Source organism: Perna viridis, chromosome 1 (genome assembly GCF_037379345.1).
Source record: "Perna viridis isolate PV_CMFRI_1.1 ecotype Kerala chromosome 1, ASM3737934v1, whole genome shotgun sequence".
NCBI classification, from domain to species: domain Eukaryota; kingdom Metazoa; phylum Mollusca; class Bivalvia; order Mytilida; family Mytilidae; genus Perna; species Perna viridis.
In genome coordinates this window covers 52136818-52278435 of record NC_142445.1, presented here as the reverse complement: position 1 = coordinate 52278435, position 141618 = coordinate 52136818, and the positions used below count along the sequence as shown (strand labels likewise).

Below are 141618 nucleotides of genomic sequence, written 5' to 3'. Positions count from 1 at the left end.
CACTTAAACTGCAACAAGAGACAATTGCACAGTTAAAGCAGTCGGTTGCTGAAATGAAGACAGCAACTCGTGTAAATGTAACCACCGGTAGAAAGTTTGATACTAAATGTCAGTTGCGTAGCAAAATTGGACACGAAGCCAAACTTTGCAGAAAATTCGTTGTGCGTGAAAAGAGGAATTCCCAAAGTTACGAAATATCGACAGGTAGAAAGTTACATGTTGGAGTTGCAATAAGGACGGACATAATTTCGCGCGTGATTGCATGGCAAACTAACATTGTCTGTCAAAAAGGACATTTTGCTAGGTCGTAACTTTATTTAAATACTGCAAGCCCTGACGTAAGTGAAAGTGTATATAACAATTACCATGTATCTTTGTCAATCGCCCCGTGCAGGTCCGGGTGTTCAGGCCTGCAGCAGCGCTAAGCTTGTCGTATAAGGCGACTAAATAGTGCTCAGAAACCTAGCCGGGGGGCTAGGCGCTCTGCTCACAGAGCAACTGGGATGTGTGCCCCAGGTGGTGGAATGGGGTACCCCTGGTGTATTGCATGCTGGGGTTGTCAAGCTATAATACAGAAAACCTGACCGCAAACCATAGTGGTGCACCGTGTTGGGAAAGATGCCACGTTCCTTGCACGTTAAAGAACCCTGCTGTGATATTCGATAGGAGTATGAACCTTTGCGCTCCGCCACAGGAGGATAAATTGCCCAACCTTACCCACCACCCCCCTTTTTCCAGTGGCAATCAAAATTTGTCGACCCTATTATCCTTGTGACCCATCCTTTTTTTTTTCATTTCATTTTCATTTTGTCATCCATTTCATGTTCATCGTCTGAATATAGCTGAAATATTGCTGCTCGGACGTTAAACCCCAACAAACAGAAACAATCTTTGTCAATCATCCTTCTTGAACAATTTTATAAATATATTGTAAATATAGGTTTGCTTTCGTATCATGCGATGATTGACACAGATGCAAACATTAGTGTTGCAAGTCCGTAATTTTTTCAAAGACTGCAAAGATTGCAAGTCCTTTGTATGTTCTCCCGAAGAAAGATACAATTTTTAAATGGACGGAACAATGTGATGAATCATTTCAAAAACTGTAAACGGCATTGATGTCACCACCGATATTGGCATACCCGAATTATGATCAACCGTTTCAGTTATATACCTATGCCAGTTGTTATGCACTGGGTGCAGTTTTATCTCAAACTCAAGATGGAGTTGAACGAGTGATATGTTATGGTGGACAAGCATTGATTCATTAAGAGCAACAATTTGGAATAACAGATAAAGATTGCTTAGCTTTAGTGTATGGAGTTCGAAAATTTGACTGTTAATTCAGATTTCCAAACTTTCAGCTTTAGAATTATCGTTATCACAGAAAGAACCGACTGGTAAATGTTTTAGATGGATAGCTTTACTGCAGTCATATGATATGGAGATATTATACCGACCCGATGTAAATCCTTGAAATGCAGACGGTGCAAGTAGACGAGAATACGAATATGGAACCAATCACGACATGGAGTCGCTTTAAGATATACTCCCGAGTGGTGTAGTCAACAATGACACTTACTTTAAAACAGTGAAGCAACATAAACCATTTATACACAAATTGACTGATAATGACAAAGAATTCACTGACAATGTCAGAAAGGACACCGCAAGTGTATTTCCTACAGATCAACTCAACATGGAGCAAAGAAGAGACTTTTATTTCAAAGACATTATTGTTTTCTTGCAGAGCGGAATTACAAAAGTTTGCGGTGCAATATTTTTTCCCTGCATGGGAAAGATCTTATTGTTTTTCGTCTTTTTATTTTAAGGTCTTTCCTTACATGAGAAAAACGTGTTTGTTTGTTCTGCAAATTATCATACAGTTTTCAGATTTGAGATGTCTTGTTTTGGATCTTTTGAAATTTTAGTATTTAAAGGCAGGGGCCTATATTTCAAAATCCATAACAGATACACAAATAATCTTTACACAAAATGAAAAATCTGCTCAAGTACAATTGTTTGACACAATACCAAGGACCAATATAAAAAATCAACGAAACTACAAGTTGAAACTTTCATATTTTACAGTGGTTTTGTATATTTTATCAATACCTCTTTATAGATGGGTTATTGCATCATTTTTCAACCTCGTCGAAGGGAGCCATGTGATATATCATTTCGAAGGTCTAAATGAGCACATTTCAAAAATTAAAGTTACCACCACTATATTTCATACATTCCTTTTTGCACTTGGTGACCTTTTCAAATGCAATTTTCGAGGTTTTCATCTGCTTTTGTAATGTACACTTGATAACCTTTTATTTGATATTCAACAACCCTACTCTCTATGAACTATAGCATTTCGCGCTTATTAACCCCAGTCAGATTTTCTTTCCTTAAAACATAATTCATATTTGTGATATACAGGTTACGACCTTTCATTTGATATGCGACAACCTAGCCATTAAAAAAAATATTTTTTGCACTCATTGACCCCATCCAACCCATTTTTGGGGGACAAAACATCGATATTTCGGATGTACGCTTTAACACCTTTCATTTGATATGCGACAACCTTACTTTCGAAATGCTTTCAATATTTGCACTTACTGACCCTACCCTTCAAACATGTAGTTTCTGTAGAAGGTTAGCTTGTAATGTTTCAAACAAAAGATCTTATGTACATCACAAAAAGAAAACTTTCAATGGGAAAAAACTTTCAATTGTTTTACAAACAATTGACAAACTAGTTTATTATAATCTTATTCGTATTTTCGAAGCGTTAGCGAATCCTTAATAAATTTCTGGTTAGTAGTATATTTTTTTAAATAACTACACAAAACTGACATGATTGTACACATTATACATATAATATAATATACATATTGAGGATAGATAGCAATTCTGTACACTTCCGTCCCAACACTAAATATGACGTCTAACATATTGTCTTGTGGTTGAGTGCTCTATTGAGGTCCCGCTATTTATTGGGCAAAATTTTAGATAGTCTGCTCTCGATGTTTTTGTAATATGAATTGTTCTGATCCTTTAGTTCTTGCTTATGGATTTTATGTATGACAATTCTTGTTTAAATAAATAAAAAATATATCCTAAACACAGAAAAAAAGCAAAAGAAAACATAACAACGGATGACAAAATAATATATATAAATCTAAACACGTAGAGTTTATCAATTATTTTACGCCATACACTTTCAACTTGTATAAATATATCTGTTTATCTGATTGCAAGTTTAAACAACCATAACCAATTTTGTTGATTATTACGAAAGTTTGTAGGATCTTATCTTTCTAAGTTCATTTTTGAATGATTTGTTCACCAATATTATGGCGTACAGTTAACAAAATATGCATGCAAATTGTCCATACTAATGGAAAGAAGTACTGCATCATAGACAGCTTCCTTAGGAAAATTTCAAATTTCTTTTTAAAGAACTGGTCATACCGACTATTTCTCTGCAGTTGTTTAAAGAAAAGTGTCTGTGTTTTAACTATTTTATCATTAGACATTGCCTTAATACCGACTTCTTTTAAATGGACAGAACATCCATATTGAAAGTCAAAGATATCCATCACACTTTGCATTTCAAAGCTGTCTGTATATTCTTCGATGACAGATTCTTCAAATTCACAATATCGACAAATGTCACTTGTTCGTATATCGTTATATTCATCCTCGACTGCTTTATTAAGCTCATGCTCCACTCGTTTTTGTGAAAGCCTGAACAATTTTTTTTTATAAATTAAGAGTTCCATGTTGTTATTCATTCGTACTGTATTGTTTTTTCCCCTTCATTTGATACTAAACTTTTCGTTCTTCTCTAGCTGTAATGCGTTGAAATATAACCCTTTACTTTGTATTTCGTAAGATGGAGAGCGTTTAAATGCATATCATTTTCAGACTGCAGTAGTTCTTCATGTCGATTGATCAACATTTTTACAACTTGTTTATGTCCGTATTGTGCTGCTATATGCATGATATTATATCCACAAAAATAAGCATATTTGCACATATCTACAATATGTATTCCCGATTTCTTTCGTAGATGAATATCGTTTGCGATGTCTGCATTAGAAAAATCATCAGAATAGTTGTATTTAATTTTAAATGTCCAGTCGGTCCCGTTGTCAAGTAAACATTTCAACGTCTGGTCATGTCCGAATTTTGCTGCTATGAACGCAGAAGATTGACCAAAATAGTCTGTGTCGTTAATGCCCTCAAATTCTAAGTAACTAAGAAGGAGATACATGGTATAATAATCGCTTATATTTGTAGCAGCTATAGTTATTAATTCAAGTTTTGAAGTTTTATTAGTTATAAGTATATTACGTTATATAATCCGACAATACATTTTCGAATTCTGGTACCTTGCCACATTCATTGTCTTTAGAAGAAAGTTTGCAAATAATGCATGACCGTTTTCCTTGTGAACGTAGAATTTCAAATGTTTCCTAGTTAGAAAATCGGTTATAGATTTATGAACAAATGATACTTTGTCACGTTCAAACTTGATAAAATGACCCAACTGCTTGCCAATTAAGTTATCCAATTTTCTTTTTTTATTATCTGTATAAATACGGGCAACTTCCATGAGTTTTTCCTTATTCATTGCTTTTTGCACTGCGCAAAGAACTTAAAAAAAGATGGTAGTGGTCTCCAAATATTCGTTCAAAATTAACCTCATATAGCTTTTCGAGGCTTTGTGGAATACTTAACAAATCAAATGAGTCAGATGACAAGCAATGCTGTAGAAAAAAAGCTTTACAAGTAGGAAATTACCACCGACAGTGCTCACCAGCTTGGCACTTTCAGGCTGTGTAAATTTACTACTTACCTTTATGTATTCTTCAATATCTTTAATATTATTTGCAGATGAAGCTTTCAGATGTACGTACTTTATTTGCTCGTCAATTACTTTACTGTATATTTGCTCCACGTTTCTAGAGGTAAACATGAATTTAAACGAATTTGGAAGCGCTGACATCTGCGTTTGTAAAAAAATAAAGAAGATTCTTTTTGCCTTTTGTTTCACATTCATCCAGTGCATCAATCAGTATAGGGAATTCCGTACCTTCCGATTTATCGAAGCCACGGGGTCTCGAGAACACAATGTGCCTGTTTTGTCTTCTAAATAATTAAATGCTGTATTATTATACAAAATAGCATTACGCATCTATTGATGATTTGAGACAATAGAATAAGCTAGGTTAAGTATGAAAGTTGCAGCGCTTTTTGTAACGGACACATCATGTCGACAAAAATGATAAGCTAACAACTGTTTCTTCAGTTGAAACCAGTCGGAAGATGATTCGGCACACACAATATTTGATGCTATTGATGACTTTCCATAGCCCATTTCTGTCGTAAGTAAAACTCCTTTTGCATTGAATAGATACTTGTCAATTTTTTCTTTATCCAACCCCTTTCAATGCCACTTTCGTTGTAGAGCATTTGTACATGTAGATAAAAATCGAAGTTGCTATGATTATAGCTTTGTCTGTACATGCGCCCCGTGCAGGTCCGGGTGTTTAAAGAATAGGCCTGCAGCAACACTAAGCTTGTCGTAAAAAGCGACTAAATAGTGCTCAGGAACATAGCCGGGCCTAGGCGCTCTGCCCACAGAGCAACTGGGATGTGTGCCCCAGGTGGTGGAATGGGATACCCCTGGCGTGCTGAGGTTGTCAGGCTATAATACAGAAAACCTGACAGCAAACCATAGTGGTGCACCGTGTTGGGAAAGATGCCACGTTCCTCGCACGTTAAAGAACCCAGCTATAGTATTCGATAGGAGTAGGAATCTTTGCGCTCCGCCACAGGAGGCTAAATTGCCCAACCCAACCCATCTCTTCCTTTTATCTTGTGGCAATCAAAATTTGTCGACCCCATTATCCTTGTGTCCCATCCCTTTTTTCATTTCATCATTATCATTTCATGTTCATTTTATCATCACTTTCATGTTCATCGCCTGAATATAGCTGAAATATTGCTGCTCGGGCGTTAAACCCCAACAAACAAACAAACAAAACAAACAATGGTATGTACATGCTAAAACATCCTAAAAATATAAAAATTCATATGTTTATAGTTTCAAAGAACAATGTTAAAAAACTTAAAACAAAACAGGATAATGAACATATATTAAGCAAAGAAATTGGATTCAGACATAACAAACAGTATGATTAGATAAAAGAAGCACACAGTTCACCGTATTTTCCATGTCATGTCAAGGGAAGACAGTAAATAAGACAACACTCTCAGACAACCCTCATGCACCCCTCCCATACATTCATCAACTCCAGTATGGTGAACTAATCACATTAGCGCCACATGATAAACTGAGGCATTTTAGTATTTATGTACATTTATTATGTCTCGTAGAGGCCAATATCCTAACCTTATGGACTTGTTTTAATTCTTTAAACTACTACTTGCAACAGAACGAAACAATATATATATATATATATATATATATAGGTATAACCAGACCAATTACAGTTAACGATTTTATTTAATTACCCACCGATAAATCGCTAAATTTAACATACTTTTATATGCAAAAACCAAGTGAGTATAGATAAGCCTCAGTACTTCAAAAATAGAAGTCACTATTTATCCCAATGGATTAGATTATACAGCATTTGTGAGTTAAGGGTGCTGATGGTTATTCTGGAGTTAAAATCATTGGTTTGAGTGTGGTGATATTCCTTAGTGTTGTATGTTGCTTTTGTATGCTAGCATGTTAAAGACCTTGCTGAGTTTTGGTATAATATAAAGTAGTATGGATCATTTTATGGTTCATGTGATGACTTTAAGCGATATTTTTGGTCAGAACTAATAAAAAATTAACAAAAATAGGATTTTAAAAATTTCCATTTAGGTCGCATAAATTCGACTCTACAAGTCATTAGACGTCGAAACGTCTTCAAAGTGATACTAGTCGATGGTTGATTATAAAAGCAAGATAAGCTTTTTTTAACCAAAACAATTAAAAATATTGCATCTATTCCTATTACTAGTCAAAAGTACATGATTAGGTAGTGAAATGTGTTCACAGATCATTTACTTTCCTACACACTCAAGTCTGTTTAAGGCACTGAAGAAGGTCCTTAGTGAACTGTCAAGTTTGCAAAGCAATTTTTTTGTCGTTCCCTCCGCGGGACTCTTCCCTGTATCAATTTGCAAATTTGACAGTTCTTATATCGTTGGGAATTTTGACCCAGTGGGGTATGTTTATAATGCTAAAGAGAATATCCGAGAATATTTTAAGACAATTTTCTGTAAATATCAAATGAAACCTGCGTTTTGTAATATGTATCACCTGAGGACTTTTTCATGCAAAAAAAAACAAGATGAATACAAAGTAAAAAAAAAGTTAAGAAATAAAATAAAATGAAAAAAAAAGTTTTAACTCGTACATACTTTGACTTGAGAGACTGGATTTGCTTTGAAAGAGTGGCCCGATACTATTTTACCGTTGTGAGCATTGATTCTTGGTATATAGTATTTAAGTATGGTTCTGCCTTAAAACCAGACTCATATCTCAAGAATCAATGAAACTGTTCAAATACATTCCTAAAAACAACTCTTCCTACGTTAATGTCATTGGATCTGTTATACATGTACTTTGCGAATATATTTGACTGGTAATAGTGTAATATCCCGTACTATTTCAGAAGTAGAACATAAAGAAACGTTCTACGAGTTAACCTCTCCAGATGGAAACTTTCATTTGCTATTATTTTCGTATACAGTTTCCAAACCAAAATATTTGAGATCTCCTATGTATGTTGAAATTTTCCGTTACTTTTTCTGTTGTAGAACAGAACAAAATTTTAAGAGTATATAAGTTCAATGGGAAACTTTTGTTTCTGTGAGGCCTACCGAAGGATTTTCAATAAAAAAATATCTGGAAATAAAGAAGGCATGAATCACTAATCGTAAGCTCCTGCCCGGTTTTAAGGCAGAGCTGTAAACTTGAATTGTTTTTTCTCATATTTTCATATAAAATAAATTATAAGTGTACGAAAAATTGAGTTCGTATGTGGCTAATGATTAAGCAACCTACAATGTATAGAAAATTCTATTCAGTCATGAAAGTAAAGAAGACGATATTTCTTGAAACATATGTACATATATATATTTGTATTAGATTTGTATAAGTTCGTTTTTACTTAACAACATGCTATCTTACATTGTGTTACTATGAACTTAAGATCTTCGAGGTTTTTTCTTTAAATAACACTTTCACGATCATGAAAGCTGAAATCGGATTAGCTAATTAGAGAGGTCGTCTAAACAAAAAAGTGAATGAAGGGTTGTTAGATCCTGCATCCAGTGAAAGAATAAAACAATTTGTAGGTTTTATCTATAATTTCACTGATGCGTTATACTTTGAATTGTTAGTTAAATTTTTTCTTTCTTAAAAAAATAAGTTATGTTTACACTTTTTTTTTAACAAAGACTATTTAAAGTGACTTTACTTATATTGATTTTATTAATCTGTGACTTAACTAAACGACGTTTATTTGCTATTTATTATTAGCAATGTCGTTTGTTCGTTTTTGTTTTCCTGTCTTTCAGGGGATATAGATAATTACTCTTTCTATACATACCACTTTTTGCTTTTGTTTCTGTAATGCAAAACTATTATACAAAATAAAATCAAAATCAGCATCTTCAACCAAAGGGGTACAACTCCTCTAAAGTTACTTTGAAAGGAAACTTGATCATATCCAGTCATTGTTGAAGTTTTTTTGAGATGGCTATCTATTCTTTTTGTCAAACACGGAAATATTACAGCACGCGAGGTTAACGCAGCACGCAAAGTTGATTTTGGTATACAGGGATGTAGCCAGGTTTCTCTCAGTGCGACAAGCGCGGCGCAACCGTTTTGATGTCTAAGTAAAGAAAGTGGAATGCCGTCGCAATGGTTAAGTTCCTGTAATTGACGAATAGCTACACAAGCACTCTGTGTACGAATGATATGCGGAATACGTAAAATGTCTATCAGACTATTCCTTCCAAGGTGAGAGCAAAATTGTAATTCCTATGCCTGTTTAGGCGTTCTATGATATTATTGTCAATATTAAAAGAGGTCATATTTTTAAACATTGACATGACAGCACCAAAGTTTCGAAATAAACTTTGTCTATACGAGCTAAAGTCTCGAACAAAAACTTTGGAAACCAATTCGAATGAAGCTGTTGTATGGTGAAAAAAAGTCTATGGTATCTATATCCTTGCAATTAATTTTGTTCTAATGTCTTTGTGAACTGCATAGTTTACGTAATTCCTCTTTCCACACAGAGCAAACAATACACCTTTTTTCGAATGCGCGCCCATGTCTACGACTACAGTTGACAACGCATCTATTTGTTTGAATTTTTCGACTGATCTCACTTGTAATTCTACTTTTTCTATAGTATCAATGATGTAGTCTTGTAATCCTTCAACACAAAACCTTAAACCTAAACTTACGCTGATAAAATTGTCCAACTTTTGATGATCAATTACTTGCATGATTATTAATACTAGAACTAGCTCATACTACGGATGTTATATTACTTTCTTGGTGATAAATGTTATTTATACTTTCTTCATTCCGTCATCCGCTTCGGCGGTGACAATATCACAATGCATTCTACTTTTGTTTAATTATTAAGCACGCATGCGAAGTTCAAAAACAACTTGTGTTGATTAAATACATTATACAGTCGGCTAAATTAAGGTTGTTTTTATCTGCCTTCCTTCAAACAAATTCTTAATATTTATATAGCATTGCTCATCTTTAAAAGACAAAAGATTATTTGAAAATTAGTTGTTTGAAATCAACTGACTTATCCTTGCCCTGTTTATCACTGCTCATTAAACTAAATTATGGATCATAAATAAATCAATAAAATTTAAACATTTATTGTTTGCCGGAAAATAGCAACAAATTTAATTGAGCTTAATAATTAATAATTACAAAATTACATATACCGGTAGTATTACTCTATTGAATATCATTAATATACTAAATGCGGGTCCAAAACATGAATAAGCCACCAAAAAATCCTGCAAAAAATAAAAACAAATATATAAATTTGTGTATAAATGAAAAGAGTACAATAAACAGACAAATAAAAACGGAAAATAAAACAGCAGCAGAACCATGCGATATAATATTCGCATAAAATCTAAACCAGATCGATGCACTGGATGAAACTCCTGATTTCGGATTCGGAACTATTTAAACAACTTTCCTGACAATCCTACCTTAAACCAGTTCAAATTATAAGCTACTACTCAGAAGCTGTGTAGACTCAACGGATAAGTTACTGCTTTAAAAGCCTGAAGAAAAAATAAAATGCATAAACTTATCAGTGAAATAATATCAGACAATGAATAATAAACTTTATACCATGAAAACATATAGCAAAACATATGAATAATATACTACCATTGATAAATCACATAAATAAAACACATTTTTAACTGCACCAACCCTGCAGAATTCAAATGCAGTTCACCATCATTCACCGCAAATTACTCCCTTTTTACAAGGCCTTTTGGCCAAAAAAAAAACATCTCTTGTAAGATTTAACAAACAAAACATTATCTTCCTTACATACTCTACTCAAACCTTTATTGATGAAATTTATTACAGAACCAGATAACTCATAACTCACGATCCACAGGCCTAGGAAGAATACGAGACACAGCTATTTTAATATTCGTGTTCTTTTGTTTAATACCTAAGAATTTAACTCTTAAATAAACTTTATACTGCACCATAATCATCAATATTATACATCACTTCATTAGTGCTAATATGTAAAATAACATGAGAAATGTTCTAAAGAATAATGTAATTCTTATCTATAATAAATTTTTATGTCACCTATACCAGCACCTCTAATCTCAGTTTCCGCTATATAGATGACGTATTATATTTAAACAATCCTAATTTTGGGGATTTGATACATCGCATCTACCACAAAGAACTTGAGATAAAGGATACTACAGACGCTATGAAGTCAGCCTCATATCTTGACCTACACTTAGAAATCGATGGTAAAGGAAAACTATTGACCAAACTTTACAACAAATGTGAGGACTTTTTATTCAAAATTGTCAACTTTCCTTTCATCTGAGGCAACATCCCTTCAGCACCTGCGTACGGAGTGTTCATATCACAACTCATACGTTATGCCAGAGCTTGCCGTAACTACGCACACTTTTTGTATCGCGCAAGAATTCTAACAAATAGGCTTCTGGAGCAGGGTTATGTTGATAGAAGATTGAAGTCATCACTACAAAAGTTTTATGGCCGTCATCATGAACTCGTGGATCGTAACGGTGTATCCATCTGCGACATGAAAACGGATTTGTTCAACGTGTCATAGTTTTCCTTTCCTCTTTCGTCTACTCCGGACTTGACTTTTTATGAGCAACTCGACCGGTGTTTCTAGAAAAGAAGAGGACGCTTACCCTATCGGTGCACCTGGTCCATGCTCCCAGTTTTTAGTGGAGTCCGAGTTGCTCAATTGCTGTTGTTACTTTGTATGTATGATTTTAGTTACTCTATGTTCTTTGTTGCGTATGTCTGTTTTCCATGTCTGGTCTTTTTCCCTGGGTTACATTCTTTTGATTACCGCTATAACCTTGGTTCCCTTGATTACTCTCTCTCTATAAACTTCAATCCGTGTGTCCTTCATCCCTGACAAATACTTCACTAGAAGTATTCTTTTACCTATAAGAAATTAATCCCTTTGTCATGCCTTCAACCACTAACATTTTATCCTGAAGAAAAATTCTAAATAAACCTTATAGGCATCACTTAGCCAATCACCAAGAGCTTGAACTAACTCAGGGCACCCTATTAGCAAATACTAACGAAGCTCCTCCCCTGCGATAACTGTGCGAAGAATAACTCTCTGCATCTAAACTTATAGCACTAATAAAAGAATAATATACTTATCAAAATCAAAATAAGTAACAGGAACAAATGAATCACTTTTAGGAAACAAAAAAAGCCGGACATGTATTAGAAACGGGTGTAAGACTACATATCCAATTATGAGCTGAAACCGGACAAAGAGGAGAACCAGGAATAGAAACACGTGGAATTTTGAATACTCTCTTTCCAAATTGTTTAGTTTTAATATCCTCTTACCAAATTGTATAGTTTTAATACCCTCTTACCAAACTGTATAGTTTTTGTTCTTCAAAAGCAACTACAGCAAAATCATCTATCACCACTACTTCACTCCTTGCTAATCATCTATCACCACATTTTACTCCTTGTTAATCATTTATCACCACCACTTTACTCCTAGTTAATCATCTATCACCACTACTTTACTCCGTGTTAATCATCTATCACCACCATTTTACTCCTTGTTAATCATCTATCACCACTACTTTACTCCCTGTTAATCATCTATCACCGCCACTTTACTCCTTGTTAATCATCTATAACCACTACTTTACTCCTTGTTATTTTATTTTATTTTATTATTGTCTTTTTTTTAAATTGATATTCTTGCGACGGTCTGGAACAAAATTAGACTTTCTAGCCATAAGAAAAAAAACAAATAAAAATAAACACCATACATATTGTTATATGTCTCAAATTAAAACGGTCAATTAACTCGTATATTCAACAAAATCTAAAAGAAAATTAAAAAAAAATCCTCAACACATTTGAATTTATTACATATAAAATACAGATGAAAACTTGCGTATTAAAATTGTAATTGAGTCAAAGGATGGTTTATTTCTTTACGTCAATGTATATAATGCCACAAGACTTAAATCATCGCTTCAAAAGTGATTTCTTTCGACCACGACCTACCGAAAACTGAAATTGAATTTCACTGAATTCTTCTTACCAATTTGATAGAATTCATATCCCAATCTCTTTTCGCGGTAGGCATGTAATTCGTTTTTATTCCGTATTATAATAGATGGTGAGGCATCTACCAAAAAGCAATTGGCAAGGATCTTCGTCGCTAAATTGATACAAATAATAAACAATCAGTAATGATCTCCCTTGCTAAATTGTTCTCAATCAACGATGAAGTACATCATGTTATTTCTTTTTTCTCCACATCAGAAGAGCATACCCGACGTTCACACAAGGAAATCTAGTCAATTTACTTAGCCACAGTGGCAGAAGACCAATCACCCTACCTATACTTACAAAAATGGTACCAATAAATCTACTACTAGTCCTATCAAGGGACATCAAACTAAACCCAGATCCGACAAATGCAAATATATTCCTAAGTTGTCTGTGTGCTAATCCAGTATCTTCGATATGCGAATTCGTTGCGACGACTCTAGCATATGGCACCACAGTTCCTGTACTACTAACTACTCAATAGACCGAACGTACAATGGTTGTGCTGTAAATGTGACAGTTGTAACGCCGCATCCTTCATATACTAGTATCATTCATATGAGATCGGAAACATCAGCTACTATGAACCCCTGACAACAGATCTAAGCTACACGGATGCAATAACATCAGCATTCAGTCCGCTCCAGGCTAATAGCCCAAAGAACACGTCATTTAAAAATAACTCAACATACAACATTAACAAATCATCAATCATTAAAAGCAAATATTCTTAACAACCTTTCAATATTGTGAATAAAGAAAATTTAAGAATTATGACGGTAAACTGCAGAATTCAAAAGCACGATCTCATATACAAAACCATATATCATCAATGGTACGGAATCATGCCTAAAGGACAAACCCCGACAAAAGATACGATTAAATCATCAGAAATATTTCTAGAAAACTATACAGCATTTCGAAACGACCGAGGAACACTGGGAGGAGGCGTCTTCATACTTGTCCATGATGGAATCATTGGAAGGGTAATCAAGGGAACCAAGATTCTAGCGGAAATAGAAAGAATGTAATCCAGGGACAAAGACCAGACATGGAAAACAGACACACACAACAAAGAACATAAAATAACAATAAATAATACATACAAAGTAACAAAAGTAAATAAGCAACTCTGACTCCACTAAAAACTGGGAGCATGGACCAGGTGCACCGGTAGGGTAAGGGTCCTCTGCTTTTCTAGAAACACCGGCCGAGTTGCTCATAAGAAGTCAAGTCCAGGGTAGACAAAAGAGGAAAGGTAAACTATGACACGCTGAACAAATCAGCTCATTGTGCAGAGGGATACACGGTAAGGATCCACGAGTTCATGATGACGACCATAAAACTTCTCTAGAGATGACTTCATTTTGTAGCAATATAACCCTGTTCCAGAGGCCTAATTGTAAGAAGTCTAGCACGGTACAAAGAGTCTGTGTAATAAAGGCAAGCTCTGGCATAACGTATGAATTTTCGAAAAATCCAAACGCAGGTAATGAAAGGATGTTGCAAAAGATGACAGGAAAATTGTCCATACGGAACATACCTATCAAACACTTATCACAAATTGTGAGATTGAATGGATTAAAGTAAAATTGAAATCAACACAAGACTTCCAAATAGACTCATACTATATGCCACACAGAAATAGAAACTCATTGGAATAACTTAATCAGTCCTTACAACAGATGGTGATAGAAGTTGCAATGAGTAATCAAAGGAACCAAGATTTTATCGGATGGAACAACTTATAAATAAAATAAAAGGCACAAGAAATCGAAATTTAGAAACAGCTAATAGATATCACCTCTCGGTGTGGACTCATCCGAAACATGACGAACCAACAAGGGAAAACAACTTGCTTAAACTTGCATTAAATCCATCTTTGGTAAATCATCAACCAACATATCCAGGATATCAGACCATGCAATAATCATTATAGATACGGATATAAAACCAAATTACAACAAGACAAATCCCAGCAAAACTTGGATGAATTAATCAAGGATCAAGATGACCTATAAACAAGTATTAAATCAAAAATACAGGACAATGTGAATGTTACTGATATATGGATATCAATGAAACAAAAACTGTTTCATAGCATGGATAAAAATGCACCATCCAAAAAAAGTCAAATCAAGCAACAGGCTACCATGGATATCACACAAATTTAGAAAAATGATAAAGAAAAAACAAAAAAAAATTGTAACTAGGGAAAGAAAACAAAATCATGATTAAATAATCGACACTTAAAAAACGCAAAAGAGAAATTCGTACAGCAGAATGGAACTATATTAACAGAATAGTCCAAGAAATGAACAAGAACAATTCTAAATCATTCTGAAAATATGTAAAATCAATGAAACAGGGCAACATAAGGGTGGTTCCACTGAAAAAACAAGGCCACCTTATAAACGACAGCAAAGAAAAAGCAGAAATACTATTAAAACAATTTGCATCGGTATTTATCGAAGGTACAGCACCACCAGTGCCTTCAACAAATACCAAAATCGAAGACTGTCAGTCACATAATCATCAGAACTGACGGAATTAGAAAATTATTGCAGAACATTAATCCATCTAAAGCTTCTGGTCCAGACAATATTACTAACAGAATTCTTCACCAGTGCGCTGAACACCTAGCCATACTAACATTCATTTTTCAACTATCTTTTAACAATGGTCAACTACCTGAAGACGAGAAATGCCAATATCTCAAGCATCGAAAAAGGAGATAGGCACGCTGCAGAAAAATATAGACCGGTATCTCTACATCAGTTTCATATAAACTCATTGAACACATGGATTTAGATCTGGATATTCATGCGAAACTCAAATTGATATAACCATCCATGATATGCTTCAATCCTACGATAATGGGAATCAAGTCGATATTGCGATCCTACACTTCGACACTGTACCCTAAGACAGACTACTGCAAAAGATTCACGAATATAGAATCCGAGGAAACGTTCACAAATGGCTCATCCCTAACAGAAAGGAAAATGAGAGTATAGCTAGAAGGAGAATACTCTAAATATGCAACAGTAGAATCAGGGATCCCCAATGGCACAGTGTAGGGACCTATACTCTTCTTGTGTCACATAAATAATCTGCCCGATGTAGTCAACTCATCCGTGCGGCTATTCGCAGATAACTGCTTGCTATACCGGAAAATAAAAAAAAAACAAAAACTACCATAACAAACTACAAGAAGACTTTGAATTGCTGGAAAATGGACCGCCGACTGAGGTATGCGTGTCAACGCCAAGAAATGTAACATTCTAAACCTCAAAAAGAAAAGCCACTATTTCTATAACCACGTCCTAGGGCCAGTTTCATCAAACCCTTACCTTGGCTTCAAATACAAGAAGATATGAAGTGGAGAGAACAGATAAGTAATGTATGTAAGAAAGCCAATTCAACGACATAATCTCCAACATTGTCCGAGGGAATGCCGAAAAACAGCATATGTAGCGATATTAAGATCTACGGAGTACGGCGCAATCATTTGGGATACATACACTCCTCAAGCAGAGATAAACAAACTTGAATCTATTCAAAGGAGAGGGGATGGATTTATCACAACAGATAATAAACCAAACGCCTACAACACCGGCTGATTTTCTATTTCAAAGTGGTTGATGGGTTGATATACCAGCACTGTACCACCAAACTTAACCGAACAATTCAAGAACTCACTCCTCAGCCAGCGGCGATTAGGCCGCACAGACCACCCCGTCACTCAGTAACCAAGCAGAATCTGGCGTACTCTTACAGATACAGATCACTATGTACCTTCCGCTTTTCCAGTTTTCCAGTTTCCGCTTTCCGATCACCAACAGACTGAAATTTTTTTGTTTTTTTGTTTTTTTTCGTTTGTGGGGGTAATATCATTTCCGAATTTCCCTGCGTGGTTAAAAATGAATCCATACATAATATGGCCCTATCCTTGTATTCAAATGCCAAACAACTCTTTCAATATCTCCTTCAACCTAACTTCAACTGCTGTTTTCTTGCTCAATTAGTTAGTAAAACTTAATTTTGATAAAAGCTATGAAAATTAAAGAATGAAGTCTTATAAATCGCTAATTGTCATATATTCACTGTCACTGATTTTGGCTTACTTTCAACATCCGAAATAGTACAAATGCGATAGGCTCTAAAATCGCCTAAAACATAAAAGACTTTCGCAAAAATCTTGGTTCCCTAGATATTATTGCGTACTCTTTCGTAATCGTTATGACCTGAATGTTTTCAATCATCCGGGACAAGATTAAACAACTGGCAATAGCTACAATGTATATACAGATATCGGTGTCCTGATAATATATATGATCTTTATACAATCAATTGTAACACTCTACGCGTTGACGTACTCCCAAATAGTTAGATTGGGGAAACGCTCTCGGACCCATGTGGGGTTTTAGAGTAGGCCAGATCGTCAACACAGCAGCCCAGTCGCTAGTAAGACATACTCTGACTGAGTTCTTCGGTCAGGTATCCCGAAGGCTGGGTTCCGCTACCTTCTACTACTAACTGGCATCAACAACAGAATTCCCGTCGGGGGCGGTCGTGCGAGATCCGTAAGGATAATCAAGACCGTAAATCCCCAATCATCATCATCAGTTGTAACGAACGCCCGTGTTTGAATCGGAAACTGCGTAATATTACATAAATTCTATGCTAACCTATCATTTTATCTTTTAATGTAAACTTCCTGTTCTAATACAAGCAAAAACACGCATAGACATGTGTATAGTATGCTTTTAAAAAAAGTACGTTGTAGCGATCCTTCGGTCGCTTATGATATTGACCAGGGAACCAGTTTAGGTACCAAATTAAGCAGCTGACAATGAATATTCATAAATATCGGGGCGTGTATGGCAGCCAAAGTGGACAAAAATGAGCATTTTTTAATATTAAAAAATGATTTTTTGATATTACAAATTCATTTTCTAAAATTACAAATTGGATTTCTTGTATCACAAAGCACTTGTTTAATATTAAAAAAAAAATCATTTTTAATATTAAAAATTCAATTGAATTTCTAATATTAAAAAACTATTTTTGAATATTAGAAATTGATTTTCTAATATAAGAAAATGGATTTGTCGTCTTCAGTTACGATTTTTTAATATTAGAAAATCATTTTGTAATATTAAAAAATGTGACTGATTTTCTTATATTACAAATTCATTTTCTAATATAACAAATTCATTTTCTAATATTACAAATTCAATTTGTAATATTACAAAATGTGTGATATTTTATAATATTACTAAATCAGGATTTTTTAATATTAGAAAATGAATTTTTAATATTACAAATTGAATTTCTAATATTAAAAAATCTTTTCTAATATTAAAAAAATGATTTTGTAATATTATAAATTCATTTTCTAATATTACAAAATATTAACATTTGTCCACTTTGGCTTGCCATAGGCGCGCTATTGTACATGGCCTACATGTATATAGTCTTGTAACGAGCCTCAGTTTCTGAATCGGAAACTGGGTAATGTTCAAAGCTTACAGGTCATTCAGGTAAACTTCCCGTTCTCGTACAAGCAAGAAGCACATGTAGAACACACGTGTATCTCGTATGAAGCTAGGACTGTGACGCTATGGTGAAAAACACGGCGAGGATCTACAGCATTACGTGGCATATTACTACATATTTATGCAAATGATATGCGAATATAAAGTACTGAAATTACGAGGGCAAGAAGTAGCTAACAATAGGAGAGTTCTTCGTAATGTCAACACTTACCTGTGATTTGGTTTTGGTTGGCAAAAACCCATTGAGTGGCATGGGGCATCAACTTAAATCGTTATAACTTTTTCGATTTTTAAGATAATTGAAAAATTCGTTTGGTTCCCAAAACTGCCAATAAAAATCTTTTTATCCATGGAATTGTTAAATCAATATTCAGTAATTAGACTATATTAGCATAAAATTTTAATTATAATTGTATATGAAAATAGAGGTTCACATAAATATCGTTTCAAATTTATTCTTCAAGTAAAACAATTGTAAATTCACATGTAAAATGTGAGTTCTTTTTTTGTAAATGAAACATTTACAGGACCAAAATTGGATGTAAAATAATAAAGCTATTAAGTTTTGTAAATTGGTATTCTAATCATCAAATTGTTGTTTATTTGCCAACCAATTTGACACTTAATGATATGCAAATTAGTGAATATGACATCACTAATGTAATTGGCGAACTCTCCTGTATTAGCCGCTTTATAAAAGGTGAAACAATGGACTTTACTATTCACTCCCTGGGGAAACACAGCGAAAAAGGTAACGATGAATTTCTCAGAAAAAAAATGACAGGCAGTGCTCCTAAATCTGAAATAACTTGTTTTATCGTTGGTTTTATTTAAAATACTTAATGTAAAATACTACATGTATTTTTGTATCAGGTTCTCAGGGATCAACATTGTATTAATTTCCTTTGTCTAAAATGCAAACTATAGGGTATTTGAAATATGTCAGTTAAGTTACTGGAGTCCACAGATCAAGTGAAATTAATTATTTAAAACAATATACACAAGCAGAAAAAGACTAAATATAAAGTTTTAAATGAAAGATTTTATTTGCAAAATAGTCTCTGTATAAACATGTCAAAAGAAGAGGATAGTATATGTTAATGTTTGAACACTGCTCATTAGCACTACAGAAATGTAAGACATACCATGATTGACCTGGTCAAAGGTTACACACTTCAAAGAAAACAATATGATTGGTCAGATCTTTCACTTTTTATAGAAAACAATTCAATGACTGGATTAGATCTCAGGTAAAAAAATTCTTCATGTGGTTCATTATACAAATGTAGAAGTATTTTTCAATAAATGTTCATAATTAATTTTCTTAATTATATAGGTTAAATAAAGAATACAGTTGAAAAAGAGATGTCCAAACCAAAGTAGTAGATGGTTAGTATCAAAACCCAAGATCCAGAGTAAAAAAGTCAATACCATCAAAAACACTACAATACATTTGTTAGTTAAATGCAAACTATATAAAAATGAAAACTACTCAAAAACTGATATAAAATTGTAACAACAAACGAAAATGGATCACACCATAACATACTGCCAACATTTTACCATTCTCAGTTTCAACTGATAACACAGTCACAAATTCATACTAATTTTATTAACACTGGCATATCATACTGATTGTCAAATTCAATTTGGATTTTAATCAGACAATGACTTCCTTTAATTATTGTCCTCATATAAGAATGCATAGACATAAAATAACAAGTCATACACATGCACAACATGGCTTTCTAGGTAAATTGTAAACTAATTGAATTATTAAAACTCGCATTCTTTGCATCAAGTAAACATATTCTAAATAAATCAAGGTTTTGTCTACTTCAGGTGACAATGTTAGTTTTTTTCCAGTAATTAGAAACTGTTGACGAAGAGTGTAATTAGACAAAAACAAATGAGAATAAACTCTTCCATGTCATGTAACTGAACATCAAACTAAATTAATGGCATTAGTATTTACAGATAGGTATACTTTGATTATTATATTTTGATTATCTGAAGTCATAAAAATTCTCACATTTCCATAACTTGAAAATAAGAGTTATTTCCCCTATTTCAATTACATGTTAATATGGAATATGCATGATGGAAAACATTTTGAATAAGTCATGATTATGAAGAAATCAATGGAAAGATTTATATACAGTGTGTAAATAATATTGCATTATGTACTGAGTTAACTTGTTTTATAAGGCCATACTTTATGTAGCATAGATACTAGTACTCCAGCAATGTTCCTGTAAAAATTCAGGCCCGTAGGCAGGAATTTGTGGAGGGGGGTTCTTAAGTCATAGTTCGACCAAAATATTGACTTTTATAGTCACAAATCAAACAAAACTTCGAATTTAACAGTGCCAATTTGTTTTAAGGAGGATCTTAAGAACCCCAAGAAACCCCTGTCTAAGAGTCTGAAATTGTATATCATATATCTTGTGAAGAATGTTAGGTATATGGTATATATTTTTACCAAAACTTGTATTTTTTTTATGCTTACGTTTTCAAAATGACCAAAACTTACATGTCTATTATATTTAAAGTACAAAGTTTTCATTTTATAATGATACTTATATAATTTTATTGTTGGTTTTCTTTTGGGTAATGAATTATTGAAATATTATCTGGAAGGAAAGTTGATGATTTCTTTTAGATTAAATAAAGTTGTATTTCAGTTATATACTTAATGATATAATTTTTTTTCAAATTTCGTTGTTCAGATTGGGGAAAACATTCACAAATTCACAACATTTGTCAACAAAAAAATAATACAGGAAAACAGGTATCTACTTAATAGAGATTGGATGATAAAATGATGTTAATGGAGTTCTTGAACACATTAATATAGGAGTAAAATGCATAATTGTGACTAAGCTAAATATTAGTTATTTTCTCAAAAGAATGGAAAAATGGACGGCAGTTCATTTTGTTCTAATAAAAAATATTTAACAAACAACCATAACAAAAAATATATTTACATTGGATTTCTATAATAAGTAACAAAGCCTGAAAACAATAATATTTACAAATATTTAAGATCTATAATAATAAAAATATACATTTATTTAAGTGTAGAAAAAATGAGTATACAATAGTTAGGAATGTTTCATATGAGCTAAAACATATCAAACAAGATATTTCATCACTTCACAACCATATCAATTGTCATATGTATATTATCACATCTTACTAAGCAAATCTAGGTGTTTATAAAGCAGAACAAAAACAATAATGCATGTACAACATAGGCAAATCTATTATGAATGAAAAGTTAGGTTTATTATAAGTGGATGATCCAAGTTGAGGGTTCCAAGTGTCAGAACCCCCATTTTTTTCGGAAATTTTTCTTAATTTTGGGCAAAAATAAGAAAATAACAGCCTGGAACCCCCTTTCATTTCAAAATCATTGTACATGTACCTGCCTGAATATGAAGAAAAAAAATTGATATCACTGGAGCAGATCTCCCCCTTAAACCAGTCAGCTGCAATTTTTTTTTATTTCTGGATCAGCCACTGATACCAGTGGATGTTAAGTCTGAGAAACTTATACCATGATATATATTTGTATTTTCATTACATTTGATGAGAATATTGTTCCAGTAAATTGATATAAAAAACATTTGCCTAGCAAAAAATGATTGTGTAAAATATCTTATTGGAATGGTGCATAATTGGGACTTTTGCAGTACATAAAAATAATGAAAAATACTAGTTGAAAATTACAAAACCTCCTGATATTGGAGTTAATATATTGAACATAAATGCATATTAATACAGTAAATGCACGATTATCCTGGATTTCTTCAGCAGATTAAACTGATGGTTGGAATATCACTCATAAAGCTGAACTGTTGTATATATAGATATATATGACAAAATAGAATTTAACAGCAGACTTGATCAGTCCAAGTAAAGACAAACATTATATATATTTTATATAAGTCAAGAACTCTGTACATAACAACTGGTATTATAGAAAACAATAAACTTTGAAATAAAATTATAGACATCAGATCTCTAATAGTAAAATAATTATCATCGTCATCTACTTCTTTGCATAGTCAAGAATATCCTATAACTGCAGCAGTAAGATATAGTACCAAACTAATCAACACTCAAAATCATAAAAAATGTACTTCAAAATACAACGTCACAAAACTGTATTACAAAGTTATTTTTGTGATGCATTAAACTTGAAAGATTTTTATAAATTGCATTTTAAAATTCTGGACAGAATGATTTTTGCATGTTTTAAATAGTTGATATTTTAATTATATATTTGTATGTTATAATTTTAAATTGCAGATTGAGTTGCTTTGGTAAGCACTTGGTGCTTTGACAATATCATTCAAACCATGTATCTTTTGTACTAAAATTTTTTCTTTCACCAAATTAAAAAAAAATCTTAATTTGTGACACTGGCTTGCCTAATTCAAATTTTTGGTTTAATATTTAGAAATGAAAATAATGGGTGGACAGTAACTTATGAGGAATGTGTCAGATTTTGATTGTCATTTATGATTCCATGCCATGAGATAACTCCACTAAAGCTAAAGCAGATATCCACTTATCAGTTTGTTCACTCAAGGTTAACTCCCTTGGTTCACATTTGATGTCTTCCTCGGCAACGTGGAGGCCATAATCTGTATCTAAGACAGGCTGATATGTAACATAGTCTCCAACTGGCTGATGAGTTTGACATTCATCCAACTGTGGAACTTGAAATGTATTGTAATTACAATAGGGATCATATGCATGTTGCATGCCATAATAACTGGTCTCTTCCATTTGTTGATATCTGTATGTGTCCTTCATGATGTGAGGATTTTCCAGAGACGGTACATTAGAATAATCTTTAGTATAATAATCAGTATTGTTGTTGTTATTATTGTATGCTAAGTAAACAGGGTGAGGATAAGTTTGTGGGTACACCTGTGTGTCTGTTATAGGTTCAGGGGAGGTATGATTGCTATCATCTTGAGACGGTTCTGGTGAGTTGCTGTTTTCAGCAGGTTGTGGACGGAATCTCTTTTGTAAACGTGAGCGATAACTACCCCTATCCTGTCTTATACCAATTTGTCTGAAAAAAAAAACAACATAATTATGAATATATGATTGCTTTACTGACAGTACATCTAACATAATTTGCTTAAGGGAACTACCATTTGATTTTAAAAAAAAAAAAAATTTTAGCTGGAGGGAGGGGGGACAAGATCAAATTTGAAATAAAAAACAGGATTGAAAATTTTAAGAAATAAAAAGATAGAACACCACAAGAGAAAAAATAAGGCAGGATCTATCATTGCCCAATTATTTTTTTATAAAAAAAAATAAGAATTAGGTGCTTAGAGGTAAAAAAAAAAAAAGGCAGGATTGAAAATTTCCTACCCCATAAAATTCAAATGGTTGATTTACCTGCAAATACAGAAATAAATATGAATGACACACAGGAATTTACACAGTACCCTATTCGTTAGGAAATCTAAAATGGTCAGCTATATCATTGAAAATAGTAAGCATGTACATGTAACTACATGTACAAAATTAAGTTATCAGTGGCTGATTTATGTTTTGCAAGAGTAAAAAAATCCCTTTTTTTTATTACTGTATACATTGTGATCAGTGTGATAAAAATTGGCTCTAAGGAATATGTTTTTTTACACAGGCACTTATTTTGAGATTATTTACTGTAAATATATATACTATCCATATCTATGGTAAAAAGAATCTTGAAACAAACAGGTGATGATTTTTAAAGTGAATTAATATCTGGTTTTATCAAGATATTTAAAATTTGCACTTTACCTCAAATTAATATAATTAATGATAAATTTTTGCCATGATTTACTGTTAACATCCAGAATGTTTTGTTTGAATAGTAGTTCCTACCTCATATTGCTATACTTGTCTATTAAACCAGTCTCTGACTTTTGTTCTGCTTTCAGTGTTAATGGCTTACCTATCAAGACAATCTCTTACTTCTGTTTTGACTTCAGTGTTAACGACTTACCTATCAAGACAATCTCTTACTTCTGTTTTGACTTCAGTGTTAACTACTTACCTATCAAGACAATCTCTTATTTCTTTTTTGACTTCAGTGTTAACTACTTACCTATCAAGACAATCTCTTATTTCTTTTTTGACTTCAGTGTCAATGACTTGCCTATCAAGACAATCTCTTACTTCTGTTTTGACTTAAGCATTAATGACTTACCTATCAAGCCAATTTGACTTCAGTGTAAGCAAGACTACTATAAAATTCCTTGGTGTGAGTGACTTACCTATCAAGCCAGTCTCTGACTTCAGGATTTGATTCAGCATCTCTCATTTTCTCTAGATCTTCTACAGCTATCTTAGATGATACTCTTTGTAATGAGCCATTAGGGTGATCCGGACAGTGTCGATTGGCATGTGTAAATCTCATTTGACATCCTGAAACATAATACATTGAACATAAAAAAATGTAATAAAATCAATGGAGATACTTATAATATCTATCTTTAAAGGTAGTTTAGTTGTTGATAGCTATCCTGAACCATTTGGTTCAGAACATCAGTGGAGTATTTACCACACTTATTTGTTCATTTAATTTCTGTATTTATGGCAAAAAAACAAAACTGAAAACCATTATACCTCCAATCATCTTCATCTCGAAAAAACTCCTTCTGGGTGTCACCAGGTTAATCAAAACTTAACACCCCACTACTAACTTAAGTTTTATTTACTAACCCTCGCCTGTACAAAGGAAAGGTTTTTCCCCGGTGTGGAGCCTCTGGTGGGTTTTCAACTGCCCACTTTGGCAAAATGACTTGTTACAACCTGGGTAATCACAAAGATAAGGACGTTCTCCTGAAACACAAGGAAATAAATAATCATTCACAAATCTGATTAGATGAGTATTAGTATAAGTACTAGTAGTAGCTCTTACCACAAAGTAATTCCAACAAAACAACAAGTTGTTGTATCTCTAAATTCATATTAAAACAGAGAAAAGATTGCTTATGGTAAAACTACCCTTTTGCTAGAGCATAGACCTGTATTTAAAAATTACAGGTGGCCAAAAAACTGATCACTTGTATATAAACAAGTGTCTTCTGACATTTCGTACCATCCTTACATTGGATTGAAGAGGAACGGAACACCAATCTCTATCAGGCATTAAATCAACCTTGTCCTATCGGGCATGTTGGTGAAAAATTCTATTTGCCCAAATTTGAATTTAGGTTGTCCTAAATAAATGCATGTTGAAAAAAAAAAAATTGGTTGTCCCCGGGGCAAGTATGAATTAACCTGTACTTGTAGGAATGGTATTTTCACTTGTCCTGGGCGATTGGACAACCTTTTACGTCACACCCTCTTACGTTGTATTAACATACAAGTACTTTAAAGGGTAGAAGCAAAGACACATATTTAAAGGTATTGACCAAAGAATGGTAAAATTTACTCTGAATATTTCGGATAACCGATATCCTTCTTCAGCATAAAACTAAATTTGATTCAAGATCAAAACATAGATTCTGAAGCTGAATCACGCAGTGGATGATTGTAGCTTTATCAAAGGCACAGTACAAAACAAATTTCGGTCATTTTTTTTAAAATGTACTCCGGGTTATAAACGTAAAAGTCGTTCTTTAAGCCATATCAGCATATTTATTTTTTATGTGTTATCTCGTTTTCTTCTAAAAAAATGTTGGTACACAAAACAGTATTATGACATAGTAAACTGCTTAGTAGTATGTACGGGAACAAACATTACAAACTGAATGCCGCTATCGCGAATGAGAAGTTTGTGAAGTTGGACTGACTGCAATCATTACATTAAGGCAATTATTAGGTCGTGAAAAGTTTTACGAAACCAAAAATAAAATATAATACTTGTACCTAACTGTAACTTATTCGTTTCTACAACTTTTATGTTTGGTGCACGTACAAGGTTGGTCCCCGGGTGAAGCCCGTCGCATACAATTTATACGGGCGATAGCTTAATTAACAGACTATAAATACATAATGTAGCATTTTACGCCGAGGGCTTAAATAACAGTCTATGCAAATTGGCTGGATTATTGCCATTAAATAATAATAAGCATAAATCGAACTTAGTCATATTTCAATGGTTGTTATGCATATAGACTTCAACTCACGGTGCATACTTCTGTACCGACGAAATCACAGCAAACGTTGCGAGTTGTTCTTAAATAATCATGTACAGCTTCTTATGATTTTTTATTTTTAAATTTCTTTTTTGCACATTGTACAATTACCTGTACTGTAACTGTACATTTAAAAAAAAATTGGTATTTATCATTCCTTTAAAGTTTTTAAAAACATGTGCTACGTAACTCCTGTGTAATGTAGTACCAATACGAAATCATTCAGTTCTTTAGACGGAACCGCCTCGAAAATGCGTGCTTATTAAAATAAACCAACGGTCTAAACAGTAAATTACAGTGATAAGTTTGTGTAGAACAAAAGAAGTTCAGCAAACTATATCGTCTTTTGTCCTTGGAAGACTATCCAAGGTAATCACACGTGAAGTTAGTCATACAACGGCTTTTCAAAATCCTTGGTATGATCTAAATCTCAAAATAAACAAGCCCATTTTATTCTGTAAGGTATGGCTTGAGGAGCCGCTTAAAAGACTAAAGGCTTCAATCAAATACTTCTAAGCACAAGGACTACATATAACTACGCTTTACTATTATAAATATCCCAGTTTGGCATATTTAAGGTTTGAGTTCGTATTAGTTGCATGTTAGACGAATTTGTCGAATATTGCCAAATCATTTTCCTTTAGATAATTGTCATCTCTAGAACTTTTTTAAAATGAAAAAACGCAAATAAAATTTATAGGGGAATTTATTTACCTCCCGCAGGACATGTTAATTGGCTTTACGTGATTAACTTTGTATGAAGTTTAACCCATTACGAACACCTGATCGAAAAATAGCGAACATTCTTTTTCCCACATTTACAAAACTTAACGGCTCATTTGTTTATCTGGCTGATCAAACTACATGTACCTCGATTGAATTAAAATAAATATATTACTCGAAACATGTATGAACGTAGATCAAAAGTTGTGGTAACTCAAGTGGTCAAGGTTTTGTTTGGTTTACAGTTGACTGGGTTACGACCTAACGGGAATGGTTTTCCAATTAAACCTTCAGTATTTCTCACTACGTTAAATCTAGGTTTACCTGCAATTACATAATGCCCATTTGTGTATTTACACGTCTTGTACCCCACGATCAGAATAATAATTCAAAATCTCTCGAGTGTTACGAAGTAATTTCTTTCCACGAAACGGATAGGTATCATTTTTCTATGGTGAATGATTTTTTGTCGGTATGAACAACTACATATATCATCAATAAAAAGTTTCTCTTCAAGTAGAATTATTTATTCGGTAAACTATTTTACAACTACCAAATAAAAAAATGCAAAATTCCTTCAAAATACCATTCGGGTACGCAATTCTAATTCAAGTAAAACCATCTGATATGTCTTCCATATCGTATGACTTATTCGCCTGATTTTTTCCATTCATAATTCAACGCATGGAAAAAGTTGTTGCTGATGCCGCATGAATCTCACAATGAAAATGGTAAACCCAGAATCAATATACAACAGTGGGATTCCAGGGAAACCATCCATTAACGCGTAAGGATGTGTTTTCATAAACTTCCGGGTGCAGCAGAAGGGATTACATTACTCAGTATTAATAAACCATCGTTAAATGGCCTTTAAACTTATGTTATACACCAATTAAATGGACCCCTTCAGCTGCTGAAAATAAAATTAAATGTTTATTTATTGAATTTAAATACCTTCACACGTGCCACAAAATTTAAATGCCAAGGAAAGTGCAACTTTCGGTTTAAAAAAGATATTAAGCATTTAAACTTTAGTTTGTATCTTTAAACATTGAGTGATATTAGTTTAAATGTCCAAACGAGGATTCGAAAGCTCGAAAAAACAGAAAATTTAGGCATGTGCTCCCCTCTCATAAGTTCTACAAAATGTATATATCGGAGTGAAAAATAACACCACCAAAGTTCAGGTAAGACGAATTTTGCACAGGTAAATCCGTGATCAATAGGTGTTATTCTGGGACGCGTTCAAACATATCCCCTGTCTTTGTAAATAGGTAGTTTATGTCATGTTTATTTATTTCGCTGTTGCTAAAGAAACCCGTTACAAATGAATTGAGACAAAGTGGTCTTTAGCGATTTAATGTGTGTATAACGGTACCCAGACCATGACCAAAAAGAAAGGGGCGGGGCTTTGTTTAAAAGCCAGGTAGCATGTTAAAGCTTGAAGATAATAGTGTACTGTTTGATCGCCTATTACCTGTCTGCTTGACGACATAGTGGATCAACCAATTGATCGATCAGCCCTTTAAATATCACCCCAATTAAATTTTGATTGGAAATATTGGTACATGTAGTAGATTTAAATTGAAGGTTTAAATGTCTGCAACAAATATAGATGTAAACAAAGATTAATATAATAACATTACAACGTGGTTTGCACTGTATAAATAACATCGAATTTCACTTTCAATATTTCTGCTTTCTACCAAGAACATATCAAGTTTCACTCGACCATTCAATCATTACGCAATGTTGTCAGGTAGCTATACGAATATTCAGCAATCCCGACAATATTATGTTTGAAAGCGAATTTTAAAAAACGACATACACAAGGAATTTCTATTGATATTCCTTTAATAAATTGTACAATCATGGTTGATTGAAATGGCAACATACTTCTAAAAATGAACACTTTTTTCCCCGAGGTGTGTTTGTAAGCTTTTTCCTGGGAGTAGAAAAGAAATGACTGGGCGGTATATAAAAATAAAAATACATGTAAAATTACATACCGGTATGAGTTCTCATATGGGCCTGTAATGATTTTTCTCGTGGAAATACCCGATTACACACATGACAACGTATTCCACCATGGGACACAGCTCCTTTGAAGATCAATGAAGTGATAAGTTCGGCCCTTGGTCGTCCTCTTTTCATATAATCATAATCACCGTCTAAATCAGCTGAATCTTCATCAGGGGAATTCCGATCCATATTTGATGCTGGTTCAATTATAGAATCTGGTTTACTTTCATCTTTAAATCCCCACGACGGCATGGTTAAATCAACTCTACCTTTCGTTGTGTCACCCTTGTTCATAGGTATTTAATTTTTACCTGTATAAACCCGTTATTGTGCCAACTTAGCTCCGCCAATCGGGTACGTTAGTTATAAATAGACTCATTTTAGGTAGATCCGAGGTTACCCATTAGGCATGATGGGATATGTTTTGCTTCGAATGTACATATTTTTGTATTAATTTGATTTTTTGTACAGTAAATAAATAAAATCATATATAGATTGCTAACTCATATTGCATGCATACACCAATTTAAGGATACGATGTATTAAAATATTGTACTCCCGCCAAATTTCTTAATATGGGACGGGAAAAATCGACCTTGACTATAGGATCCTCTCGGGATTCTTCCATACTTATTAACGATATATTACAATCCGAAGATTTCCGTTGCAAGGCATGCTCGTGTTGTCAAAAGAGAAACACGCCATTTTGTAGCACTTTAATAAGCAAGGCCGTAAAATCCATTGCAATCCTCTGTTGTAAGAGGAACAATGGACTCTCAATACGGCATAGCAGTTACTAACAAGTTTTGTCTGTTCGATGAAGACGATGATGTTGATCCTTACGAAATCCTGAAACAGGAGGAGCAGAAAAGGAAAGATGCCATTGCAAAGGAGAAAACAGACAAGTCAAAGCAGCCAAAGAAAACCAAGAAGTCCGCACCCCAGCCAGACAAAGGCAAATTGTCGGAGCAGAATATTCAAAAGAAGGAAGGTAATTTCCGAAAGTGCAAAATCGTCAAAAGACAATATTCTCTCTTTTTAAGTTGTCACATGTTCACTCTTTATGGTCATGACCTGATTGTCATAAGTAGCAGCCTTCAAATTTAACTTTGCATTTTTTTGGATATAATTGACTCACTACTATTTTCAATACAGTTGCAACAAGTCTTATTAGTGTTTACCAGAGCATTTTTTTCTAATGACAGAATGCATCACATGCAAGTATCATCATGTTTCTGTCTGCTACACGCATTTGCTTTGAAATTTTGACCTGACCGTTGAAGGAGTAATAAGATGTTTCACACTCTTGCATGCATGAATTGGTTCAATGTGGGAAAATAGGTTAAAACATGTCATAGTCATCTACATGTACATGTTTTAATTGGAATAAATTCATTTTTACCACTGATTACTTCATCAAAACTGGAAGAAATGCTTATGAGGGATTTGAGATTTTTGAAATCATTTCAGACTTGAAAGTCTTTTTGAACTGATCAGTAAAAATGAAACAATTCCACCTGATCACAGTCGTATGTAAATGAAGGGTCTTTCCTGGCGAACAGATTTGTATTGCAATCTTTACATAAAGGTTGTATTTGGGTTGTTTCTTAAAAATATTTACATATTAACATTGATTTCAAATACAAATACTTGGTTTAGTACCATTAATTATTCAAATTCCCCAATTTAAATATAGAATACCTGCATTTTCCCTATCAAAAAAATATTGGGTAGTTTTGAAAACAGCTAACAATATCACTGTGCTCATGCAGTGCAAGACTCGCATTTTGAAGCTGATTTGGTGATAAATGAAGGTAACTGTTTTCTTGGATTTTTCAAATTTTTAAAGCTTGACTGCCCTGATCAGTCTTCTACAAATTTTGACGGTCCAGACAGGTAAAATGGTTGTGGGACCAACCATGATCTTTTCTGGACCAAATGTCCGACATGTCCGGTGATTGGTTCAGGGATTTATTATTTTTTTCTGGCATGCACGATTACGATTAAAGACCATTTTCATTTCCTGTTATAGACCAATGTTTAACTCAAAATCATGGAAGGGGCAATCCCTGGAAAGTCTTTAAAACATCCGATAACAGAGGCTGAAAACTGCCAAAGGAAAATTCAATAGGAGGAAAATCGTCCGATTGTAAATTCTGTAATAGCTGGGATAGGAATATGGACATGTTTATTATTACAGTCTATCTAATTAAACAAATGCAGCTCATTTCGATAGGCATTGGGATTGAGTTTGGGTGGGATGGGAATATGGAAGCGTTTACACTGGGATGCAGTTTTTTCTTTAGCCCAAGAATAATAGTTTAATTTAAAAAAAATGCTATTTTATTCAAACTTTCTCTACATTTGACATGGAACAAATTTAACAAAGTGACATGATGAAGGCCGAGACATTGTAAAAATTATAACAACAAATGAGTTGTACACCATACATTACAAAATCCAACATCAAATGTAAATGGTAAATGTCAGTACATTGCCCACTTCTACAATTTTGGTCGGACAAAAAAAAATATTTCAGATAAAACCAATCGGCCTGTCTGACTGAATGACAGACAGATCCTCGGACAATTTTGCACAGACTGCCTGATCTCCATATTGCACCTTGCTTGAAGTATGATTGGCTTTACTGTAACTTAATTCTGAAGAAATCAGTTAAAAATGCCCCTAGTATATAATTTTGTAATTCTATTTGATAATAAATTTACCTTAATTTTTTATTTGGTCATTTGTATCATATTTTAGAGAAGGTAGTCAGCCAATCTCAGTCAAGAACACAAAATGAAAAGCCTCCTCGAAGTGCTAGAATGAACAGAGAAAACCGAGAACCACGAGAAGACAGACGTCCAAGAAGATTTGAGGACAATGCACCATCCAGTAATGAGAACAGGTAAAGATTTCTCTCAAAAGATCATACAGATAAAGCAGGGTAATATTAAGATGACCATTCAACTATTCCAGTCTCAGGGATTACCCTGTAATTTTCTGTTGGTGGGCCAGAGGCCCACCAACAAAAAATGGAAGAGGCCTTTAGGCTTAAGGCCACTTAGGCCCCTGGCAATGTCCCCCGGAAGAAAATGGATTTTATATCATTCAATACCTCTTCTATAACAAGTAAATATATTTTTTGCAATTTATCTGCTCAATAATATTCTGTTACTTATGCAAATAAAATTAAGACTTAGTCTTCATATCAAGGCAAGATTTGAGGGACTCCTTTTTGGCCTTGAAATATAGTAAGTAATAAATTTACATTTTGGGAATTTATTTCTTGTTGTAATGTGTCTGGCAGGATAAATGTGTTGAATATTTTCATTTTAATACACTTGTAATTCAAATTATTCATTCTATCATTAATATTTTACCATTTATAAACAGGAAGTGAAGAGCAATGATTTAAATCAAGTGAAATTGGCGGGGAAATTAAAATTGATTAAAGTGTCTATATTTGAAAATCTTGTGTTAAGGAAATTATTTTCTTAAGCTTATGAAGGATAAATACTCTGTTAATATAGCATTTCGAATGTAAATGCACATTAATTTTGTGATGGATTTAAAACTGGGGAAAAGGGTAAAATGGAACAAAAATTTGTTAATGTGTGTGAACTGTGAAGTTGGATCAGTAGTATAGATTGACTTTCAGTTAATACATATTAAAAAAGGACAGTTCTTAATATTATTTTAATGCAGTGTATGATTCCAGTTACATTTAACATCATATAATCTTTGAAATGCTACAATTTTAATAAGAATCAAAAACCACTAGTGCTATCATCATTTTGATTTATTTATTTTGAAAATAGTCCTTCTCTTTGGAAATTGTTTGTACCATCTGTCAAGGCATTTGTCATCAGTGCATAACTCACAATACATTTAATCTTTCTTGCTATCATATCTTAGCCAGGGATACAAAGTAAGCCATCTATTTTGATTTTTTTTGTTTCCGATGCCTGTGTGTCATCAGTTGCCATTGACCTCGACAGATTTGTCGGCGTTGTCATTATTGGTAGGGGCTATGTCACCATTATTTGCTTGGAGAAATGTGGTCAATTTGGGCTGATCGGCCACAAGTTCCTATCTTTATGAAGGAGGCATGCAGCGGATTGTAAACAGGAAATAATATATTGATTGTGAATTGAACCAAAAACGGAGAGGTTACATTCCGTCTCGGGGAATTTCAAAAAATAATTATATTCTCGCATTCAAAGGTATGCCTTTCTAGTATAATTTCATATTGAGTAAGAAACAGTCCATGTTACTTACAAATCTTACTTTTAACGAATCAAAAGTGTCTTTAACATAAATTTGAAAATAGAAGTTAACTGTGATTTCCAGAAAATTTTACGAGACCACTTAGTTAATTTTAGAAGATATATATTCTAGCCAACCGGAAAGGAAAACATCCGAAACTGGTTCAAATTTGTCTACTATCATGTCAGTGGGCAACCAGTTTGTCCATTCGGGAAAGTAAACAAACATATTTGTTTAATAATTAAACTTGCTTCCCACAATACGAGGAAAGACGAAACACATGGCCATGAATCATGATGTGGTTTTCAATGGAATACTGCGCCTGATTGACCCATCTTAATTTTTCACTGCTTCCTGAGAGATTTCAGTGCATCAGTGATGCAAGGCTGCACTGTAAATTGATCCCTGTAGTCTGAAACTTGTCCATGTGTCCAGTGCTTGAGGCTATTACATTTATTTTTGCAAAAAAATCATATAATCGAGCTAGTGAAATCATCAACTAGTATTGATAACTAGTTAGTTGTGTATAATCATTTAATGGTGGTTCTTTTTCATTGCATTTCAGGGGCTGCTCTGACTTCCATATTCTATTGCAGAAAAAATTGCTAGCTGTTAATTTTGTGGACAATTTTCCAAATCAGGAGCCACAAGTAGTTTGTGCCAAACAAATTATCAAAAAAAAATATTACAGCTACTCCATTGATGAGTATTAATGTCAATTCTTTAAAGTAATCTTTATTCATGACATACATTGAACCCAAGTCTTAGTGAGGGTCTTGAACTATTAGTAACTTTTCATATGCAAAATTATATCTACATATAGTACAAATCCAGAAATACATGTTAGTGTTTCATATTATTAGAGATTTAATGATACTATAGTCACTGATTTTAAAACATGTTGACCTTAGTCCTTTGGTCGTATTGAATTCATCTTATGATATATTATTTTTTAAAATTTTTTATTTAATTATAGGTTTTCAACAATCTCAATTCTCTTCATTTCTAGCTAACTAAGATGGCCCATTATATGTGTCCCTTTTTTGTTCTCTTGTTTTCTTATAGTCCTGCTGGATTTAACATATTCTTTTATATGGTAAATCTATTCTGCATGTATTGTATGTTTTAACAGGGCCGTGAAGCTCGTACAAAAAAATGTATATAGCCACACGCATATGACAGGGATAAAAAAAGTCAGCAGTCACCCAGTAGCCCATGGCTGCTGGATTTTGAGCTGGGCTTCCAAACTTGGGTTAAATTTAGTTAACATATAGAAAATATTGAACAAAAATATGGTTTGGGATACCAGTTTGTATTTCTTAACTTTTGCCCCTGCAAGTCATGATTGTGTCAAACTTTAACCAAATGATGCAAGTTTTGATTGACTCAATAATATATTTACATCTGATTGACACCTCCCATGAAAATTTGTTTAAAGGTAAGCTGATTTAATAAATTGGGAGTCATGGTCACCTGGTCTTATTATCTGATTAATTGGCTTAGTTAATTGGTTATGGCCAATTAACTCTGACCAGGTGTAATTGGAGTGGATAACCATTTCTGACTAACTTCCTCTCAGTTTTAATATTCAAAACCTAGGTGGTAAGAAAATCACAAATTGTGATTTTTGAGAAGCCCTTCATTTTAATGGCCTTTTTGATCTTGTGAATGGTGATTGTTCTTGTACATTGTATATCAGATCCTGGAAGCTCTTGTATTTTTGTACCCCTGACTTTGAATGTTGGGCTATACAGTGATAGGGGTGTCTGTCAGTTAGGCAGAGGTGGACCCATCTCCTAACCATCACTCCTCCTAAACCACTGAATGGATTGGAATTTGTCTTTATTACATATTCCCATTAAACTTGTATAGTAAAAGTATAGATTGAATCTGATCTAAATCTTGCAATTTTGTTATTTTGTTCTAAGCACAGCCTTAGGGAAAAAGTTGCGTTTTTGTAAAGTGATATTGAGGTCCAAGTAATGTAGGTAATATATACTGATGGTTGAAGTTGCTAGCCAAATGCTACCAGAACATTGTTCAATCTGGAAAATTTTCACGGGGTCATCATGTCCCAAGCCACTAGGCCAAGGATTGATTGATTATTGGGGTTCAACACCCGAGCATTAATATTTCAGTTATACTTAGCCAATAAACATGAAATAAATGATGACGACACAGTGAAAAATGTGATGGGACACAAGGATAGAAGGGTCCACTAGAAAAAGGGAGGGATGGGTAGAGTCTGGCCTATTCTTTTGACACCCAGACCCGCATGGGGCTCTAGGCAGAGGGAGTCACTACTGGAAATGTGGGGTAAATTTAAAATAACAGCTATACACAATGTAATCCTATATCCAAAAAGATTTCTACAAAAACAGGCGGCAGTCATAGAAGATTCAAGTGTTGGTAATAGGTAACAAAGTGAAGTTTAAAGGACAAGGAAATTTGATGTCATGAATTAGAAAAACAGCTGTGAAGTTTTTAAAAAGTTATACTGTCCATACTTCTTTCAGGGTTCTCTGTGGTACACGTTTGTTCACTCGTTCCTCCCTCACAGTTCTGTAATATTTAAAGATAATTTCCATTATTCTTTTGCAACTATACTCAAAGTGTTCGATCAACATTAAAGCAAGGAATACAGAAAATGATGTGTCTTCCAGTGCGATATTGATTCTAAACTTCGCGCTTTTCTTAAATCAGATGCATGTTGGAACTGGTTTCAATGATTCATGAAATGGGCAATCTCGAAAGGTGAAAATACAGTGCCCTCTATCTGGCAAAGGTTACCAGAATGACAAAAAATGTTACTATCCCTCAAAGATTAAGCTGCAAAGCATTTTATTTGTGTTATTCACCTCTATTGTCCTGTATCATTTACTAATTTTACAGTACAATGCTTCATTGTTACTTCATATTCTATTTCAGAGATAGACCTGAAGGAGGTGGTTTTGGGGGAAGAATGGAAAACCGTGGAGGATTTTCAGGTAGATCACGGGGAAGAGGTGGACCTAGAGGACGTGGACGAGGTGGTTTCGGAGGAGGATTTGGAGGGAAAAGGGAATTTGAAAGACACAGTGGAAGTGACAGAACGTAAGTATTTGATAGATCTTTATTATTTTTACTACTTAAGAACTGTAACAGTATAAAAAAAAAAAGAATTGAGTGGTGTCATTATGTATTTGACTTTAAATTGATATTTAGTTACATACTTGGAAGCTGAACAATAGACTGCTGACGTTTTAGATTGTGTTATGAATCTTGTTTGCAAATAAAACTTTTTTGTTCTTTCATGTTTTGATATAGCAGTGGTGTGAAGGCCATGGAGAAGAGAGAAGGAGGTGGATCACACAATTGGGGAAATTTCAAAGATGATTTGGATGAGTAAGTCTTGGGTGATTCACATGCATGGTGTTGATTCTTATGAAAAGTTTATAAAGTTACAAGTTCTGTTTGGTTTGTATAAGGTGTCTTAATTATGTGTTGAGTACAGGTTTGAAACAATTTAAGAAGTGCTTGTAAAGGGATATTCCTATTGCTTCAAGTTAGGTAAGTTAGAATAGTGAACTAATGTTAAGTGCACTTCGTATCCAATAATATTTGTTGTCTAAGAAACTTAACTTGAAATGACTTCATTCATTTTAATTTCATACTGAAAATATTGTTGCTTGCAAAATGGTATGATCTGTACACTTGACCTGAGGGCTTCAGAGTAAGTGACTAAAAATATTAAATAAAAATGATTGAACCCGCTTATAAAATTCACTTACTGTATATATTAAAAAAAACTTTAAAGCTTTATTAGCTGCCTAATTTGTTTAGTTTTGATTCTACTGAATTTTGCTGATTTAATGAAATAAGTTTGTAGTAATGCTACTGAAGCAATTAATGTTGATAATACAGATAATACACAATATTGTGAAAACAACGTATTTTTAATCAGAGAAGACCAGAAGATAATACCTACAGATATTTGTGAAAACGTTTTTCTGGTCAGAGAATGTCGATAGGTCTGATATAACTATTTTTTGCCATTACTTCCAAAGATTGCCGACAGGACATTCACCAGGTTTATTATATCGCAATACATAAATTTCAAAAGGATCCTTGCGTTATATTCAAACTTTTTTCTTTTACGGCTTGAGTCTGTCGGTCTTCCTTGCTGTTGAATAACCACTTCTGCTTTGCAGTCAGATTTGTTATTAAAGAAGCAACCCTAACAGCACATGCACGGATTAAGGTCACCAGAAGTCACATGCATACAAACTTATCTAGATTGACTTTTTGTCTTGCGGGACAATAAATATATAAACACCTGTTTCATGCATTTTAGTTGTGGATATCAAATGACATTGTACAAGAAAAGTACTATTTAGTAGAAATAATTCAAAGTTCAGGTATATTTAAAAGAAAAAAAATTACGAAAAGGACAGCTAATGCAGCTATAAAGATACCATTTAAAGATACTTTGCTGGAATTTACTATGAAAAAAAAACTAAAACTGCTGGACTGGGAACTTGGCTGACAATGAAGTTTATACTGAAAATTAACATTGATGTCTGACCTTCAACTTGCCTGTTTTGTCATATTTTTGTATGACTGCTATAGCCCCATCAGTTTTAGAATTTGGGCAAAATTAAACATGTTATAGATTTGAACAATATAATTTCAGTGGAATATTATATGTAGTGGTCAGACGGAAATTGATTTTGGGGGTTAAGAATTGAACAGTTTAGAAAAGAGGGACGAGAAACATGCATTTTTCTGAAATCCAGACAATGAATGGATCTCAAAGAAATTGTTTTACAAAGTTCCATACCACCAAAGGAAAATTGGATTGAATTATGTTTTTTTTTTCTTTTTCATTTTTGTACAGTGTTTATACATAAAGAATGTGTCTAATCGAGCTTTGTTGTGCTAAGCATTATTATGAATCTAGAATCATATTGGGATGACATTCTGTCTAGGATTTTTCCAAATTATAGGTTTCAATGCGAAAACTCTATATGGAGATTAACTTTTCCATATAAAAGTTTGCTTCTTTTTGACAGTGTATACATATAGAATGATGGTGTGTCAAATCAAGCTTTTTTCTGCTAAGCATTACTTACGAATCTAGAATCATGTGGGATGAGATACTGGCTGTGTACACAGATCATTCACATGTATCTTTAAGATTACGCAAAGTCAAGATCTAGGACATTCCTTATTGAAATATTTTCATTCACAGCTATCAAAAACAAGATTTGAAGTCAAATATTTATATACTCCTGTTCCTAAATGTGCTATGCTGTTCAAGCTAGCATTAATTTTCTTGAAAAAAAAAAGCCATTTAAGTTTAATGAATTGTCAATTAATAAAAAATATTTTAAGTTTTCAATAAAATTCGGCAAATTTTTACAAATATGTGGTAGCTTGCATTGCACTAGATATTAAGGTTTCAGCATATTTGCATTTCCAAACATAACTTGTTCTGGTGAGCTGTTCATTAATTTTTGCTTAAAAAAGAAGTTTAAGTAACATGTTTTAAGAAAGGAACTACGTAAATGTGTAGAATACTATATGAAGAAGCATTTAGCTAAGTGTCAGGACCACAATAATTGCTAAAATCATTGTGACAAATAATGTCCTAAATTTTGACTGTATAGCAAAACCTGAACTTTTGAAGAAATTAAAGAACTTAGAAATCCTTATGATTCTACATTCCAAAGTAGAACTGGTTATGGGTAGAATTTATCTTTACCTGTTACAGACTACTTGAGTGCTGATGTGTGAAAATTTTATGCATTTGTATACAAAATTTCATATTAATCTATAGAGAAGCTAGCAAGGAAAATGAAGAGCCAAAAGAATGGAACCAAGGAGAAGACACAGAAAACCAAGATCCAAAGTATGTTTTGCTTTAGGCATAATAAAAATGTCTTGTCTGTAAACCCTATTGATTTGAACTCGTTTTTAAACCCCACTACACAAAGTGGCAAGGTATTTTGTGATACCCTCTAATAAATTAAGATTCTGTCAGTCCCTCCTGTTTCCTGTTGACAACTTAAGACGATACTAAAGAATCTTCCGAACTTTGTAAAGTTATTAAGTATCATAAAATACTGATGCTAAGATTAAGGTTAAATTTCTGATTGATAGGATAATTTACACAAAAGTTTAGGACAATTTGAAGTTTTTCACTTCCTTAAATTTTTGGTGATGATTCTTTATTTTATTGTTGAGTCATTGAATGTTTTATTGCTTTTTAGCTCACCTGCCTAAAGGCCATGTGAGTTATTGCCATACTTGGCATCTGTTGTCGTTAACAATTATTCAAAACTCTTCTCTGACTACTTGACTAATTGAAAACAAATGTGGTATGAATGTTTTTTGGGGTATCCTGCATAGAACTGACATGGGGATTTTTGATTCGTTGAAAAACATGGCTGCTGTTACTGAAATAGAACGGGTCAGACAGTAGTTTTTCACAAATCTCCTAAACGGTTAGGTTTAGCTAAATTCTGATATATGGTAAAAGTGTTGAGCATGATGAGATCTATCTCTGCTCAAATTTTGGTTTTAATCCGTTGAGCCATGTTGGAGTCACTGCCTTTTTTCAACAATTTTTGCCATTTGTTATGTTATTTCTTTCAAAAAACTTCTCCTCTGACACTACTTTTAATAATTGAAACCAAACTTGGTATGAATGTTTCTTGGGGTATCCTGCATATAACTGACGGGATTTTTGATTTGTGGAAAAACATGGCTGCCATTACTAAAAGTAGAACATAGGGGTCAGACAGTAGTTTTTCACATATACCTCCTAAACCGTTAAGTTTAGCTAAATTCTGACATTGGGAAAAGTGTTAAGCATGATGAGATCTAACTGTGGTCAATTTTTTGTTTTAATCCGTGTAGACATGTTGGAGTTACTGCCCTTTTTTAACGATTTTTGTTATTTTTAATGTTATTTCTTAGCCAAATTCTTTCAGTAGCTGAAATGATCCATATTATTAGGACTACAAAAGTCTTCTGGGATAAAAGTTGTCAGATGACTCCTTGTAAGAGTTATTGCCCTTGAAAGGGGAATAATGATTCCCTTTTTTTTTTTACAGTTTTCAGTCAATATCTTGAAAACTATGATAGATTAAAAAAAACTTGCAATTGTTGAGAAGATCTTATGATAATTCCTATCAAAAACTTTTCGAGTCTAAATTGTTGGACAACTTCTTGTTAAATTTATTGCCTTTGAAAGACAAAATTCAAGCAGGTGAGTGATTCAGGCTCCTGCTAGCCTCTTTAGTATAAAGGCTTGTTTTTTCACAGCTGTACGAGGGGAATTCAGGTGGTGCATTATTCCTTAAAAAAATATGTATTGGTGGTTGGGTCACAAAAAAACAGCCTTCTTACCCTCCCATACATTTATTGATGGAATAGCCGTCAGAAAGAACCAATATGTGGAACTTATTTTAGAGATACATTATACCATAAAAGCTGAAACATATTGCAACTATTTTTGTTTCTCTCTTCCATCAACTTTTTGTTTTATGGAACTTTCATTTTATAAATTGACTTGTAAAACTTTCATTGGAAAAATCTTTGCTCCCTTAATCAGTATTATTGCTTCAATTTGGTATATTATGCATTTTTTGTCATTCTCTTATAAGCTTCATACTGAGCAAGAATAAGAAATGAGTCGGGTTATACTTAGCATGACATCCTGTACAACCCTGTGTTATTCCAAAAAACATGGTTTTTTTTCCCACAAGATGATGGGTGTATCATGAGCTTGTGGCACAGCTGTTTTTTAAATTTTTAATAACCTTAAAATGTGCATATAATTGAAGAACCATCATTTATACAAATTCTTTTAAACTTGATAAATACTGACGACTTTCTTACATAAAATTGCAATTATGCAAGGGGGCAATTGTATCTGCGAAGGGATTAGGACAAGCCAACCTCGTATTTAATGAAATTTTATAGAAAGGTTAGGTGTAATGTGCAGATTAACATAATGGAGATAAATTTTGTTAATCATCTCAATTCAAGGTTTATTTTTAAATTCAGGGTTAAACATGTTTTTAGTTCTCTAAATGACCTTGCTCATATTTAGAGTTCATAGCTGTTTGTCCCCTACAAGTAGTTCAATAACCCTTTTAAGTTATTTAATGGAGGTCTTAAAAGAATTCACAATTTTAAAGTATAGGAAAATCACTAAAGTTTAGTGGTTTTAGGCTTTGAATATTGCCCTAAAATATCAACTTCGTTCTGATAACATAATAATTGTTCATAACAGTTCAATGTATAATTATTAGGAAAAAGAATGTTTTGCAGCAGTAGTTCTTTGGAATAATCTCAAAATTGTACTATAATTATACAGCAAATAACAAAACTGCAGAAAATTGTAAATTCTGTTGCTTTTCAGACAAGAATTTTGTACAAATTATGATCTATAAAATAATGAATGTTTTCAGGAAAAATGAAGTTGTTTCTTTTTTCAACACTTATAATTAATTTTCAGTTGTATTTTAGGCCAATGAGACCCTTTGTCAACCCTTCTCCTGCAGTTCTGATTGTCGATCAATATCAGAGAATTATCATAGATCTATCATAAATAAAATGGTCAATCGTTACTGCACTTCCTTCACCTTAACTGAATGATTTTATGGTTAAGCTAGCAGGAAATTTTAGAACCAAACTACTAAGATTGATAAATCAGCTTCTATTAACTTCTGTCTTTATATTATAGTGAAAGTACTGACTCGACGGACAAACCACCTTCTGAAGGTGAAAAGACCCCTAAACAGTTGACTTTTGATGAATGGAAAGCCATGGAAGAAAAGAAGCGAATGAAGGCCGATTTCAACTTGAGGAAACCTAATGAGGGTTCTGATACTTCACAGTGGAATAAAGCAACTGTTTACAAAAAACCTGCTAACGAAACTGATGATGAGGAAGAAGATGATGAGGAATATGAAGAGGTATAATTGAGCACATGTTGATGCTTGAATCTCCATGAATAAATCAAGAGGAACTTTTCATTGGTGCCCTGCAAGCATCAGTGAATTTTTTTATGGACTTACAAATGATGATTTTCTTTCGTAGTTCCATTAGGATTTGTGAATTAATATACGTGGTTGAAGCTAAGTGCAAAAAAATAGAACACATGAAATAGATAACACTCTGAACCTTTTTATCTTTCTTTAATACTGTGAATATGTTCATTTGACAGAACTCGATAAATTTAATCTGTTCACAATAAAACTCAACTTCGAAGGGTTTGACTACTATACTCGGCGTCACATAAATAACATACTGTTAAAATTTGAATAAAAATATTTTCTACGACTTTATTGACACCTACCGTCGTTTAAATTGTCTTAAATGACTTGCTCATTCGTTTAGCCAAACGGCTTCTCCCTGAACAAGTCGCTTTTAGCTTAAATCATGCGTAACAAATCCTTACGGGAAAATCCCATACTAATATCCGCCATGTTGGTTTCTACGGGACGATTTGTTTACAAACGAAGTGCGTAAGTTCCCGTCGAACTCCGGTGACAATCGTCTGCTTGATTAACTTCTCGGTATTGTACGTTGTTCGCGTAAAATAAATCCGAGATATCCGAAATAACGCCGAAATGCATTCTGGGTTCTTCGGTTTTTGGACAAACCATTTAAACGTAAACAACATCTCCTAGCAACCCGATCACTGTAAACATGGCCGACTTTTTACAATGTAAATATTGGCACCTAGAATTAAAATCTGACCGGAATTTAACGATTCAATGTTCAGGGAGAAGCTGTTTGGCTAAACGAATGAGCAAGTCATTTAAGACAATTTAAACGACGGTAGGTCTCAATAAAATCGTAGAAAATATTTTTATTCAAATTTTAACAGTATGTTATTTATGTGACGCCGAGTATAGTAAAGATATTAACCAAAATTTACTGAACTTTCTGATCCAGACTAAAATTGATGACAATATTCATTAACTGCTAAGAATTTCTGTTGAATTATTTTCGATGGAATGAAAAACAACTAAATATAACCATTTTCAGTGTCAAGTATGGGGGGGGGTGCCATTCTTGTGCACCTGGTATTATTTTTGATAGAAGGAGTTTGGGATTCCCATTAGTGTATCATTGCCAATAATGATATTTTGTTGAAAATATTTACAGATAACAAAATTTGTATTTCAGGAGGATGAACACAAATCCAAGAGTCAAGTTCCTATTAGGATAACTTTCAATGATTCTCCTCGCCGTGGGGGTAGAGGTGGAAGGCGACCACGAGGTGGCAGAGGCCCAAGAGGTACTCCAGGCCGTGGAGATAGAAGAGGGGGCCCGAGAGATTCTGCTCCAAGATTTGATGATGAAGCAGACTTTCCCAGTCTTGTGAAATCAGTTGCGTAGTGCAACTTAATAGTGCTTAGGAGAATTTCCCCATTTAGACACTTCAAGTGCAAAATGTGACTTCAAGATTTCATTTGTTCAAATTCTCAATTACTGACAATTGGACTTGCATTTCTGAGGATGTCTAATAGTGCACAAACTTTAAAAAGAAAAGTGCATTATTTTTATACTTGCATTGATTTGTCTATTGCTTAAAAACTGACATAACATATAGATAAGTATGTTGGTTGAATATTTTGTTAGTTTAACCATAATACTGTGTTATAGTGCTGCTAATTTTAATGGCTGTTGACAAAGTGTTTATGACTGAGAGATGATCGCATGATAGTTTATATGTTTTTACTTGCAAGCATTTTCATGTACAGATGTTAAGAAAAGTGTAAATTTTTTCAAATTTATTTAAATTGGGTACTATATCTTGGTGGTATGAACCATCGTGCAGTAGTAATGAAATCATGATGTCATTGCAGGATAAAATCATCAAGTTCACATCACGGAATGCTTTCAAAGTAGTCCTTATAGTTAACTTGGTTTACTACTTTCCTATACTCAAGGTTACTACTGTATACAAGATATCATAGGTTTACAGTTTAACACTTAGGTAATGCTTATGAAACAGTTCAACAAAATCAAAGGTCCATCTATTTATACCTTTTGTTTTTTAACCGTCCATCATTTTTGTCCCATTTTATTTAGATTTTGTGGTGAATGATGTAAGAGTTGTATGTCTTACAGCTAAACCAACGTGAAGAAAAAAAGAAAAAAAAATTGCTAAAAATTCAAAAAAGGAAGTTTTAAAATTTAAAAAAAAATCGACAAACAAAAAAAATACTTGATAATGACTGATCATTTGAAGTATAGTTTGCATCTCTGACAAGACTTTCTAAGATGAATCCTATCTTTTTGATAACATGTAGAAATTCCTAGCTTCCTTCATTCCTCTATGTTTTGTCATCTATGTGATCTCATGGGTGTACAATGTTATCCCCTTTTTCATGACTGGGCATTTTAGTACATCTTCTATTCCACTGTTGCATCTAACAGTTGAAAGTGCAAGTCCCCAATACAAAGTACATTGCTGGTGATTTTTTTTTGTATTTTGTTATATTATTTCTTCATTTATTTGTATTGAATTTGAATTTATTAGATATTTGCATTTTATAACTTTTACATCTAGTTGCTCTCCTTCAAAGGGTGTGACTTGAGAATAATGAATTACATGAGTTTGATTATGTTTTGACAAAACGAAAGAAGCTGTAAAATGCCAAGAACATCTATTGAACAAAGCAGTGTTAGTTTCTTATAAAAAAGTATTTAAAGGCAAATGAATTTTATTTGCCAAGATTTGCTGCCTGTTAAAACATTACCTCCACATGTGAAGCAATTATCACCTATTTATATGATCCTGCTGTGTAATATATTATCACTTGTATTTAAAAGGGGAATAAACCTCTTAACTACTTATTTTCTCTTTATATATCTATGGGGAATATTGAGTTAATTGAAAAAAAAATCTGCATATTTCATGATTTCCATTAGTATATCAAATTTGAAAGCACTACTTAGTTGGACTACTTTGACTCTTCAATGACCTTGACATTTCAGATATGTACCAGAAGTGTATATAGGGTCTCTGTTTTGCTTGATATATGAGATACTGCCAATAATATAGACTATTAGCAATTAATGGTGCAGAAGAATCATTGAACAAACTGCTTTTTCAATCTACCTGCATTCATGTTTTGATTGTACGGACAAAAAATCTCCCACTTTAATCAACCAAGTCGTGAAGGATGTAACTAGCTATACTGTGGATGTAATTTTTTTGTCTCCATAGTGCAACCAAATTATTTCTGAAAGAAAAGAAAGTGATTTTGTAGCTCACCTGGCCAATGGCCAGGTGAGCTATTGCCATCACTTGGCGTCCATCCTCAATAACAATTTTTCAAAACTCTTCTTCATTGAAACTACTTGAACAATTCGAACCAAACTTGGTATGAATGTTCCTTAGAGTATCCTGCGTAGGGATTTTTGATGCGTCAAAAATCATGGCCCGTTACAAAAAAATAGAACATAAGGGTCAGACAATAGTTTTTTGCATATATCCAAAACGGTTAGGTTTATCCGAATTCTGACTTCGGGTAAAAGTGTTCAGCATGATGAGATCTGGCTGCGGTTAAAATCTATTTTTAGGACTACAGAAGTCTGCAGTCGTATAATTTGTCAGATGAGGTCTTGTAAGAGTTATTGCCCTTGACAGGGGAAAATGACTTTTTTTTTTCAGTTATCAGCCAATGTCTTGAAAACTATGATAGATTTAGACTTTCATTTACTGAAATGATCCTTATAAGTCCTATCAAAGTTTTCTCGAGTCAAAGTTGTTGGACAACTTGTTTAATTTATTGCTCTTGAAAGGCAAAATTCAACGAGGTGAGCGATTCAGGCTCCTGGGAGCCTCTTGTTCGTGGTTTTCATGTCCTCTGATATTTATAAAGACCGTCTCTAATAGTTATCTGCTATTGGTGAAGGAATTCCATCTATTGAACATCATAATGGTAGCTCTATGACTTGAAAGATCAAGATTTAGCTTTAGCAGGAGTGACCAAAAACGAACATTTTCATGATGTCTTAACAATAAATTGTACAACCAAGGGAAAGCTAGGATGATTTTGCTGCTTTTGACTTCAATGAGTGACCATAAACGACCACCTTCCTGATGTCCTGCTTGAGTTCATAACATCACTTAAACTGAATTGTCTAATCGCATTTCAAATCCAAATGAATGGAGCGTCCATACTTGCTCCAACTGTTAAGGATTCGACTGCATTTATTGACCTCTTAATTTTAGGCGTTTTACAACTTGGAAGACAAAGTGTTCATACAACCCTGTAAAATTCTTTCCAGTTAACTTAGGTTCTAAAAACACATAAATATATATATGAAATTATACAATAAGATTGTCGTATCACGTAAGGAAAGTTGGGTTGGAATTTTAACCGATTAGGAATGAGGGACCAGAAACTATCATTTTTCTGTTGTGCCAATATATAACTTCGTAAATGATTGTTTGTTGGGGTTTAACGTCCGAGCAGCAATATTTCAGCTAGAATTAATCTCTGAAATTGTACAAGTGAAGGAAGTCTGGGATTTATTTTTGGGGGTTGTGATGTGAACTGTAGAAATGAGTGGCCAGACATTTTCACAGTTATAAGTAAATACATTTCTTTGATATTGTACCACAACAAAGAAAGCTGAACTTGATTTCGGGACGGATGCAAGTCTAGATACTATAGAAAGGACGGGTTGGATGGGGCGTCAGCTGGCCGTTCCAGTGGTTTCTACACATAAAGACTAATCTGTTTAAGAATAAGTGGCTAGAAACGAGCATTTTCAGTGAATCATGGTTACCTTTGAAATCCTACCACAAGGTGTACTACAAAAGAAAGGCTGGTTTCAATTTTGGGACTGTGATAAGAGCCGTCTACTACAAGCATGCTTATGAAGTCTAGACAATAACTTTAGCCTGCAGTCATCCTGTTACCATACACAACTACAGCTGTTCTGTATTTGTATACATGTATATTCTTTTTTTTTTTTTTGCACCAAAAAATCATGATAATTTTCTACGACTACTATGATTTGCCGTGTTGCAATCGGATATCAGTATTTTAAACAATGCGGCAGGGCCCAACAGGTGAAAAAAAATTCTACGACTACTAGGATGCCGTGGTTTCCCCATGCAATCGGAAATCAGTATTTTAAACAATGCAGCAGGGCCCAACAGGTGAAAAACAATTTTACCGCCTTTTCATTGCAGGATAAAACTATATTAACTATATTAGGGGATTAAGAAGTGAATAACTACTAGTATGTATAGTCTGACTGTGCTCGACGAAGCTTCGCATTTTACTTCGTCCCTAAGACACATGCACTATTTTTCGACAATACCCTAATATTGTATACGCATTGTGAAATGAGTGGATGTTATACCTCTTAAAAAATAATGCTTAGGTTGATTTGGGGTTGTGAACTGTTCAGGAATGAGGAACCAAAGTTAAGTATGTTCTTGATGTCTGAACAATAACTGGGATCTCATTGATATTGTTTATGAATTTAGGGGCCATAAGATGACCATTTGGACTCCGGTCTAATTCTCGAGGTGTGTCCATACTTGCCTCGATTGCTCAGGTTCTACATCACCAATTTATGACCATCTATAACTTTATAACTATTCCTCCAACCTCGAAGTTCTTTGATTTCTGATTTCTGTATAAATGAAAGCAGAGGCACAGTGTTAGTAGATTGAGTTCTCTTTATGATCCTGATTACTAATACCAGTCGAGTAGCACCAGATTTTAAAATTTTCAGTCCATGCTTCTCCACAAAACACGCAGAATTGAAGGGGATTGAGTGACGCGAGTTTGCTCTGGGTCCGCATAATGAATTCGAATGGGTGACAGTCCGTCGTTTTTGCAAGGTAGCACAATAAAGATCTAGCTTAGCGTGTCGCTTAGTTCAAAACATGGTCTGTTCGATTGGGCAATCGCTAATGTCCTGAAATGCATGAAATGTCGGATCTGCCATAACAGATAACTAATCTATCAATGTTGGGGACAAAAAAAACCCGAGCATTTAATTAAAAAATACTATTTAACTCAACAAGCAGATGAGGATCTTTAGAAACAACATATTCTATACCTTTAAGACATGACTTGGAATTATTTTTGGGGCTTTGACCTACATCGTTTAGGAATTTTAAACTAAAAATTACAAAAACATAGAGTATTTTTTCTTTTGTTTACAAACAAGAACTTGGGTAGAAGTGTATGATTCTCTATGATAAAGGGACAAAGACCAGAGAGAAAACAGACACAACAAAGAACATAAAATAACCAAAATACAATGTAAGTAACTAAGTAACAAAAGTAAATGCGCAACTCGGACTCCACTAAAAACTGGCAGCATGGACCTGGTTCACCGCTATGGTAAGCGTCCTCTGCTGTTCTAGAAACACCTGCCGAGAAAAGACTTGTTCCAATATAAAATCTGGAATACTAGTAGTATTGAAGCCTGTTTTAATACAAGTGTAAAAAAAAAAATAAAAAAATAAAAAAAAACTAATGAGATCGTATAATGTTATCTTTCAGTCGTTATCGCCAGTAGTCATTTACCTCCAGTTACTTTAATGAATGGATCTATTCAATATTGTAAAACAAGGAGACATAGTGGGGTTGATTTTGGTGCTGTAGCTTAACCGATCAGAAATCAAAGATCAGAAACCAGCAATTACGTAATGTCATGATCATACATGGGTAAACATGTATGGATCTCTTTGATACTGTACTAAAACATGCTATTCAAAAATGAAAATTGGGCTGTGACTTTAACCATTTAGGAATCAGCTGGTACTTAACCTATTCCTGGTTTCCAAGTTAATATTTGAGTGAAAGTGAATTGATTTCTCTATGAAATCGTACTACATGGTTGCATACCAAAGAAAGAAAGGATTTAAAGGCTTTTAAGAATTACTGGCCAAAAAGAGATCTAAAATTAAAAAAAATTCTTTAACTACGTATGAATAATTTGAGGTTCAGATCACATATGCAATCTGGCAAGTTTTTCTACTGTAAATATATCAAACATGCTTTTGAATATTTATTATTATGTATCATCGGCGTGTAAATCGTTGACCGTGGCACATTTTCAATTAAGCGCGCTAGCTTCGTGCTCAAAATGTACGACCGGACAACGTTTTTATATACGCCTATGAAACATCAAAAAGGGTCTTGCTTCCACTTTTCAAAACGCAGCTCGACTATAAAGGACCATTATTAAAAACAAAGAATGATTTAATAGGAACCAAAAAGTGAGTATACCGTCTGAAGCGTTTACGTTTCATAACCAATGAAACATTCATTCAATTCTCATACTAAAATTTAATATGTTTTTATACGACCGCATTTTGTTTGCTGTCGTATTATAGCATCACCCTGTCGTCGTCGTCGTCGTTGTTAACTCCAGTTGATTTACGAAAATTTGTGTAAAACTTGTCCAATTTTATTTTTCAATTTTAACAGATTGTTCTTATAGGGACATGGCAGAGGGTCATATAGATTTTGAAGGTTTTTGTCCCTCTCCTTTTGAAAATAAGGGGATCAAAGAAGAAAAATAGGTTTTATCATTAGAATTGGAAGAAAAGGTTATTGTTAATCCGATTTTTATGACTCTGATGTCAATGTGTTGAAAGTCTGTCTTGATTTTTTACTAGGTAAGTCAGAGTTAGTTTTTATTGGTCAGTATAGTGTTCCAAATGCATATGCAAAATTAAAAAAAAACAAAAAAAACGCGAACTTACACTTTTAGGGGATACAAAATTGGGCCACGCCAAAAAAAAAAAAACAAAACAAAACAAAACAAAACAAAACAAAAAAAAACTTCTTTTTAAATGTTTAATCCGATTTCGAATATTTTTTTATTGAATTCTTCTTGAAAATCCTGCCTGCATTATTCAATCAGACTTCAGATATATCTCACGTTTGTCGAGTTATGATGGGTCAAAGGGGCCACTCCCCGAAAATATCGTTTTTTTTGTCCAAATCCAATTTTTGTCCCCCGCAACGCGTCGCGAGGGAACATATAAATACCGGGCGTCCGTCCGTCCGTCCATCCGCGTTTTCCGCACTTTTTTTTGTAATGCTCCTATCAAATTAGTTCGTTTTAATTGTGAAGCCTTATTAAGTTTGTTTTTGGTATGTAGCCTTATTATGAAGTTACATATTAAGTTCGACTTTGGTTACGGTTGAATGATTTTTACGGAAGTTATGGCCTTTTTTTTGGGGGGGGGATTTCAGTGAATTTACAGCTTTCCGCACTTTTTTTGTAATGCTTTTACAAATTGATCTTATATTTTGTATGTAGTCTTACTATGAGAATTTACAGATTTAGCTCGACTTCATTACGGTTGAATGATTTTTACAAAAGTTACAGTCCTTTGACTTAGAAAATTTCAGTGAATTTAAGGTTTTCCGCGGGGGGCATTGGAACGCATTTTTTTTTAATTTGTATTGGATTCCCGACGAAAATCCCCGCCTGCGTTTTTCAAACAGATTTCAGAAAACTTGTACTGTTTTTAGAGTTATGTGGGGTCAAATACGCCACCCCCCCCCGCAAATCGTTTTTTTTTAAATTTTTGGTCCGATTTCGGATTTGATTAAATTTCAAATTTTGTGCTATACTGTGTCCAAAATGAACTTAAGTCCCTATGCTGAAGTGTGCCTTTGGTTTTTTCTGGTTGTGATTCTTTGACTCGAACATAACCATATGAAAACTATTATAGAATGTAAATAAAGCTTATATTATCAGCTTTAAATATGATTAAAATATATAAAGTAATGTTATAATTCAATTACAATGTATTGAAATTACTAGGACAAGTAAAGTGTGAAAATACATGGACTATGAAAAATTACTGCTGGCTCGCTGACGTCAGATTTCGAATTACTACTACATTTACGGTAAAAACAAAAGTTATCATTCCGGGTTAACATAGCTCCGTTTCCGGAATACGAACAACAACAAATATGATGGTTGCAGACGAATATTACCAACAGCGCAGATTAGAGCATAATTAGGGGTTATCAAAAAATGATATACAGCCCAAAATACGTTATCTTAATAGAATAAACATTGCCAACAAGCGAGATCCTTGGGCATAACAAGAAAATCAGCTGCACGGACAAATTCGGACTATAAATATTGCGGGAGATACATCTGAACAAGTTTTAGCAATGAAATACATTTGCACTACACTGCCCTCCGTGAAAATAGGAATTCTGTCCGCAGAATTAGCAAAGAACAGGTATAATTGTTGTAATACTAATTTTAGTTGCACGAAACTACACAAAATTTGAATGGAAATAAACAGATCACGTTGATCGAATTTTTCAATATCAATTATATGACTCACAAAACACATTGATGATGCGGCATCAATGACGACGCAATAAAATGCTACCACTCATGTTCATTATAATAGATGTATGTTAAACTTTTACCACGAGTCTGATAATTATGTTACAGTCCAAATAGTATTCACGGCACTTGAACATACACATGGTAAACATAAAAAATGCATAAAAATACAATTATCAATTAAATAAAGCACAATTGTCCATTCACTTATCAAATGTCCATATTTTAACATCAACTGTAGTAATTTAGTTTCTTTGGGATTACCACAACACTGGCTACCTTTCTTGGCGACAAGGAGTTGCCACATCTCAGTTGTTCCTCCAGTTTAGTTTTTTTTTCTTCTTCAGTTGTTTGTTTTCATTTTCTGCAGATGTTTTCTTCTTGTCTAAACGTTCTATAAAATCACCAAATCTGTTGCATTCAAATTTGCGACTTTCTTTAGGTTTCTTAATTTCTTTTTAGTATTTTTCTTTTAATTCAGTTATTTCATTCTCTAGTTTGGCTATTCTCTCTTCTTTTGGATCTACTGTGACTTCAAATGTTCGTACTGTTGTTTTGTTATTTCTGCCGCTGGTATTTCTGGTATCAACTTAATCTCTGAAAAGTCCATACCCTCTCCAAAAGTTACAGTGTATGGGTTTGAGCTCTTTATGCATACATGTTGTATATAGGGTGTTTCTTTAAAATGACGTTTCCATTTAACAAAAGAGATGGCTTTGGCGTTGCATGTCTGACATTAGTAAGGAACTTGTTCTTTTGGAGCATGTCTTGCCATATAGTGATAAATTGAGTTTTTTTGGCTCCTCTAAATGGACATCTTGAACATTGAAATAACACAGCTATGACATAGTAATGAAAGATACAAAGATTAGCACGTATACAAAATATCGAAATTGGCTACAATCAAACTATTTGAAATTCATATTTGTGGTTTTTGTCTTTACTCAGTCTGGTATTTGTCTTTACCCAGTCTGGTTTTTGTCTTTACCCAGTCTGATATTTGTCTTTACCCAGTCTGGTATTTCTCTTTACCCTGTCTGGTTTTTGTCTTTACCCAGTCTGATATTTGTCTTTACCCAGTCTGGTATTTGTCTTTACCCAGTCTGATATTTGTCTTTACCCAGTCTGGTATTTGTCTTTACCCAGTCTGGTATTTCGCCTATATAAGGTTTCAACCTATCACAGTGCACAACATCAATCTGAAGCAAATTTCAAATACTACGGGATTAAGAATTTTGGTTTTAAGGTGAGGTCCAATCCAGAGTGATTTAAACTTCTGCTGAATATTTTTGTCAAATTCATAAACTAGGTCGCCAGTAGTATATGTATGTTTGGACAGTCTAGTGTCATGGTCTCGTTTTTGTCGTTCTGCATTTGTCTTGAGGTGTCTTCGAGCATTTTGGTAAGCTTCTAATCTTGGAGTTTGTTGTTCAGTTGTTAAGCATATTGGTCTGTTGATTTACTTTGATCGCCAGTTATTGGATGGATGAATTGAATAGTAATCAAGGGAACCAAGGTTATAGCGGTAATCAAAAGAATGTAACCCAGAGACCAGACATGGAAAACAGACATACACAAGTAAGAACATTAAGTAACTAAAATCATACAAAGTAACAAAAGCAAATGAGCAACTCGGACTCCACTAAAAACTGGGAGCATGGACTAGGTGCACCGGTAGGGTAAGCGTCCTCTGGTTTTCTAGAAACACCTGCCGAGTTGCTCACAAAAAGTCAAGTCCGGGGTAGACAAACGATGAAAGGAAAAGTATGACTCATTGAATAAATCAGTTTTCATGGTGCAGATGGATACACCATAACGATCCACGAGTTCATGATGACGACCATGAAACTTCTGTAGTGATGACTTCAATCTTGTAGCAACATAACCCTATTCCAGAAGCCTATTTGTTAGAGTTCTAGTGCGAAACAAAAAATCTGCGTAGTTTCGGCAAGCTCTGGCATAACGTATGAGTTGTGATATGAACACTCCGTACGCAGGTGCTGAAGGGATATTGCCACAGATGAAAGGAAAGTTGACAATTTTGAATGAAAAGTCATCACGTTCGTTGTAAAGTTTGGTCAATAGTTTTCCTTTACCATCAATTTCAAAGTGTAGGTCAAGATATGAGGCTGACTTCACAGTGTCTGTAGTATCCTTTATCTCAAATTCTTTTGGGTAGATGCGATGTATCAAATCCCCGAAATTAGGATTATTTAAAGATAAGACGTCATCTATATAGCTTAAACTGAGATTAAAGGATCTAGCTAAACAATATTCTTTCTTTCGGATCAGATCAGCTATAAAGTCAGCCTCGTAAGAGTGAAGGAAAAGGTCAGCAAGTAAAGGAGCACAATTTGTTCCCATTGGAATGCCGACGGTTTGTTGAAAAACACGTCCACCACACTGGACAAATATGTTGTCGATTAAAAATTCCAGCATTTTGTAAACATCTTCCTCTGTATATTTTGAAGATGATTTGGAATTATATCTTACAAAGTATGAGGAGTCTCTACCAAGAACTGTATATTTGTATCTAGGTGTACCACCTTTTTTGGAAAAAAACAACGATGTATAATGTTTTCAAGTCGGGATTTTAACTGAGTATGGGGAATAGAAGTATACAGTGTTGAAAAATCATAGGTCTTAATGCTATTATATTCAGATAATAGTCTTGAACTGATTGTCTCCAACAGATCTTTCGAATTTTTCAGGATCCACATTGAATTAATACCACTACGGGAGTAACAAGTATTGTGGTAGGACTGTAGACCCTCTTTGACAGTTGTGAGTATAGAAGTTAAAAGTTTTGAAAGAGATTTGGTGGTACATTTTGCAGATCCTGCTATGAAACGTTGTTTGTATGGATTCTTGTGGAGTTTAGGAATCCAGTACATAGACGGTAAATCACAATCATCGTCCTTGTTAGAGAGACCAAAAGAGGATAGCACAGATTTATGGTTTTTCACAATCTCTTCTTTGGAGAGTATGGTAGCAGTGTAGGTCTTATCACTGCTATTATTTTCTACGTCTACCTCTGATCATAAACATTGGATGTAAAACGTTTTGCAGACAAAAACAATGTTGTTTTGGGCTTTGTCTGCTGGTACGACGACATATTTGTCATGTATAGTAGACAATATTTTTGCTGCATCGGAGTCTTTGAAAACCAATGTAGCCTTGGCACTCATTGATCTACTTAAAACTTTCATTCGTTTCAAAATTAAAGACCTCACGGCCTTTAACCACTCTGACAGAGAATCAATGTCTATTTGTTCTCGTTTTATCCATTTTCTTGCATAGTCCTCGACGGCATCCATAAGAACTTTAAAGTTAAAATTCCAATTTATGGAGCATGGTTCACGGTACTTGGGACCTTTAGAAAGGATATTACACAGAGATTCGTTTTCGATGATGGTTAAATCTCCTGTAACGACGTTACCAGAAGGACCATATTTGAATGCAAGAACAGTCAGGTGGTTTAGCCTTGAAGTCGTAAATCTCGAGGTTCTGCAATAGCCTTTTATAATTGAAAATTTTGGATGCAATGGGTGAAGTTCAGGAATATGAAATAATTGGTATGGATTTGTCTTTGAAATATAGGGGAATTTTGTTGGTAATGTTTTTGTGGTGGAGGATGTTAGCCAAATTGATTGCATCTATACCTTTGTTGACAAACGGTAGTGGAAGAAATGATCGTTTTTCTTCATCTTGACTATTCACACAAACTTGTTTAAAGAGTCTGTGGAAACAAATATCCAAAATGATGGCATTTATAGTCTGTATAATGATGAGGTGGGGTCAGAAACAGGAGTGTCAAGACTTGTTTTGTAAAGGGAGTGTAGTAAAGTGAGAGGTATAGAATAAAGTTTGCTTCTAATGTTTGCTTCTTTCTGGAAGGTACTGATATCTTTATTTGTGTATTTTAATAACCATAGGTTTGATGTTTCTCTTTTCTCCGCTGTAACTGCGTCAACTCGAGACTGCGGTAAACTATCCTTAATTTTGAGGTCTGTATGATTATGTTGTTTTTGGCTCTAGTCTTTTACAATGTCAATATCAGTATTAAATTCTTCCCATTCTTCTTTAACTTGGATATGATTTTCCTTCATTCTGATTTTGGCATAGTTGACCTGGTGTTTTCGACATGGCGTCTGCATTGGCATGTTTCACTCCTGGACGATGTTGTATTTCCAAGTCATATTAGCTCACACTTTCAATCCATCTGGCAAGTTGTCCGGTTGGGTCTTTGAAACCAAAGAGCCATCTGAGTGAACCATGGTCTGTTCGAAGTAAAAATTTCTGTCCAAGAAAGTAGTGTCGAAACTGGTGCATGAATGTTACAACAGCTAACAATTCTCTGCGTGTTACACTGTATCTCTGTTGAATCTTGTCAAGTTTCTTAGATGCAAATGCAATGATCTTTTACTTCCCCTCTTGAATTTGGGATAGGACTCCTCCAATTCCAGTATTTGAGGCATCCGTATCAAAAATGTAGGTACCAACAGGACATGGATAAGCCAGAGGAGGTGGTGAAATCAAAGCTTCCTTCAATTTGAAGAATGATTCATTACAAACTTTTGTCCATTTGATGATTACATCTTTTCTGATGAGATGACTGAGTGGTGACGCAATATCACCGAAGTTACGAATGTATTGGCGGTAGTAATTGCATAAACCGAGGAATTGTTGAACTTCTGTGGTGGATTTTGGTTCCTTCCAAGCTTATACTGACTTGATGATTTTTGGGTTGGGTTTTATTCCATTTTTTCCTGCTATATGCCCAAGATAAAGTATTTCCTCTTTCACAAAGGTAAATGAGCAAAGTTTGTCACTGGATACCTCTAAATATTAGTTTCATACACCTCTGCAATGTACTTGGAGCATTACAAAGACCAAATGGCATTTTATTATATTCGTACAAGCCATACTTGGTAATGAAAGCTGTTTTTGGACGATCTTTTATTTCAACTAACAGTTGCCAATAACTACTCTGAAGGTCTAAGCAAGAAGAGATAGAAGCTGATGCTAGGCAGTCCAAGCACATATCAATTCTTGGGATTGGATAAGCGTCCTTTATTGTCAAATGTCAAATCTTTGACCTTACGGTAGTCCACACACCATCGAACAGAGTTATCCTTCTTCCTAACAAGCATCACTTGATAGGCCAATGCTGATTCTGATGGTCTAATCACTCAATTGTCCAATTGGTCTGGAAGGTATTGTTGTTCCACCTTTTCAAAAGCTGCAGGTATACGTCTTAGGGACCGTCTCACCGGTGCTCCACCCGTAATGTCTGTTTGTTCCTCATTAGCATTTCAGTTAGCTTTTGCTTTGTTTGATCGTCAGGTATGTTCTTGCAACTTTTTTTTTCAAATAATTCTTTCAAGTGTTCTTGCAACGTCGGAAATTCGGCCTTTTACCTCTGTTTTCCAGTAACTTTCTTGAAATTTAACTTTTCCTGGTTGTCATCAGACCATGCTTGTGGAAAATAAAATTCTGTTGTACTATCATTTTCACAAGCTCGTCGTATATTATGTACCCTACAGATATGGGACTGAGTGCCGGCTTCATTTTTGGTTTGTCAAACAGGTATACCAAGATCGTGTATATTTTGAATAGTATGCAGCTCTCCAAGAAGGTAATTTCTTCTTGATTGGATGGTTTTTCATATTTTCTAGTCTTATGGATAAAATTTTCTCAAATGGATCAATCAATGACTGTGTAACCAGGATATTTCTCTCGTCCTCAACGACTGGTTGTAATATACAGTTTCTGGTGTCAATATTTTCTGGGTATACTGTCTTTCCAGGGAAGATTATCTCAGAATTGGCTGGTACAGTTACATTTTCTGCTAAATGTATTTTTGTTATCTTGTCATCAATTGTGCGGTTCACATCACAGTTGATACAATTTCCATCTATCTGGATACCCTTTTTTAGTTAATTGTGATGTCCTTTTCATCGATATCACATCCTAACAGGACATCATCGTCAATTGGTGCTACATACATCTCCCATGGAAATATTTTGCCTCCTATTTGGACATCCATGGTAGCAACTCCATGTGTATGCATTTTCTTTCCTGCCTCAGCTACTACAAGGTTTCTGGAAGCTTTCTTTAGGAATTTAGGTCTCTTATCTTCTGATAATCCAAAACAAGTCAGCACCAGTATCCAGCACTGCTTCAGTCATTTTTCCATTGACACATATTGGCACCTTAATTGTCGCTTAACGTACCCGATCTACTTGTATATTACTACTGGTATCATGATCAAACTTCTGTTGATCTCTGTCCTCTATCACCATCTGTTCTTTGGATTCAGGCTTAGGGATCACGACAGACATAGAAGCAGGTTGTTGTCCTTCACTGGAGTTTTCCTCTTCCATTACTTCCATCCTTGGACTGCAAGAAGTTCTGTATTTCACTTCTTTTTCAACTTGTATTTCAGCCTCTTTAAATAGTTGATCCAAATCAATTTCTGCTGTTTCTGTTTCCGTGACTTATTTTGCTGATTTGTTGGAGATTCACGACGGAAATGAACTTCTTTATTGCAGTAAAAGCATTTACCAGTAAATTTGGTATTCTCTTGACCGTGACCTTCTTTCTGATTGAATTTGTCGCCTGTCCAGCTTCTTGCCTTGATGGTATCTCTGTTCATCAGCTTTTTGTTGATCTTTTCTCCAACTGATTTTGTGATATCTCTAGTCATGGACTCTTTCATATCACGTCCAAACGGATTCAATCTTTCTTCAGTTACATATCTATGTTCAACTCTTCTACACCCTAAGTCCTCAGTATCATAGTCACAGAAGGACGTCTTTTCCATCTCCTCTACAGATCTTAACTTGGGTCTATCTTTCATGCCACTTTTACATGTCAAGTGTCATGTAACAAGATTAATGGCTTCGTCCATATTGTTTGGTTTCTTGGTTAGAACGTCATAGGCTACACTCTGATCAGGTAGTCCAGACAGTATATATATTCAAACAGTTCTTTATCCATGCCTGGGTATGCCTTCTGTACCATTCCTCTGACCCTAGAAGCATATTATTTATATTGTTTCTAGACAGACTGTAGTTCTCTTCTGTATGTCTCTGGAAATTGATTGTTCCCAAATCTACGTTCCATTTCAGCATTCAGCAAATGGTATGATGTTCTGACTTCATGTGTCAAATCTGCTGCAAAGGTCAAAGCTTCATCCTTTAATACTAGAAGGATCTCTTCTGCTTGTTGTCTTGGCTTCCAATTGTTGCATTCCTCAAGGATTTCAAATTGGATCTTGAAAGTCTTCCAGTCTCCTTTACCATTAAAATATGGTGGTCTCGATCTATAAGAATCATTACTGTTTGATGACTCTTTTCTAGTCTGTCTGGGATATGCATTTCTTTCATGTCTGAATTTGTTGAATCTTGAATCTGCCTGGCATGGTCTACTGTCCAGTTGGTGTTGTCGTGCATAGTTTGGCTGATACAAGTCATTAATGTATGTTGGTTTAACTTCATCGCGATACTGAATTGGATGATACTGATGAAAATGCTGTTGATTATGACTTGGTTGAAAGTGTTCATTGCTAGGAGTTTGCCTTAACTGATCTTGGCTATAAAGTTGTCTTGATTTTGAACATAATGGAAAATTGTAAAGCCTATAGTTAGCTTCTTCTACATGTATAGGATGTTCGGTTCTGTTGTCAAATTATGAGGTATTCTCTTGTTCAAGTTCTACTAAACTCCTCTTACACTGAGTTATACAATCTCTTTGGACAGATATGTGGTAGTTCCTCAGTCTGTACAAGGCAGTGTCACTCTTAGACATCATTCTTTGATGTTGTGTATTGTGATGTCTGTCAGTTTTAGCCCTTTCAGAGGTTGGGGCATATAACAAGTATTTTGATGGCCTTTGTACGGGTCTACATTTGTGCAAGGATTTTCAATTAAACTAACAGGAGCTTCTGAATTTGAACTATCAGCAAATAAATTGAAGAACCTAATTCTTGGGCAGAATGGCATATAAGAATTTAACTTTGAATTACCAGCGATTGGTGTGTAAGTACTTGATTCTTGAAAGAACTCATTTGGTTTTAAGAAATGGATGTTGGAACAGTGCTACCTACAGTACTAGAAATAAGATCTATGACATTAGTTTCCTTATTAGAAACCTCAAAAAATGGCAAACTCGAATAAAGAGAATTTACTGTCCTTAGAGGTTCTCCTAATAATCCAGAATTCCCTCCCCTTTTAAAAAAAAATTGGATTCGGTATTTCTAAGATTCATTGCGTTTTTACAAACTAGGTATCAGACATACACCTTTGAATTTCCATAATTCATGGTGCTATAGATTTAAGTAATGGAAAACACCTTTAAATTTCTGTAATTCTTGGTGCTATCAATAAAATTAGTGGAAAGCACCTTTAAATGTCAATAATTCTTGGTGTCAAATTTTATATATTGGTAAAACACCTTTAATTCTCAATAAATCTTGGTGCTATGAAGAAAAGTAATCGAAAACACCTTTAAATTTCAATAATTCTTGGTGTCATATTTTATTTATGGATAAACACCTTTCATTTTCCCAGTTATATTTTGGGGCAATTCATTTTATACTATAAATTAATTATACAATCTGTTCATTTTAACACATCTTGGTGCTATGAATATTAGTGATGGAAACACCTTTAAATTTCAGTAATTCTTGGTGTCAAATTTTATATATTGGGAAAACACCTTTAATTTTCCATAAATCTTGGTGTTAAGTAGATAAACCTTTTGAAATTTCTAAAATTATTAGTGTTAATATACTTTAATTTTATTTCTAATGATCAATCTTTTTTTAAAATTTCGATCAATAAAAAAAATATTATATTTTCAAACATGCATTTTGAACGTAAAAATTAAATAAATTGTCCAGTAGCGTTGTCGAAATTCCTTCTTTTTTTTTCTTTTTTTCCGCTGCCACCAATTTGTGATGTTTTCTGGCTGTGATTCTTTGACTCGAAAATAGCCATATGAAAACTATTATAGAATGCAAATAAAGCTTTAAATATGATTAAAATATATAAAGTTAAGTTATAATTCAATTACAATGTAATGAAATTACTAGGACAAGTAGGACAAGTGTGAAAATACCTGGACTATGAAAAATTACTGCTGGCTCGCTGATCGTCAGATTTCGAATTACTACAACATTTAGGTCTCACTAACCACTTCTAACGTTTTCATTACTTTACCTGTTAAAAAGGTAATTTTTCAAGTCTCACTGTGAATTCCCAGGACAAATGACATCTTAAAGTTGCATACCGTTGCGAAGCTTGGAAAATAAGGCTTCCAAAATCATTATGCTAATGGTATGATGATAGTAGAAATTCTTCACAAAATTTACTAGAATAAATAATACTGAAAATCCACATTTTTACCTGTTCTGCTAACTGACAGCATGGAGGCAAATTACTCACACATGTTTTATGATGTAAACAAATTCATACACTTTTGTAGTCAATTACATATATGAAATAAAGTACACATTCTCAGCTTCATTTTGACTACTTCTAATCATAATACACACAAATAATGCACTTACAATGCATATGTCTAGGTTCGGTGTGTTTTTGGTACTACAAAGGGGGTCGGTGGGGGGGGGGGGTGGCCATTTCACCCGGAAGTGGTTAGTGAGACCTTACGGTAAAAACAAGAGTTATCGTTCCGCGTTAACGTACTTCCGTTTCCGGCATACGAACAACAACAAATATGATGGTTGCAGACGTATATTGCCAAAAGCGCAGATTAGGGTATAATTAAGGGTTACCAAAGAATGATATACAGCCCAAAATACGATATCTTAATAGAATAAACATTGCCAACAAGTGAGATCCTTGGGCATAACAAGAAACGCTCACTCATGAAAGACGTCAGTTGCGCGGACTAATTCCCGGACTATAAATATTGCGGGAGATACTGAAAATGGCATCTGAACAAGTTTTAGCAATGAAATACATTTGCACTATAGTGTCAAAAACTAATATTATATCTACGCTTGCTCCAACTATTCATGGTTCGACCACTGCGGTCGTATCATGCTGCAATCAGTAAAGCTCTTTATTCTTGTTATTTTTAAATACACATAGAAAATAGGCAATAAGAGTAGTTCACTTAGTTGTGAGCATGTCCTAAGTAAATAGCTCGAAGATGTGTTTCACCGACTCCCATTATCATCATGTATAAAGCCAATAATCCAATGAGATTAGCGTATTTCAATGATATACGCGGTACATGTAATTATTAAACCATAACCCAAATTTTTTAGCTTATTATGTCCATCCTTGTATTATCCCGACTGATTAGGATTTGACGTCTGTGGTCTCTATGCATTTTTTTCAAAATAATAATTAAAAAATCTGTTGTGATAACTGTTTGTCTTCATTGCTTTATTCCAGTCTATCGCTTTTTAATTTTAAGTTGCAATTTATACGGTTAGTAAATATTCTTGTGTTTTCCATGCAAGTCCAAGTCAGGCAACTATAGTTTCTAGTGCGTTAGTTACAGTCGAATGTATGCAACAACAATCAATCTTAATGGGTGGGTCACCTTACAAGTCGACATCACAATGCTTAATCATCAAGAAAATTCATGATACTTCATGGCTGCAAAAGGATTTCCAATAACGGAAAGTAATCACGTTACATTGTAAGGTTCCATAGAGTTTGATTTTACTATTGTCAGAAAGATACAATCACTTAAGGCATCTCGTCCGGTTGACTCGTGTTTTAAGGAGCATTTATGCAAGAACAAATAATTAAACACTCAAAAATTAACTCATCTGCATATTTGTAGTTTTATCAATTGAACAAATAACTCCAACTGAAAATAATTGAAACTTAAAATCATCAGTATATACATATCGACTTGGTATTAAAAATATCTGGTACTGGATTTAAGAAAAATGCGAAGTTTCCGACGTTAATCGTAATGATGTAATTTTGTTAGAATGGGAAAAGATTATTCAAACAAAACATTCAGGCGACAATTGAGAAATATAAATCTAGTCAGTCAATTAATGTAAACTGTTGAATTCTTCATTACGACTGTGTCATTATTTTTTTTATTATTATTTTCATACAGTTTTATGTGTGTTAACATTCTTTGATATTTACTTTTTGTTAAATCGTTCCCCATTATTTTCTCGATTACCATTTTGGGACCGGAAATTGGCTCAGACGGAAATGGTGGTTGTCGAGCACAAGCAGTCTGTACTTATGTGCAATGCTGCTTAATAAAATTGATCCACCCATACATTAAATTAAATGGTAAATTGTAGAAATATTATACAAAAGATCAGGGGGGACTAACTTCGTAAGACTGAAAACATTTTTGTGTTTAATATTTCCTGTTCCCATCTACAGTTCAACTTGGTTGTTCAAAAGCACAGGGAAAAGTAAATATATCAAACCAAGAATAAGATAATCGATAATATATGAAAGAAACAATAATTAAAGAAGTGAACAGGGGTACCTTCCTTCTTTCTCCCATCCCTTCTCTACCGGTCTCCTTTACCCTGTCCACGGTCACATTAAAGAATTAGCTTTGCTCAACTTCCCTACACATCAACTGATTATAACAATATTATAACAAGAGATCACTAAATGAGTACATCTATAGACTAGCTCAAAATTGGATTTCTTTGATCCCATCGAAATGCAAGCCCGAGAATTTGTTTTCCGAATAAAACGTAAATATGTCTGAAAAAATCCTCAGATGAACTTAAAATGACTTGATAATTTTAAACTGAAACTTTCAATGCAGATGAAATGGCATAATTGTTCGTTGCTTGGCATACATCATTAGCAATCCTACCACATATCCTATTTTATATAAGAAAAATAAGTACTGGCAAGGCTAGTTAAGTTACTTAAACCAGTCTATGTCACGCAAAAGTGAAATACGTCTTTTTGTTTAAATCTTGAAAAAAAAACAGAATATTTACCTTCAGCAATTGCTCTTAAAAAAAAAGAAACGTCGCCGATAAGGATCATGGGGATATCTACTGTGACACTTTTTCTCTTCTAATATTATTTTCAATTACCCATTACACTGAGTAGTATTATTTGTAAGGGCTGAGGATGGATTCACACCCTACTGGAGGAAACTGTGTTTCTAGGGTGCAAAGTGCCCAGATAAAAGAATCTCCTGTAAAGCAGACTTTGCACAACCGTAAATGATAGATAAAGCATGATATCCATCAACAAGTTTAATAATAAAGTAAAATTATCATCATGAAAGCAATAGATTGCACCCTCTCATTTCTATTATCCATTACATAACAGCGAGTTCATTCGTAGTACATAGCGTACACGGTCCCTACAGCAAAGATATGTCTGTTGTGGTAAGATGATGCAGCAAAACTGTCCCTTTCGTGGTCCCAGAGATACCTGCTACCGATTCTTACCCCTTGGTCATTCTGTTGCCCTATAGTCACCAAGCTTATCAGTTTGTACCTACCAAAAGAAAATGCTTTTTATTACTAGTATTTCAATCGTAAGGAGCATGCATCCGCTAGAACTCAGTTTACTCCAGAGTCAATTACAAATTAATTAGAAATAAATCTATTTCGTTAATCTTCTTTTAAATATTAATTTTGATTGCTAGCAATCTTTCGTTGCCTCAGATAAATCAATACTCATTCACTGAATCTCAGTGGCATGAAGTCTAAAAGACTATCAACAGCACAATGAGCCAATATATAATTGGTTGACCAAGTAGCAACTTATCAACATAATAATCATGATAACTGTTTAATCATAATTAATCATTATTCTAGTTTCATAGATAAGTACATGTATATTGAACATCTGTGACGACAGACTAGAAAACTGAATCCAGAAACTGTTGTAGGTATACACATGCATGTTTGATAGTGGTTAGAGATAAAATAATAACAATAAGGCGAAAAAAAATAATATTAATTAAAAACTTAAGATATCTGAAGCATCTATCAATTAATCAAACTAGGCAGGAAAGCTGCTGAAGATGAGAACTCAGCGAGATGTAAATAAATTTTGCTGACAAGAAAATGTATCATTGCAAAACATTATGATTTATGGATTGATTTTATCACACACATCACATTTTCACCGCGAAAATATAAAGCGCCACTAACTGTATAATTTACAGTACTTTAAACTCGTATATACTATTAATCATGGGGATACCTACTGTGACACTTTTTCTCTTCTAATACTATTCTCAATTACCCATTACACTGAGTAGTAAAATTTGTAAGCGCTAGGGATGGATTCACACCCTACTGGAGGAAACTGTGTTTCTAGGGTGCAAAGTGCCCAGATAAAAGAATCTCCTGTAAAGCAGACTTTGCACAACCGTAAATGATAGATAAAGCATGATATCCATCAACAAGTTTAATAATAAAGTAAAATTATCATCATGAAAGCAATAGATTGCACCCTCTCACTTCATATACTATTGAAAAAATTGTGACGTTGTAAATTTTGATGTTGAAGCACACTAGAATCATTAAACAATTAAAAGGTCACTTTCATGTACATGTATGTAGTAGTTATCTGTACCACTGAAATATTTTCGAAAGTGCATTTGAAGGCAACGCTTACCTTTTAAAATTAAGTTCCTTGACCTTTGCTTTAATTTCATCGGCCAGACTTTTCGACAATATGGAACACTCGATGGGTTCATATTTTCTACCTTGAATGAGAGGTTTCACAATGACATTCAAATACTAGTGATACATTGCCCTTATTTAGTTTTGATACAATTTATAACTATATATTTTAATAAAAATACACGTTTTTATGTCCATTGGATACCATTCCTGGTTTAGGCCCGGGCAAATCTACAATGTGCACATCTTACACAGCCTTTTGTCCATATCCTATAAGAACCATATACACACTAGCGCAAGTCCTCGAGTTAAATTGGGTGTTTCTGTTTGTTAATCATTGGCAGTGATAATTTATGCAGGGGCCATTTAAGAAAATTATAAAGATGGAGGGGTTCAGGCTATCATTTGCCCTGATTTTGCAGAAGATATTACAAAGAGGAGTTTCCAACCCCGGGACCTGCTAATGATTAAACCATTATGGTTTCATGTAATATATCTGAATTTAACCTGTGCTTTTCAAAATTGTCCACAATGTTTGTGCTGATAGCCAGGTCATACACTAAATAGACTATAACTGACAACACAATACCTAACCTTCTAAATTTTTTGTCAATATGTCATCTATAATTGGTTTAACCTTGTCAGCTCTGAACTTTGAGTCTGGTTCTAGTTTGTATGTGTTCTCGTAATACACCTACAAAAGTAATGTAATGAAGTATATTTTTCAGGTATACCGACTTTGCTTATTCCATGCGTTACAAAATAAGTATCGGTGAAAACCAGTTCAATTCAAGAAAACAATTTTATTTTCGAAATCAGAGATGAAAAACTAGCAAAAAAATGAAAATTAAAATGTTTATTAAGGTACCATATTACATTAAAAGCGTGGAAAGTGATACTCGATGTCACTAGTTGTTCACAAACACGAATTTGATAAAATGACAGTGGCTAAAATAGTAAAGAAACATTAAAATATTAATTTGTTACGTAACTTGATCAAGTTACAAAACAATGCCTACCTTTTTAGAAGGTCTCCCACCCTCTTCTCCAAAATGTCTCGGATCACAGGCGAAAGAAGTTATACTTGAACCAATAGCTGTGAGTTTCTTCTCTGGTATATCAAACAAACTAGAAACTCTAGCGTTTAACTCCTTCCCCTGAGTGAGAGCCATGATAAAACACCTGTCAATGGATGCAGTGATTACAATGCGAGGTCACACAAGCATCAGTGCCATTATTCATGAACAAAGTAATTTTACATTGATTAACACCTCAATTCACGACCAGATTGCTCGTCCTTTTGTTAATCGATTGTTCACGTAAGAAGTATTATTTAGCCATCAAGTCGGGTGAAAGCAATTTGAGAACATTCAATTGAAGAAACGCGTTATAGAGTGGTATAATTAACTTGCTGTAATTATGACTTGGTTCAAAGAACTGCTATCAAGACTAAGCTCCTATTTCCTAGAGCTTTTGTTTGTTTTCCAACATTATGTAAGTGCTTTATTGCTAAGAACATCATAGCTGTCACTTCTATTGTTTTCAAGTAAAGGGCCAAATCTTTCTTATCACTTTTACCGTTACAACATCAAAATATTTTCCGCAAGATAAGAAACAAAACTAAATGTAGATGTAAAAAATTGAAACTATAAAACAAAATTAAAAAGTGTAATCAAGGGAACCACGAATCGATTTGAAATATATTCCAATGATAAAGACTGACACGCACATCAAAGAACGCGATGTATCCAAAACAACACATACAAAGAAGCAGCCCAAACTCCACTGAAAACTGGGTGCACGAACTCGTATAAATATAAAGAATTCGCTAAGTCAGAATATAATGAAGATATTCATAACTTCTTACTGTTACTGTCAAGAGAGTAGATCTCGCCTTGTTCATGACAGAAGCAATTCTAGCCAATCTGCTAACTAAAAAAATATTTCTCAATGGAAAGCGTTGTTTGATAGCTCATTTTAAAGCAAAATATCAGAAATTTGTTTTTCCTTAAACTTCGGGCACAACTTGTTTCACATGGAGGACGGTAAATCGGTTGGCAAGAATTTCTACTCCTTGATCAGTATATTATAATAGATCAATCTCTTTTTGTACCAGATCATCAAGCTGGGCGAACATACTGGTCCCAAAAGCAATGCAACACATTATGTTTCTCATTTTTTTTAGCCAACATTCCCATCCTATTCGACGGTTTTGTTATATTGAGACTGAATGAAAATGTCCAAAAATGTTCTTGTACAACAGACGTATAACATGACAATATGGGATATAAATTTTACATATTCTCGAATGTTTGAGATTTATTTATTGTGTGGTTGGTTATGAGTGGGCATATACGGCTAAATAAGAGATTTTTGTATATAGCCTACTTCTGGCAAATGCAGTAGACAATAGTTGATCTAGAATTTACCGAAAAAAGATAGCTTTGCTGACACAAGAAAAGCCTCTATTCCAGTGATTTTCAATTCGTACTGTATAATCTAATCGACCACACTTCTCAAGCACAAGGCCAAGCCAGCACCCAACCCCTTTGATCCACCTATGTAGTGAATTGTCTTTATTGATTGCAGTTCCGACTCCGGATTAGCATAGCAGTACGACAAAAAACGTAGACTAAGTTACTTGTTTGTTTACATTTGTTTGTGACAGATCTGACACATAAGAAACTCGACTGTTTCGTGCCGTCGAATTAACATGGCTTATATAAAGTATATGGCGTGAAGATTCAAACTTACGTTTAGGTTCTAAAAAATCTAATTTGAATTCCAAGTTGACATGAAACTGCTCTCTATCGTGCTGACGTTGAGTTGACAAACATCACGCGCACGTTGGATGAGTAATTTTAGAATCGAGGATGAAAATGCTATATCCGGACACATCATTAAAAATCCGCGAATATTTTATCAAGACTTGGCGTGCTTAATATGCCGTAAAGTATACTTGGATCGTTTGAATCACGGATGATTGATAAGGTTCCACTATATAGATAGGTCACTGCAGATAACTATGACAATTTGTGGAAATAAAGCTACATTGAGACACTTAAACAAGCAAATCCAACATCTTTTTCCTGTCAAAAGTATATATTTTTCAAAAACTTACATTATGAAGATCCTTGAAAAAAAGATATTATTTTCTATTTTGTTATGAAAATCTGTAGCCATGGTAACATAACAAAATTATACATCAGTTTTTATAACAAATTTTGGGTGCCTAAAATAATATATACAAAATAAACGTAAACGAGCAACTCGGACTCCACTAAAAATTGAGAGCATGGACCAGGTGTGCCGGTGAAGTAAGCGTCCTCTGTTTTTCTAGAAAAAAAATATGTCAAGCCAAAGTGGACAAAATCAATATTTTGTAATGTTAGAAAATGATTTTTTAATATTACAAATACATTTTGTAATACTAAAAATTCATTTTCTAATATTACAAATTCCTGATTTATTAATATTTTAAAACATTACACATTTTGTAATATAACAAATTGAATTTGTAATATTAGAAAATGAATTTGTAATGTTGGAAAATCCCTTTGCAAAATTGCAAAATCAGTCACGTTATTTAGTATTACAAAATGATTTTCTAATATTAAAAAATCGTAATTGAATACAACAAATGCATTTTCTAATATTGAATTTTTAATATTAAAAATGACTTTTTAATATTAAAAAAAGTGTTTTGTGATATAAGAAATCTAATTTGTAATATTAAAAAAATCATTTTTTAATATTAGAAAATACTCATTTTTTTCCCTTTGCTTGCCATAAACAACCGCCGAGTTGCTTATTAAAAGTCAAGTCCAGGATAGACGGTAGAGGAAAGAAAAGTTATGACACGTTGAACAAATCAGTTTTTATGATGCAGATGGATATATACACCGTATTGATTCATGAGTTCATGATGACGACCATAAAACTTCTGTAGTGATGACTTCAATCTTGTAGCAACATCATCCTTTTCTAGAAGCCTAATTGTAAGAAGTCTTGCGCGATGCAATGAGTCTGCGTAGTTATGGCAAGCTCTGGCATAACGTATGTGTTGTTATATGAAAACTCCATACGCAGGAGCTGAAGGGATGCTGCCGCAGATGAAAGGAAAGTTGCCAATATGGAATAAAAAGTCATGGCGTTTGTCGAATAGTTTGGTCAGTAGTTTTCCTTTACCATCGATCTCTATGTGTAGGTCAAGATATGAGGCTGACTTCACAGTGTCTGTAGTATCCTTTATCTCCAGTTCTTTGGGGTAGATGCGGTGTATAAAATCCTCGAAACTAGGATTGTTTAACGATAATACGTCATATATACATAGCGGAAACTGAGATTAAAGGATATAGCTAAACGATGTTCCTTCTTTTAGATCAGATCAGCTATAAAATCAGCCTCATAAAAGTGAAGGAATAGCTCAGCAAGTATAGGCGCACAATTTGTTACCATTGGAATGCCGACGGTTTGTTGAAAAACGCGTCCACCACACTGGACAAATATGTTGTCGATAAAAAATTCCAGCATTTTGAAAGCATCTTCGGTATATTTGGAAGATGATTTGGAATTGTCTTTTTTTGCAAAGTATGAGGAATCTATCAAGAACTCCATATTTGTATCTAGGCGTACCGCCTTTTTTGGAGTAACAACTAGGTATAATATTTTGAGTTGGGATTTAACTTAGTATGGGGAATAGAAGTATAAAGAGTATAAATCACGAATTAATTTTAATGATAAAATGGCTTAAATAAATCTTCGGTCATTAAGCTAACTTTATTCATAGTAGCATAGCAGACTTGCAAACAAGAAAGTACCGTGAGTAAAGATCACTTTTATAGAGTACCCCTGCATCCTATTTTGTATACAAATACCCTTTTTAAATAATCTATTTTCAACGGACTAAGAGGAGTAGCAGATGGGAAGTCCCCTGCCCTTGTCGATGAATTGTAAACAACTCTGTGTATTGCAAGAAATCCCAGAAGTTATTCTGAATGAGATATAAAGTATTGGAGACTCTCAATGATATCATTTGATAAATTCCATTCGGCCATTTCTGAAGAGTTGCAGTATACGCAAGTACGCTGTAAAAATTTGATTATTTGAATTAAATTATTATTACAAATATGAATTTCCTTGATAAAAAAACAAAGGATTTTGCATCTGAGGCCGTGTCTGTCAAACCATTTTAAAATACTGTTATACACTTAGAGAATAATTTAACCGTATCCACATGTTCTGGGTGTGCGTAAATAATAGTAGTCTGTTTTCTTTCAATCATTAAATGTTTTTTTTTTTTGAAACCGTTGTATTTTCATGTTCACTCTGTGCAATGCCCACAGTGGGTCACTGATTTGTGAATAAAATATGTGTTACCTTGTATTCAATTTTTTAAGAAACTGAAATTATGGAGGCGCTACTGTGATTTCAGGATGTTACCGTCTGGCTCCAAAAACACGTTACATGATAATAATAACATAGTCAACTTTAACAGGGGCTTTCTATGTGTATGTACTTAAACTGAAGAATTTCGTTGAACTTTTTTTTCTATGCTAAACTGCATCTATCTCCTGTCCACAATGATGGGATCTTAGCATTCATGGGTTAAACAATAGGTTGTCAGAAATACCGCTTCCTCTGTTTCTGACTTCTGAAATTTCATTTACATGCATCAAGGACTGGCATTGAACCCTTTTAACTGACAATTTATTGTTCTTATTTGAAACTTGAAAAAAAAACTGGGCCTATAACTCTTAAATCCCTGACAATAGTAATACAAATTTATACAGGATGTAGTAAACTCCAATGACACAACAGCCACTGACAGGATTTTATATTTTTCAGATGGGGAAATTTAAGAAGGAACAATGAGATCTGATTGCAATAAGGCTAGTATATCAGGTTTTCAAGTAAACTATCCCCATTTCTTAGTTCCAACTTCACAGGAAATCACAACTCTGTAATAATACAACCAATATTTAATTCTAACAATATTGCAATACAAACAGCTTGACAGTATTTCAAAATATATTTTTCAAAAAGCCTTCAGTGACATAAATCACTTCAAAAATCTTGCTATCAAATCCACAAAAATAAATTGGGGGATTTCTATACATGGTATTTGTTATTACAAAAAACATAAATTGTCTCATTGAGAGTAGTTTTTAACCTAGGATGGTTAAAAAAGTCTAACATGAAACTTTTAGTACATAGACTACATACATAATTTACATTTTTCATTTTCAATTTCACACTTATGCCATTAAAAAATGTGATTTCTTTAACTGCATTTTCAAATGTATTTTCTCCAAGAATAAACATAAATTTGTATCTTATCTGATTAAAATATGATCTCAATATTAGCTACTTCTAATACTAAAACTCCTGAAATCTGATTATAAAAGAACAAACTTTTTCTTGTAATACCATACAAAACTTTTCCCAATGCACTAGAAATAATTTGATTTGTAATAACAAGGTTTCACATTGGTTGCCTCTATTTGAGCAAACCTAGTTATAAAGTATAACCCGACTTGGTACTAGAGTATAACCTGACTTGGTACTAAGGTATAACCTGACTTGGTACTAGAGTATAACCTGACTTGGTACTAAAGTATAACCTGACTTGGTACTAAAGTATAACCTGACTTGGTACTAAGGTATAACCTGACTTGGTACTAAAGTATAACCTGACTTGGTACTAAGACATCATTAACATTGATTGGTCTGCAATGTCAAATAATCCCAAATAACATAAGGTTTTGATAACAAATCAAGTATATATATTTATTTAAACTGTCATCAATCAGAATTAAATTAAAAAAAAAAAGTTTCTTATTATTGAACATGTTATACAAAATAACCTGTTCAAAAATTAGAAACATCCTTAAATACTACGAGCAATTTGACAAAAAAATATCCCCCGATACAAGTGGACATTCCATGTTAAACACTTTAATTTGATAATCTCCCTGATACAAGTAGACATTTCATGTTAAACATTTTAATTTGATAATCTCCCCTGATTCAAGCGGACATGCCATATAAAACACTTTAATTTGATAATCTCTCCTGCCAGTGTTCTGAGAATAATTATGTTTATTAATGCACGTTTACATCTGATGCCTCACCTTCCTATAAAATTTCATCAAAATCCATTGAACAGTTTAGGAGGAGGTGTGCCTACAAGACATAATGACAGGTGAACAGACAGACATACAGGTTGATTTCTCTATACCTCAAACCTTCATTTTCTCGGAGTATAACTACCACTTTGTAACCTACAGAACCTTAACACAATCAAGTGACTTTAAAAATCAAGTTAATCTGAGTAATAATAAGGAAGCTACCTTTATGTTTGGAGCAAATTTATCATTATGGTAAATATAAAGTATATTAGTATGATAACCACTGCTGAGGATTTCTTCTTGTAATCTTATCAATGCAGTCATCAGATATACCTCTGGACTTCATCTTAGGAATAATGTTAATCAGTATATGGGAGTATCCATGGCCACCATACTTCATCTACAAAAAATCAAAATAAGATGTGATAGGTGCTGTAGTTTACAACTGAACTACAGTTGCATTAAGTCTTCATACTTGTTAAAAGTAAATTTTTGTTAATTTTTGAAAACTTGCACTGATGAAATGTATATCTTTGCAAGAGCAATTAAGTTAAAGCTTACACTATGATTAATATTGAACTTAAAACAAATATTGACACAATCTTTTGCAGTTTTGGTTGCTATCATGGGTTCATGACTTCAACACTGACATTTTGAATTTAACAATTAATAGGTTAATTCTGGTAGTTAGTTTAGAAAGGGTGCAACTTTATTTTGAATTCTATACTTTCATAATTACTTTTAAGAATTTGTGCTTGTAGAGGAAACATTTTTATTTCGTGTAACACTAAATTTCCCTAAATTGTTACAGAAGCTGGATAATTAAAAGTAGTGAAATTTGACTGAATTCTACTTTGTTATAATATTGAATAAAGCATTGACAGTAGCCAAATTAATATTGACTACTATATGACAACTATATAGGCACATACATAATTTACATTCTCATTTTCAATTTCACACATTTATTCTATTAAAAAACACATTTTCTTTATTGCACTTTCAAACATATTTTTTCAAGAATAAACGTTAAAACAATAAAACAGTATACTTTCCTACTCCTGTACAACAAGTTTATCTGACATATTTTATTTTTATTTCACTGCTTAGCAGAAGGTAAACTCATAAAATATAAAGCAGAGTAACTGTATTGGTTTGTTGGAATTAAATAAATGGATATGATAAAATATTCATGTCTATATCATCTTTAACAAGTAAAACCTAACATACTGGACATACCAGCCTGTGTTTTGTATGAATATCATGTGATATTGTGATTCTGTCTTCATGTCCATCATCTATCAAGCCTTTAATAGACTTGATTCTTACTGAATCTCCAGGCATGTCAACAGACTCACATTGCTGGTAATGGGTTGTCTCAATACCAAACAGGTCAAATTCACAATAACAACCAAGACCTGCAAATTCATTCAGCTTTTCCCTAGTCAGTAGTGTTCCTGGAATCAATTAATATTCTACGTACAACAATCATCAAATGCCAAGATAAACATTGATACACATACAAATCTCCATTACATTTCTTTTGAACATTTTACCATCAATTATCTGCCCCTTGATCGGGCTCTTTATAATTACTGTTTGAATTTGTACCATATAAACTGAAGATAAAGTTTTCACATGACATTAAATACTTTTCGCTTACACAAAGACACATTTCTATAAACTCAAAGATGACTGAAAAAAGACGCTCCATGTAATAGGTATGATCTACCTTAAAGCTTATAAAAGCAGTCATGTAATATAAAGTTTACTGAACTGCAAAATGTATATATGATAACACTAGCAACTAGTAATGTCTGAATGTTTCTTCAAAAAAAGTCTAGATATTGTCAAAAACTAGCAAAATATCACCTTTTTCAAACATCATTGTTTCCTTTATCAACAACCTATTGATAATTTTTGTTCAGTTCTACTTACCATTCAATGGAAATATAGAAAACAAACCACCATCCATTTATATACATGTATTATTAAGGTTCCTTTATACCCCTATGTTCAAAATAGCCATGAAACATGTTTACCACATATCTGATAACTGTAGAGGTCATTTATTGTAGACAAAATTATATCTACAGCCTAACCCAGACAATCTAAACATTTACTTACTATCCAAATGAGACATGACAAGCTTATCTACTTTGCCTCCTGCCTCTTGGTAGACTCTGACAATTTCAGCAGGAGCATCTTCATGACGACCAGGATGTATAATTACAGGACAACCAATATCAACATTAACCTGTGCGGCAGCCTGTACAGACCTTTTCTCACTTGCTGCAATTCATGAATTAAGTAATAATTCATGAGGAGAAGGGGTGTTGTACTCATTTACACATGGGTTGTGACTTTATATAAAATATGAATATAATGGCTAACCTGCGAATAAATGAGTAAAACACTATACCTAACATGAATTATTTCTATTCTAATATGACAGAAAAAGACTATATCAGCATTTGAATCGCCCAGGGGTAAATATATCAAGTAATATGTCATTTGAGGTAAGTAGAATGTCATATAAAATGAAGTACAATACAATGCAAAATTCAGAATGCTGTTTTGATTCCATGTTACACTCAAATGAGACTACTTAACCATTTTCACAACACAAAATATATGATGTTTTTTTTAGAAATGAGAAAGTCTATAAAGTTATAACCCTCAATATAACCCTTATACCATATAAAATGTAACTGCCAATTAAGCAAAAGTATTTGTTAGCTTTAAAAATTATTCCTTACTGGTACTTTCCTAACATTTGAAACTGTTGAAAAGTACAATGTACTTACCAGTACAAGTATTATAAAAAGCAGCATACAAAGTCATTCAAATTTTTAAAATTTCATTTTCAATTTTATGAGATAATCTAATCAGTACAAATAAAAAATTTTATCATGGCACAACTTGGTTTCAAGATATTTCAGTATGTCTCCTATACAAAACTAAATTACAAACCTAAAAAAGGCCAACTACAGCCGATCTCTCCAATAACTCCACATTTAATGTTTGTACCGTCACAACCCTCTATCATTTCTTTCTTCATTTTCTCAGCCATCTCCTCTACAGTTAGGTTGACAGTTTCAGGTCTGGAACTCTCGACATAATATCCTAAAATATAGAAATTTTGTTTTATACTTTGAGGAGAGGGGAAATGTCAATGTTTGTATTTGATTAGATTGTATGATATGCTCAAGTCACAATTAACCAGTCTTTCTAGTGTGATATTTTGAGGAAAGGGGAGAGCTCTTTCTTTGTATTTGACTAGATTGTATGGACTGCTCCTGTCACAATTAACCAGTCTTTCTAGTGGCATATTTATAGGGAGAAAGGAGTGCTCTATGCTGGTATCTCATGAAATTGATTACATGCCCGGCTTCTGCCAAATTTACAAGTGTTCAGTGGCATGTTTTAAGAAAGAGGAGTGGGCCCTATGCTTGTATCAAATAGAACTGGTTGTATGCCCTGCTTATGCAATTTGTGGAATCCAGTGGGATTTATGTTTATAATTAAATAGGTTGAATGCCCTGCTCCTGCCATTAGGAGAGATGCATGGGTCCTATGTGAATATCTAATTAAACAGGTTGAATGCCCTGCTCCTGCTATTATGAGATATGCATGGGTCCTGTGTGTGTATCTAATTAAACAGGTTGAATGCCCTGCTCCTGCCATTAGGAGAGATGCATGGGTCCTATGTGTGTATCTAATTAAACTGGTTGAATGCCCTGCTCCTGCCATTAGGAGAGATGCATGGGTCCTATGTGAGTATCTAATTAAACAGGTTGAATGCCCTATTCCTGTCATTAGGAGAGATGCATGGGTCCTGTGTGTGTATCTAATTAAACTGGTTGAATGCCCTGCTCCTGCCATTAGGAGAGATGCATGGGTCCTGTGTATGTATCTAATTAAACAGGTTGAATGCCCTGCTCCTGCCATTAGGAGAGATGCATGGGTCCTATGTGAGTATCTAATTAAACTGGTTGAATGCCCTGCTCCTGCCATTAGGAGAGATGCATGAGTCCTATGTGTGTATCTAATTAAATAGGTTGAATAACCTGCTCCTGCCACAATGTTGACACCAGTCTGTTCAGCAGCATATTTCAGGAAGTTAATATCTCTCTGGATTCCATAGGTGGTATTATCTACAATTGTTGAACCACCATATTTCTACAACATTACAGAGATAAATGATTATATTCTTATATTGTTATCATTAAAGATATGTAATGGTACATTTTCATAGAAATCCATACACATTTCTCTTCAATTTCGGGTACAAAATCTTTTAGTACATTATACACTTTCACTTAATTCATTTAGTTAAATCTGACAAACCATCCTTTTGAAGTAGGTAAACATGAGGTAAAATTCTTTCAACATGCAAAATCATGTGTGTACATAATATGACAAGGACAAAATAGATGATAACAGTACCATGAAAAAATATAAACCTGAAGTCAAAAGATAAATAACGAGCTTTGTTGAGTGCAGCATGATACAGCCAAAGCATGTCTAACTCTGTTCACTTGAAGCAAGTGTGGATACATTTGTAGATTTTGACACACTTAAGAATAGGGACTTACAGTTCATTATGGACACAACTAGCTAGGACACAATGTGGCACAAACTTTTAAAAAAAATTGAAATCTGCCCCAAAATATAAAGGTCAATTTTTTGGGGGAGTGGCCCTTTCTGCACCTCATAACACAAGACTGTAAGATATCTGTAATCTGATGGAAAGATGCAAACAGGAGTTTTCATAAAGAATCCAATAAAGAAAAAATTTCCAAATCAGACCAAAAATAAAAAAGTCAGTTGTTTTTTGGTGAGGCCTACTTGACCCCTTATAAGAGATATCAGAAATATTATAAAAAAAATGCAGGCAAGGACTTTCATAAGGCATCTCATATAAAAAAATTTGAAAGTGGACCAAAAATAAAGAAGTTGATTTTTGGTGCTGTAGTCCCTTTGACCCCTTACAACTTGAAAACGTAACAGATATCTGAAGTCTGACATAAAAAATGCAGGCAGGGAATTTCATAAGGAAATTTTTTTTTTTTTAAATTGGACCAACAATAAAAAAGTTGATTTTTCTTTGGAATAGTCCAATTTCATACCCCTCTAACTCCAAAACTGTTAAAGATAAGCCTATCCTGTAAAAAAAACCCAGAATTTCAAAAGGAACAGAATGACATCTGAATTATAAAAATTGGATCCACATTAAGACAAAATTTCCCTCTTTTAGCTCCTTATTTCAAAAAGGGATGGGGCAAAGACCTCAGCTCAGCTCAGCTATGTCTCTAGGAATAATGTTTTAAAATTTCAAGTTATCATAAATAAAGTTAAAGGATGACAATGACAATGATGACAGGGTGTTATCATTATACGGTTGAAAAAATATTTTGTGGTTGTATAAAAATTATGGCACTTACAAATTAAACATGACTGATAACATATCAAGACGTGCCTCACCTTCATATATTTGTCAGCCCAGAAATATCTTCAACAAATGCATCATCATGAACACTAAGCAAGTTAACATATGGGGTTACAAAATACCTGAATTATTTACTTAGATAGCATATACAGCTGCAAAATTTGCTAAGATCAAAATTCATATTCAATTTTTGTCACATTGTCCATCATTATGTATAAACATTGTACAAAGTTTGAATAGTATTGGTTTAATACTTACTGAGTTACAAATTACAAAAAAGTGTACCTTCGACACCATGAAGTGACAAAAAAATGTCAAAATTCTCCAAAATTACACATCTTCAATATCATATGTACATGTATACAAACACTGTACAAAGTTCAAATATATTTTGAATTACAAATTACATAAGTGGGTACCTCTACAGACAGACAATGTCAAGCAGATACTAAACGAGCTTTCACCATCAGTGACTCAGGTAAAAGTGTGTAAAATTCAACTTGAAGTTGATGGCCAAACTCACATATGGGTATTACTGTATTGCTGAATTTGACGTACTGCCTCTTAGTAAGTAATAAATTCACATGCAAAAGACTAAGACCTAGGTCTAAAGCAAAAATAGGTATGGCCAAAATATACCTTTATATGAAAAGAGCAGAATATGACTTGAATAGGATGAGGCAGAATGAGAAGTAAAGTACACAGTAAACAATACACTTTTCCACTTTGAAGGAGAGGGAAAATAAGCATAAGTGGACAAAACTTCATTGAAATGAAGTCTTAACAGGAGACAGTACACTGCAAAAACCAGTTCAAATGTATATTACCTTAAAGAATCTAAGTTCTTCAATTACAGCTTCCTGTTCCTCATACAACTTTAAGTTTGGATTATTGCTGTACCTGTAATGAATGACAATGACTCGTAATATTATCAAGTTGATATTATTATTTTTACAATAAATATCTCAATTTTAAAGCTATTCAGACATTACTGTGTATAAAATTCCTTGAATATATCTTTAAAATAAAACTGGGGTGTTGTGCATATTTGAGTTAACACCAATAGCTGATTTGCCAATTTGTGGTTATTAGGGGATGACCATATGATTCTGAAGTGGGGGCCTGGCAAATTTTGGAAATAAATATTCTGGCCTAAAACTCCTAGAAAATAAAATAAATATATGACCTTAGTCCAGATACTTCATACTGTGTAATGGAAATAAATAATCTTGCCCAGATGTGATTGAAAATAAACTTTTTGACCTGCAAAATTAAAACAAGAATTATTCTGACCCTCACAATATTTGCCAGGACCCACCTCAGAATCAAATAGTTGTCCCCATAGTCACAAGTGGAACATCACTCTGCCTTTTCCCCATGCTTTTTCTTGGGAAAAGGCAGAGTGATGCTTCAATTGCCCATTGTCATAATCTGTGGTTTTTTATTAAACTGCTCAAAGGGAAGTAACTATATTAAAAGTAAGGTCTCATTAACCACTTCAGGGTCAAATGGCCACCCCCTATGTAGTACCAAAAACACACTGAACCTAGACCTATGCATTGTAAGTGCATTATTTTTGTGCATTCTGATTAAAAGTAGTCAAAATAAAGCTGAGAATGTGTACTTTTAAACCATATATGTAATTTACTACAAAAGTGTATGAGTATTGTTTACATGTGTGAGTAATTTGCCACCATGCTGCCAGTTAGCAGAAAAGGTGAAAATGTGGATTTTCAGTATTATTTATTCAAGTAACTTTGTGAAGAATTTCTACAATCATCGTACCATTATCATAATGATTTTGAAAGCCTTGTTTTCCCAGCTTCGAAATGGTATGCAACTTTAAGATGTCATTTGTCCTGGGAATTCACAGTAGAACTTTGAAAATTACTTTTTTGACATGTAAAGTAATGGAAACATTGGAAGTGGTTAGTGAGACCTAAGACAAACATTTTGGACAATCAAAAGCATTGTAGTAATGTTTGGTTTTCTTTCTGTCTCTCAGATACAGATAATTGTGAATGTTGTATACCATGATTTTTCGTTCATGTTTTAAGTAAATTCATCATTTCTGAAGTAAGAATTGTTAGACTAATCCTCCTCTAAAAAAACTATTGTCTCAAATGCTTAAAACAGTTCAAAACTGGATAACTTTCCAAAACAATCTCAATTCTAAAATTTTTTAGTAATCAAAAAATAACAATTTCAGTGTCTAGGTTGACTCTTGTAATAAAAATGAAATCAAAGGAACCAGTTTGTCATACTTCTTCAGCAATTCTAAAATAAAAATAAACAAATTGCGACTAATAAACACAAATGACAAATGGATTATTTGTTTTATTCCTCGAAAAGTGTGACACTGTTGATAAAAATACTCATTCGTGTTAAAGGAATAAAAATATTGACTGACAACTAAATGATTTTAATAATGATTAAACAACCAGTACTTTGTAGTATAGCGTAATCTTTTAGTTGATTTAGATTCTAAATGTCAAGATCTTTTTGACAGAATTCCGATACACAGCATTCAAGAATGTGTAAATCAAAAGTCTATGAATCTTCATTAAAAAACTACAGAATGTAAAGATATAACTTCTAGCAAAACCTAAAGGTAGTTTTCATTAACTGTTTGTATTATCTTTATAATCATCAAAATACAATATCAATACATCCTGTGTGATAGGTGAAAATTATACCAATACATCCTCTGTGATGGGTGAAAATTATACAACAAAGTTACTACCACTTACAATAATCATAAAATAACACTTTGTATGCAGGGTGGAGATGGTAAAGATCATGACAGAGAAAAGAGACTGGCCTAGTATTTATATTAGTAGCTAAATTTTTTCCTTAGATAAACGGGTACTGGTAGTTAGGATATTAAGTGAAATACACAGGACAAATCCAGGATTTTAGGTTAGATTGGCAGCAAAGCAAGAACATTTTAAGGGAACAATTTGTGAAGAATTTTTCTCCAAATTCTAGGGGTAGGTACGCCCTGCACAGCTTGCCTTGGATCTGCACCTGGTACTTGTAAAGTTATATGGGGTAAATGTATGATCATAAGGGTAAATGAGCCACTATTAAACATATGTACCCGTTTGTAAATACATGATGCTTAAAGTAACATGAAAAGAGTTAGTGTTGTAAAAGTTATAAGTTTAAACTGACATACACAAGTAAATCAATCTTTATTCTTCTATAATTCAAGATGATTGACTGCAAAATGCAAAAAATACCAATATTTTAAATTCAAGTAAGCTGTACACAAGTCTTCAAGGAGTAAACTTTCATCAGCAGCAATGGAACCAATTACACAAGATTAAAATCCCAAAATAATATACAATAAGTACCAGTAACTCAAAACAAAAATCGAAGTAGGTAGAAAAAATGTCTACCATGTGTAATACATGAAATAAAGCATCAAAAAAATTACAGAAATTTTGGTTCAATTTTGTAGCTTGCTACATCATTGTGATAAAAATTTAATAGTTATAGGAAGAGTATAAATCTAACATCAAAGTAATTAGGGTTCACATTTAAAAAAAAAAAAGTTACTTGTCTTTGCAAGTACAGAGAAGCCATTCATCCTCTTCTATGTAAAAGTAAAATTTCAATCAGACAATTGAACAATTACCCAAGACTTCATTGTAAGGTATTTGTTAAAAATTGCATTGCTTAGGTTAGCATTATGTTTTGTATGATAAGGCTGTGTCTTTTTTCATTTTTGTTTTGCATCAACTCATTTTGTGAAAACCTACCACCCAGAAAAAAAAACCAAACAAATAAAAAAAAAACACCCAAAAGATTTTTCGTACAGATCCAGAATATTTCCATACATAGTTGAGACACTCTAACTGAATATATAAAGATAAAATCATTTTAGAATATTAAAGTATATCCAATCCTTCATGTAAAGCTAAACTTCAGGTTGACATTTGTCAAATTTAAAAGTAGTTAAGCACTACAACTTATCTGTTATTAACTTGCAATACAGAGTAGATGAACATAGCAGGGGAAGATCCAGGATTTTATGAAGGGGAGGCATAGTAACGAGAATCAGTATTAAAGGAAACCAGATTATGACATGTTTAATGAATGAATATGACAAATTGCCATATTAATTTACAATATTTAGCAGATTATGATAGTGTTTTGTTTATTTTTCCTTGAAAAGGGGGAGTGCACACCTGTTAAGCCCTCTACTGGACCCGCCCTGCCAATATGACAAAGGTTACACCAAACTCTTGAGACTCATGTGCAGCCTTGGTTGCTTCTACTGTTTAATAGGCTGAGTTGTGTTCTTTGATATATTCTTCCATAGAAAATAAATGAACTTTGAGTGAATGTGTGTGTGTGACAAAAATGTCTTTTCATATCTATATTGTGCTTGTACATGTATGCATGAGATTCTGGACAGGTGGTTTTGCATTTGAAATTTAAGTACCTGTTGTGTTTTATGCATTTAAAATAGACAGACAAAGTAAATGATGCCTTATGTGACTGAGTAGAACTGTAATGGTCCATATTGTTTGAAGAAAATAATTGTAAATCTCCACATTTTCCCCCTAAAAATGTCACATATTTCAGGGGGAATAATTTAAAGGGAAAAAATACCACTTGTGGTTCTATCAGTTGTTTTAAAATTTTGGATTCTTCACTAAAACAAAAAGAGTCAATTATGTTTATCCACTGCAAAGCTGATGAAAACATACCCACATACAGACGCAAAACACAGAAAAACACAACTTTAGCCTAATAAAATTATTTATTGATAAAACATAAGTAAGGCATAATAATATATTCTTCCCCACTTTAGCCAAATCCAGCCCTTCAAAGCTAAGATCCATGGGAAAACCTACCCACATGCAGACACAAAGCACAGACATACACAACTTCAGCCTTAACTTAAACATTTACATGTAGATAATTTTTCATTATATGATTAAAATTACAAAGACATGTAGTATATTAACAGATAAATTCACTACAAATTTATATAGTTAAACAAAGACAAGAGAAAGCAACCAACAAGCAAAAGCCTAGGGCAAACCTTATTATCTGATTATGTTGGCATTATCTTTAAATTTATCCATACGGATTTTGTCTAATCCACCATAAACTATCCATTGTGACAGGTACGGTTTCATATTCAGTAAATCGTGCATCTTGGTTCCTGACACCTAAAGCTGCTGATGATATTGACAGATGTTCATGTGTAAGAACAATTCCTGCTGAACTTGGTTCTATCGCACCTAACACTGAAAATAAAATGAAAAAGAACTTATAGTATGAGTGCTGACATACACCACAACCCCTTACACTGGAAGAAGAGCAGGTTAAAGGTTGCTGTATATCATACATGTAAATTGATAATGTAAGTAAATACATTTTCCCTGCCTTTTGGTGTATGATTGGAGGAGTGTTTCAGTAGCGCATTTCAGGAGACTATTTCAAACAGGTCAAGACCACTAGAATTATTAAGTTTAAAGGAATCTTATGCCTGAATAACAATAAAAAGCCTTTATTTGAAGCAAATACAGCTCATAGAAAGTGGTTTACACAAATATATAAATTAGCAGTGAAATGAACAAATTATAACTTATTATTACATGTAAATTGTCAATTTTGTAAACAGACAATAAAGGTAACAACAAATTAACGACACTTATCCGATCCATAATAAAGTCTAACACCAAAACAAATCTGGCGAAAATAGATATTACACCATCGGAGCAGCTGGTACCACAATGGTCCTGCTTGGTACAGGCATTTCAAATGAAATGGTGGGTTAAATCTAAGTTTAACAGTGTGCTAAACCTCCCACTTCCATTGTGGCATGAATATATACCAGTGGTGATTAAATAGCATTGGCATGCTATTGTGTCATAATCAATAAATCAGCTGTCACATCAGCACCAAGAACAATTTACAAAAAACAATCATTACTCATTATTTAAGAAAAATACTGAGTATTTTTCAACCAGACTGATATCTAAAAAAAAGAATTTGGTAAGAGATCTTCTGAGACACATTTTCTCATAACCCTGATTCAGAAGTTTATTACACAGATATTTATGGCATTCAAGGAAATCAGAGTAGTTAGTACTTGCTTTAGTGTAGCGAATCAATAGTGAAATATAAAAACCATATGCAGGAGGTGAAGGTATATTACTGCACAGTTAGGGAAAAATTATAATATTACAATTAAAGTTGTCTCTTTTTAAGAAATCTTTGTGCTGAGACGACCACTTTTGTCAAATTCGAGATGTAGGTTCAAAAAGGATGCAGAACAAGCTGATTCTATAGTCTCCTTTAACTTGAGCTCAGGTTGATATATTGAAGGTAACATTTACCAAAAGAAGGGTTGTTGATAGACAAAACATCATCAATATATCTATATGTAAAGTTAAAGGATTTAGCATCTATTATATTTTTATTCTTAACAAGCTCCTGAAGAAATTCAGCCTCGTATGAATATGAAAACAAACTGGCTAGGAGAGAAGTACAGTTTGTGCCAACTTGTTGAAAAAATAGCTCCTCCAAATGTGACAAATATGATATCAATGAGGAAATCAAGCATGTCGCAAACCTGCTTTTCTGTGTAGCACACTTTACCCATCTGCGATGTTAGCTTGTAATTGGCTTGTGCCCCCTAACATTTGTAAAGCATGGGTTGTCAGGGGTAGATTTTGGCGATTTTAGGTTGAAACTTTAATTTCTCGCTAATTTTACCACAAAAGATATCTACACTGCACCCACTCTGGATGAAAATTTCAAAATTTTTGGCCTCGATCCGCTCGGCAAAATTTAAACTGTACGCCTCCCCACATAATCTAAATTCCTCGATCCGCCCCAGGTATAAATAACATTTCTAGCTCCAATGTTTTATAGTAGATAAATTATTTATTAACTAAACCAACACAGTGCTGTGCCTCTATGACTATGTGTGACTTAATTTTATAAAGTAAATAACTTTACCAGTTTGTATTTTCATGTTGAAATGTTAATCAAGAACAACAACTCACGAACAACAATTTACGACATTGATTCAAGCTTGGTTGATATATTTTAGCACATTTTGATATGATGTGTTTTAAGCAAAAACTTCATAACATTTAGCTTTATTCATATATTAACATTTCTTCTTTCATTAAGGTATTGTTGCAAAATAAATTGGTACATCCAAGGACCAGAAAACCTTAGCTGTATATACATAATTTTGTTTTCAATGCAGGTATTATAACTTACACGTACGTCATACCAGTAACATAATATATACATATATATTTCGTCAATCTCATTAGTGATGTCATGTTCACTAATTTGCATATCATTAAGTGTCAAATTGGTTGACAAATAAACAATTTACAATTTCATGATTAAGAGTTTTAATGGCAGTGTAGGGGACAAGAGAATATTTCAGTTATCTTAAAAAATAAAAAAAAGTCATGATGATTTAAAGTTGATGCTCCATGCCACCCAATGGATTTTTTCCCAACCAAAACCAAATCGCAGGTAAGTGATGACATTAGTCATCACAAAGAACTCTCCTGACGGGGTCCTGTACAATTTTTATAGTTCTGGTTTGATTTTTGTGTGTTTATAAAGCATAATGTGTGGTGCTTTATAGTCTTGAAACTTTTTAAAACTTTGTCTATACTGTAAATAAAGGCAACAACAAAATTACCTAACACTAATTCGATCCATCATTAAGTCAAGTCCAAAACAAATCTGACAAAATAGATATTTTACCACCAGAGCAGCTGGTACAGCAATGGCCCTGACTAAGTACAGCCCACTACAGGCATTTAAAATGAAATGGTGGGTTAAATCGAGGTTTTAAAACTTGCTAAACCTACCAGGGGCTCTCTCTTCCATTGCGGCATGAATATACTGGTGGTGATATAATAAATTTGCATGCATTGCCTTATAATCGGTAAATCAGCGGTTACATTAACACAAAGAACATCTTACAAAAAAAACAATCATTACTTATTATTTTAGAAGAAACTTAGACTTTTCCAGCCGAGGACTGATATACAATTGTATTAAAAAGAATTTTGTTAGAGACCTTAAGAGACGCATTTCCTCATAATCCTGATTCAGGAGCCTATAATTTAGATATTTATGGTGTTCAAGGCAATCAGAGTAGTTTAGTAGTGGAGTACTGAAATCAAACATAGCTTGCAAGAAAACCTCTAGCATTTCTGGAATCATAGGCACTTGTTTCTATCAATGATGGGGCTTTAAATTAGGTTCTTTTATTGATCTTCCTTGATCTTCCATGGGCATTGTTGCAATGTTCTAGTCATCTTTGGATCATTCCATTCATAATGAGTTGCATGTCATATTCCATGTCTGTGTAGCTCACTTCAGGCAACAATACAACTGTCACACTGTTTTTTTCACAGGTTCATTCATGTTAATTAAATCCAAACAGAATGGCAAGTCATGAAATTTGTTTTTCATTTATCATATCTACAAATATTTAATCACATGTGTGTAAATAGCAAGCTGTTGTGGAATTTATTCCCCTTTTCATTGATATAAATAAATGTTTAATAACATTTTGATAAATATTTATCAACATGTTCATAAATGATTTATTGATATCAATAAATGGATGAATTAATAACACGTTGATAAATCATTTTTCAATGTCAATGAATTTAACAAATTATTAACATGTTAAAAAATATTTATTAACAAATTATTAAATGTTGTTCCAGAAGACTAGCACAACGAGCAATATCCAATAAAATATGCAATTACAAACGCTTTTCTGACCGTGATTAAACCACCTTTTGTGGCACTCTCTTTATCAACACATTAATAATTCATCAATTTATTGATATCAATAAAGGATTTACTAACATGTTAATAAATACGTTAATTAAATTAATAAATGTATTAATTAAATGGTTGATAAATCACACATATATTGATAATATAAGGAAGGTGAAACCTTAAACGCTCACATGGAAACATATGAATCCAAAACACTGAAGTCCTTCATGATTTTTGTCAGCCCTGTTATTAGTACCTTCCAAAATTGTAAAATTTGTTATGATACAGTTTTATTGTCCTCATCCATTCTCCTTTTGTCATGGTCTGAAATATGTGTGGCTCGAAATGTCAGGTTTTGGTAAGAAACTGTGGGATGTCATGGTCCAAAATGTGTTTGGGTCAAATTGTCCAGTATTGGTAAGCTAATTGTATCATTTGCGAATTGTCCAGTATTGATAAGCTTATTATATAATTTTTGTAAACATTTATAGTGCCATGTTTAAACCATCCCTATCTTGGAAATATATAGATTCAATTTGAATTTAATCATCAAAGCTAGCTAATGTTTCCTAGACTGGTGTGGTTGCAATTGCATTTCCCAAGTTTACGAGAATAAAGCTGCCATAATGCTATTTTTTAATTTCCCAATTTTACATGCACAAACTGGATATTGATGGTTTTTCTGACTGTAAGTTTATTTAACCTAGTTGATAATACAACCATTAACGCTTCCTTGGAGAGTTATTAATAATCAATTATTAACATTTTGACAATTAATTATTTACATGTTGATAATTAATTATTAAAATGTTGATAATTAATTATTAACATGTTGATAAGTATTTATTAACATGTTGATATTTCATGTATTAATGTCAATATTTATTTATTAATGTGTGAACAAATATGTCATATTCATTGATATCAATAAAATATTAATTTATTGAAATCAATAATTAGTCCTTGATATCAATAATTTATTTGTTTAAACCAATAAATGATTTATTTATATTAATAAATGATATATTTATATCAATAAATAGAAAATAAATTCACAATGGCTTGACATGTATATGCATAACTCAATCTGTCAATTGCTGATACAATAAATGGGGGATTTAATAACATTTTAATGAATATTTATAAACAGGTTATTAAATCATGTTCCAATGGTTATGCATGCTGGTATATATCTAAAAGTAGAAATATTGTGTATTTTGGTACCAGAAAAATGATATAACATGAATATTGTTGACTCTTGGGTTATGATGTCCAACAAACTTCCAATTTCCATCAAAATTATATATCTTCAGTTCTGATTTGTGATTGTCACAACAGATGACAACCAAATTATTACTTAGTCAGATTTTAACATCATTGCATTTGTTCAATAGTTAATATCTATGATAGACATTGATAATAAACAGTAAACCAGAATGTTTAGTTTACACTTGATTCAATGTGAAACATTTTATATAAGGTATATCAGTTCCCATTATTTTAAAGAAAATGATGATGTACAAATTTCTTTTTGTCCAAGATTCCACTACCTACACTATCTTTACCAAAATGTTGAATAATTTGTCTTTTTATTGATATCAATAAATGACTTGTCAACATGTGAATAAATATTTAATGAACTGTTAATAAATTGTCCAATATATAGATATCAGTAATTAATTGATTAATTCCCTCGTGGTTGTTGACAATTATACAAAACTCTTCTCTGAAACTACTTGACCAATTAGAACCAAACTTGGTATGAATGTTCCTTGTGGTATCCTGCATAGAACTCGTGTGAGGATTTTTGAACTTGAAAACCATGGCCACCATTACTAAAACTAGAACATAAGGGTCAGACAGTAGTTTTTCACATATATCACCAAAATTGTTAGGTTAAGCTAATTTTTGACATGTGTTTAGACCAATTGAAACCAAACTTGGTATCAATGTTCCCTGGGATATCCTGCATAGAACTGATGTCAGGATTTTTTATCTGTCGAAAAACGTGGCCACCATTACTAAAAATAGAACATAGCGGTCAGACAGTAGTTTATCACATATATCTCCAAAACCATTAGATTTAGCTAAATTCTGACATATGGTGAAAGTATTTAGCATGATGAGATCTATCTGTGGTCAAATTTTCGTTTTAATCAATTGTGGTCTCACTAACCACTTCTAACGTTTCCATTACTTCACATGTTAAACAAGTTATTTTCAGTGTTTCATTGTGAATTCCGGGGACAAATGACACTTTAAAATTGCATACCATTGCGAAGCTTGGAAAAAAAGGCTTTCAAAATTGTTATTCTAATGGTATGATGACCCTAGAAATTTTTCACAAAATTTACTTGAATAAAAAATACTGAAAATCAACATTTTTACCTTTTCTGCTAACTGACAGCATGGAGGCAAATTACTGACACATGTAAACAATATTCGTATGCTTTTGTAGTAACTTACAATTATGATTTTGAAGTACACATTCTCAGTTTTATTTTGACTACTTTTGATCAGAATACACATAAATAATGCACTTACAATGCATATTTTTAGGTTCAGTGTGTTTTTGGTACTACATAAGGGGGAGTGTGGCCATTTGACCTGGAAGTGGTTAGTCAGACCTTAAAAACACCTTTTTTATGTTTTTCTTTTTTTATATTTTATATCTTTTGAAAGCTTGTGGTATTGTGAGTCTAATAAGACCAAAACTATCAAAATCAGACATGGGACTACAAAGAAATGATCATTTTTATATTACGCTCTTCAGTGATATTTTCCCTAAATTACTAGAAAAATGACAATTTTGTTTAACTTGTCACACCAAATTGATATCTATGATAATTCAAGAAGTTGTAATAGTAAATATCATTTATCATTATGGAAAAAGGACAGATTTCAACAATTAATATCATGCCTATTTCATCACTGTGTGAGTTTCAGTCTGTGCTGTACGACCATTTGAGTACTTTGAATTTCTCGGGCAGTGACGTTAGGTATTTCAGGAATGACGTCAAGTTATGAGTCAGTGTTACTAAGTTACTAATAAAAATCTTGTTGCTAAGTTGTTTTTTACAATATCTTGTACAATGCACCTCTTAAACTATAGCCAGATTACCAATATGACTAGACCGATATTATATGAAAATGGAAATAATGACCAGGAAAGGCAATTTTCATCAAATTATGCATTTCTCTGAAATATGCCATAATTTACTTATGGTCTCACTAACCACTTCTAACATTTCCATTACTTTACATGTTAAACAATTAATTTTCAATGTTTCATTGTGAAATCCCAGGACAAAAGACACCTTAAAGTTGTATACCATTGTGAAGCTTGGAAAAGAAGGCTTTCAAAATCATTATTCTAATGGTATGATGACCCTAGAAATTCTTCACAAAATTTACTTGAATAAAAAATACTGAAAACCAACATTTTTACCTTTTCTGCTTACTGACAGCATGGAGACAAATTACTGACACATGTAAACAATATTCATACTTCATATTATAATACAATATATTCATATTACTTTTGTAGTAAATTACAATTATGATTTTAAAGTACACATTCTCAGTTTTATTTTGACTACTTTTGTTCAGAATACACACAAATAATGCACTTACAATGCATATTTCTAGGTTCAGTGTTTTTTAGGTACTACATAGTTGGGGTGGTGGCCATTTGACCCGGAAGTGATTAGTGAGACCTATGCCATGTTGGAGTTATTGCCCTTTTTTGAAATTTTTTTGCTATTTTTAATGTTATTTCTTTTAAAATCTTCTCCTCTGACACTACTTGATCAATTGGAACCAAACTTGATATGAATGCTCCTTGGGGTATTCTGCATAGAACTTTTTTGGGTATTTATGATCTGTCGAAAAACATGGCCGCCATTACTAGAAATAAAACATAGTAGTCAGACAGGAATTTTTCGCATATATTTCCAAAACCATTAGGTTTAGCCAAATTTTGACAGTAATAAAAGTGTTCAGCATGATAAGATCTATCTATGGTCAAATTTTCATTTTAATCCATTAAGCCATGTTGGAGTTATTGCTCTTTTTCAACATTTTTTTGCAATTTTTAATGTTATTTCTTGCAAAAATCTTTTCCTCTGACACTACCTGATCAATTGGAACCAAACTTGGTATGAATGCTCCTTGGTATATCCTGCATAGAATTGATGTTAAGATATTTGATTCGTCGAAAAATATCTCCACTGGTACTAAAAATAGAACATAGCGGATCAGACAGTAGTTTTTTGCATATATCTCCAAAACCATTAGGTTTAGCCAAATCCTTTTTATTGTTAAAATGATCCTTATTATAAGGCGTACAAAAGTTTCTTGGGATAAAAGTTGTCAGACGACTCCTTGTAAGAGTTATTGCCCATGAAAGATGAATAATGATGTGTTTTTTGTTTTTATTTTGTTTTTTTTACAGTCAATAACTTGAAAACTATGATAGATAGAAAACAAACTTTATGATAAGTCCTACAAAAGTCTTCTTGAGTCAAAATTATTGGACAACTTCTTGTTAAATTTATTGCCCTTGAAATGCAAAATTGAACCAGGTGAGTGATTCAGGCTCCTGGGAGCCTCTTGTTCCTTTTGTAGATATTTCAAAAATAAATTGTCAAAATCTTTATTTTGAGAGACTCACCCATTTGGGTTGCACCAACTTAAGTCTTTCTTTACATATAAGTTAACAAATACATTACTCAAAATTTACATATGTTAGCAGTATTCTAGGATTTTTCAAATTGTTAGCTTTCCACATGAAAACTCTAAATGAAGACTAACTTTCCCACACTTGAAGTTTGCTTTCTAAACTTAAAAAATTCTTTCAGAAATTCAAGTTTTCTACATGCCAAAGTGAAAGTGGAGTATAATACATAACTTTCCCTCACCAAAATTGCATTTGCCATTGGTGACAGAATTTCTGAAAAAAAAAGGGATTACAATCCTGTCATTGGTCATTGGTTTACTATGTTATTTAATCTAAAGCCAATCTACACTTAAGGAGATGCAAATTAGTGACATCACTAATTAGATTGGTGGACTCTCCTATAGAAAGAGGATGGTATACTTATCTAGTCTTCGAAATCAGAGAGAAAATGTACTTAATGCAAATCTCATTGAAGGATGATAAGTATTTATGTTTATTTTCCTTCTCTAGAAGATGTGCCAAAGCAATATATTTAAGAATTGTTTTTAATTTTTGATCAAGTTATAACTATTTTGGAGTGGTTTACCCCAAGTATTACTTGTTCCAAAATTAAAAAAAAAACATTATAATGTAACTGGTTAGTTTCCTATAAAAAATGTGTACTTATTGAAATTAGTGAAGAGAGACACTGTGCATACATGCAATATATAAATTTACATTGAATTTAAGTACTAATAATATATCTTTGTACAATAATTGAAGAGTCCTAGTTTAGCCTACTGATTAAACACATCTGACATAATTTTAAATACTATATTTTCAATGGTTTTATCAATAAATATCAGTAAAAAATAAATCGTATCTCTAAAAATGCAATATTTAAAAATAAAAACACTATTATGACAGTTTCCTTCGTCTGGGGCACCTGCTCATTAGCAGTGTTGGAGAAGATTCATTTGTCAAGATCTTATTTCGCCCATCATACACATCATATGTTCCATAGTACAGTAGACTAGGCAATATCTACATTTTACAATAAATGAATACAAACAATACAATTAAAGTACCTCAATACCAGATCCTTAAATTTGTTTTTCTATTTTTCCACTTCTGTCCAATTTAGGCTCCCATTATTATTTTTATGAATAATTCATATTGTTCTGTATGGGAATTGTGATGGATTACATATGTAACAAAGTATAGGTTCCTGTTTTATCACAACATAGGCAACATAATTTCTCTCCATAAATGTAAGTGGTATGAGACAGGTGCTACCTTAAGTTCTTAATTTTTAAAATGAATCAATTTTATATTGATTTTCACAGTTATGACATTGTAAAGTCATTGGAAAGGTCCTTGCTTGTTAATGCTGACTAATTGCAGATATTTCGTACATATTAGGAAGAACATTAGATAGTTGACTGTGTACTAGACTGACATTCTCAATTGGATTGTTTTCATGCTACCATATGGAAGCAATGCCCCTCAGGTAGGAATATCACCTCAATCAGACACATATTTTGAACCAAAGCCAACTAGTTATCATTCTAACTCAAAAGCATTGATTTTCATTTTTAAAGTCTTTAGTATTGTTCAGTTGAGGATTGAAATGATGACCTTCAGTTCTATTTGTGATCATGTACCACTATACCACCAAGGCAGTCTGTTTTGTTGATAAAAAACCCGAATTCATTTGGATTAAAACCAAAGTTGCAGATGTACATGTACAATGGCATTACTTAATAACCAATTTATGAATGTTTCATTGTCTGAATAAAGCTGAAATATTGCTGCTCGGACGATAAACCCCAACAAACAAACAAACAAATGAATGTTTCATAAAAATCAATGAAACTCTTTTGAATTGAATAAGTTGTGCAAAGTGGGTACTCTGCAATTAATCATAGGGAATCATATATGAAAACCTAAAATGCTGCTGGATCAAAAGTTGGATGCAAAGTGGAATGACATACTGTAAGTGTTCCCTGAAAGTTTCCTATAAATTCATCAAGTGGTTTAGCAGTAGTTGGAATACAAAAATTGAATGAATTACAGATGGAAGTATGGTTGTAGGGACACCCTGATCACTAAATACTCCCTGCAGTGCTTAAAGGAGGGGAAGTAAGGGTATAATATTTATAAATTTGACCCAAAAATGAATACCTCTACCAAATATTTTGTAAACACAGTTTTCTTAGCAACTACTCATCACAGCAGGTAGAAATTTGTACACATTCTTCCTGTAGGTATGTCATATGGTGGGAATCATTTTTGAAAAAATTCGACAACAACTTCCTATTTACTGAGGTCTTTGTTTATTTTCCTTATATCATGATTGAAAGGGGGGTATATCACAAGCGAGCCATCGCTCACAGATTTCTTCTTTGGTATGTGGAGTTTCATAAGACTCTGTGACAAAAATGACCCCTAAAATGACAGTCATGCAGTTGTGTTCATGATGCTACCATTATTTTGAATTCTCGTATGACTGCAAAAAGACTCAAAACCGAAAGTCTGATAAACCATCTTTTAAAATTATGGGTTGCATGTGCAAAATGTCTCATATATATTGATTTGATTAAATCCCATTTTAATTATTGATCCAATTATAATATCATGCATTTGTCATGATTCTGTTGTATTTTTCAGTTAAACAAAGTTTTGTCAGACATTCATTTTTGTATATATGTAACTTTTATCATGAAAATTAATACAAACGGTCCTTTTAGATTTACCAATTATGCTGTTTGATGTTTCAGACTGTGTAGTGTGAAATAAGACATCAGTATAGTGCTACATCATGTCTGAACATATTTCATCATTATTTATATCCTTTTCAGAAATGTAGTCTGTTCAAAGAACATAAACAGTAATGTCAGAAGAGGGCCAAGGTAAGTAAGATTGGTCTCAAAACTTAAATATTATCTTTACGAACACTACATTTGTAGCACCTGTTAAATTTCTTTCTTTTTAAATGTACATTTACATTGCACTTACCGCAATACAATGCCATTTAGTCCATGTAGAAATTTGTGTATGTGACTGTTTGTTGTAAGGAAATTGAAATTTCTTTACAAATTTTAATTATCATTTAAATTATGATTTTTTTTTTGTGGAGGTTATTGGTTCTATTTTTGTCATTTAAATGATCTGCGCTCATTACTTACCAGTTATCACAAGTATCTTTATACTTTACTTACTAGTTATCACAAGTATACTTTACTGACAATAAACTTTTGATCATTGTATACAGCATTGTTCATCACAAACATTATTGAAATTCATATAAAACTACATGGTAAATTGCTTGTTTTTTTACTGAAAATCTTTCATATTAAGTTGTTTAATGGATAAAAAAGTCTTTCTGTCTTTTTAGCAGATATTTAATGTGACATCTTTATCTCATTCGAAATACAATGTTCTGCTTTTTTATTGTTACCTAAGAACGTGGTACAGTAAATTATTACTCTTTAAAAATTTGGTGATTTATTTATATCTGTTGATATGAACTCTCTTTCAATTTTTTATTAATTCCTGATTTTATGCTTTCAAATTATTGCATATTATTAATGCAAAAATTTTTGTTAGTGGTCTATCATGTCAGTTCCTTTCCTTCCATATCATGTATTTAGATTGATGCATATTTTGGCGGCATGTTTTTTTGGGGGATGCAGTCTAACTGAGCTGTGCTCTCAATTACTGTTAGCATTTCATATATGTTCATGTTAAGTATAAAAGTTGAGCTTTCAGGGGATAGTCAGACACAGCTCTTTGTTTTATTATGCTAGTTTTAGGGAATTTGACACATAGCAAGAGTTGCTAAGTAATTACTTTTCTAAGGAACAGACTTATTATAGATAAGTTGCTCAACCTGCAGAAAAATTTTCTATTCCAGAATGCCATCCTAGATGTTTTAATTGTGCGTATTTTATTGTTTTATAAGATTTGTCAATTCCTGATTTTGATGTTTCATGGTTTAATGAGTTTTTAACAGTTAATAATTTTTTAATTGCATATTTAACCCAAGCAAACAAAACTTTGGGCTATATAGGAATCTTACTGGCTCTTTGCCGTTCCCCTGTCCATGTTTCTTTGAAGAAGAACTCCTCAACAGCTTAAGAGATTTTGATGAAATATTGTAGGAAGGATGGGTATCATATTTTGAGTTGGATCTTGAACACAACTATTGTTTGGGGACTCCAAAGGGAAATAATCCAACTTAACATGTTTAAACCTTGTAAGCACAGCTTAAGGGATTTTGAAGAAATTTTATAGTAAGTTTTGGTATCGTATGTAGTTGGCATGAAGGAATGAAATTATTGTCAGACGACTCCTAATAGAGATATTCTAACATTTAACTTGATTTGTGAAGCAGGGGTATTCTCTTTGTGAGCTTACTCACAGTAAATGTAGTTATTTCTTTACATCTTTTTAATGAATATACCCCAACTCAATGATTGGGTTGTGTATTGGAATCATTTTGTCCATACATCTGTCTTTCCAAATTTCTCAATTATTTCTGCTCCAAATGGAAGAATTAATTTCAAATTGGGTGTGTGGCTTTATGTAGATGGGGCTTTGTAAGTGATTTGGCTGTCCAATTTCAACTTCCTGTTTTGACGGAATTTGCCATTTTTCACTATATGGAGTGATAGAGGTCATTTTTTGTTACAAAAATCTCGGCACTTTATGGATTGATTGATTTCAAATTTGGTTTGTGGCTTTATATAGATGGGGCATACATTGCAAGTAATTTTGGATAACGTCTCATATCAACTTCCTGAACAAGTGCGTCAAAACATTTCAATTGATTTAATACTTTTTGGTGCAATGTTTGTTATCAAAAGTTCCATTTTTTATTGTTTTAAGATTTTGAACTTTTAACTTTAAAAAATAGGGGGGTAGGTATTAGATAAGCTGTAGCACAGTTGTCAATTTTCTGTTAGAATAACATTAGTAATGAGAATGACCCTTATCTTAGTATCTTTTATGTAATATTTCAGTTTGGTTCACTGGTATGTGTGGTCTAAAATTGTTGCATTTACAGGTGATTTTCTACATGCTTTGGGAAAGGATTTATCTCTATGCATGTTGATCCATATACATAAAAACCTCTTTGCTGCAGTAGTTTAAAGTAAGAGAGAATTACTGGTATGCATGTTAGAAGGTTATTTAGTATAAAAATTTCCAAATTATTCCTTTGTATGCAAGATCATGCATGCTTTAAGAGTTATTAACCCATAGAACCACATTGATGTTCTGTGATAACCTGCTAGGTTACAGAATATAGAATTGTATACATGTATATGTCACTAGCAAGGATGTCAAAGGAATGCAAAATAGCTGGTGAAATTGAGTAAATACATTATTTATCCTTCAAAAGATTTATAGAGATAGTTGGCTTCACAGGCAAGACTTGCCTTCTGATGAAACTCTCAGACTATTGTTGTGTTCTTTTCCTTGTAGGATGAAAAAGCACAATTCTTATCTAAAAATCTTTAAAATTGTTATGTGCCGGTGTTATATATTCTTTATACTGAATTTTATTTTATCCAGAAAAAGCTAGTATTAACCTAAATTGCATGTGACTACATATTTGTGATAAATGCTGTATCACTATGCTAAACTGTTTTTGAATGTCATTGGTCTAGTGGACAAAATTCTTAATTTCAAGTTAAAATACTGTGAAGAATTATAATCTTGTCATGTGGATATAAGTTGTATAGATAATATATTTTGTTTCTAGAGTAATCTTGTACATTTTATTTATGCAGCAGCCTTTGTCTTTCCTTGTAGTTGTAAAATTCATTTAAAAGAAAGCCCTATAGATATTAATAAATTGATGCAGCATATTTCATTATATAGCATTACATGACTCTATTACATGTAACATTGGATAAAAATAATACTTATAGTATAATATTAATTTTCTTCAATGTTAAAATGAATGTTACAACATCTTACCTTTTCAGATTTAAATCTTAAAATATCCTCTAGTGTTCAGACATTTCCTGTATAGATACATTGATTTATTTTACTGGTTTGGGGTAAGGTTGGTTTAATCAATTTATAAATTAAAAGCATTTTTTACCTGATACAAATACAAAATAAACAAAATGAAGAAGATTTGTTATTATTTTATGGTGAACGGGGATGAGATCTTGGGAATGAAATACAGCCTTATTGATTTACCTCAGGGAAAGGACTAATATATGGAAAGATTTATATCTTCCTATTTGTACCTGTATTAGTTTGACAACCCATTTATAGTTCTTATTGGAGAATATGATTTGATAAAACTTTTGTTTATTAAAACAAGGATGAATGGCAAGCAGGACGAAGGTAATATTTAGTTTTGATAAATAGCTATGATATTCTTTTGTTTTACATCAATGTATGTAGCATGATTTTAGCTTGTATTTACCTTTCAGCAATATCCAGATATTTAAATTTAACAAGAGCATTTAAAAGTACAATTAACATGAGTTATTGTGTATAACCTTGTTTTTTAACATACCCAGTACTCTTTCAACAAATGTGACTTAAATAAATATATTACATTGATGTCTTCTTTGTTAATCTTTGTTATTTTTACATTTATATTTTAATTGATAGTTATTTATTTCACCCTTACAAGTCAAAACCTTTTAGAATTCCAGTTGGTACATGCACCAATATATGAATATGTTAATTGATCTTGGGCAAATTATCAATTTAGAAAAAGGATGCTCTTTATTAAGTGTACATGATTCATACCATTCATTAACAAAAAATTGAAACAAATATTAAGAATGTCTTATTTTGGTATCATTAAGATGATTCCATTTTAAATTTTGTTTTTACTGCTTAAATTACCCCATTTTTTCCCATTCTTTAGTTCTCAGTTTGATTTTTGTGGTAATGGTATACAGGTAATGAAATATGAAGTTTTAGATTGAAATATGGCTGATTCTCTCAATGTCTGGAAGTTTCATCTAAATTGTGGTATATTTCCAGAGCTGTTGCTGACAGACTACTGTCTACAGCAGAGAGAGGCATCTGAAAGTGATGATTCTGTGGTTCGCTTCACACCTATCCAATTGGAGACTTCACCTCTAACCAAACTTATTGTAGACCAGAAGAAGACTTCTTCACCATGTGGGTCTCTCTATGTATTTGCTGCCTCTGTGATGGCATCTCTTGGTGGAATCCTGTTTGGTTATGACATAGGTATGATCTTTGTTGAAATATCTACTTGCTAACCTGACTGTATTTTTTTTGTATTTAGTATTGTTCAGTCAAGTTCAGTGAAAGAATTGGAAATTGCAATTGACAACACAAAGACGTAATGGACTCATGTGGGCTTTTATTTATAAATATTTCTCTAAAAATTTGAATTTCTTAACTAATTTTACTCGCACTTCAAGTAATTTCAACCAGTATGTGTAGCTTAAAATGGTATCCTATTAAAGATAATACAGGGAAAAAAAACATTCATACTGGTAAGAAAAAATTACAACTGCTGGATCTGTGCCATGGGGAACAATTTTGATGAGAAAAAGATAAATACAATTTAAATCACTATTTATAATCAGTCATGAATCTTAAAGATTACTACTTGATAATGATAATTAACTACTTGACCATTTAATATGATGTTCCTTTTATCCAAAATAAAAATAATAAATTTTATCCAAGCTTTATAATTGTACCTACAGTGATGGAAACTTTCGATTGTCCCTTACTTGATTTACATATATGCATATATAGAAGTTTGGGATTTTATTTCTAATCACAAGCTTTCTATGGCCTGACAATCTTATTATTTTGGTAGGGGGTTAATCAGTTTAATAGTTAACTGAAATTATTAACTATGTTTCCATGGTTATGATGTTTTCCTATTGTCTAGGTATAATATCGGGAGCAGTATTACAACTGAAGTCCAAATTCTGTCTCACCTGTTTTGACCAGGAGTTAGTTGTCAGTTCTATGCTCTTTGGTGCTCTACTGGGATCATGTTTTGGAGGTAACTTATAGTGGCTAATTCTGTAAATATTGGGCTCATTTTTTGGAGGTAACTTATAGTGATTAATTATGTTAATTATCATACTGTCTGAACTTTTTTTTCTTTTTCTATTGAATTTGTTTCTTGTTAAATTTAAATAAAAGTTGTTAGCATTATTGGACAAAGTTTGGTTTTTGATTAGTTTTCCTTTAGGACATAAAACTACTAACTTTATTTCATTCCCCCCCTTAACAAGTGAGTGGTATACTAGTAGTAAAATCACATTGTCTGTCCATCTGTTCATCCTTATTTAGTCACAAAAATCTCAGCTCCCAGTTATTAATTTCAGCTTTATATAGATGGGACATGTGTTGTAAGTGATTTTGGTTGCTGTTTGGTATAAACTTCCTGTCAAGTGGGGGTTTACCTAGCAGAACAACACATGCATTTCATGATTTGTTTTTTTTTCAGATTTGATAGAATTAATTATTGTTGTATTGGTATCCTTAGGTATTATAGTGGATAGATTTGGACGAAGGCTGACCATTATCGTCAATGCTGCTGTGTTTACTATTGGTGCATTGTTAGCTGCTGGTGCTCCTTCTTTTAAAGTAGTGGTAAGCTTTGCTTTAGATGGGACTTATGTTTATGTTATGAACTTATAGTGGATAGCAAAATTAAAATGTTGAAACAGTGTTTATCACCTGACAGAAACAAGGATAAAAGATGAAAATGAAAGAAAAAATGGGTAAAAGAGAAATGATAAGCATATTAGTAAAGAAGGCAGTATTAGATAATGTGATTTGAATTGTGGAGAATATTGCTAAGACAAAAATCATTGATGATCCACTGTACTAACAGATGTTACTGTTAGTTATCAATTTATAATGAATGGTAATTGGTTGACTTGTTGATTAATGATTATTTTTATCAATAACTAGCATTTGAAATATTTTGTACATAGTATTCATTGAATTGTAAGGAGTGTACGGACCCCCACCATAAATGTTTTACTAAATCAATAGAGAATCAGTTTTACCTGTGTTCTTGTCTCAATAGGTAAATTGATTAAAATTCAATAAAAAATCTTACAACATGTAATATATCACGTACATTAACCACAACAAGTTCAAAGTTACAAAATTTTACCCAAGGAGAAAGAGTTGATGTCATGGTACTGTGACAAATGACAACAATATGACATAGTTTATTTTGTAAAGAAAATGAGCAACGTATAGTTAAAATTTGTGCTACCTTAACAAGATTAGTAATAATATTTGAGGATACACTTAAGAAAACAGTCATTACTGAAAATTTTTTATACAAATTAACATTTTACTGTCCAAGAAGACATTTTATATTTTGTTTTAGGTTGCTGGAAGAGTAGTACTTGGATTTGCTGTGTCACTGTCAGCCATTGCAGAATGTATTTACATATCAGAAATAGCCCCTGCTGTAAGAATACTTATGGTTATACCCCTATATACTAAGTTTAAGAGTTAATGGGAATCCTTTTGTTCATTTGTCTGTCTGTCTGTCTCTCTCTTAGTAAGCTCGAGTAATCTTAAACCATATACATGTATTAGGTCTCTGTTACTGGAACATCTTTGAATATTGAACATTTTTGTAGTACCACTGTGAAAGATATTGTACAGTCATTGTCTCTAAAAGCAAATAATGACATAAGAATTTAAAAATATTGTGTGATTGTTTTGAGATTTTGAAGTGTTGTAATACTTGGCCTACATATTCACCAGGTTACATATTTGGTAGTCATTTATTTTAAAAATAATGTGGTTTAATGAATTGCTTCTCTTTGGTTTATTTCAGAAAAGTAGAGGACTATTAGTATCTTTGAATGAGTTGGGCATTACTGTAGGCTTGCTCATAGCTTATCTTATAAACTATGCCTGTATAGATATAGAAAATGGATGGTAAGATGATTGAATGCAGATTTTTCTCTTCAGTGTATAAATTATTTTTATCAAACTTATGCAATATATAAAATATGTATAATTTAAAATGTGAGATGTCACATAATAAAGCTATATTTTCTACAATCTAAGCCTTTACATGCTTATTTATAAATGAGTACTTCCCATAAATCTTGGTAAATCATTATATGTATTAGAATAATTGCAGGAAAAGATTGCTTATACTTGTACCTGCTCCTGGTCTACATTTATTGGATTATAGACAAGAAGGGGCAATAAAGGCTCTTATTGGCCTAAAATACAACTGAAAATTAATAAAGTGTTGAAAGATTATATTTTGAATTTGATGACTTGAATCCATAACAAATGAGAAAACATAAAGACTTCTTATAATTCTTGTATTGAAGGGACAAAAGAATTGCTAGAAATGTACCTAATTTTAGATGTTCTGTCAATTTTGTACCTTATTGTCACTTAACGGTCATAATTTCAGCAAGGAAATGGTGTTGTGCACTGGGAAAAAAACTTCATATTATGTGAATAGATTCATTATTACACAGTGTATCTTATGTGGAAATATAAAGTTGTTTCTTGGGTGTAGACATAGTTTTCTGGATGTTAATATATCAGAAAAGAACATAAAATTTACTATTCTCAACAGTTTTTGTTAAATGACTTATTACTGTGGCACAATAAGACATCATTACAATGATGTTATGCCACAAAATATTCTGTTTTTTAATGTTTATATGTTTTATTATGTTATGAACAATATTTTGTTATTACAACAAAATCGATAATTATGGGCAATATGTGTAGTTTATTACCCCTACACCTTTCTATTTGATAGAGACTTGGTCTTTCTAATTTTTTCTGGCCTTCCACAATTCAATACTAATAGTACCATATACCATGTATTTACCTTATACAAAGTAAGTTAATTGTAAATGTTATGGTCTTCATCACTGGTAACAAGACGTTATAATTAACATTACAGGAGGTATATGTTTGGGATATCCATTATACCAGCATTAATACAGGGTATTGGAATGGTATTCTTACCTGCTAGTCCAAGATTTCTTATGTTACACAAACAAGAGGCTAGAGTAAGTATATACATGTAGATGAAAATTGTATTACACCAAACATGTAGAGTTCATGTTTGATTATAAACGAACTTGATTTTTATTTCAAAAGGATCATGCTAAAAATGAGAATTAAATTTTTAAACATCTTTGTTCAATAGCATGTGTGAAACTTACATTTTAGGAAGTAATGGACAATACCCTATTTTTATGATCTTATATTTCTTTTCTAGGCAGAAAATGTATTGTCAAAATTAAGAGGAGGGGCTGATGTAGAAAAGGAGATAGATTCTATCAGAAGCTCTATTTATCATGAAAAGGTTTGTACAGAATAATATAGAGTTGTACTGTAAGATGATTGATTAATAAATGTTTATACGTAGTCATATCAAGAGTGAGGTATATATCCCATCCGTTTACATAACGTGAAAAGAGCCAGAAATTAACCTGACCCAAAGCATCAGGGCTTACTTAGCATCTAGTACATCTACAATGGGCCTCAACAGGACTACTTGTTTCTTCTGTGTGTATCTATTGTTGTTTCATGGAAACTTCCCCAGTTCTCTTAAACATGTTGAGTATTTCTTTCTTAGTAATATTTAAGCCACATACAGTCAGACATTTATTAATACATGTACCTAAAAATTCTAACATTGTATAATCAACACTCCAACTTAAAACATACATTGTACATAACAAAGTAATTCATAACATATACCAAACAATTACTGTTCATTACATAACTTGCTAAATACCTTGCTGTATCAAACTTAATTAGGCTTCTTGGGGACATGAAACTTAGGTGACTTGTTTCTTTCTATTGGTTTATACTTTTTATTTTCATTAATTTCTGACTGCATTTTCAGGTAAAGGGACTTTACTATACAAAAAAGGGTGATTTCCTATTTTTTTGCACTGTCAGCAATATTCCTGAAACTTGTGAAAGTTGTTAATTTCTATTGTTATAAGCTCTCTTTTGATTTTTATAAATTATGGAGTAAATGGAATTTGTTCATAAAAAGGAAAAATTTTACAATTTTTTGACTATAATCATGAAAACACAATTTTCATGAAAATTTGGTTAATTTTATTGCTGTATGTCCCCTTCTAATATTTATAAATCTCCAATTTTACCTTTTCTAGTTATAGGACTTTATTCAAGTAAAAATGAGGCAATTTCCTGTTTTTAAAACATTATTCTAGTTAGTAAATCAATTTGCAAAGTTTATGGAGATCACAACCAAACTGATTTTGTTATCTCACAATAAAACTCCTAAAAACTTGTTGCCAGCTGACCTGGAATTAAGAATTATGTTCCTATTATTTTGTTATCCATTTCAGAATACCCATTGTTGTGATATGTTCAAAAGGTCTAACAATATGATTGGCAGGCTATTTATTGGTGCTGGACTTGTATTCTTTCAGCAGGTAGGCAGATTGCATTTTTTAATTATTTTCAAAAAAATTAAAGCATATAATATAGAATTGCTTAAATACACTGTACAACCTTTTTCCTCCTTTATCTGTTTATACCTTGTTTCAGTTTACTGGTCAACCCAATGTATTGTATTATGCCTCTACAATATTAGAAGCTGTTGGTTTTCATACAGACTCAGCTGCAACTTTAGCCACAGTCGGACTGGGGATTGTCAAGGTAATGTCTAGCTTTGTGGTATAGCTTTTGACACCTGTATAACAAAAACAAAACAAGTGATGTGATGCCTATTCTGTTTAAATCAATACCAAATCTAAAAACAAGCTTTGTACTTGTAGATGACACAAGTTATTATTCTACTACTGTTAAAGTACTTTAATTTGTGGATACCAATTTTTGTGGATTAGGGAAGAAACACAAGTGTTTGGATTTTTGAATTCATGGTTTTGGGGTTTTCAGTGTATACAACAATGGGAATCTCATTTTTGTTGGAAACCAAATTTCGTGGTTTCGCCTACCCACAAAAACCATGAAAATTGGTACCCCATGAACAATAGTTCTTTCACAGTATATAAAAAGATAATAAAAACATGATAAACTTTAAAAACATAGCAAATACCACGAACAGCTAATATACCTTGATTATGAAAGAAATACGGCTGAAAATTTAAGCACCAATCCATTTAAAATTCAGAAACTGCTACTGGTAGAAATAAATCATGGTGAAGAAAAACTAAACGAGTAAACAATGCTTTTTCAATCTACATACACCATATTTATATGTACAGGTAACTATAGTAACTCTACCTATGATTTTTGTATTATAGGTTATAATGACAGTGATTGCCTTGTTGTGTGTAGATAAATGGGGGAGGAGGAAGTTTTTATTGGTTGGCGCAGTTCTTATGTGTCTTTCATTATTCATCCTTGGACTTGTTACTCATTATGACTCTGGAGAGTCCATAACTGATCCCTGTGAGGAGGAGATGTATTGTGTCAACACTACTAGTGTATCTGTGATGCTTCAATCATCTGTTTCATCACCAAACATCCAATCTACCATATCAACTACAACAGTGATGACAAACTATACACAAACAAACCAAACTACAACAACATCCATAACATTACATGGTGCTGGTTTAGGAAAAGCCATGGCATTCACTGCCCTCCTTACTTTTGTAGCTGCTTATGGGTTTAGTTTTGGGCCAGGTAAATATATGGCATTCACTGCCCTCCTTATTTGTGTAGCTGCTTATGGGTTCAGTTTTGGGCCAGGTAAATACATGGCATTCACTGCCCTCCTTACTTGTGTAACTGCTTATGGGTTCAGTTTTGGGCCAGGTAAATACATGGCATTCACTGCCCTCCATACTTGTGTTGCTGCCTATAGGTTCAGTTTTTGACCATGTAAATACATGACATTCACTTCCCTTCTTTCTTTAGTTTCTACCTAATGGTTCAGTTTTTGGCTAGGTAAATATGTGGTATTCTTTCACCTTCCTGCTTCATAGACTACCTGTGGGTTCAGCTGGGCCAGATGAATATCAAGAAGTAAAATTATATTATTTCAAATGTATTTTATTATCTAATGACAGATTTTTATTCATTTAATTTTATTAATAAATGTTTTTACTTTTAATGTGGAAAAAAACAAATAAAGAATATAAAAATTTTGTATCTCAATACACTTAAGACATACGTAGACTAAAATATAAATTATTAATTTTTGCGGTGTACTAAATTTTGCTGTTTTTGCGGTTGCCTCAAGAACGCAAAAAATTAGTACCTGTGAAATTTATATTTACATTACCAAGTCCTTTGACTGTTGTAATCGTGGTTTCCACAATTTTGAATAGAAATATCATTTTGTGTAAGGGTCGTATCATTCAATGCAATTAAGTATGAATTTATACTAAGTCTATAATAAAAAGGTATACGGTAAAAGCATGTGGGTTATAATTTGTAAATTCATGATCTTGTTTACATAATAATTTGTATCAATGGCCATAGAATACTTGTCACATCAAAAAACAAAAGTTAATAAAAAGTTAATCTGTAAACATCCCGTTAAAGTGTCAATAGTTAATCCCTACAATTAGCTATGGCTTGTGCATGGAAGTGAGTTCTTTTTAGTTTTAGACGAATATATACACTATTAGATTAAAATTGCCATAGGAAACTATATACATGGACTTGTCAATTTGTTAATGTCGTATTAATGGCTGTCGTTAATTTATTGAAATATTAACTGTAAAATAACTGATCAGAAGAGGAATCACACACTGCCCACACTATTGAAAAACTTTATTTTCTTCAACCTTGAAAATTAATACCCACAAACATGTTGACTTCTCAGAACTTACGAAAATTAGTTGCTGTGAGAATTAATACGTTTACAGTAGGTAAAAATAAAACCCACTTAAACACAGCTAGAGGGATTTATCGAGTTAGCTTATTATCATAATGTGCTTCACTGTGATGTTAGTTATTTCATTACTTGACAAAGTATATTGTTTTACAGTTAGTTGGTTAGTTCTGAGTGAGATATTTCCTGTTGCTATAAAAGGTCGGGCCATAGCTTTTACCACCATATTAAACTGGGGGACCAATCTTATTGTTTCTTCTGTCTTCCTTGATATGATTGGTAAGTACATGTACTTCATCCTTTTAACATCTACTGAGATTTTTTGTTATAAGTACTGCCTTTATGTTCTTGGTAAACAGAGTAATTTAAAAAAAAAAATAAACTCAGAATTATCCTTATGTGATAGTTCTCCTATTTTTAAATTACAATTGAAAGAGAACTTTTTCATAGACATGCAAGAATTTTACAGAAATTTAAGGTGTTAATGGCTTCAGAATGAACAGAATTGATTTTTGTCTTACATTATGTATTATGTATGTTTTTACCTCAAATAGATAAGAAAAAGAATCTGCTCAAGCACCTGATGGCTAAAATTAAGAAATAAATCCAGTACCTCCATTTTATCATCGTTTTACCCTGGATTGGCCATTTATGTCATATTGTTTTACCCCAAGCGATAGCAAGGTTTAAATAACAACATAAATGGCCAGCCTGTGGTGAATCAATGATAAAATAAAGTTTCCATGTCTGTTTCGATTCTAAAAGGACTAGTTTCTTCATATTTTTTAATAGATGCAGCCTACGAGTTGCATGAAATGTTGGTCAGGTGTTTATCACTTTTTCACCATTGCAGTGATTTAAAGAGCTTTGAAGCACGTCATATTAGAACTTCAAACTGGTACCAATAATATACTTGTTCTATTTTCAGAGAGTTTTGGTGTATCAGGAACATTTTTTTTCTTCAGTGTAGTATGTGTCCTATCAGTGATATTTATATTTACTATGATACCTGAAACTAAAGGCAAGTCATTGGAACAGATTTCTGAAGAAATGAGCAAAAGGTATAATCTTATATTATCTTTAGGTATCGAAGTTACTTTCTTGTTGTAATGTAGCCAGAAAAATTAACACCACTTTTTAGAGTGCTTGCTGTGAATGGCTATATTAATCTGCGCTTTTTGGGTCTTTAATATTTTGGGACTTGCATACATGTTTTATATTGAAACCACCTTGTCTGTCTGTGCTTTTTGGGCCTTTAATATTTTGGGACTCGCATACATGTTTTATATTGAAACCACCTTGTCTGTCTGTGCTTTTTGTGTCTTTAATATTTTATATTGATTTCTATAGTGTAGACAGCTTATAAAACAAGCAACACTTCTAGTAATAGAGGACTCATTTTTATATTTCAAATTGAAATTTTCCTGAAACCTATAAGGCTTCACTTACTGGTAATGGTCTTCAATTTCCAATTTTATATATTTTTTACATGAATCAGGATCTTCAGATATGTTTTTTGTAAGTTATTTACTTACTGCCAATTATGCCCAATGACATGTGGGATGGCAACAAAGGTATGTCACTTCTGCCAGTTCTTGGCCATCTTCTGTAAGCTTCCAAGTAAATGGGTTCAGTTTGCTCATTTGGGACTCTACATATCTGCCCACTTTCAATCTCTTTTTATGTGGTATACTACTAGGTTTTGAATTGAAAAAGAAGCAACTGTACCTTTAATAATGAAAAGAATGAGTTTATATTTATGTTATATTTTCAGTGTTATATGTTGTTCTGTGTGTCAGTGTTGTTCATGGTAAGACAGAGTTAGATCCCTAGACAAGAAAATCTAAGTAAAGTAAATAACATCAATTTGGCTTAAATGAATTAGATATACATCTGTTTTCAACTGGGCACAATATCTTACTGAATATTTGCTGTAATATTTCTTAGTAGAACATATTTTCATATACATATCAACAGTGTGTATTACAAATTTTACTAATTACAACTTTGATGAAGTTATTTTCATTTTTTCTGAAGGTGATAGTAAAGATTTGGAGAAAAATACATGTATTTGATTTAAAATGCGCAATGAATTTACAGATGTCTATCTTTAATTAGATTTCTTGTCATTGCATGCATTACCTGTACTTATGATAATCCATGGTTTTATAATACATGTACATTAATAAATAACACTAACAGATGTATCATCAAGTATGTATGGTAATAAATATTGATAGTAATTGACTAGTAAACTTTGGGACATTTTTTACCTTTGTCACAAATAGTGAAAGCAGGTCTAGTAGCCCCATGTCTGTCTGTCTGTCTGTCTGTCCATCACATCACACTAAGGGGTAAATTCTTTGTGGAATATGTAACTCACAAAGATTTAAACCATTATTATTCCAACCTTTCGCTGTATTTAAATATATATTGAAGATGTGCCTTCCTATGATGAACAATGACAATTTTTCCCTACATTTTTAATATGTTGATATGGACCACTATATTATATGGATGACACATACTTTCTGTAATTTGTAACTCAATAAATATTAAACTTTGCTCTGAGATGTGCATACCTATTGTGGATGAATTTGATAATTGTTTAAAATGAATGTTATGTGTTGGACTTTTTCAGCTGTATTTACTATCATTGGTAAATACTTTGTGTAAAACTCCAACTATAGTTTTTAAACTTTGTATTGTGTTTGTGCGTATATTCAAGCTGTGGGCTGACAAACATATGATTGTGACGCTGGTCCAGATATACTATCTTTTTTGTTATATTTCCATTGATTGCACTGGGTCTTTCATCAGCTTTAATTTCATAGTGTAGACGTTTTGGTGAAATGTATTGTTGGAAGGGATATAATTATTCTTAGAAAACATATTCGTACATTTAGCTGCAGGACAGCATGATACAAAAACCTATACTAGTATTGCTTCTCTTTAGATGTATATACCAACAATTTATTAATGACACTTGATTTAATTGGGATATGAAGTGTTATTCATGTAATGCTTGTAAGCTTGCGTTATAGAAAATACATATCTGGAAATTATGTGTTGGTTCCATTATAAAATAGTGTAACTTGATTGTAAGAATAGCATTTTAAACTTTAACCACTGATTTTTTTACAAACACCAGTGTCTGAAAATTCCAAGCTCATTCTACAGCCTTTTCAGAAAAGGCAAGAATTTTGCAATCAGGATAAAGTGAGTGATTTTATGTTATCTGATCGTTTAATCATGTTTGATTAAAATAATATCCTAGAATTTTGAAAGGCCTATATAGCTAGGTAGTAAACAAATATCTGTTGTGAGGAGCTTGGAATTTTTATAGTTACTGAAGCAAGACTTGTTTTGCTATGACAAAAACTGATAAAAGATATTGACCTTTTTTCATCACTGTTTCATTTTGTAACAATGAAATGTATAATTAATTGGATTCTATTTGATATAGAAAAATGATATTTTGGTGGTATAATTTGTAATATACATGTACAGGAATTTCTCTAAAGTTTCGATTCTCTTTATTTCAGATCTTTGGTGTCTGGTTTCAAGGCTAGATGTTTCCGCTGCTTCAATTGTTGTGACCAAGGCTACACAATTAAAGCAATACATAAAACTAGACGTAGACAGTCAGATTCCTCTTACAATGACGATCATACTATATAAACTTGATACAATTCATATAATCATCAGTCTGCCAAAAGAAGTATTTTGGTTTGTACAACATGCCAGAGATGTATTCTGGTTTGTACAACATGCCAGAGATGTCTTCTGGGTTGTACAACTTGCCAAAGAAGTGTTATGGGTTGTACAATGTGCCAGAGATGTCTTCTGGGTTGTACAGTTTGCCAGAGAAGTGTTTTGGGTGGTACAACATACCAGAGATGTCTTCTGGGTGGTACAACATGTCAGAGATGTCTTCTGGGTTGTACAACTTGCCAAAGAAGTGTTTTGGGTTGTACAACATGCCAGAGATGTCTTCTGGGAGGTACAACATGTCAGAGATGTCTTCTGGGTGGTACAACATGCCAGAGATGTCTTCTGGGTTGTACAACTTGCCAAAGAAGTGTTTTGAGTTGAACAACATGCAAAGAAGTGTTTTGGGTTGTACAACATGCCAGAGATGTCTTCTGGGTGGTACAACATGCCAAAGAAGTGTTTTGGGATGTACAACATGCCAGAGATGTCTTCTGGGTGGTACAACATGCTAAAGAAGTGTTTTGGGTTGTACAACATGCCAGAGATGTCTTTTGGGTGGTACAACATGCCAGAGATGTCTTCTGGTTTGTACAACATGTCAGAGATGTCTTCTGGTTTGTACATGTCAGAGATGTCTTTTGGGTGGTACAACATGCCAGAGATGTCTTTAGGGTTGTTATTTGACATGGTTTATTTGGTAATATATTACTTCTTCAAAAGGAAGATTTTTTTTGTTAACCAACTTTTTGTCATGCATTTTTTTGCATAATTGATGGGAAATCTGAGATGTTTAAGTGGTAAGTTTATGATTAAGTTTTGATCAGTCAATTTCTGCAAACTTTTACTCAACCTTCAAAACCAAACATGCAGTAATTATCATTGTAATAAGTTGTTATTATAGTAATGGTATCTCCTCAGTAGGTCAAGTAAACTTAAATGGTAGATTTTCATCCCATGTTCACAAAAAATGTGGGGCAGGTTGGGAGGATTTTATTTTGTATATACTATTCCTTACCAGATATTTGCTAGCCTAATTTTAGCAATTTGAAGTATAGATATGTTCTAAATCTATAGCCACATCAGTTTTAGAGAAGAAACCTCATTTAAGTCACCAAGAAATGAAAGATTTGTGTGTTAATGTACCTCAATACTTAAAACTGACATGAAAAAAATTCTGATATTGAAATTCCTGCCCCATTTTTTGGTCAAATTGTAAGGGGCGAAAGGGGATGAAAATCTAATTGTTTTATTTGGTCTCTCTGTAAAGTTTATTGTTGCTGTATGGAGATTGTTGATTAAAAACCAATATATATGATTATGTTTATTTAACTGCTATACAGACTTGTACATGTACATGTATGTGTTCCTATAAAAACAGTTTACATATTTTTATTATCATTTCTGTGCAATGTTACTATATTGTATACTTTTGTTTTTGACATATCTACAGAAATCCAACATATATTACTGATACAACTTTTTTTTGAAATTTTCTTTACATTATGTTTATCTTCTTTTTATCATGCATTTTGTTTTTGATAGAACGTTTTGGTATAATGATATAGTGCTGCTGTTGTCACCAAGGATAGTGTTATTGTAGTAGTCTGTAGACATTCAGGAATAATTAACTTGAGTATAAGAAAATTGATCTCTTTAAAATTGTACCACAAAAGTAAAGAGGGGTGGATTTTGGAGATTGTGACTTTGACTGTTCAGGGATTTAGAAGCCAAAAAGGACCAGAAACAAACATTTTCTTGATATCTAGACAATAACTTAAGTAAAAGTGTATTAATCTTCAAGTTATTGTACCACAAGGTGCCATATTATATAGGGAAGCTGTTGACTTCAACCATTCAGATATTAGGGGTCATTTTGATTCTGTTCAAAATCTTATCCTTTGTGAAACTTTTGCACCTTTAAAAAAGCTCCTGTATTGAGCTTGAATTTCATACTATCCCTAACTGTTAAGGGTTGGACCTATGCAGTATATCAAGCTGAGTCATACAAGACATTTTGTAATTAGAATATTTTTTGGGCATTTTTATTGTACATTTAAGGGGGTTACTTTTAAAAAAAGGCATTAAAAAAGCTCCTGTATCGAGCTTGAATTCCATACTGTCCTTAAATGTTCAGGGTTTGACCTGTGTGGGTGAGTCCTTCGAAGTGTTTTTTATAATTAGAACATTTTTTCGTGCATTTTAATTTGTATATTTAAGGGGGTTACATCAAAAATAAAATAGGCATTACTGAACAAGGGTAGATTTGATTAACTGAGAATATCTAATATTTAGTAATCTATGATCAATATAAGTGCTGGAATGTCCGTCCATAGCCATGATTAGGTCTTACTCATAGTTTATTTTTTATAAGTTAGAAAATTATATGTATATTGAAGATGGTCATTATTGATTCTGTTGGTTATTAAATATAAAACCAACTTAACAGTATACTTTTACAAATAGTATTACACCTCTAAAAAGTCAGTACAAAAGGACTATCTTCTCTATTTGTTACTTGTATAATCAGTTCCTCTATAGCTTTAGATAATCTTATTTTCTGTGCAATACTCTTGATTGGCTGTTCTAGCATTGATAGCAAAGGTGGAGGGATGGTAGATATACTTGTCTTTGTAAAATGATAAATAGTCATACAAGGTGTTTACTTTTAGTTAGGATTTAATCCTTCCCGTCTATGAACTGTAGAACAGCTGATATATTTTTTCTTTACTTGATTTCTTCAAATTTATATGAACCAGTAGTAATTCACAGACAAATGATTTATTCTAATTTCATGTAATTTATCCCAAAGCAAGTTGATATTTATTTTATATCTTGAGAATATCACCTGGTTAAAAGGTTGTCTGTTGATCAGAATAACAGTGAATAGAATATATCTTATGCTGTTTTCTTTTTGGAGAATAGTTTTTTTTTTTGCTTTATTAGCATAACTCCTTGTGATTTTCAACCGTGTCAGATTAGGCCTGCATTCTATTGTGTAAATTGTTGTGATATAAAATATATACTAATGTTATGTATTGTTACTGAAGTTTTTGGATTGATATAGCTTGTGTTTATTGAGCCTGATACAACTCTCCAAACTCATAACCTTGCCTATACAGGCAAATTTTCTTCACATGAATTTAACGTTTATTTCACATCAACTTCACATGATTTTCATGTGAAGAAAATTTGCCTTTGTACATAGTTTTTACAGGATTCATTTGTAAAAGTATTGTAGTTAACTCTGGTTTGATCAAAGGTTTTTGACTTCAGTAACTTGCCAGAGTGCCCTATATAAAAGACAGGAATTTGCCAAAAGGAGATCAGCTTAAAAGGGGAATTCCACTTTTTCAAATGAGGATTTGATTGTGTCTTTTAACTGGACATTTTTTTCCTATTTTGCCTACTCATTTTGATTGTTAGCCTCATAAGATCAGGTTTGAAATAAGGTAAGACATATTGATGCTTTACTAATTCAGATAATACAATTTATATGGGATTTTATCCACCAGTAATAGAGCACCCCAGGATATCCCACTATTGTTGTTCTCTGCCAATTATAAAATTATATGCTGTACACCTGACATTAGATACCAGTTTGAAATATGGCTGAGGTGAATTTGAGTTTAAAAGGAATTATGCTTACAAGGTTTTAAAAGAAAAACTCCCAAGCTTAATTGTTTCCCTTGCAAGCATGGGACACAAATTTAATTCTTTCATGATGCCCAATTTTCCTTTAAAATTTCATCACAATTCCTAGAGCAGTTTAGGAATTGTGCTAAAAAGATATGTGGATATGCATGCAGACAAATAATGGACAGGTGAACATACAGACAGGGTCCAAACTTTTTAGTGGTGTTAAAGTAGAGAGACATAATGGAAGGGAAAACTTCACTAACAGGCTATAACACAAAAACAAGTATGAAATATTTATCGAAGTCTTGATAGAGAGGAGAGAAATCTTCCAGCATAAAAATACAGTAAGAGAAATATTTTGCACATTTATTCACTCACACCTAAATTAATAAATTACTACTGATATTAAAATGATGTAATATAACAGTATAAAATAAATTAAAACTAAACACCTGAGAACCAGTTTTCCAGGAAGCATAATGCACAAAACTGCTTAAACTTTCATAACATATCACTTATCTGTAATCATGTGGCAACATTTTGTTGGTATAATTTATCAACTTCTGAATAATTCAATAACAGAGATTACAGTTATTGAACTGAAACATGATTTCCCATAACTATTCAGAAAAATTTGTTATATATTCAATTAAAATGCCCTCTAAATAAGCAACTGAGGAACAGACAACTCTTTTAAAATACAATGTCTAAATTATCTATTGACTACTTTCTCAATTAGTGTAACCTCATTGAGATCAAAAAGTGGTCTTTCAAAAATTGGAGGAAAATAATTGGATTTTTGAAATTTGTTTCAAATTTAACAAATGTTGCCTAATTTTTATGGAAATGCTGTTATTTGAAATTCAGACAAGAACATATCTAATTAAACATAAAAAATGAACCTTTATTCAAATAAGTACAAACACTTCAAAAATATTCGTGTACATCAAGGGTCCAGCAATTTTGATGCACCATGCCGGACATTTTATCAAATTTAAGCATATGTTTTTGTTGGTCTTTCACATGCTCAGATCAAAAATTAACTTAAAAAACGTTTGTATGTAGTTATTTTAAAATAAATATTGGAAATGTGGTATTTCATCACATACTCTGTCTTTTACAAAGTATCAGAGCGAGTGAATGAGTTTGGTTTTTCGACCACACATGGACATTCTAACATGTAAACAAAACATGGTATCTCTCGGACTTTTTCATCACACAGAAAAACAGCCGACAACTACCAAGTGATGAAAAAATTTTCATTATTTGTAAAAGAAAATTGTGAACACATTTTGCATACTGATTTAAATGGTCTGTTGACTTCTGTGTTAAAATGATTCAATCCATGAATTAATAATTACAAACTACGACTGATTTGTAGTTTCAGTTCCATGTGCTTTCGTTACCTCTGAAAGATCGGCAAGAATATGTCGGACTTGTCAATCTTTTTTCTTAATTAATCAACTAATAAATGTATGAAGATTCTCCAAGTTACTTCAATTATTCAATCAACTTATCAGTTACAGGTAAATCACAGTCACAGGTGGCTGCACGTCAGCTAAAATTGACACACACTCTTGTCAATTAATTTCCAATAAACAATTACGAGACTGGTAGGCAGGATGTTTATACCCTAATAAAACCACGCAGACTGTAATTTATAAGGGTTGACAATTTTTTATGTCCTATATTGGAAAATGGTCGTCGGTCATTTACAAAATTTGTCGGTCAATGACCGGCATTTTTTACCATTTCCTAATCCATGATGTACACATGTACCACAATCAATTAAATGGTAGATTCCAATTATAAAGTAACAACATAAACATTCTTATGTTTAAAAGCACATATAAAAGACAGATATGTACCTTAATAATACACATCACTACATGCACACAGAGTACAAAAATAAAACATAAAAAAATGTCATTATTGTTTACAATAAAATATCTTTATCTGACACATCCTGGAATAATTAATATAAATAAGACTAGACTTAAAACAGAAAAAAATATCAATCACATTAGAAAAGTCTTTTATTCTACACATTACTAAGATCATTGTAGTTTAAAATTTACAACTCAAAATTAATATGAATGCTATTAAATAATATTACATCCTGTTTTACTGGTAGTAAAAAAATTCCCACAGCAGTTTGATTCATTGTAATTAAGTAAGACAACAAATATGAGGTTATATATTCTGTTTTAACATAGAAATGAGGATATCTGAATGATTATATTATTACATGTAAAACAAATTTAGGGAAAGACGTTACATGTACAATAAAACTACACACGGAAGAACATGTTCAACTGTTGTTGACCCTTGACCTGCGGTAATAGCTTCCTCCTACATGACTTTGATTCAGTTTTGGCTTTCTTCTTGTTTGGAGCGGCAGTGTCAGAACTTTTCCTCTTTTTGCCTCCCTTTTCTGTATTTTGTGATTCAACAATATCAGTAGTTTCTAAAGTTTGACTGGATACAGGTTCTCCTACATGTACTTCAGTTGCTTTTGTAGTTTTGGAAGATTTGTCAAACTCATTGTTGAAATTTTTCTCTTTTCTTGTCTTGACGTTTTCTTGGTCATTAATAGATTCTAAAATTGTCTTAGCTAGTCCTGATTTAGACGATGAGGCTGGAGCAACAAGAGTCTTACTGGAAAAAAATTAGACAATGAGGCTGGAGCAACAAGAGTCTTACTGGAAAAATGATTTAGACAATGAGGCTGGACGACAAAAGTCTTACTGGAAAAAAATTTAGACAATGAGGCTGGAGCAACAAGAGTCTTAGAGGAAAAAAAATTTAGACGATGAGGCTGGAGAAACAAGAGTCTTACTGGAAAAAAAATAATTAAAATTATTTTTTTTAAAAGTCTTCTTTTTTTTTAGAATAAAATGAGATTAATGAAAGACAGAAGGAATTAGTCTGGTTTTCTTTTTTTTTTTTTTTTAAAACTTCATATATAAGTTTAAAAAAAAGACATACTAAGGAACAGATATATACTGACTGATACTTGTTGAAAAAATATTTTTAAAAAAAATGAGCAAATGAATGAAAAAAAATAGCTGAAAAAGGAGGTAAGTCTGACAAAAGTATCATTCATTAGCAATTTAAACCACTTCGAACAGATGGAAATTCTCCCCCAAAAAATGAAAGAAATTTATCTAGTTGATTAAAATTATCCCAAATATAAGAAATAGCCCTTAGTATTATATATAGCAGTGAATGTCCCCTGGTAAATTTGGTTTTCCTGCCAAAACATCACAAAACTTCTCTCTTGTCAGGTTAACTTTAATTGATGTTACTGATCATTTGAAATATCAATCTAAAAAATTATTTGAGAATAGCAATAAAATCTTCATGAAAATCTACATAATGAATAGAATAATCAATTAATTATCAAAAATATCTAAAATAAAATTACGTGCACCGAGGATGCTTGAAGATTTAAAACAGGATAATATTTTGTTATTCACTCTTTCCAATTAAATATCCTATCATTAACTTGACTCACAAAATATTATTCTGAAGAAACAAAAACAGATGCATTTTATTGTATCTAAAGATAATAGAAGAAGCATCTTTCATTTTGTATAAAAGCTAGAAGAATGTGAGATGAACAACAACAAAAAATGCAGTCCATTCACATGCATGTTGATCCTATTGGAACATGTGACATGGAACGTACGTTACCTAGGTAATACAATCACAGGACTGTTAGTCATACAGACATCTTCCTTGTTAGGTAGTCCAACATTGTGTGCTGGCATAGCCCAGTCATAGCAGGCCTTGTAACTCTTAGATATCAGTGGAGTCTAAATTGTTATAACATTAAAAAAAGTCTTAAACTGTGATTATTTCTTTGTATTTATTTCAATGGAATTATGTATATGATTGCTTTGTTTTTCAACAAAGTGACATTTTGGTTGAAATCAGAATTTGTGTTTTTACTGATACCCAGTAACTTCAATATGACTTGAACCATAACCCTTAAACAAGCAAGTATAAAGAATGAATGCATGTATTTTAAAAAAAAGTATTTCAGATTGTTTTACTATTTACATACAATAAACCATATCTGACAATGTGTCAATGTATTTTAGGAAAATATGGCACATGCGATATCAGGCAAATATATATCAGTGAAATAATTGATGACTTACATTCTTACCACATTTACTTAATAGTCTGTCTGACAAGGATAGGTTTAGGTTGGAATCTTCCTCATCTAATTCTATGCCTTCATCAGGAGACCTGAAAAACAATATAACCTATCATTCTTAGGTTTATTCAAGGGCATTTTATTTAAGTAATCATAAAGAGATACAAATACAACAATTGGTTTATATCATCCATATTTTGTCTACCTTATGAAAAAAATTAGGTTGTGAAAAAAAATTGTTGAAAAGAAGAAAAAAAAACACTGCATGTCATATTTTACAACCAGTATAAACATTTAAGCAAATCTACATATTCAACATGGTATTATTTTAACAAAGACAAAGTCTATATATTTAACACAGTAAACCAAACCATTGTAAATGTGAATGTGTTCTCCCCAGGACCTTTTGGCATCATGATAATGTGATACTATTTTGGTTTTGATTTAATGCTACCAAAACTGATCTTCCTGCAGATAACATTACAAATGAGATGCAATAATTTCAAAGGAAAAGTTCTTTTCCAATTTTTTTATGATAATATTTGAATTTTCTAGGGAGTGCACTGTTGATACACACCTAAACTGAGACAGAATGGATGGGAACCTTATAGGTGTCTTCTGACTAGAGAAGCCATCACATAGATAATCCAGACTCTGAGATTGATCCTGTTGTGTCAGAAGTTTGTCAGTCACACATCGTAGTATCTGTAAAGTCTTCCTCCCTAATAAACTTCCACCATTACTGACAGACTAAAACAGCAGATATAAAATTATACACAGATATTTGTAATTGATTATCTAAAGCTTTAAACTCATCACCATTGATGTCTGAAGATTTGATCACATATTTAGTAACACAGTACCCAACATATAAACATAAATGACGATCCGCTTTTTTGTGCAATATATTTCAAACATGACTATTTGAAAAAAAATTGTAATTCATCAATTTCTTGCACAAATATTTCTTTTTTTTTTTAAATAGACAGTGTTTTATCACAAAAAGCATACAATACATTCATTTTATGAAGTTATCTATGTTACAAAAAAACACATAATAATATTCATTGTTAACACTGACTTTTCCTGGACTAGCCATTTTGTTCTTTTCTGACTGACCAATGACCACAGGTATTTGTTCTAGTAGTGTCTCAGCAACATTCTCTATACTGCTTTGTCTTAATTTGGAATCCTGGGACTTCAGCAACTCCTTCTTTATGTTGATAATTATCTTTCTACAAGCTTTGCTACAAACCATGAAAAGATAACTCAATAGTGGTAGAAAAATCTGTTATTGCTTTCAACTACATATATTTTTGTAGATTTATTTTGAATTAGTATACAAAATATATTATTTCCCATTTGATCAAACTACCATGATTTTACATACATGTACATGTACTGTGAAAGTACTATTGTTTGTTAGGGTACCAATTTTCATGGTTTTCTTGGGTAAGCCAAACCACGAAATTTGGTTCCCAATAAAAAGGAGATTTCTATTGATGTGTATACATAAAACCTCAAAACCATGAAATGAAGAATCCATGAACTTGTGTTTCTTCTATAATTCACAAAAATTGAATCTGTAACAGATTTTTTTTTATTTGGATACATTTTTAAACATACCTGGTGTTTAATTCTTCCTCAATAAAATTCTGCAATTTCTGCATCAGATCAACAAACTCTCCAAATCCTTTAACAAATTGTGACAAGGGATGATTGGAATCAGGAGCATAGCCCTTTCCTCCTAATCGTATCTTCAGTATGTAAGAAACAGCGGTCTAGAAAAAATACAGTCATATCTGTTACATATATGGAAACCACTGAAAATATACATGTATCATTTTCTACGTGTATATATCATCATGTTATTTTTTGCTTTAAGTAAGTTTCATTTTCAAGCTTTACTGTATACAATTTGATGAATATAATTGTATTCTATTTTTTTATAAATGTTAAATTACTATACCTCAATTATGGGTAATAGTTTGTTAAATTATCTGTGGTCTTTCATTCAAATTTCTCAAAGTTGTTATTACATGTAACAACATTGAAGTGGAAATTTGCAAAATCAGAAGTAAATTAACGATTAAATTAAGAATTCTATTCATAAGTTCTGGATAAGAAAGAGCAGAAAAGTAGAAAACCAGCAATAAACCATCAAAAAATTATTCAAAGAACTGTTCAAATTCAAGATCCATTCAATTTAACCACAGAGCAAAACAAAAATCATTTGACAAGTTTCTAGTACAAATACCATTCAAATCTCATAGAAGTCTGTACCATCAGTTTATATAACTAAAGTTACTTGTAAAAATCATTTTCCAGTTTTCAAAGACTTCTCTCAATTTGAAAATAATATATTACAGATATATCAGACATGATTTAATGAAGCTAACAAGAAAAGCAGAAACTGACGAAATCAGTAGCAAACATATCGTAAAAAGAGAGACATAACAGTAAAATCCAGATCTGAAAAAGCGGAATTCCATTTTATAGCAGAAAATCATGTCTGATATATACACTATACCAAGATAGGCCAATAAACTAACATGATACATTGTCATATTCTTTTTCTTTGCTTCTCTCTTCAGTTCTGTGAAAGCTTCATGAGTGAGATCACGGTTTGGTACATTTAATGATCTAGCTAAAGCAAGCTCTGACCTTGTATTCACCAAGAGTTCAAGGTATGACAAAAAAACCATTTGTACATATGACTGAAATAATAAAACAAACAGTACGACATGTCTTTAAAGTAAATGCAGGGTACATGTTCACACGTAGTACATGTATGTAATTTATTATTATATTTAATAAGTATGAATAGTTCTTCATTAGTTGGAAGTGAATATTTCAGGTCTTGGCTTTTTTCCCTTTCATTATACACGTTTTGAAAAAGATAATTGCTTCTACCTTTAAAATTAAAAACTGACAGAAGAAATGAAAGAGACAGGCAATTGTACAAATTTTAAATAGATATACAACAGTTTAATAAGATATATGTTTATTTGGGAAATCAAATACTTCTACACTTATCCCCCTTTGTCAGATATGATTGTGCAATGAAATCAAAGGTAAACTATACAAAGGAAGAAAAAGATTGACTTTCAATTAAAACATGCCAGCATACCTCAGTAATTGACAAAGGTTTGGTAGTTGGTGAATTTTGACTGGTTCTCTGTTGTACATCCTCCAGAGTAGAAGGTTCAGATAATACGGTCATGTCACTATTGTTTTCAAGAGATGTTTCCATGGTTAGTTTATGTACAATTCTATTGTCACACAATGTCTTCAACATACATTTCTGGAAGTAGAAAGATTTTCATACATTACACAATTAAAATTTCCTCTAAAATTTGTAGTACAAAAGGCTTTTTAATCAGAGATGAATCAATGTATCTAAAAATAAATTACTTTCATCAACATATCAATAACAAAATCAACAGAGAAAATTCTAGAAAATATCTTGGATAAACAATACATCTTACATGTTATGCAGACTCATGCCTATAATAAGAAAACAAAATAGTGTAAGTGTGGTATTTTTAGCATCATATATGTACCAGATAAAAACCTAAATAACTAACTATGCACATTTTTTTATACTTGTATAATGAAATATTTCAAGATGTATCTAAGAAAATGATCTCTTAGCAGAATCCAAGATGAATAATATAATATCCACTTTCTAAATTGGGTACCTGTATTTGGTGTGAAGGCAGTCCTAACACAACTAAATCAGTATTAATCAAGTCCTCCTTCAAATGGTTGTTATCATCCATCCCTTTGACCAACATCTGTAGTACATCACACATATCTACCTGGTTACAATAGGTAATAAGCTGTGTATATGCCTGATCCAGCCAGTCCTCTAGTGTCTGCGTTGGTTTTATGTCCTTACTACACTCAGACAACTTCTTTCTGATCAATAAATTGTTCTGGTGTATAGCTGTACTGGACTCTACATCATAGTCTCCTATATCCTGTCACAGAAAAATAACTTTTATACCTAAAATAATACCATAATGTGATTTTTCTAATTAACTAAAAGAGAATACTTTATAATAACTGTAAGTTATCTAATAAAATCACTAATAGTTAATTTTAAAGAAGCCTAGACAATTTTTATAACCAAATAAGTAGGATACATGTAAATGTATATCAGAAGCAAAAATGTGAAAATTAAAGAACCTTAGTGAGCGCACTCACATACCCTATGCGTCCCCATGCTGGATACTCAAGTAAATTTGTTCGTAAGAGAAATACATGTAGAAGGACCCTAATAAAAATGGAATTAGAGTGTTTTTTTTAGGCATTAGAAAAGACTGCAACAAAATACAATTTGAAAAAAAATTTTGAAAATGATTTTTTCTTTATCTTCTTACTAACTTTTGTTACTTTGAATTGTAGTTTCAAACTCCAGACTGTGATTTCTTTGAGCTTCAATTCATCCAAAATAAATATCATATTGGAACAAAATGTACACTTGACCTGCAACTTATCATGGTGAACTTATATACCAAAAATCATGTCATAATCTGCAAGTGTTTAGAAAAAAATCAGAAAAACGGTTATTTCTATGAATTTAGCTAAGTTCAAGGCCCATAATTTCAGTAAAAATCATCTGAGCAGAACCAAATACAAACTTGTCCTGTCACTTATGGTGAATTTATAACTAAAAATCATGTCAATGCATACATGTATCTGCAAGCCTTTTAAAGTCAGCAGAAAACTGTTATTTCTGATAATTTAGCTAAGTTCAAGGCCTGTAATTTCAATAAAAATCATTGAAGCAGAACGTACGTAAACTAGACCTGTAACTTTTCAAGGTGAACATATATACCAAAAAACATGTCAACATCTGCAAGCTTTTATAAAAAGTCCAGAAAACTGAAGATGGACTGACGTACAGGTCAAAAACATTATACCCTCCACAACTTCGTATAACTAACCTACAAATGTACCTATAATCTAGTATTAACACACATTTTGTTATAATATATACTGATTTTGTAGTACCCTTTGCTTATATTTGAACCAGTACTATAACTTCTACATTATGTGACAATTTTATAGAAATTTAGAATTGAAAAGTTCGGAAATTGCAATATCAATAAACCCTTGCCCACCCAAAAACTGTCCGTAGGATACACTAACATACACTTAATTGAGCCATTCTGGTTTTTAATATATTTTTGTTTATCAAATTAGTAATAAAGCTTGAGGTTAAGTGCAAGTCATGTGTATAATCATTGTATTTTTTAAGTATAATTTATAAAAAAATAATTTACCTGTTTATTCTTCTCTGCCAAGCATAACTGGACAGCAACTAGTTGGTCCATGGAAGATAATAATGTAGCCCTTTCATTTTTTAGTAGTCCATGTTTACGACACAGTGATAGAACAAATTCACACAGAGTATAACATTGCTTGTGTTGTACAGTATCACAGCAAATAACAACAGGCTCTGATAAAAATGATGAACAAAAATTAGTATGATTATTTCAGATCAAAAAATATTTGTAAGAATTTCTTCCAATACAAAAGTATCAATGCATCATGAAAACCTTATGTAATCTAAATACATGTCTAATATACTATATACATGTACATGTATTATAAATTATCACTTTACCATAGAATAATATACATCTACCAGTAATAACCTCCAAATGACAATCATAAAGTACCATTTAATACAACTGAATATACATACTCAAACATATACATGTATGCAATCTAAAATTATTTAACTATGTATGTTAAAATTCAGTTTTGTTCTTCATTTAAAATGTTATCATTCATATATAAAATGACTTATAAGGGTAAAAGAATAATTTCCTATGTGTTAATTAATTTGTATGATTGCTAAAACATACTTTGTAGTTAAAACCAACACTGAGTGACAGAATTACAAATGTACTAAAACTACATATACATGCCAATGTAATGTATTTTTATATACATGTACATGTATAGGCCAGTTTACCTTTATCACAATCAGCTTTCACAAAACTTGTAACAGCTAAATAATTGTCAGTAGACAACTCGGTTATATCACAGTTAGATAAAACATATATATTTGACTGCCTCATTTTCGACCTAAAAAAATGAAATAATAATCATAATTTTGCTACACGAGTCATACCCTTTTCAGTACATGTATTAAAATGTACATACATACATTTGATAGATATAAAAAATGTTCTAAAATACATGTTTGTACTTGGAGAATCACCCACATTTTAAAACAACAACCAGATAATGTAGGTCTTTATGTTTGAAAACAAGATAAACTCTGTGAATATTTTGATTAAAAAAATTCACAGGAAAAAAATAGAAATACCTAGCTTTTCTAAATACTTTAAATGTGCATACTTGTTAAGGAATCTGTCACACTACTGTGAAAATTTTCATGCTTTTGGTAATGGGAACAGCCTGTTTCCGAGACAAATTTTTATTATATACACTGTATTTAAATAAAATGTGGAAGAATCAAGAGTCTAAAATTTAAAACCACTTAAAGTTAATCAGGTTGCATACCTATTTTATCCATCCACATTAGAGGGGAGACTCCCACAAAATCAATGAAAAATTTAGAATCTCTCATATACATGTGAAAGGTAAGATTTGAGGGAGGTTTTTGGTTAAAATTACTACATTGTATATTTTCTGTGAAAAATACTAACTACCTGTAATTGCATTTTTACATAAACAATTTTTTACATTTTTACATAAAACAATTTTTAAAGTAGAAATCTTCCACATAAGATAGTATCAATATGGAAGAATCCCAAATGAACTGTTCAAAAGGTTAACAGGTTTGGGTTGAGAAGAATCCACTTTGTTTTGCTCTGAATCCTGTTCCCTACCCCAGTCGTTTCACCCCGATTTGACTAAATCATGAGTTTGACACTGATTAACTACAACATCTGTTCATCAATAATTTTATCAGTTGTCTCATCTACAGATAAGGCCTTAGAAAAACCTTGTTTGTTTAAAGTTACCCTGGGTACCTACCCTATATTTTCTGCCAATCGAAGCACAATTGATTGGTATTTTTTTATGAAATGTTGTTAAACTATCATTTTTTAGTTGAGCACCATCAAAGTCCAGGAAGCTGGAACCCTCCAATAAGTGTCTATATAAAATAATTTTAAAAAATAAAACAACTTTATCTTCCTAACTACATGTACCATATTTTTTCATCCAATGTAACTAAGAAAAAAGACATATATATATTTTTTTTGCCCAAGTGATTTTTTAATTGCAATTTATTAATCTTCAAAGTAATTGATTGGTATTCAAAGTTTGAAAGTAACTGACTTATCAAAATATCCAAATTGTTTATTGGATCATGACAAGCTGAGAAAAACTTGGATTTCAAAACAGAATTAGCTGTAACACACTCCGAGAAGATGGAAAATAAGAACAAACCCGAGCCGTGTATAGAAGATCCAGAAATAAACAAAATCAGACAAAAACCGAAGCAATTCAAACCTCGAGGTGCTCTGAAATCGTATCAGGAAAACAACAGGAAAAGATTGTCACATGCAACTGCTCAATGTTACAGATGTGGAAATACGGCACATTACGGAAGAGATTGCAGAATATCTCGAAATATTACATGTCGTAAATGTGGAAAAATTGTTCATTTTGCAAAAATGTGCAAGACAAAATCAACAAAAAATGTTCATGCGATTAAGGACGAAGAATTGGAAATATTTACATTGTATAGAAAAAACAATGCTGTCGTTCCGTTTTCTGTTGAAGGTAAAGTTGTCGATTTTCTCATTGATTCAGGGACTTCTATCAACGTAATAGACAGAAAAACATTTGAGAAGTTAAAGGTATCAAAATCTCAAGTTCAGAAATGTGCAGTCAATGTATTTCCGTATGGTAGCAAAACACCTTTAGAAATGTTTGGCAAGATTAAATTGAGCAAGACTATCAAAGATAACAAGCATGATGTAGAATTTCACATAATTAACGGAGATGGAAGGCCGTAAATTGTCCATAAAACTGCTACTGGTTTAGGATTGCTCCACATCGAAATGTTAAATAGTGTCAACAACCTTTCTAACTCCAACACAGACACGATAATCAGTTCATTTGAAGAAAGGTTCGTAGGTCTCGGTAAACTTAAAGACTTCAAATTGAAATTGCACATAGACAAATCAATAAAACCTCTGCCAGCATGAAAAATTCCGTTTAAAATTAGAAAACAAGTAGAAATAAAAATAAAAGAACTGGAGAATTCCGACGTAATAGAGAAAGTCAGTGGTCCGACACCATGGGTTTCAGGCTTGGTAGTAATGCCTAAGAAAAACAATAAAGACTGTCTGTGCGTAGACATGCGACAACCAAACATAGCTGTTCAGAGAGAACGTTTTCCGATTCCAAATATAGAGGATGCTCTGCAACAAATGAATGGATCTGCGATATTTTCTCCACTAGATCAAAACCAATCTTTTCATCAGATAGAATTAGAAGAAGAGTCGCGTTATATATCACCACATTCGTGTGTCACAAAGGCCTGTACAGATACAAGAGACTATTGTATGGAATTAATTCCGCACCCGAGTTACAGTAACGTGTTGTTGAGCAGACAATACAAGACATACAATGTACCAGGTTGAAAAAATATTGCAGACGATATAATTATCTATGTGCAAAACCAAGAAGAACATGATTAAACACTTCGTGCATTGCTTACCCAACTCCATGAAAAGAATCTAACCTTAAACCGAGGCAAATGCGAGTTCAACAAAACACAATTGAAATTCATGGGACATTTATTATCAAAGGATGGTGTCCAACCTAATTCAAACAAGATCGAAGTGCGTAATGTCGAGATGTCAATGACATCAGCAAGTGTCAAATCTTTCTTGGGATTAGTTAATTTTTGTGCTAAATATATTCCAAATTTCACAACAATTGCAGAACCGCTTCGCAAGTTGACAAGAAAAGAAGTTGAATGGCACTGGACTGCTGAACAACAAACAGCATTTGAAACACTAAAACAATTACTCACATGTGCCGAAGTAATGGCGATGACTTTGAAAGAAATTGAAAATGCATCCGCACGAGACAAAACAATGAATCAAATTCGAAATTGTATTGCGAAAAACAAGTGGTCTTAACAAGGACAGATGAAGCCATTTTATCTTGTCCGCAAAGAACTAACAGTGCAGAACTCTATAATCCTCAAAGGGGCAAAAATAGTGATCCCAAGTAATCAGCAAAAACACATTCTTAGTCTTGCTCACGAATCGAATCAGGGAGTAGTTAAACCAAAGCAGTTACTACGTGAAAAAGTTTGGTGGTCTCATATTGACTCTGATGTATAGTCAATGATTCAAAGTTGCCATGCTTGTCAGTTAGTATCAAATCCGCCTCTACTGCCAACTGTTACAATGTCAGAGTTACCTGACGGTCCTTGGAAAAAATTAGCTATCGATTTAAGTGGTCTGTATTCAAACAACGAATATCTGTTAGTAGTTATCGATTATTATTCCAGATTTCCAGAGGTTGACATTATCAAATCGATTTGAGTGGTACAATCATTAACAAACTGCGCCGAATATTCTCAGTCCATGGATTATGTGCAGAAATAGTTTCTGATAATGGCAGTCAAATTTGTGTCGGACGAATTTAAAGCGTTTCTTAATGATAATGGTATAGAATACACCCGTGTCCCACCGTATTGGCCACGTGCTAATGGTCTTGTAGAGAATTTCAATAAGACTTTAAAGAAAACTATATGCGCCGCATGTGCTGAAGGAAAAAACTGGCATGACGAATTGTACAATTCCCTATTATTGTACCGTGCAACACCTCATTCAACGACTTGATATGCTCTCTACTATTTAACAGAACTGTACAGATCAAATTACCATGCTTGATCAACAACAATGTGCCTAAAAGACTGAAAGAACGAGATGCTAAAAAGAAAACTGCCGAGAAACACTATGCCTTTAAGACAAAAGCAAAGAACTACCATATATTTTGTGAAGGACAAAATGTAATTCTTACAAGGAGAGGTGGAGATAAACTTTCGGCTAAGTTTGAAAATAAAGTGTACAAAGTTGTAAAGCAAAGTGGAACAAGTGTCCATGTGAGGTCAGATAACGGTCAAACTTTCTATAGAAACGTCTCGCATGTCAGACCGTATTACGGACAATTTACAAACAGCAAAATCGGGACAACTACTCCGTTAATGATAGACCACCAAGAGATAAGAAGAAACCTCCACGATTTAATGACTTTGTGTCAGCTTAATAGACAGTGCACTGGGACTTGAACCAATGTTTAGTATTAGTAAAACTAATACTGTTTTGTTGTGTGTAAGGGGAAGAGTGATAAAATTATAGACTCATTTGGATAATTAAAATTTCTTTAACTGGAATGATATGTTTACAGTATCATGGTTGACGAATATCTTGCTGTTGACATTAACAGTAAAATTAATTATTTTGCTATAGTAAAGTTTTAATTCAAAAACAAGGGAGAGATGTAATGTAGTAAAATAAGCCAATAGTGTGAAAGATGGGCGGAGTTTGTTTTGCATGCTACACGTGCATTTATGTCTAAGTCTGTATTATGTATCTTTAGTTATAGATTAGATTTGATAGCCAAGATTATGCGTTTAGTTCCCAGGCCATAAAATAACACCAAAACAATATTACACCTAGTTTGAAGATTTGATTGGTTTATTTGGTTATTGGCGGTAAGTGTGAATTGTGTTGTTCTTGGTTGGGAGATAGGTTTTGTATTTCTTATAGTATGGACATGTTCTTGAAAGTAGTCCTGAATGCATTGTAAAAGTACACTGTCAGGTGAACTCAATTAGTACTATTAATTATTGTACATTGTATTTAAAAAGGAGTCCAAAGATATACATGTATATGTTTTTACTCAGTTAATTGTTAATGCTATATACATGAAACTGTGATATATGAACTGAGAATACTTTTTCTAAAGAAAATATTGCAATATTCTATTTCAGTGTCATTATTATTGGGTAATTAACTGTAGGGTATGTAAGTCTCTTCGATTTTCCAGAAGTAAACAATAAAATGCAAATTGGTCTTCGGATTTCAATACGTTCTACATCGGAAATTCCGAAAGGGAAACTGAAACTAGAATGAGACTTACAAACCCTAATAGAACCCTAGACGCCTTGGAGGTGTTTCTTCCTCTTAACAACCCCCTGTTACATATATTTTTGTTGTTTAGATTTATTTGGGCAGATCTTTACAAGTATATGTTTTGTTATTTCTATAATATTCATGGCAATTTCTGTATTAAAATACAAAAAAAAAATAATGTTATAAATAATAAATCAACAGCAAACTTTTATCAAAACAAAATAAATATTGGAACAAATGGACCAAATTATCGATTATCAGGTACGAATTGGAGTTCAACAAATTCAAATCATCCAGATAGCCTTTTCTCACATATAAAATGCACAAGGACCATATGAGCTACACGTACTTCCAAAGTTAGACCATCTATTCTAACGAGTTCAAATCTAAAGAGAATATGTCAAATCAAATGGTACGAATGAAATTGTCCTAAGCATTTCCAGCACCTATATTGGCTATAAGTATAACTGTGATTGCAGACGCTGATTTCTTAAATTCTTAATTTTTAGCTAGTGGTTTGTTTGTTTTTTTTTTTTTGAAGCATGTTTGACTTAATTTCCTTAAAAACAATTTAAGGATTCTTTTAGTCCAACCGAAGATTTTTACCTTATCTCTAATACTATGTAAACAAAGCAGGAATCAAATTTCGCTCGCAAAATAATTCGCCAATCAAAACACACGGAAGTGCCAAACAATAAGTAAAAGCGGGCGCGAATTCCGTGTATAACATGGACATTCCGTACTATCTCGTGATATGATTTATACCGTGTCGAGTAAATTAATAATTTTATTTATATATTTGATTATAAACTAACTGATGTCCGGGCGGGGGGGACCCGAAATTAGTCGCTACCAGTAAGTACCGCTAATTCGGAACATAATTTTGGGCGCCAGAGTGAAAAAATTCAAACAAAATAGTCCGCGGGCTCGGTTACAGTCGTACATTTACGGAAAGTAACAAGAATAAATGATCATCATCATAACGAAATATCTACTGCGTATAATGTCGAAAGAACCACGTATAATGACAAATGCACTGTGTACATCCAGTGAATTTTCCACTGCATATATAAAACAAAGTACTATGTATAAAGTTGAAACTACTGCAAATAAGGCGTAAAATACTGCGTATGATGTCTTTCCTCATACTGTGAAATATACTGCTCATATTAGAAAATGTACTGCGTATAACATGAAATGTACAGCGTATATTGCAAAATGCACTGCGTATAACGATATATGTACCACGTATAATGTAAAATGTACTGCGTATACCCAGTTTTGTACTGCATATAATGAAAAACGCACCACGTATAATGACAGTTAAAATGCACATAAAGTTATACGCACCGCGTATAATGAGTCCACGACCACCTACACCTCAATAAAAATCAAATGGTTGCTCCCTTACAAACAAAAAGCATGAATATTATCGGAATTGCAGTATTTGCTATGGATGCATTGAGGAAAACTTGCATAGAATTTTTGATGTTGGGTTTCAACCACTGGTTTATATAATAGATAATTTGAAAACTTCCTCTGAACCTGTGTTTAGCGGTTGTTTCTAGTTAAATTTAGACTTGTCCGTTTACAATTAAAAAAGAACAAAATTAGTGAATGGTTCAGAGGCAAGAAAAATGTGTTGTTTTTTACTTTGAACTAGAAATTCTCCCAATCTGCAAGAATTACTTCGATATTCGAATCATATGCTAATGAAAAAACTTTTAAACGAGGGAATGGTGTAAGACTTACTTGAAAAACAGTCACCACTTTTCCTTAGGATTCAAAATTTAACCCAATTGTGTCAGTTTTCGTGAACTGGTTTATCAACCGAATTTGCGATAAGCACGGTTTTGGAAACAACGTTTTTTTCCTGGAGAATATCATCACATCGAAAACAGCTTGATATGGATTCATCCAGATACTGCAATTTTTTTTTTGTTCTTTTTCTAAATAAAAGTTTTCATTTTCGTGGCAAATGGTCCATAAAAACCTCCCACGAATTTATTTACTCTCACTATCGGTAACTGAGTAGAGTGTGTCGTAGTAGTGCATTTAAGTTACCGATCGCTACATAAACCTCGGGACTAATCAGACTTTTATACATATATGTAATATCCTTTTGGTGTTATTTTATGGCCTGGAAACTAAACGCATTGTTTTGGCTATCAAATCTAATCTTTAATTAAAGATACAAAATACAGACTTAGACATAAATACAAGTGTAGCCTGTAAAACAAACTCCGCCCATCTTTCACACTATTGGCTTATTTAAATACATTACAATATACAAACAGTCGGACTAGATTTAATAACAATTTAAGTATGTCCGTCAATATGGATTATGAACCTTATATTGACCTGTTGAACTACCATGTACGATTGTATAGTTATAGGAGCAGGGATCGAAGGCTCGGCCACAGCATACCATCTTACAAAGAAGAACAAATGTGTTTTACTATTAGAACAGGTAGGCTCTTTGACGTAACTATATGGACGCCTAAACTGTCTGATGAGAAACGCATTTGTTTACGTGTTGTTAACTTTATATTACTTGCTGTGGTTTTATAATTACATGTGGTCATTTTGTATTTACGTTATGTAGGAACATCTTTACATTATGTCGTTTTGTCTTTACGTTCTGTCATTTCGTCATTACGTTCTGTAATTTTGTCTTTACGTTCTGTCGTTTTATGATTACGTTATGTCAACATATGTTTACATTATGTGGATTTATCTTTACGTGCAGTGGTTTTCTTATAACGTGAGGTCGTTTCATCTTTACGTCATGTCGATCTCTAAATACTTTATGTGCATTTTCTTCTCTTTACGTGCAATGGTTTCTTCTTTACGTGATGTGGTTTCTTCTTTACGTGATGTGGACAAAAATTTCATGATGACGTGTGACCCCGGAACTTTTCGATCCGGTGTAAACTTCTAAAATCAGTCCGTAAAAGGCAAAATAGACGTCACAACGCCGATTAGAAAAATGCTGAACGAAATACACTTCGGTAGTCTATCCAGTCACCCTAGCGTGTTTATTCTATAGTAAAAAAAATAGCTTATTTGTTATTTACGTTCAATATCATCACAATTGATACACCTGGGACTCTGTTGATGACTTGTGGCGATTTTCGTAGTCAGAATATATTTTTTTAATTCCAAAAACCTGGGAATTTCGACTCCCGCGAAAATTTGCACAAATTCGACTCATTTTTTGCTTTGGTTTTATAAATTCTGACTACGAAAATCGCCGCAAGTCACCAAGAGAGTCAAAGAAGTATCAGTTGAGTTGTGAATATCCCGAACATAAATAACAAATACTAGTAAGCCAATTTTTACTGAAGAATAAATACTCTAGGGGTTTTGACATTGAAAAATATGTCAATTTAAGCGATTTCTATGAGACAGAGTATTCATTTTGATACAAAACCCAAGTGTTACCGCAACTTTCTTGGTATCATTGTAAAGCTGAGACATTTGGCAGCATATTGATACATACATATGTGTATTTACTTCGTTTTGCAGAAAAAAAGAAGTTAGAAGTATAAAAAAACGTAAAAAAGATGCTCCAAGGACCCTAAATAACTCACCTACTTATTTATTTTTTTTGTTTTTTTTTTAAAGGACAACAACTCTAACAAAGAGCTGTCCAACAATTTTCACTCAATGAACACTTTGGTAGGACTTATCAGTAGGATCCTTTTATCAATTGAAAGTTTCATTCTATCTATTATAGTTTTCAAAATATTGGCTGAAAACTGCTAAAAACATATTTTTTTTTGTCTTTCAAGGGCAACAAATTTAACAAGGAGTCATCCAACAAGTTTGATCCCCACAAACATTTGTAGGTCGTGTCATAGGGATAACAATAAAATTATAAAACATCTGACAACAGTTACCGGGTTCTATCAAATAATTATATTAGCTATTTTCTGTAATACATATAAATTAATCGTACTTGATGTCATGAATTTTCAGTTTCCGCTGCCCCACACCAGAGGAAGTTCTCATGGACAATCCCGGATAACACGTAAAGCCTATGGACAACAGGAACACTATACTGTCATGATGAAGGAAGCTTTCAAACTCTGGGATGTTCTTGAGAGAGAAAGTAAAACTACTTTGTTCAGGTAAATGTTCGACATCAAAACATCTTCTTACATTTTTCTCTAACCTACCCGTTTTTATTGGGAATAATTCTTAAATATTTGGTACTGAGGAGCCCAACTTGTATATACCATATGCCTGTATCACTGTATAAAGTCAGGGATAAAAAATCAGTGGCATTTACTACGGGACCCCTGCTAACAAATAAAAATACTTTTCCCTTCAATTAACCCTTTGTCCATAATTTGCCCACGTGTTTACGCCATCTACTTTTAAATGATTAACTCGTTGAATTATGAAATTATAAGGAATGGCTGTAATGTTTTTCTGTCGAGGAAACAAACAACATTGAAATAATCTGTTTTATCTATATAATATACTGGGCGACATATTTGATATGAAATGGAACTGAATGAATTATATGCAGCTAACGAGCGATAGTTTCGGATGAAAGTTAAGAAAAGCGCTTCTTCCAAGGAGACCTATAAATGGATAACGATAAATAATCGTTCAGCAAGACAAAAAATGCCGAATCATAAATTTCTTAATTTGTATAAAATTTTATACATTTTGAATATTTAAGTCAGACTGGCATGCTTACAATGGGAACACCTGATAACTCATTTGTCAGCGGTACAATAGAAGCGTTAAAGAAACACAACATGCCAATGGACATATTCAGTACCAAAGAAGCAATGCAAAGATACCCAATGGTTTCTTATCCTGATGGCTACACTTTTGTACTCGACCCTAGTGGCGGTATACTTTATGCCGATAAAGCCCTGAATGCTTTCCAGGTATAGTATGATGTGTAGATAAAATATTTCTAAAAACAACGTGAAATATGTATACATTTGTACTTATTTGTTTTTTTTTTCAGTTTACTAGAATAGTTTGACTTAATATTTAGGTGAAGAAATACATTTCGATGATTGATTGATTGTTGGGGTTTAACAATCAATCAATCATCCAAATGCATTTCTTCACCTAAATATTAAATGTTACAAAAGAAGATAATAACATGGATTTACTCATTGTATTTTCTAGGACCAGTTCAAGAAGTTTGGAGGAGAACTACGTGATGGAGAACCAGTAACTAATATCCTTCCTGGTGACATTATTACTGTACAGACTTCTAAAGCATCATATAAATGTTGCAGCATTGTAATCACAGTCGGTCCTTGGGCAAAGAAAATATTATCACCCCTGGGTGTCCAGTTACCACTCAAGGTACACAGAAAGGGCGTTCTTCTGTTGTGATTTTTGTAATTCTTGGTTGGTTGGATACTTGGATTAACTATTGACAAAGCTATGTATTTGAACATTCTATAATTATTAAGTCCAGGTGCATGTAGTTCCCTTTTTAGCTGAAGGCCAGGTGAGCTATTGCCATCACTTGGCGTCCGTCGTCGTCGTTAACAATTTTTCCAAACTCTTCTCCTTTGAAACTACTTGACCATTTTGAACCAAACTTAGTATGAATGTTTCCTTGGCTATCCTGCATAGAACTGGTGTGGGGAATTTTTATCCGTCGAAAAACATGACCGCCGTTACTAACAATAGAACGTAGGGGTCAGACAGTTTTTCGCATATATCTCCAAAACCGTTAGGTTTAGCCAAATTCTGAGATGGGATGAAAGTGTTCAGCATGGCGAGATCTATCTGCGGTCAAATTTTCATTTCAATATATTAGGCCATGTTGGAGTTATTTCCCTTTTTTCAATGTTTTTTGCTATTTTTAATGTAATTTCTTTTAAAACTCTTCTCCTCTGACACCACTTGACCAATTGGAACCAAACGTACTTTGAATGTTTCTTGGGGTATTGTGCATGGAACTGATGTAAGGAATTTTGATCCGTAGAAAAACATGGCTGCCGTTACTAAAAATAGAACATAGGGGTCAGACAGTAGTTTTTCGCATATATCTCCAAAACCGTTAGGTTTAGCCGAATTCTAACATGGGGTAAAAGTGTTCAGAATGGCGAGATCTATGTTGTCAAAATTTGGTGAAAATCTGTTGTCCCATGTTGGAGTTATTGCCCATTTTGGACGTTTTTTGCTGTTTTTAATAATATTATTTTTAAAAAAATCTTCTCCTCAGAAACTACTTTACAGAATTCAATGAAAGTTGTTATTTTTGTTTTAAAGGGCATCCTTAACATAATGACCGTTTGGATTTTTGATCTGTTAAAAAGCATGGCTGCTGTTACTAAAAATTGAACATTGGGGTCAGACAGCAGATTTTTGCATATATCTCCAAAACGTCCAGGTTTAACGAAAATCTGACATGGGGTAAAATTATTCAGCATGAAGAGATCTATCTGTGGTCAAATTTTTGTGAAAATTTGTTGACCCATGTTGGAGTTATTGCCCTTTTTTGGACGTTTTTTTTCTGTTTATGATGATATTACTTTAAAAAATCTTCTCCTCAGAAACTGCTCTACAGAATTCAATGAAAGTTGGTATTTTTGCTTTTAAGGGCATCCTTGACGAAATGACAGATTTTTGATCGCTGAAAAAAAATGGCTGCCGTTTCTAAAAATAGAACAATGGGGTCAGACAGCAGATTTTTGCATACATCTCCAAATCTGTTAGGTTTAGCCAATAGCTTTCAACTGCTGAAATGGTCCTTATTATAAGGCTTACAAATGTGTCCAATGTATCAAATGGAGTCAAAATTGTCTGACAATTCCTTGTTAGAGTTATTGCCCTTAAAAGGCAAAAAATTAACCAGGTGAGCGATTCAGGCTCCTGGGAGCCTCTTGTTCCCTTTTCATTGATTCTCTACTTTCTGTTTTTTCTTAAATTGTTTGTCTCTTTGACCTACAGTCGTCTTATGGAAATTTGATGCTTATTTTAAATTATTGTTTACGACACAGACGGACAGACTAACATAATTATTACACACTTTTATATACAAATGAAAGAGTCTGATCTTGTTTTGCTGTAAATAAGAAATCAAAGTGATGGAAAAGGGTCATACGTGTATATTCAAAAATCTTATAATGCAGAGTTAATTCTGCATATAAAAATATTGATTAAGTAATATCAAATTACAACAAAAATAAAATATATCAAATGAATACAAGACAGATTAACAAAGGTGGGGGAAACATTATGACAGAAATCCGTTCTTACAGATGAATGAGCACATTCATAGTAAAGATGAACCCCACCGAAGGACTCGGGCTGTGTGTATGGGGCGACCATTTTAAAAAGTATTGAAAAATATCAAGTATGACAACTCTTACACAAAGACAATACATAAAACACGCAATAACAAATAAAAGTAACTGAGACTGAGCCTTATGTATAATATATACACGCAACGGTTGGAGAGCAGGCCATGCAGACCTCCCGTATACACGAATTAAACAATAGAACAAACTTTTACTTCAAAGTGTTGGAGAGCAGGCAATGCTGATCTCTCCTGTACATGACTAAAAACTTACATAAAGAGCTTAATGCATAAACATTATAATCAGTTTGGGAGGCAATACTCACCCAAACTTAAATATACACACGATCTACTAATAAAATCAGTTTTTCTTCAGGTAATTAGAATCACGGTGTGTTATTGGAAGGAACGTATACAAGGAGAGTATGGATCCAGTAGATTCCCCGTGTTCTTCCAAATTCCAGCTATAGACGGTTACGATGTGTATGGTTTACCAAGTGAGGAGTACCCAGGACATGTGAAAGTACGACTAGAATTATTAAGGCCTCACCAAGATAAAGTGTAAACATAACTATAACATCAAATATAAAAATATGAGTTGGAGTATGATTGCCAATCAAGCAACGAACAACTGAACTTCTACAGGTCATCACACGGATGAAAACAAAAAAAACCTGGGACATTCGTGGGAAAATACAACAATAAAACTATAAAAATATGTTGAATTCGGAATTAAATTTTGAGATCGACACATATTACAAACATTTTAATAAGTAGGACAAAAGACAACAAGCCTTATCTATTTCCAAAGAGTACTCTCTTTTTTTCTGAAAGCTAGTTAAAAAACAACTGATAAACACACTTCGATCACTCAAACAAAGGTATCAATGAAAACACTACCAACACGATTTAGTAAAAATATAAGTAAACCAATTATTCAAATGCCAAGGCAAAATACTATGAAGCTCGCATGGTACATTAAGATAATAGTGTGACGTGGGATTCGTTGCTTTTATTTTGCTTGTTCAATAGTAAAACTAAGTTTCTCACCTTCCATATGAAGTACTAACCACTTAAATTACAAAAAATATGCCTGTTATTTTTGACAAAATAACAAATTATATATACCTTTGTAGATATGTCTCCATGCTGGACCAGAGATCGATCCCGACAACAGAGATGTAGTAGACAATGCGTGGGTTGTAGATATCATCAGCAAATATATTGCAAGACATTTTCCGAACCTAGTACCTGAACCAAGTATTTTAGAGACCTGTATATATACGGTATCATCAGTACTTGATCATTGCCCTCTAATTTTTATGTCTGCTGAACACATAGATAATTGCTCAGTTTCTCAGTCGGACTCTCTCAAGTTTGCTGTTTGAATTTTTACAACAGTTTCACAAACATTAATACACCTATAAGTCATGGTATGAAATAATGACGACAAATTGCAATTCAATGTTTCCGACCAGAATGGCGTCACTCGATGCATTTTGTCGTAAAATATTTAATATTTGTGCTTGTGTAATGGACACAAAAATGCACAGAACTTCTTAGCTAAAAGTCAGGTAAATTAGATATATATCAAAATATAAATGAAACTATATGGCCCATTATTATCTTTTAAGACCATTCCTATCAAAATAAATTAGCATTGATTACAATAATGAAAGGTTTATTTCGGTTTGCGTGCTCTTTCAACTTTTTTTTTTCTCGAGTGACTTTCCAAATGAAATATGGACAATATAATGTCTTTAATATTCGGTACAGATGACACCTGATGAAGACTTGGTACTGGATACACATCCTCTCTGGAAGAATATTGTGATTGGCGCAGGATTCTCAGGTAGACTGCGAATAATCAAGTTTTTGATATGCCATTAATATTTTCAAGTTGAAATCAAAGTTATAGTAATTTACATATTGGATATATGACAGTAATTTTGTTTTTACTATACAAACATCGTTTTTAAACTTCCGTTGATCCAAATCTAAAGTCAACATTTTGTCTTGTATTGTCTTGGTATGTTCAATACACTTTGTAAGAAAGATACATGCATATGAATTTAATAGTATGAGATATACCTCATATGCTGATCAATTTTGAGATGTGAACACTTACCATCGGATATTAACAGATGTTCATAATTGAAATTCTTCTTTCCATAATGGCGCTTATGAATTCATTCTTTTACAGGTCATGGTTTTAAACTTTCTCCAGTTGTTGGAAAAATTCTTGGTGATATGGCCATTGGAATTCCCTCAGAATATAACCTTGCACCGTGTAAAATGAATCGGTTTCATCCAGATTCTAAACTCTAGTCATTAGAACTTCATTTAATCGATGTTAATTAAAAATAATTAAAAGACCACAAAATACTTACACATCTAGATCATTGTGTAACACTATGACACTTAATTGTGATAATACATTCTTAAAATTATAAAAATAAATGAAGTTACATTTTCATTCTTTTCACTGAATTTCTTAGCACTTAAAGGTAGTACCAATTTGAGATAAAAAAACAATGATTGTTCATAACTTAATCACATCACAATTGTTAGGTAAAGAAATTACTACTATTGACAATAAACATGTTTCATGTACTTCGATCCGAACTGTTCCAGAGATTTGTTACAAAATAAATTGACATAGTTATCACCCGCTAAATTACGGAGAATATTTTATGAAAGTTATGAAAACAATCCGACCTAACTAACTTTTATAAATATGAGTTAAAAGAAAATTTTGTGTGAATTAAATATTTAACCACAAAATAGTCTAATAGATAAGTAAAAAAAGGAAAAGCATTGTCTTTTAGCGTCTAGACTATTTTGTGGTTAGAAATTTAATACGCGAAAATTTTCTTTGAATTCATATTTATAAAATTTAGTAAGGTCGGATTGTTTTTAAAATTTCTAACAACTAATCAATATTCAAGTTCATATCTCAAATGACTTTAAAAGAAAGAAACGTACGGCAACAATCAAAGTCCAAGAGCAACAACTGACCTGTCCAACATTCGAACTTAATTTGGAAGCACCAAACTTAACAGAGAACTTCTACTTCCAGTACTATACAGTAATTTTAAATGGCTGCAATCAATCAATAAGGCTTCTCGCTTGATGTAACCATGAATGCATCACTCCTATGTACAGAAATATACCAACACGTACACTAAAACGTATGTTTTTGTTTATTTTGTTTCGTTTGTCTGGCCTTCCTTCGTCATTGGTAAAATGAAACAACCCTTAGGTCACGAGAATTTCGAAAGAAATGTGTTTTTACAGATTTAACACAAGGAACGAACGAGGCCGAGGACCAGCCTTTCTTCAGTTTTTGTTTCTTGTAATATTTACACCCAAATGTATTAACTCACTCCATGGGTTAATGTTTGTACACCTCTTATACATTAATTTACTCTGAGGGACAAAAGAAGTCCAGTTGGGAGAAAAAAATGTTTTCCAATGGACCAACTGTAAAGGCCAGACTTTTATATGAGTGGCGGTCCGTAACAACATCGACACGGTTTAATCTAGATGGATTTTCGTTCTAGATGAATTAAGAAAGCATCTAAATGGATTATTAGATGGATAGATATTTTTCGGTCAAATATCAACATGTATGTGCATGATATACGAGTATATAAAAATAGTATGTTATATAGTTTTACATATCCTAATACAAACATAAATTGGATACATTTACTTATTATATATATTAAATGCATATTGCATGTAATTTGAGTATATATAAAATGTAAAAAAAAATCTAATTTAATTTAAATTACAACAAAGCCAAACAAGTTGATATTGGACCTTGGATACCCCATGGAAGCCCTAAAACTTATATCCAGACTACGCAGAATTTTTGTACTGCGATATACTTATAATTAGGCTTCTGGAACAGGGTAATGTCGCTACAAGATTGAAGTCATCACTACAGACGTTTTATTGTCGAAATCATGAACTCGTGGATCGTTACGGCGTATCCATCTGCTCCATGAGAACCGATTTTCTCCACGAGTCATGGTTTTCTTTTCCTCTGTCGTCTAACCCGGACTTGACTATTTATGAACAGCTCGGCTTGTGTTTCTTGAAAAGCAGAGGACGCTTACTCTACCGGTGCACCTGGTCCATGCTCCCATTTTTTAGTGGAATCCGAGTTGCTCATTTACTTTTGTTACTTTATATGTATTAATTTGGTTATTTTATGTTCTTTGTTGTATGCGTCTGCTTTCCATGTCTAATCTTTGTACCTGTTTTACATTCTTTTGATTTCTGCTAGAATCTTGATTTTGTTATTAACTTTTCCGATTGGGTCCAACATCTAGATATATCACTGAATCATCTGTGTGCTTTTAGTTTTTATCTTAATTTTTATTAAACATTTATGTAAAGTACATTGAGGTTATAACAAGCTTGAAGCACATACTGGCAGATAACATCTAGTTATTTTGTGAGACTAAATTAACCTGAGTGGAGTTCATATAATATTATCTAGATGCTACACAATTTCAACTTTCATCTAGATTTTCATTTAAAGTTCTCCTACATGGATTCCATGTAGGAGACTTAGAACCATGACGACAAATTTAAAAAAAAAAGCATCTATATGAGATTTAATAAGAAAAAAAAACACATTTAGATGGTATTTAAAAAGCATTTATATGAAAGTACATTGTATCTAGTTGCTATTTATTTCAATAATATACTTTTAAATAACTTTCTTCTATTTTAATTCATCTGCATGGAAAACCCTCACAATTTTGATACGAACCGCTACCTACCATCAAGTTGAAATAATACAAGAACCATCATTATCTAAAACACTATCAAAATGAAATAGTATTACAGTAATGGAAGGAAGTTTTATTTCAGTTTTGGGTGCTTTTTTTCTCGAGTGACTTTTGAAATGAAATATTAAAATGTAATGTCTTAAGTAATTTAGTCCTTACTAGCAAAATAACCGAACTAATAAACTGATACTGATCATACATCTGAAACTGATCCTGAAGAATGAACAAGTACTGTCTTTAAAAAAGATAGCCGACGCAGTAAAATTTGTTCTTTTTTACTTATAATTTTCATCAGGAAATAACACAATTGCACGCAATTTCAATTTCCGATACAGTTTTTTCGAACGCCACTAAGTTATCAGTA

At 32.8% G+C, this 141618-nt stretch overlaps 7 protein-coding genes, 1 long non-coding RNA gene and 2 pseudogenes across 25 annotated transcripts; 4 read left to right on the top strand and 6 right to left on the bottom strand.

Annotated features, from left to right (window-relative positions):
* Positions 1–3320: 3320 nt before the first annotated feature.
* Positions 3321–5529, bottom strand: LOC148629300 (uncharacterized; annotated as a pseudogene).
* A 3013-nt stretch (positions 5530–8542) lies between these two features.
* Positions 8543–9575, bottom strand: LOC148629299 (uncharacterized; annotated as a pseudogene).
* A 12351-nt stretch (positions 9576–21926) lies between these two features.
* LOC148629298 (uncharacterized) lies at positions 21927–29695 on the bottom strand. The gene is made up of 4 exons (XM_088547613.1): positions 29363–29695; positions 25210–25329; positions 24762–24912; positions 21927–23560 (listed from the first exon to the last, which is right to left on the bottom strand). Exons 1-4 carry the CDS (start codon positions 29667–29669, stop codon positions 22996–22998), a joined length of 1143 nt encoding a protein of 380 aa, XP_088403739.1. The 5' UTR covers positions 29670–29695; the 3' UTR covers positions 21927–22995.
* Positions 29696–30043: 348 nt separating this feature from the next.
* LOC148629297 (uncharacterized) lies at positions 30044–45506 on the top strand. Of its 2 annotated transcripts, none has more exons than XM_088547626.1 (7): positions 30044–30366; positions 32139–32283; positions 36573–36737; positions 36954–37028; positions 39463–39534; positions 42379–42610; positions 43830–45506. In XM_088547626.1, the coding sequence occupies exons 1-7, from the start codon at positions 30144–30146 to the stop codon at positions 44040–44042; spliced, it is 1125 nt and encodes a 374-aa protein (XP_088403752.1). In that variant the 5' UTR covers positions 30044–30143; the 3' UTR covers positions 44043–45506. The 2 variants fall into 2 exon arrangements, with proteins under 2 accessions (XP_088403752.1, XP_088403746.1); XM_088547620.1 differs by having other exon boundaries at positions 36951–37028.
* Positions 45507–64238: 18732 nt separating this feature from the next.
* On the bottom strand, positions 64239–68507 carry LOC148629296 (dynein light chain Tctex-type 5-B-like). Its single transcript, XM_088547607.1, has 5 exons — positions 68392–68507; positions 66657–66819; positions 66232–66331; positions 65630–65720; positions 64239–64498 (listed from the first exon to the last, which is right to left on the bottom strand). The coding sequence occupies exons 2-5, from the start codon at positions 66807–66809 to the stop codon at positions 64333–64335; spliced, it is 510 nt and encodes a 169-aa protein (XP_088403733.1). The 5' UTR covers positions 66810–66819; positions 68392–68507; the 3' UTR covers positions 64239–64332.
* Positions 68508–71603: 3096 nt separating this feature from the next.
* LOC148629295 (N-acetyltaurine hydrolase-like) lies at positions 71604–85258 on the bottom strand. The gene is made up of 8 exons (XM_088547600.1): positions 85204–85258; positions 83321–83483; positions 79047–79119; positions 76838–76949; positions 75741–75893; positions 74895–75059; positions 74007–74224; positions 71604–73167 (listed from the first exon to the last, which is right to left on the bottom strand). Exons 1-8 carry the CDS (start codon positions 85217–85219, stop codon positions 73036–73038), a joined length of 1032 nt encoding a protein of 343 aa, XP_088403726.1. The 5' UTR covers positions 85220–85258; the 3' UTR covers positions 71604–73035.
* Positions 85259–85388: 130 nt separating this feature from the next.
* LOC148629294 (solute carrier family 2, facilitated glucose transporter member 12-like) lies at positions 85389–113271 on the top strand. Of its 15 annotated transcripts, none has more exons than XM_088547567.1 (17): positions 85676–85740; positions 94531–94581; positions 96694–96737; positions 98687–98899; positions 99579–99695; positions 100185–100291; positions 101046–101129; positions 101505–101608; positions 102606–102714; positions 102927–103013; positions 104035–104121; positions 104237–104347; positions 104956–105340; positions 106653–106775; positions 107425–107557; positions 108271–108306; positions 110042–113271. In XM_088547567.1, coding segments are annotated over exons 1-17 (1842 nt in total). In that variant the 5' UTR covers positions 85676–85690; the 3' UTR covers positions 110043–113271. The 15 variants fall into 15 exon arrangements, with proteins under 15 accessions (XP_088403673.1, XP_088403705.1, XP_088403700.1 ...); XM_088547535.1 differs by having other exon boundaries at positions 100146–100291; XM_088547579.1 differs by lacking the exons at positions 85676–85740; positions 96694–96737 and adding an exon at positions 85390–85459.
* A 929-nt stretch (positions 113272–114200) lies between these two features.
* LOC148629292 (PCNA-interacting partner-like) lies at positions 114201–129835 on the bottom strand. 2 transcript variants are annotated; one of them, XM_088547480.1, is made up of 13 exons: positions 129768–129835; positions 125032–125152; positions 124001–124113; positions 123303–123478; positions 121713–121994; positions 121142–121315; positions 120564–120728; positions 119638–119792; positions 119093–119258; positions 118589–118761; positions 118013–118103; positions 117543–117664; positions 114201–116504 (listed from the first exon to the last, which is right to left on the bottom strand). In XM_088547480.1, the coding sequence occupies exons 3-13, from the start codon at positions 124104–124106 to the stop codon at positions 116138–116140; spliced, it is 1977 nt and encodes a 658-aa protein (XP_088403606.1). In that variant the 5' UTR covers positions 124107–124113; positions 125032–125152; positions 129768–129835; the 3' UTR covers positions 114201–116137. The 2 variants fall into 2 exon arrangements, with proteins under 2 accessions (XP_088403606.1, XP_088403613.1); XM_088547487.1 differs by lacking the exon at positions 125032–125152.
* Positions 121186–129013, top strand: LOC148629293 (uncharacterized). The gene is made up of 2 exons (XR_015915757.1): positions 121186–121265; positions 125404–129013. It is a non-coding gene; the product is annotated as an uncharacterized LOC148629293 (long non-coding RNA).
* Positions 129836–130092: 257 nt separating the features above from the next.
* Positions 130093–138862, top strand: LOC148629291 (peroxisomal sarcosine oxidase-like). 2 transcript variants are annotated; one of them, XM_088564753.1, is made up of 9 exons: positions 130093–130240; positions 131552–131631; positions 133143–133294; positions 133855–134068; positions 134319–134501; positions 136826–136972; positions 137586–137735; positions 138226–138301; positions 138653–138862. In XM_088564753.1, the coding sequence occupies exons 1-9, from the start codon at positions 130129–130131 to the stop codon at positions 138775–138777; spliced, it is 1239 nt and encodes a 412-aa protein (XP_088420879.1). In that variant the 5' UTR covers positions 130093–130128; the 3' UTR covers positions 138778–138862. The 2 variants fall into 2 exon arrangements, with proteins under 2 accessions (XP_088420879.1, XP_088420880.1); XM_088564754.1 differs by lacking the exon at positions 130093–130240 and having other exon boundaries at positions 131464–131631.
* Positions 138863–141618: the final 2756 nt, after the last annotated feature.

Coding starts and splice junctions, on each gene's coding strand:
- LOC148629298 (XM_088547613.1), bottom strand. CDS start 29,669: ATGAACAAGGGTGACACAACGAAAGGTAGAGTTGATTTAACCATGCCG. Junction 25,330..29,362: donor CCATATGAGAACTCATACCG/GTATGTAATTTT, acceptor CTTGTGTTTCAG/GAGAACGTCCTTATCTTTGT. Junction 24,913..25,209: donor TTTCCTTTGTACAGGCGAGG/GTTAGTAAATAA, acceptor ATTATGTTTCAG/GATGTCAAATGAGATTTACA.
- LOC148629297 (XM_088547620.1), top strand. CDS start 30,144: ATGGACTCTCAATACGGCATAGCAGTTACTAACAAGTTTTGTCTGTTC. Junction 30,367..32,138: donor GAATATTCAAAAGAAGGAAG/GTAATTTCCGAA, acceptor ATCATATTTTAG/AGAAGGTAGTCAGCCAATCT. Junction 36,738..36,950: donor CACAGTGGAAGTGACAGAAC/GTAAGTATTTGA, acceptor GTTTTGATATAG/CAGTGGTGTGAAGGCCATGG.
- LOC148629296 (XM_088547607.1), bottom strand. CDS start 66,809: ATGGCTCTCACTCAGGGGAAGGAGTTAAACGCTAGAGTTTCTAGTTTG. Junction 65,721..66,231: donor ATTGACAAAAAATTTAGAAG/GTTAGGTATTGT, acceptor CTCTCATTCAAG/GTAGAAAATATGAACCCATC. Junction 64,499..65,629: donor AAGGAACTTAATTTTAAAAG/GTAAGCGTTGCC, acceptor TTCTTTTGGTAG/GTACAAACTGATAAGCTTGG.
- LOC148629295 (XM_088547600.1), bottom strand. Junction 75,894..76,837: donor CAACATTGTGGCAGGAGCAG/GTTATTCAACCT, acceptor TCTATATTTTAG/GATATTATGTCGAGAGTTCC. Junction 74,225..74,894: donor TGTCATGTCTCATTTGGATA/GTAAGTAAATGT, acceptor AATTGATTCCAG/GAACACTACTGACTAGGGAA.
- LOC148629294 (XM_088547507.1), top strand. CDS start 85,691: ATGCTCCATGCCACCCAATGGATTTTTTCCCAACCAAAACCAAATCGC. Junction 104,122..104,236: donor GACTTGTATTCTTTCAGCAG/GTAGGCAGATTG, acceptor ACCTTGTTTCAG/TTTACTGGTCAACCCAATGT. Junction 104,348..104,955: donor TCGGACTGGGGATTGTCAAG/GTAATGTCTAGC, acceptor TTTGTATTATAG/GTTATAATGACAGTGATTGC.
- LOC148629292 (XM_088547480.1), bottom strand. CDS start 124,106: ATGAGGCAGTCAAATATATATGTTTTATCTAACTGTGATATAACCGAG. Junction 118,104..118,588: donor TCCATTCTGTCTCAGTTTAG/GTGTGTATCAAC, acceptor ATTGTTTTTCAG/GTCTCCTGATGAAGGCATAG. Junction 116,505..117,542: donor CCTGTGATTGTATTACCTAG/GTAACGTACGTT, acceptor ATTTTTTTCCAG/TAAGACTCTTGTTGCTCCAG.
- LOC148629291 (XM_088564753.1), top strand. CDS start 130,129: ATGATCATCATCATAACGAAATATCTACTGCGTATAATGTCGAAAGAA. Junction 130,241..131,551: donor CACTGCATATATAAAACAAA/GTACTATGTATA, acceptor ACGATTGTATAG/TTATAGGAGCAGGGATCGAA. Junction 136,973..137,585: donor AGTACCCAGGACATGTGAAA/GTACGACTAGAA, acceptor ATACCTTTGTAG/ATATGTCTCCATGCTGGACC.